Source organism: Clinocottus analis, unplaced genomic scaffold (assembly GCF_023055335.1).
Source record: "Clinocottus analis isolate CAN_PGR_092001 unplaced genomic scaffold, fCliAna1.0.p SCAF_11, whole genome shotgun sequence".
In the NCBI taxonomy this organism is placed as follows: domain Eukaryota; kingdom Metazoa; phylum Chordata; class Actinopteri; order Perciformes; family Cottidae; genus Clinocottus; species Clinocottus analis.
Window position 1 is genome coordinate 14,969,836 of NW_027175832.1, and position 121,896 is coordinate 15,091,731.

Below are 121,896 nucleotides of genomic sequence, written 5' to 3' on the forward strand. Positions count from 1 at the left end.
CAGTAAACAACAAGTAGGTATTTGGTCAAAAAGCAAAATAATGAAAAATATACATTTTGGCTAGAGATAAAAAGTTAGAGGACCACTAATATCAGCAGTATCATCATCCTCTGGGAACCATGAATGTCTGAACATGATTTAATCGCAATCCATCCTGATAGGTGTTTAAATATTGTTTTTATAAGTCTATAATCTACAGAACCAGTCGTTTTCATCGGGGCTAATTATTTGGTCGAATGTAGTTCCAATGTAAATCCTGCGTGAAGTGTGTGGATTATCAAGAGTATGCTTTGCGTGAAGTGGATGATCAAGAGCATGCGTTGCCTCTGAGGAGTTTTTCGAATGCTGTTGTAATTTAGGTGACCCAGTCCTTTAATTGCCACTGGAGACTTTTGTTTGTGATGTGTGTTAAGATTGAGCATTGCTTTTGGCCTTCCGTCAGCCCAACTGCACTCCGATGTTTGTGTCATCGTGCCAAGAATAGCAAAACGAGCACCTCTTAGCACTTCTTGACTCAATACCATGCAAAGAAGAACTGCATCGTCTTGGATTTCATTCGGACTGTTCCTTGGTGTGGAAGACATGCTGGGGGTCCATGGTACAGTGCCATAGACAACTGTCAGTCCTTGGGTACGATTAGGGCATTAGAGACCAGAGCGAAGAATCTTTCCATTTGCTCACATGTATGTCAACACCACATCTCACTCGGCATTGGGAAAGAATGCCTCCATTAACTAGCCTCTAATGGCGTACTACAGCTCCAGATTCTTGTACCCAGTGGTACAAGTACATTCTCATTAAGTCAACCCTCGACATGTCAAGGTTCATGTCATGTCAAGTCTCAGGTTCTTGCACTGCAGCACTAAATATGGATGTGTAGATATTTGTGGAGGAATTAGTGAGGTTTCTGTTGATACATTGCAAACTTAAATCCAGATAAGAATGCTGGCTAATGTTGTACTCTCCTTCTTAAGAGTCAGAGCAACAGCTGCTATTTTGATCGGTTGTTTAAACTCTTGCAGTTTAAACTTCTGGCAGCTTGAAGTAATCCCTCTGGTTCACTGTGGATACTGATAGCAGTCGTCACTCGGCCATTCTGTCCGTGCGTCCCTGTGGACGTCCTCCACCTTCGAAGACAAGACTCAGGGGCTCAGTACCAGCTGCTCCCTGTTACTCCGCATTTGGTGCTTCGGGAAAAAAATTGACATTTAATGTCGAGCCCCTCTGCAGTCCGCACAGGTGGTTTGGTATTTATTTATTCAAGGCCAGACCATGAAAAAATTAACAATGTATGTTAATCTTATATGTAAATAGAAAATGAAACAAACTGGGCTGTTTTTACAAAATACTGAATGAAAGCGAGACAAAAATACTTCAGAAGGAACTTATTTCAATACACATAAACCTATTTCCAACTTTGTTACAATGCAGTTTATTTATACTTACCACTGGAGCTGTATAGTTAACAATATAGTTATTATCAAAAGAGTAACAATAATTTTTTTTATATTGATGGATATCATGATATGGAAAATATACACAAAACTGCATATCAAATGATCCAGTTGATGTTACTCTGTTATGGAGTAAATTACAAAAATTTAAATAACTAATTACTTTTTTAAATTAAAGTCTGCTTAGATTAAGCCATTTGGACAATTATAACCATACTGCTGCAGTAGCTTTCTATACTTTGCATCTGTTTTTGTATGTTTTTCTTATGAAAGTTAATATATTATGATATATAATTATTGCCCAACTCTAATGAGAGTTAAACAAGAGCTCCATCTGCATTGTCTCACCTGCTTGCATTTGTCCTCCGCCGACTTCTTGTCGGATTCGGCCTGTTCTGCCCTGTCGATGGCATTCTCCTTGTCTAACTTCAGCATCTGCATCTTCTTTTTGATGGCCTCCATGGTGACAGTTGGGTCTTAGTTTCTCGCAGGCTTTAGGGTGGAAAAAGAAGCTTTTATTGCTTCAGGTGAAAGGCTGTTGCAGATGTTCAGAGGAAGACGCCTCACACAAGGTTGACGGGAAACCAGCAGATGCAGAGAGGAGAGAGACAGAGGGAGCTCAAAGCGAGAGAGCAGAGAGGAGGATGCAAACTGAGAGTCGGCAGAGCTCTATGTGATTTAAACTTGACTGGAGGTTTGGAAACAGCCCCAGTCTCTAGTGACAGCCCTTTCCCACTGTTTACCCCTTCGCCACTCCCCGCATTGGCTACCCTAGAACTGTGCCCCCCTCCCTCATATTAACTTTACCTCTTAAAGGCTCTTTGGAGGATCAACATGATGTACATCTCCTTATTTGGATCATGGTCCTTTTGTTTTGAACAAGACGGGAGAGAAACAGCAGATAAGAAGAAGGAGAATGATTCAGCACGCAGGCGTCAAAAGGACATTGTTCACGTTAGTAATTGGAGTTTTTTCACCCTTTGGACTGCATACCAATATTCCTGGGCTCTTACTTTGGAATGTTCAAATTGATGTTAATACCAGAGTTGGTTAGAAAGGACATAGTTTTCATTCTCCCGCTGCATGAAAAAAAAGGGCTTTTGGAAAATGATCCAGCCAAAGAAAATTTGGACAAAGCTGTCTGCATGTGATCTACACCAGGCAGCTGGAGCGTTACTGTTGAGCTACACATATAAACCATACGTCTACTGCAATTAAGATCCTTTCAATTGCTATTGGGCTGCAAGACCTTCATTCAGATCGGTTTTCTGTTATTTGTAAGGCACACAACATGAGAAGGACCGTTGACTGGTGATACAACTTGTGTTACTGAGAGGGTTTCCAGTAATTTCATTTTCTGCACCTATGAGATATTTAGAAAGTGGGTCATGCATGGTGTTCCCTTCATTTATTGGCAGATTTAAGTTTGGTAAAACAAATGTAAAAACTTAAAAACAATAAACAATAAAAATAGATATGAATAATGTTGTTATTCTAGTTGATCTTAAAGTGCTACATTTGAAATTGCTAAGGTAAGTGCGAGCTGCATATGTGTGTATGTGCATGTGCGTGTGTGTGTGTGTGTGTGTGTGTTTGTGTGTGTGTGTGTGTGTGTGTCTGTGTCTGTGTGTGTGTGTGTGTGTGTGTGTGTGTGTGTGTGTGAGTGTGTCTGTGTGTGTGCTAATGGTCCTGTCTGCTTGCTTTCAACTCTTCTGTGCCAGTTGCCCCGGCTAAAAATAAAGATTACAAGGAAACTCAAAGAACAGGACGGCGTATAGCGGCCATTTAAGTGACATCTGAGGATAAACTTGGACACATGCGTCTCATGTTTTTCATGTTGCGTTGCCACTATTGCCACTCAGATGTCATTCCTTATACAGAAGAGTGTTTTCTGAAGTTTCAATGAGCATATTGTTGCTCCAGTAAAAAAAAAATCTCCTGTTTCAGCTAAATAAACCATTTAAAAGGCCATCATCTATATTAAAAATGGTTTGTTGAAAAAGCTGTTTTCTTAGTTTATACTTTCATAGGATAGTCATGACATCCTCCCATCATGACATGAAATTTGCTTGATTGTACGGCAGCAGATACATTAATCCACAAATATTTTCTCATTAATCAAGACCGATATTGCTGTAATTGGGTTCTATTTATCAGGACTGGGAAACTGCAACACTTTTTTCGGTTTATGAAAGGGATGGCAGTTTGATAGCTTTACAGTCCAGGTTTCAACACAAGCTTACGTCATGACATTGTGACTGTGTGCCTTGCTCGGGCTGTCAGGATGTTGGCTGCACACAATGTTATCATAACAGATTGCTAAGATACAGTTCTCACAATTTGATGGACAAATATTGATTTTGGAGGTGTTTTAGTTATGTTTTCTTTTAATAAAATTATTCTTGGGTTGTATAGCAAACAGGAAGTTTGGAGCCAAACCAGGACAACAGAGGGAGGAGGTAAAGGGAAAGAGAAATATAGACGGAGTGGATCATATGCAGAGTGAGGGAAATCAGAACCCTCCCACAGGAAACTGAGCTAAACTCCTCTTCTCCTTGTATGGTAAAAACTCCCCCAAAAGCCACAGGATCGCCTTGGGAGTAGAGTCAACGTCCTGCTAAGTATAAATCACAAAGCCATGGGAATGGTGGAACAGATTAGAGTGTATATGAACGCGAGAAATAAAGAATTAAAACTATTACAGTTTTAGGAGCCTTAAGCGCTTGATGTCATAGGATATGTGTACACTTACAGGTCTGGGTTAAATGTTGCCAATGATCAATTGTACTTACTGAAAACCCATGTATTACAGTAATCAGTCCAAGGCGACCATAACGAACAACTAATACTCCTAAAGTTGGCTGTGGCAACACCTGCACATGTGACTTATCAAGTATGTCACACCTGTGCGATGCACTGACTCATAGTGTACTGAGACAAGCCCATTCTTCACCAACAGTAAACATGTCAGCTCTGCGGCTTCTGTACAAACATGTCTTTGTATGCAGGTTGCATCAAGTGATTCCCACCTACTATACCAAACACAAACTCTGGGTTGAGGCTATGGAAGTAGCTAAGGGAAGTGGCAATCTGTTATATTTGGCTCTGTAACTCAGTCCAGTTGTATCTATGACTTTGGACAATGTCTAGACTCCATCTTACCAGCCAAGGGAGCAGAGATCTGTCACTTTGATGAGGCACAGTTGTCTCACACAAGCCCAGTGCTGAAAGGCTTTTCATGCCAAGAGGGAAAAGAAAAAAAAATCAGATGGTACTCTATACTGTCTCTGCTTCAGTTGCTTCTGTTTTTAAGTTTATCAAATGTCAATGTTTCATACTGTGCATTTCCTAAAACTACCCAGCTGTTCATTAACACATCATATGTGTATCCTCGCTATCCCTTTAAATCTCGGAGGTCAAAAGTAGGAGCTGTTTGAGTTTGCGTACTTGAGCAGGCGTTTAGACCTAAGTTATTTTAATGTTAAGCTTGTAATACCTCAATAATTTCTAGCTTTGTTTATTATCACACTATGACGTTTTCACAAGTTGTATATTTTTAGATGTATGAATGCTACTTGTGTTTCCAAAGTCTTTTCACCTCTGATGAAGTTAGTATGTGTTGCTCGGCTGCCATTTAAGACCTGCAGTCTGTGAGATGATCAAGTTCATTAAGTTTCATGAAGTTAAAGGACCGGGGGTCATGAGCACTTGTGACACGGAAGACTTGCACAAACTCAGAGCAGTTGAATGAAAATTCAGTTCAGCTTTAGTGAAGTGAGACACATATTTGCACCATTGCAATATAAAATCCATAATGAGTGTCTGGCTTTGAAAGATTCACCATCTGAGCACCTGACTAATAACACTAGGGGACCAAAAGTGTGTGGACATGCTTGTCAAATGTACTTTTGTGTTGTTGTTGAATATATTTATGTTTTTCCCACTATAAATATAGACACAAAAAGCAAAACAGATATACAGATAAACACAGAGATAAAAACATGTTGATCATAATCATCCTGTCATGCATAAGATGCATTTATTCATTGGGAAATACAGCGTTGGTTGAGTCACTTGGTTTTCTAGGAAATGCGTTTTTTCAAAAGACAGTTTCTGGCTATGAGTCGCATATGCTATTTCCATGCAAAGGCAGCCTTTGATTATTAGTTTGTGCTGCAGGGTTTGTTTTTTTTCCATTGAAGAGCTATACAATCTTTTGCCAATAGCAAATAAAAACTAAGCAGTTTTACCTCTGATTTTGGTAGTTTTATATGATCAGAAAAGAGCCCCTATGCAAAGACATGGACAGAGAGGTAATGTACAGAAACAATATGAGACATGGTCTGTCTTTACCCAGAGAATGTACATCTTCACTTCTATAGACAGTGCATCAAATGTATCAAATGGATTCTTTTTTATAATAATTCTGTTTAAAATGCTTTTGTGTCCTTGTAGTCTGGGACTGTTTTTCACGGCCTCTGCCTTTTAGTTGCAATTAATGGAAATCTTAATACTACAGCATATGATGGATGATATTATTGAGACAATAGTGAGCTTTTAAATTTTTGGGAAGTGTTGGTATACAAGTTTCATCCAAACAATTTGAAAATGGTCCTATTTTACGGTGTTAGTGCAGGTCATGCATTCATCCAGAAGAGGGAACTGCAGGATGAAAACAAGGTTGATGACATAAAGAAGACGGTCCGTGTAACACAACTTAGAAACCATGGAGGCTTCAAAGATTAAAGAGCATGTTTACATGGAAGTACAAATCAAAAGTTGAATAAACACGCTTTACTTCAAAAGATGGTATGTGGACAATTGAATAATGTTCTATATCCTAATCCATGTCCATTCCATGTTGATGGAAATGGGACAAGACTAGAACATGGGCACAAGCTTGTCGTTTCTGTGTGTGCTGTTGTCTGTTAGTGACCTTGTTGTAAAGGTTTATACGCAGAAAAACACTTTAAATTATCATCATGTAAATTAACTTGATGCATGCTTAATAAAACAAAATGTTGTATGTATTTGTCAGATTTTATGCCCATGTATAAAAATATCAGCCATTAATCCAATGCATTCATAAAGGAATATATCTATTAAAGGATTTCTGAATGTCTGTGGACCAGGAGAGACAGTATGTGGGGCAATACCAGCTAAAGGAATAGAAATCAACAGAATAACTCCCAATAATCTAGGGGTTTACACAGTGGAGGAAGGTATAGGATCAGGAGAGAGGAAACAGTGTTGACAAGGCTATCGTTGGGTCATTGTTTGCCAAACAAAAAAAGTATTGTAGGGAAACACCGAACAGGGTTGTGTGAAGGATGAGGGGAAGGAGTGGGAAGGAGTGTTAGTTCAGCACATAGTTTTGAGTATGACATGCAGAGAGAAAGATGATGAGGAATAATCTGAGGTATTTAGGGGTGCAGGAATGCACATTGTAAGGATATCTGAGCATGAGTGAAAGAGCACAGGTTACAACGGTGTTTATCATAGGCTAGGGGTCTAGAGTGTAAAAAACATGGAGTATAAAATATAATCATATTATTTATGTATTTTATTGTTATTATTATTATTTTAGTGTGTTTATTTTTGGGGAAAGATTGTAAATTTGTAGTCTGACCCACACTCCGGAGCAGAAGGTGGCAGTAATGCACCAATTATCTGAATGCCAACCACCGTAAAACCAGAAGAAGAAGAAGAAGAACGTCTCTGGAGCGGAGAGCTCCGGCTCCACAGGGGGCGCTCGTTGGATGGCCGTATGGTGTGACAACCCAAACAGGGAAGGGTGGCTTTGCTCTTACAGTATTATGAATGAAAGTCTGTTCTTTGAATTTAGCCTCGAAGTAGTTGTTGTCAAACATTATCAATAAGCAGCTGATAAGGAGCCGAACTAAGCTCGTGTAAATTAGTTCAAGATGTCTGCGAGTGCGGTGTATGTCTTGGATTTAAAAGGAAAGGTAAGATAATGGAGCGACCTGCTACGTTGCTAATCTGGCGTTAGCCTAGCTCGTAGCCCCGCTGACACATCCTGAGCTGACAGATCCTGATGTGACTTCATCTGCAGCAGAGTAGCTAATGCATCGGCATAGGTTGATGTGACAGGTCGAGGCTTTGGCCTTTAATTTAAGCCAGTAAAGGACACGACGAGGTCAAATTCTTGACATGGTTTCGCTGAAAAATTCTAGGCCACGTAGCGACAGGAACACAAACAGGTGACCAGCTGTTAGCAGCAGTAAACGTCAGCAGGGGCCAAAGCTCCCTTCACAAGTTTACAGTTTAACGCCGATGCACAGCGTTACATACAAGTTATGTTGTTCCCTACATCTTATTTTCACCCTTGTGCCTCTAATGGTAAATATGGCATAGAAAACGACCACGCACACCTCTGTTTTAGTGGAGTAAAAAAAACAGTTCCAGCAGGTGCATCATAGACAAGGCAGCTACTTGGATGCCAAATTGCGATATTGTAAAAGTGTTTACCTGTAGATGAAGTTGTCAGATTTTTCCATCTCGTTTTGGTTTTACACAAAATACAGCATGTAATCATGAGTAAAGATTGATACAAATAAATAAACCCATATGACACTATGTTTAATTGAATATATTAGAAACCTCACCCATTGGTAACTTTCAATAACTATTTCATGTATTACTATATATAATATGATAGGCTGTCAGCCATTACCAACAGTACTGCAGATGTCGCGAAGCTAAACAAATCCTATCTGTTACTTTTAGGTCCTCGTGTGCCGAAATTACCGGGGAGATGTGGACATGTCAGAGATTGAGCACTTCATGACTCTTCTAATGGACAAAGAGGAGGAGGGGACCCTCTCTCCAATCCTGGCCCATGGAGGAGTTCGTTTCATGTGGATCAAACACAATAACCTCTACTGTATCCTTCATTATATGTTATTGTACACAACCAACTTGTCAACGTGTAGTATTATGTCTCTTGTGCTGCTGTCGTGCTGGTATTTTATACTCTTGTACCTAAAATTCTTAACGCACGTCACATCAGTGGTTGCAACATCCAAGAAAAATGCTAGCGTCTCGCTGGTCTTCTCCTTCTTGTACAAAATTGTCCAGGTAGGGCTGAACTCCTAAGTGTCCACAGCAGAATTAGATAGGAAAAACACAGACAAAGCCATATACTTGATGTTTACACTGATGAACAAATAGGAATATAAAACAGCATTTGTGTTTTTCAGGTTTTTTCAGAGTATTTCAAAGAATTGGAGGAAGAGAGCATCAGAGATAACTTTGTCATCATATACGAGCTGATGGATGAGCTGATGGATTTTGGCTATCCTCAGACTACCGACAGCAAAATCCTGCAGGAGTGAGTTTCTTCTTTGCCATAGTCTCACTGCAAATAACTTGATGTAACTTCTTTCTTTATAAATGCAACTAACGAATACTGCCATTGTTGATCTATTACAAAAAATATATTCTGGCACTAAAAAAAGCTAAGAAGCTTAAATGTTTGGTATTTCTACCTGATAATCAACTTTGGTGATTTTAAGTAATTGTCATTGTTGATTGTTCTGTAAATGCTGATATTCATAATGACATTTCCTCCTGGTTTTATACTGTGCACTTTTTAAACCAGCTAATTAAACCAGCAGTATTGGTTGTTATGTTAATCAGGCTTCACAGATTGTTATTTCTATATTTCTGCAAGTCAACGTAAGCTTAGTGTCCTCATAAAGTACTGAAAATGACCTGGCTGCTTGCTGCAGACGTGTATTAAACTAACTCTGGATTTCCCCCAACTGTCGTGTTTAAGGACAGTCAGACAATCCTTCCTTAGTAATCATCAGAGTCTCTGCTTGTCTTTGATGCAGTTAATTTTTCCCTTTCCTCTATTTTGCCTCTGTGTTTACATTGTGTGTCTCTCAGATACATCACCCAGGAGGGCCACAAGCTAGACACAGGCGCCCCACGACCCCCCGCCACAGTCACCAATGCGGTCTCCTGGAGGTCAGAGGGCATCAAGTACAGGAAGAATGAGGTCTTCCTGGACGTCATTGAGTCAGTCAACCTCCTGGTAGGAACTCCTTCTTTTAGCAGCACTGTGTTGCCTAAGGAATGCTAGTCACAATGCTTGTAAACTTCCTCCCTGTGTGCGTCACAACATTAGCTATCTGAACTTGCTATATTTTCTGTGGGCCGCTGTGAGAGCTCTCTTTAAATGGCCTATGTTTGATATGATGGCGTTCGCTGGAAAACCTTTCTTGCTTTATTTTTCAGGTTAGTGCCAATGGTAATGTTCTACGTAGTGAGATCGTTGGATCCATTAAGATGCGTGTCTTCCTGTCTGGGATGCCTGAGTTGCGGTTGGGCCTGAACGACAAGGTTCTGTTTGAAAACACAGGAAGTGAGTCCTCTCTCATTTTGGTTATTTTATGTTCACACACAATTTGAGCTACCTGGCGGACGATTTGATGATATGAATTTCCTTTTCAAATGAGATGATTCTTCCTGGCATTCATTGTCTTACATCATATGTGTCACCTCATAATTATCAGGAACATCCTGAAAGTTAGATACACATAAATTGTGGGAATACCAATTCATGCACTGAAGGTATGCTGTGTTTCTCTTTTTCTTCTTTTCATTTTATCTCTTGTATTTTCATGGAGGAGGAAAGAGTAAATCCGTAGAGCTGGAAGATGTGAAGTTTCACCAGTGTGTCCGTCTGTCTCGCTTTGAGAATGACCGCACCATCTCCTTCATTCCTCCCGATGGAGAGTTTGAGCTCATGTCCTACCGTCTCAACACTCACGTGAGTACTGTAGATTTAGCGGCAGGTTCTGGCGGGCTGATAAACTGACCTTTAACCAGAGGAAGGGTGTCAAATTGACGCCTGCCAAGCACTAAATCCCCCCACATAACATATCAACCAATGAATCAGCTGTAGGAAGGTATTTGGAATAAAAATTGGGAGTACAAGGCACATTTCCTCACGGGTTCAATTTATTAAGCAGTCCACCACAATAACTCCTGATACTCTAAACAGCCAGCTAGTTGCATGTTAATACTCTAAATGCTAGAGATAGTCCTTTTTAAGGGTATTTTTAGCAAAGGTTTTTACATCAACCTTTTTGGGAGGCACATTTGGTAATCTAATATTTATCCACAAATCTTGTATCCTGGTGAAAAAATTAAAGCGATGGGATCTTGGTCAAACCATCCTTTGCTCAAAGGAGGCTAAATTGCTTCATCATTCACCAGGCCAAGAGTATTTTTAAAATACCAAAAACCTAATTAGTGGAGAATCGTATAGGAAGAGGACAGGGGGAGGATTTAGAAAAGCACTCGAGGTTAACAAAATATAAAGTGACCTCAAATTCTCAATACATGTTTCACAATAGAATTGCCAGTAAGCTTGCGGGAAAGGAAGTAGCACAGTGGAGACAAAGGTCTGTCCCGTTGTAGCTACTTGGGGTCAAACTTAAGTTAAAAGTTGGATATCGCTTCATTGGTAGTATTACTCAATGTGTATCTTAGCCACCCACACATAATAAAAAGGGCACATATTTAAGGGATCAAGATTGTTTTTATGTTAAAACATTTTGTGCCTCATCTTCTAATTGGCAGGTATATTTCTTTCCAATTTCTTTATCCGATTTAAAAATAAAAAAAATTCCAATATCAACATTTGCCTCAAATCCAGTATCTGCCGAGATACATAATGTATATATGTTTTAGGTGAATACACAAGAAACATGTTGCATAACACACCCCTCCCCCTCTCCCTTCAAGTTTTGTGCAATCTGTGTCTTTCCCTTGATTTCCTCTGCATCACTGAGAGCACACAGCACATATTTCTGATAGTGCAAAGTTTGAGTGTTTGTCTATTTGTTGTTTTTGTTGATAGTAAATATATGTATGCCATGTCCTATTCTTAAATGTTTAACGTTGGTTCTCGGTGCAGTAATATCTGCTATCCACCAGGTGGTGACTGTGTCATATGCTATCTAAACGGCTATGTTCAGTGTAATAGAGCCTGTACAAAATGAATTCAATGGTGTGTAAAATGTGTCTTTTCTTTTATTTCTCAGGTGAAGCCCTTGATCTGGATTGAATCTGTCATCGAGAAGCACTCTCACAGCCGGATCGAGTACATGATCAAGGTAGGTCACTTTAGCACTCGTGTCATCTATAGAAACATTCTCGTTTTTGTCACATCTGGGTCCCATAGTAGTTCATTCATAAAATAAAAAGTAAGAAAGAAACATTTGATGCAGTTCAGCCAGACGTAGTTGTTGCTTATGTTGTGTATCTAGTTTTCATACGAGGCAAACCGTATTTAATACTGTCTTCTTCAACCCTTAGCTCTGGTTTGATAGCCTGTTCCGCCAGAACATGGTGTCAAAACTTGTCCTGCTTGTTTTTCTTGTCTCAGGCGAAGAGTCAGTTCAAGAGGCGCTCCACAGCCAACAACGTGGAGATCCACATTCCTGTGCCAACGGACGCTGACTCACCCAAGTTCAAGACCACGGTGGGCAGCGTGAAGTGGGTGCCCGAGAACAGCGAGATCGTCTGGTCAATCAAGTCCTTCCCTGTGAGCATGAACCATAAGTCACATACAGATGTTCAAACGTCATTGCTTGATCTTATCTTTGGGTTTTAAGTAATGCTGCAAGATTTTGCCTTGCGGTTTGCTTGTGTTTCCCACCTGACTCTTGTAATGGTGGGTCAGTTCTGTGCTATAAATAATGTTTATGATAACTTGGCTGTAAAATATCAAGTATGTTAAGTTGAATATCAAGTTCAAGTGTTGTATCTACAAATCTGTGCTGTGACTTCATACAGGGTGGAAAGGAGTATTTGATGCGCGCTCACTTCGGTCTCCCGAGTGTGGAGGCTGAAGACAAGGAGGGGAAGCCACCAATTAGTGTCAAGTTTGAGATCCCATACTTCACCACCTCAGGCATCCAGGTACACACATACGTCTCTGTCAAACATTATTAGCAAATAGTTCCACAAGTAATTTACTTAAGTTACTTGTAGGAGCAAGAGGGTAGAGGTCAAATATACTGAAACCCAATACCCCTTGAAAAGAAAATAAGCAAGGTATTTATCACAGAAAAATGCACTAATTCTGCTTACAGTTCGAACTGTGTTTATGGTTCTTGTTTTGTACACCATTTGGGAGCGAGTTCCAGCAAATGCTGCAGTTTATCTGCACCTGCTGTCTGATTATCGCCCAGAGCACATGCAGGCATACTCCACATATCTTGCGGTACTCGGTTTATCCTTGTCATCCTGGATTTAGAGTTCATGGTACGAAGCAGCGTCTCTCATATGAACTCACTCTCTCTCTCCCCAGAGCAGGAATTCAAACAATTCATATTTGACCTGTGTTTGGCCAGAGGGGGCAGTACGGGAGCACTGTTAAACCGTGCAACTCTTTTTGTGGTAGAGAAAAGTTGTACAGTTGAACAAAGCAGAAAGCAACTGTTCATCAACTGGAACTGAGCCCTCAGCCTTCATGTTAATCACAGTGATAGAAAATGTAATTCTTAGTTACAGGTAAGTAGATTAATTTGAATTTGATTGGGATTCCCATGAAAATGAGAGAGGAGGTAATGTTTTTCCTTCACGTTTGAACGAAAACTTGCTGACCACAGACGTATAATCCCAGTTGTCCTGTGATTATATGCATCTTCTTACAGTAACACAAACTTATGTTTCTCCATGTCTGGGTGTGAGAATTGCAAATTGACAAACTCCCTTTGAAAATAGGAATTACTCCATCTCGGTGTTGTGCTTCATCACCTCAATCAATAACTATTGAATGTGGATATTTTCAACTGATGTTCAAACCAGAAGTTATAAAATACTGTTTTCTAAAGACAAAGGACAAGTTGTCAATGTCACTGTTGTTAAAAGCTTTAATATGATTGAAGCTGGAGAGTAACTTTGTTAGTGATTCATTAAATAATTCTTAAAACGGTATTTCCTTCAGACTTTATATAAGCGTATAGACTCTGATATAAACGTTTATAGTAATCGTATTTTTTAAAGTAAGCCCTTTGATCAACTTTCCTTACACTTTTATTTACTTCTTAACTTTTAACACTGCTTTCTGTTTGATTCAAATAAAAAGAGCCGAGAGGTCAAAGCTTCCAGCTTCTCCGCATTTTCTATGACACTCAATAAAACCTTATTAGGTTCTATGGACATTATGCAGCCCACTCGGAAACAAGAAGCTTGGACCCACGATAATTGAAATATGTGATACTTTTAATTGGGGTGGTTTTGGCAGTACAGTGATGCTCGCCATTTTCTAAGGTCATTTGGCAGCTGAAAGAGATAATTTCCTTTTCTTTCCTTCCTTTCACATCTTTGCCAATCCATAAATGAACATGACACAACTACGCTTGAATAAAAGCAAGTGAATCGAGTCATTGTTCAGAGACAAACGCAAGTGTTGAGATGCTCTGCATATCCATAAAATGGAGATAAGGATAGAGATAAGTTCTTTTGGTCCTTTTGGCCCTGGTTTGGTTATTCATGAAAATGATTGTCCAAGGTATTTTTCAACTCTATTATGACTACAACCAGATAAAGCAACAATTGTACTTTGGGCACTGACACAGACAACATTTTTTTTCTGAACTGACCTTAATGACCTAATGATAAACCTCTATCGTAAGTTTGAAACGTGCATTGATGGTAAACATGTTCTTTATTTAGACTGAAAGTGACTGTTCAACAATCCATGGACTATAGCACAGATATTCACACTTAATGATCAACAGGCTTTGTTTTTAGCAGTACCACCTTATATATTGGACATCTCTACTGATCGATTGGGCAAGTTTAACGTACTTGAACTTACTGCTAAATGTTTTTTAAGCTTTTTTTTTTTTTTTAAGAAGATATGACAGAAGGTAAGGGCGATGTTGGAAATACGGTGTTCCACTGGCAGTTAGAGGTCTACATGCATCAATCGAGAATATTGGGATTGGTGCTTTAGTCGGAGCAGGTCACCAGTTCCCAAACTGTTGAACCAAATGCTTAAAAACATCTTCTTCTCTGCTCAGTGTTTGCAATCACACTGCGGTGCACCCACCATCTCAAAGAGAACCTATTAAGAGCCATATTCCCATCGAACTCTTGTGTCTGGCCAGTAACCTTTCCCTTATTACAGGGCAACAGCAGACTGGGTCTCAGACTCTAATGCAGCCAGAAACACCACTCTCTACGTGTGAGAAGAGGCTGTAAAGCTTAATTAGACACATGTAAATATCAAAGCATGAGAAAGTTCCTCTTAACTCTACCACTAAGTGCAGGGGAGAGCACATGTGAAGTGTGTATGATGCACGTAGCTGCACCTTATAAATTTAAGTAGAAATGGAGTAACCTCTCACTTTGGCCGAGTGGCAATAAAGGCAGAATGACGTTATATTTCCAAATCTCCCGTCTTTAGGTGATGCAGAGGGAACCCAAACAAGTTGGCAGATGCATTTTGGGCCATAGCTTCTACCAAAAGCCTGATAAATACAGACCACACATGTAGTCTGTACTTACCAAACGAGATACAACAAACATCCTCCTTTTCCCTTCTCATCTTACAAGCCATAATGATATTTTGCGGAGGATGGCTTTTGATGCCGTTTTGCTGACTGCGTACCCACGGTCAGACCGACGGCATGTTTGGCTGCTGGGGTTCAGGGAGAAGTGCTGTGCCGACAGACTCGGTGATCCCGTGTCTATGAGTTTGTCGTCATGCGTCTGGTGTCCAAGGCACTCGCTGGCTCTCTGTCTATCTGACCTCACTGTGTAGTGGAAGGTAATAACAAGGCGGCCACTACCGAGGCCTTACCAGAGGCCCGCCGCCACTCAACCCACAAATTCCTGCCCTGTCTGTCCAGCTTTTGGCTGGGAACTGGCACGATGGAGACACGGCATGGCAGCGTCTCCCAGAGAGAGGTCATGTCAGCCTTTAAGTGGCCGCTTTCATCCATGCTAATTGGAAAAAAGACAGAACCGATTGTTTTGTGTTTTTGTTTTTTTGCAGAAGGGTTGAAGGGGTGAAACTCATACCAGCAGACTAAAGCATGGAAGAGATGTTTGTAATAGCTGTGACAGATACGCATCGTGACCACAAGATTAATTGATATACCACAGAGAAGTACATTCTCAATGTCATTGTGGTTGAATTGTGATCCATAATACATGTAAAGTAATATTTACTTATTTATGAAGAAAAACAATGTGCAATCCTTTTCAGTGCTGGACAGGACGGCATAGAGTATAATATTTTAAGAGTATGTTTCTGAAAACCAGCTCTGTTGTAACGCTAGTCTGGTGAAATAGCAGTTATTGGCTTGTGAAAGTTGGATCTGTATAATGCTGATGGGCCTAAAAAAATAGACAGTTATGTAAATTCACTTTAGTTTCCCTTGAAAGCTGTTCTGGGTCTACTTCCCTTCTCGCAGTGTGACTCTTACTACTGCTTCCTCATCAACACCACTCTTACTACAACTCGCAGCTCGCTACAAGCTTAAAGGAGTACTCCACTGAAATGTGTCTTCAAGTGTCGAATACTTTCTGTAGGTTTGAAAAGAGTCTCTGAAAAGTCTGTTGCTCTTTTGCAGACGACAAAGACATAACAGAGGCTCAATATACTGTATCAAAGATTTTTATAGAAACTTCTCAAACTGTAATGCACTTCTTCTCTCTTTGTGCAATATGTTACAAACAATTCCAGTGCATGCTGGGATGGGCTCCAGTCCTGAGATCCTGCACAGGATACATTCAGACTGAAAATGTTGAAGAAAAGGTCATTTTAGCGTCTAGAAAAATAACTATGTTGTGTTACTTGCTACATTAGAACCCAACAACATTGTCTGCAATGGCATGCAAACCCAGAAACTGTTGAATCTCCTTTTAAAAGAAATCTCTTTTACGTGTTCACGCCAGTCATTCAGCGTTGTTTTCCTCAACAGGTGCGTTACCTGAAGATCATCGAGAAGAGCGGGTATCAGGCCTTGCCGTGGGTGCGCTACATCACCCAAAATGGAGGTAGGTTATGATTTAGCTAATTCTTGTGCAGAATGCCCATATGTGCAGCTCTTAGGCAACAGTTGGGCAATGCAGTGCAATGTGGTGGGAACCAACCTTGAACTGATGCAGTTCTATGAAAAGGGGATACACTGTAGAACATGAGGCAATGTGGCAATGTCCTGCGAAATGTGAGAAAGTTAACTTTTTCCTGTCAAGCTTCCCTGATCTTCATACCGAAATTTCGAACGTTGCACATGTTGGTCTTTTTGCTAATGTTGCCACTAATTGCCAAACATCCTTATTTAATTTCCTTTGTATTCCATTCATTCTGGGTGGAAAGCATCAGCTGCTTCCACTAGATTTCTCTCCGATTCTCTCTTTTCTTTTGTCCATTTGATTAAGTTTTGTTCATTTCCTCCTCAGATTACCAGCTCCGGACCCAGTAGGCAGCGCCTCAGCCGGCAGTAAGCAGGTGGAAATCAGAGGGGGCGGAGTGGAGTTGCTAATGTGCTATCAATGGCAGGTGTCAGTCATGAGACCAGAGGACTGTCTTTTTCGTTAGTTTTTGTATCTGTTGAAGTTAGACTGATTTCTGATCAATGCAAATATTAGTTGGAGCCTTCAGTTAGGTAAGGTTATCAAATAAAAAAGTAATTTTGTTTTACTTCTGTGTGTCTCCTAATGTGAACGAGGCCAAGAATCGCAGGAGTAATGTTTACATCCAACACACATATTGCAGAGATGCACACAATCTTATTACAAAAGGTCAAATTGTTAAAAAAAAAGAAAAATAAGAGCATGTTACAATTCTCATTTAAAGTTACATTAAAGTTACTGTAATTGCATTCTCACAGATTAATCACACACTCTCCGGTCAGTCTGAGTAGGATATTTTTTTATATGAAGCTGCTTTGTTCTGCCACAATTCCTATTTGTTGATTATGTGTATATATTTGTTTCATGTTAATGAACTTCAGTGTTATTTGTTTGCTAATTTTAAATTGCAAAAGCAAAGTTATGTTTTTTTTGTAGTATTATCACCTGTGATGCCATTGCTACATGCCAGAGAATTGCCCTCCTGGCTCCATGGCTGTTGTGCTTTTCATCAGTTCAACGCCTCTGACAAAAAACATGAAGTTTAAGTCGCACGGTAAAAAGAATACCAGTCGAATATCCCTCTTTTCCAGCCCGACACTCGTTTCCCTTTTCCCTGTCTGTAACCACACGCCTTTTAAATCATTAAATGTCTATTTAGAGAAAACTGTTGCACCGTCTCCCTGCGTCATTTTGTTTGCGATGTCAGTGCAGTCATCACAGTGGGCTGTCATAGTGTCATCACCCCGCACCTGTCCCACAGACCAATGAGGAATGCTGAATAGAGGGGAAAACTCTGCAGTGGAGAGGAGGGGGGGGGGGGTTCCTGTATCCGGCTTGTGGTTGTCGTTGGTTCTTTCCACGCTGTCCTGGAGGTCTTTTCAAACAGTGCGACTCTTAATACCCAGGGCCCGTGATATCATAGGTAATTGAGCGCCAGCACTCCGTAAACACGCAGGAGAGCAGGAAAGGATGTGACTCAAGCTGTGGTCAATGTTCACAGACCTGCTAGAGAGAAACGTAGGATGGACCCGCACAGACGGGCTATTGTTCGTGCCAAGCCAGACTGCAGTGGTCCTGCATGAGGTCATTCCTTAAGTTTGTCCTGGAAGGCGACTGATGCTTTTTATTCATGTGACTCAAAGCAAGAGCTGAAGGTCGGTGTCACCATGACCTATCATTTTGAACTGGCCACATAATGAACTTGATTCAATCGTTGGAGGGTTTTTTTAAATTCCTTTTTAAAAACACCTGTTTTTGTTTTTTTTGAAACACCAACAGAGCAGGTGTTTGAACAAAATGACTCACTTTTTAAAAGCGAGAGAACGCTACGCTATTCTGCGGTCAATGTTCTCGATAGTCACCAGAAGTGAACCCGGATGTAACCTGAGACCTGAAAGCTGCTAAAGTTACCGTGTGTTCTAATCTTCAGCTATTTAGATCTTCTTGTTTTCCACCAGCAAGCACATTCACCTTAAAAAACAACAAAAACACATCTCAAATATTAGAATAATAGAAGACAATTTCAGTATTTTCAGCATTGTCAGTCTTGAGACGGTGAGAAAACAAGTCTGTAAATCCGCTGAATCTGGAGAAAAGCAAAGTGAGTTCATTGAGCTTTTTGCAGATTTGCAGTCGTGATCTCTTGAGCGAGCGCCCCCGATACAATGCAGTTTGGCGTGTGAATACTTGTCCCACCCAGCAGTGATTTGAATGACAGGTATGAGACTGTCAATAACAGCTACTCTTATCAGATTCAGTTTGTTCCTGTCCACATCAACCCTGTTAACAATCTGTTTGGAGAGCTTTGGTTCTAAATCAAATAGAGTACAGACATTTTTACAGGATTGTCTTTTCACATAACTACATCATAATTTAAGATGTCCTAACTTAAAGTCATAAAATCCCTCCGGCACAGCCGTTGGTGGAACAGACTTACTCCTCTCCCTCGCTGGGGAACAGGCTCTGTGATACTTGGCAGAGCATGTGAATATAGTATTTGGCACTCGATGAGAACATTGCATTCATGAAGCAAATTCAACCTGTGGGGAGCCAGAAGGGAGACCTGACATACACCTCATGTTGCAAGACTGCTCAAAGAAGTTACAGCAAAACATGAGTATCTTTCTTATGTTCACAAATATTGAACATAAACATATACTCTCTAATCTAAGATTAACCGCAGGGTTATAATAACATCTTTCTTAGAGGCACCGGTTCCTCATTTATGTTCAAACGTTGTGAAATTATAAAAAAACAAATCATTATTAGCAGAAGAATTGAGATTCCCTACTCAAGTCAAAGTAGCAATGCAGCCATGTACATATTCACTATTATTTTAAGTTAGAGTCCCATTCAAGATTTATCAGCAAAATTTACTTAAAGTATAGAAATGAAAAGGACTCATTATGCAGCAGAATAGCTTCTGTCTGATATATTGTGTAAAATTATTAAATATGCATGAATACAATTTTTGTTTTATAATTACTATATATACATTATGTATTTAATTAACTTGTACTTTTTGTATCTAAAATTGTAAAAAAAATTGCAAAAAACTAACTTTCTCTTTTACAGAAACAGAAGTTAGGTTTCGCCTTTACTTCAGTATTTATGTAAATAAACTAGTTAGATTCTATCATATTTTAAAATGTTTTGTTTAAACTAAAGTACTGTGCTTGTAAACCATTTGAAAATAATCCCATATTTGGTCTGTGGATCAGAAATTAATATAAATGAATTGGACAAACATCTTGACAGTGAAATGCCCAGTGCTTTGAACATTTACACAGATTTTCTTTAAAAAATATATAATCTGTCAATGCACTGTATTTTCTCATTTGACAGTAATTAAAATGACATCATATGTGTTAACCTAACTTTGTTGGCTCATAGTTTGGTATTCATAGTTTGTAAAATGGTTTAATTATGGCTTGTAAAAGAGTCACAGTAACCATAATAAAGTGGTGTTGCATTAACTTTAGGGTTGAAACGGTCAAATGTAGCTCTAACCTGCATGGTACTGAACAAAATGGACGAACTATGTGACACCTGCAGCATACAGGTGAACGACACACCGGCTTCACCTTTCCCCTCATGGAGGTATTTGGTTGTCGTGCCAACACACTATTGTTCCTGATTTTATTGCCCTGTCGTCGATGGAAAATAACTATGGTTACTCAACAGTGTGATGAAGCAACAGGTAGAGGTCTGACAGCGTGGCAGTGTCGACTTCAAACACAGGTGTGCCACGAGAAACCCCTTGTTTACCCACACACGGAACCCCGGCGCCTAGCAACCGAGGGAAATCCTCCCGCGTCGCATCAGCGCTGTGATCCCGGCGTGACGTCAAGGCCCGTCGTTCCCCTCTCAGGCACGCAAGGTGCCCCTATAATCACCATGTGTGAAGCCTCTCACCCTCAGTTGTGAAATAATAATCGTGTGAGTCACCATGAAACAGTAACTTAACTGGAGAAAAGGTATTTCTCTCTGCGAGGGACTTCCTCCCACAGAAACCTGAAAAGGTTGTTACACTGGTAGAAAAACACCAGGAGCTCAGTGTGTGGTCCGTGCTGGCTTTGCAGGAGGGTATTCCTCGAGTGTGGGGAAGTTTCCATGGGCCTGTAGACTGTAGAACAATATTGGTCTAAAGAGCATATAGCTGAGTGTTCAGCATCGCCGGCCTTGAAACACTATTGTTCCCCTCGGTCCTCCAGCCCACACATCCTGACAGACTCAGTCCAGGGCGTCGCGTAGCCGTAGGTCATACAGCCCCTTCGGGGACTTCATTTTGAGGTCACCCAGTTGTTGTGTCATACGGTCAAGGTGCACATCCGGGTAAACATATGGCACGATTGTTATATTTACCTATCGTTACGATATCTCATATAACTAGTGTTTTGTTATGTCTTTGCCTTGGAAACTGACTCATCAGCAGCAGGGTCCAAAGTCTGAATGATCAGCAAGTACAGTAAAGCACGTACAGCCTTATTATCAACCTCCTTTCATAACACACAGACCATATCATTAGGGAGTACCAGAGCAGTGCAGCCCAAACTGGGAGTCGGACCCCCCAAGTGGTCCCAAGACCAGCAGCAGATGAATAAAAGAAATGTTAGACCTTTTGGGAAATGCCCTTATTCGCTTTCTTACAGATTAAGATTAGGAGATTGAGATCACCCTCATGTCTTGTGGTTTTTGAACCGAATTAGCATAGCTTTGCAATAAAGAAACTGTGGGAAACAGCGAGCTGGGCTCTGTGTAAAGGTAACGAAATCCACTGAACGGAAGATCGGGAGTTTGATCTTCTGTACAAACCTCTACATTTTTTTGAACAAGACAAACCTGTGGAAAATCAATTTCAACCGCTCGCAGGGATCACAAGTAGACACGGCATGACTGCAACTACAATTATTAGCTTGATAAATTGTTTGGGTGATAAAATGTCAAAACATTGTTTTCAAAAATGTTTATTAAAGTTTCCAATGTGAGGGAGAAATGTTCTGTTTACACATAAAACACAGAAATGCCCCCAAAAAAAAAATGCTTACAATTGAGAGACTGGAACGAGCAAATCTAAATCTGACTTAATTTTTCATTCAGCCCTAACTTTTAACATTTTTTTTTGTATTTTGCTGGAAAACTACCCTCAGCGCGTGCTGTCGGTAGAGTGCTGTTTGTTCTGTCAGTTAGTAAATGTGTCCTCCTTTTACACTTATCCAAACTAAATGCCAATACTAGAGGCATAGCTTTCTACATATACCCCTGGCCGTTCTTTCTCTCTATACTTACATGCTTGTCTTTCCTCGGTGCTGTGCAGTTACAGTGCCACGACATGCCCGACGCTGCTGAAGGATTATGTGAAAATTACATCTCTATAATGACGGTTCTGTACAATCTGCGGCAAAATCTACAGGCCTTGAATCTGATTTGAATCATGTTTTTCCTTTGACAACTCTCTGCAATGGTGAGTGAACAACCCCCCCACTAAACAAATATAGACGTGTCCGGCTTGTATGAGAAGGAAGTTGTCTTGGAGGACTACATAAAAAGAGAAGAAGCAGCTAGTGTGCTCACATAGCACTGGACATAATTTATGTTTTATCACAAAGGAGGAAGTCTTTCAATCTTCTCTGTTGCGGAACAAAACCCTCAAAATAATGTTGCTTGAGGCAGAATGCTGATGGAGATGTCCTTTCTTGTAACACAATAGATGGTGAAATCCTTGTCTGTCCTCTTTGAGAAAGCACAGGACACCTGGCTGTTAGATGTAAGTTCAAAGGCCTGTAGGAGCTTTCAGTCACCTTCTGTTCTTCTTTTATATTTGGATGAAGAAAGACAAGTGCACAGTGGGCACAAAGACACCTTGCAATCTGGATAATGACAATTGCAGACCTTCAGCAGCACCACAGAGGACAAACCTCGACTCCCTGTCCTTCAAATTGCTTTTTTAACCAGCTACAACTCTACATCTGGATATTATCTGGACAGTAACATCTGTAATATACATTGGCACACTCGTCAGAAACCCCCTAATTCACTTTGATTGTCCACAGAGCGCCCTTTGGTTTTGCTCCCTGCCACTAAAAATATTTGTGTTTTCCCGTCTCTCGCTTCTATGGACATTTGATCGGCCTTGGACGGCGTCTAACATACTTTCTGCTGTCTTAACGCCGGCCTGTTGCACCAAATGATATTTTAGCACAAGTGCATGGCAACTGCAAAACAAAGAGGCACAAGATGAATTCTTTGGCCGACCACTTTCTGAATTACTGATCATGTAAAAACCCGCTGTGGCTCCCAGATTGCAAACATCAGTCTTTGGAGCCTGCATGCAAACCAGCCCTCTAAATAGGCTTGTCTATTTCTGTTGGGCTGCGGGGGGAAACATGTGTTTGACATCAGTGTCACTCGCTATGGACGTTTCGCAGTGGGGCTTCATTGTCCCCTTACAGCGACTCCACTTAAAAAGCCAGCGGGTGACAATAGTTAAAGAGAAATTGCAGTCTAATCAATGAGCTCATGTTCGAGGACAGCCCTGCCGACTGAGGTTAAACGTTTTTTGAATCCAACATTGTGTCTCAATTTTAATCTGTTTGGGCTACTGTTTATACTACCTCTTTGAAAAGGGCTCTGGATAGACAGCAACAGAGTAAACACGCGCACAAAGTACAGCGTGTCCCGTGCCACAAGAAAGTCTGCAACACTGCCGAGCCATGTACAACATGCTCAACATCAAAGAGCAACGTCATAAGCAACTTTAAATGACTGAATTACTCAGAAACCTGATGCACAGACGCAGGTCGGGCAGGCAACAGGGAATGTACAGCTCCATCCTGCTATAACAACTAGCGTGGAGGAGCGCATAATGAAAACACTAAACAGGAAAATTGCTCCAGCTGTGTTACTGAATGGAAAAGAAAAATGCTTTGTGGCTCCCAGGTGTAGATATGTAACAGCTACAATGTGTGTTTCAGCTAATAAATAACATTAGGTCACACCAAACTTAGTCTTATGAAATGTTTCGAAATGAGGAGGATATTAAAATTCAGTCCATGCAGGGAAAGTCTGAGAGATACTTTTCCCAACATAGAAGAATTACATGAAGGAGACATAAAGAAAACAGTGGACTTCTGGAGGATTTGCCTTCAAATCTGTCAGATTTTGACTTTTTCTGCAAGTGAAGTTTTCATTTTCAGTTTCTCTTCAGTAATTCTAACGCTAAACTTTGTTTTAATCAAACCCCATTATCATTGTCCTTAGTTTTAGTTACTTATATATATATATATATATATATATATATATATATATATATATATATATATATATATATATATATATATATACCCCTTACGTCCATTAATTAAACTTGTTGTACTAGTTCAACTTTAAAATGAAACCTTTTCATACGACATGCACATGGACATTTGCGGTGCGGCCTGTCACATGATCCTTTGGCGGTAATGGAGCAGAACCGTCCATAACACAAAGTCAGCTTTTTTTGGAGTTTCGTACAATTTTGTGAAACTGAGCTGAACGTCAACGTGAAGTAAACATCTGAAAAAGAGCATCACAACTCTCTGAAGGAAATGTTCAAATTGAAAAGGCAGGTGATTTTTCTGACCAGTATCCTCATGAACCCAACCAGTAATTGTTTCCCAGTCACAGAGTGTATTTACCCAATCAGCTCGTGGGGAAGAGGAGGAATGAGAGGCCTGTGTGACACCAGCTCTCTCCCTCTATAATTTCCGTCCCCATTTTCCACCAAGACCACTCAATCTTACAGCCATATGGCGGTTTGCTGCCATAACCATTCAAAGCTGAGTATAAATAAACCTGTGGGACGCATCCTGGGACAGGGGTTTGAAAATGCATTCAGTACAACTTATGCTTGACTTTGAGCTGGTTACGATAACCTACTGTGATTCATCCTATCTGCAGATGATTCCCCTCATATAATTTGCAATGAGAGTACGGTCAGGGTATACAATATCATTCAGTTAAAATTCAAGGGTGAGGCAAAAATAGACATTCAACCACATGAAGGAGTTGAAACCAGAAATAGCTTGTTTGATGGGTATATATTTCAGTGGTGCAATGATGGGGTCTCTCCAGAGAGCTTTAAAAGCTCCCCCTCGTTTATGATTTGGGGTAGGGTGGTTGCGCACATGGTTAGCTTACTGTGTGCTTCTGCATAAGACACAGACGGTTTAAGAATTCAAACATCCTGAAGCATTTAGATAGGAAAAAAACGCCTTGAAATGTAAATTACACACCCTCCCAAAATAAACTCATGTGTGGAGAATGCCACTTATTGTTAATCTTGGATGAAATTAATTAGATTAGCCTCTTTCTTCAGTCTTTCAGCAAACACTGCATGTCTTCATACCACAGTCTGGTGTAGTAACTGTTGCATATTAGGAGGTTTGTCTGCCTCCCACGTTGATTAACCTGTAGATGTGGTGTGAGGCGTACAGACATGGAGACACGATCTTCGCCCACCTTAAAGCAATTACACAGATTACTGTCTGTAATTATTGAGACGATTTATGGCCTAGTATTGTAACAGTTGGGATTGCACAATGGGGAATAACTGTCAAAACATATGTTCATCAACAGCTCAAATGCTTTTGTGCAGACAACCTGAGGCTTAAGGCAGAACATTTAGTTATTAGGCTCTTTAAACTCTGATATGAAGACTATGCAGGATTAAATCTGTTTTTTTTATTGAACAAAAGTCTCTTTTTTAACTGTCACACTGGCTTTTTAGTGAGATTTATACATCCCAATGTAGTTTTTTAACCACACTAGTGCCGTTGCTCGAAGTGTGTCAATGCCGGTCAAACCGATTTGGTCCAGATTTAAATATCTTGACAACTATTGCCATGACATTTTTCACAAACATTTGTGGTGCCCAGGTGAGGCGTTCTACTGACTTTTCCCTGTAGCGCCATGATACGTTTCATCTTAAATTGAGCATAATGGCATTAAGTACAACCTCACAGAGATGCCAGTCTTGTTTCATTTGTAATCCTTAATTACAAAAGCAATAAATAACTGGAAGGACAAGGTTTTGACTTCACAAAAGAATATTCTAAAAAGGGGTTAAAAAAAAAGGGGGAAACTGGTTATATACCTTGTATCTGAGAGACATGGATATTTCACAGTGAAAAGATCCTTTTAAATTGACCTCTTCTTCCCCCTAGGTGATTTGACTTCTTGACTCTTAGCTCCCACAAGTGTCTAAAAAAGCTTCATCTGACATCTGTCAGTGCACCAAAGCTGAGGTTGTAGTGCTGTGATCACTATCTCAACATCTACATAGCGGGGCAATTTACTTGCATGCCCACAGGAGATCATAAGGCAGTGGAGCGATAAATTACAAGACTGAATCAAAGACTGTGGTTCCAAGTGTCTGGACTGGAAATATTTCGAAATAATGTGTCCCTGACAACATTTCAACTGTGTGAACATTTTTCACAGCTATTCTCGTTTTATGTGTCACTGTCACAATAAGATGTTTTTCCTTGCAACCTCACGCTCAACTTCTTGTTATAACAAGAATACACCAGGGATCATTCAACCGTATTAGCACTGACATGGGTATTGCTGTCTTAAATAAATAGAAGGGAAATAATTGTTAAAAAGTGATGCAAAGGCCCTGGTTGCTCTAGCCAACAGGACACGTTGTTGAGTCACGGCTTAGGACAGCATGCCGATGTCTTCTGTCAACTACACAGGAAATCCTACTTTGGTTTCATAAGTCTGTGACTTTTAATATGTGTGAAGCAGTTCATTGTTCAGATCTTTTTTTTGTCAAAATGTTTTATTGTTTCATGGGAATATTGAATGTTGTAAGTTTCCACAACAGTTCTTGCTGACAGCTGTGTCATGGAAAGATAATACAACTGCATTCATTCATTTTTTTCAACTATTTGGGGGCACTTTTGCCTTTGTTAGATGGCAGCCAATGAAAGATGCAACGGGGGAAAAAGAGGAGATAGAAGGGAGAATTTTAAGGGCGAGCACCAAGTCGGTCTATCTTTGCTCCTGCCTTCAAGAAGGACTAATAGAAGGATTTAATCCTTTCTTAAATTAAAGGATTGTTATTTGGTTGCCAAGTGTCCTTAAATATTTCAACATCCTTAAAACCCCATGGAGTAGTTAGAGCAAAGGCCAGTCAATTTAGGGTATGTATCCGGATCTGCCAGAGGGATGCCTTTCATTACACCTGAACACTGTGTAAAATGTTTGAAGATTGAAGGGAATTCTTCGACCGCTTCCCTCTTCTCTCTTGTCACCTGTCACCTAATAGCTTGGACATCCACACATATCTCTCGCCTCTCTTTTTTCCTCCCCTGTAACTCCACACATCTGACAGGACGGGGGAAGCGAGGTGAAGAAAAAAACAAGAGGCATCAGCATCCCTCAGGGCTGAGACTCCTCTGCTTTGATGTTTCACAGCAGATATGATCATTGGAGGTAACCCCCCGCACCCCGACGGAAAAACCTTCCGAGTCAACCCACTGAATTCAAGCTGCACTAATCTCAGTGATCTTTATCTCGACACTTAAAAAAAATAGGACCAAAAGAAAACCAAAAAGGACTGTTTGTGTCTCAAAGTTCAACAGAATCTCTTGACCTGAATCCTAATGAGGAGTTTCACTACCACGGGATGAATCAGTTCAGCTTTGCCACCTGTTTGTTTGCTATTTGGGCTCCACGCTCCAAAGGAGGCTGAGGGTGAGCCAGAGTTCCGCCGTTTATGTCCAGCTCATATAGCTTTTAAACAGATGCTGGACCCGCTGTAGCCAAACCAGCCTCACTTTTAGTGTTGACCCATGTGGTGATTCTATTTAGCTTCTTACAGACCCCATTAAATTTACCCAAATGACTCGAGCCAAATGCAATTTCAGTTTATATGGAGTCGACTTTTGTGAGTTACTTTTAGATTTACCAGCGTGCACAGGTTGGTTTAAAGGAATCCTCCAGGAGATATATTTTGAGGATGATTTAGGAGTTTAACTTGCTCTACTCCCACAGGAGATGTGTTAAAGTGTTTGAGTTATATTGTTAGAAGCTTGTGTGGGAAAGTCCTCAAACATGTGTTCCCTCAGAAGGAAAGCTGCATGTGCCCTTCACTGACTCAAACTACTATACGATGTGCACCATCCACTCCCTCTGCATCTGATTGAAATTGATTGACATTTCAGTCATGGTAGAGAATTAGTGAAGTAGTAGGCGGGTTAGGGAGGAAGAAATTAGTCAAATGTGTTGATTGTCCTTTTCTAATTTAGCAGAACATCCCCATAAACTCATCTGCGCTCCCTCATAATTATCGATTAACCTCCTACGTGGACAACAACAACAAAGTCAATTTCCCGCTGAGGATGGTTAGCTGCAATGGTTTTATAATGGCTTACACGTTGAAATATCCTGTTCTATAAAGAATCGAAAAAATAATAACAGCAACATTCCTGAGGGGCTGTAATTTTCTTCCGGCTGGTAAAAGTTGTCCATTATGGTCAGGGTCAAGGAACACATGCAACCCCGTCATCAGAGCCGCATGGTCGGCCACATCAGAACCGCCCGTCACGACCAGTGGAAAGGCTCTGTCTGTTAGCACAACACGCAGCCAATCACCAGCCAGAGGCCCCAGCGCCTCGGTACATTTGCCCCCTAACCACGCCGCGCTCTAATTTAAGCACACATATTCCATTGAAATTACAGTATACATACCCACCCTTCCCTGCAATTTACATGATGGGGTGAGCTGAGACAATGCTGATGCAGGGCATACTCAGGAAGTTTCTTTTTCTTTGTTTTGTTCAGGTCAGTGGAGCAACCGAAAGCTCGAAGTCAAGCTTGTCGAATTCACAGGAAAACAAGAAGGCAAACCATTTGATTCATGCAGTGATAAAATAGCAGCACTGTCACAAAGGAATGGATCACTGAACAGTAAAAGTCAACCACTGAATTAATTTGCACATATGATGTATGTGCCAAACTATTTTACGAAGGAGTAACCATTTGTTTTACAAAAACGTATTCCTTCCAGATGTGCAACAAGAACAAAAGTCTCTTTTCTTATCATCATTCAGTCAGTTACAATTTGAGTTTTGGAGGAGTTTAAACTCACAAGGACAGTTTGTGAAGATGCACGCTAACTATAAATGTTGATTCATGTGAAATGTAATAAAATACTTACCAAAAAACATATGACATAACAATGAATAACAAAGATTGTATGGAACATTTTACGAGGTTAGACGTTTTTACAGCCTCCAAAAACATGGACAGCAAATAACTAGTCAATCTGAATAAAATCAAATAATCCTCATAGCCTCCCTTTTGCAAAATCAAAGCAATTGTGACAAAAATATGTTTGGACTATTCACGCATCAACTGTTTGTACAACTCAAGCAATGTTTTTTACTGATGGGAACACTCTTGTACTTTTCAGCATGAGTGAAGTGAAAAGACAGCACACCCTGGAATCATGTCTGTGAATCTTCTGGTGGAACAAACTGTCAATAACAGGGTTGAAATCTTGAGGGTTTTTGTCACACAACACTGCACCTCTTTTATCTTAGGTATGAGCATTGTTGACTTGTGTGGGATGTCGCTTGGCTGCATCAACACTACAGTTCGGAGTGGAATTTTACAGGTGTTGTGGGAATGTGAGGCTCTTCTCTACCAAAAAAAAAAAACATCTTTATTCCGACACAGTCTCAAACCCTCATAGTTGTTGTTGGACATGAAGTTATTCGGCGTATCTCCTTTCAAGACGCTGACAGAAAACACCATCAAGATCTCACACGGGCTGTCTTAGTGTAATAAGTGCAATGAAAGACATGACAAACAATCAGACACACACACCTCACCTGGGAATGCCTCAAAAACCACACACCGCTGCCCAGCGTGGTGCATTCTGGGATAGACGGTTGCAATGATGAGTCATTGTGGCATTCTGGGAACCTGAAGAGTGAAATATGTTGTGGTGTCTTGGTATTTTTGTCTACAGTATGCAGATCAGACATGATCAATGGCATGTGACTTTATTTTTAGAACGCTTGTCTGCTTTGCTTTTCATTTGTTGTTCTCAAGGGTTTCCTGAATCAGATTAGTGTACTGCACGGAGCACAATGTTTTTGCTTTTGACTCCAAGTAGACAAAGATAATGACCCTGACCGACGGTTCCCAAGTTACTTGTATCCGAGGGTGTACTTCTATAAGAAAAGGTGAATTTGTTAGCTAAATAGTTGAAATTGAAAGTTAAGATAAATAAGAATAGTTAGTTAAAAGTAAGGGATAAACAGTTAAATACGCTAGCTTAAACTATAAGCAGTTGAAATTGTTAGCGAACAGAAACAGATTGATCGTTTGCTGAAGGTAATGGATAAAAGGTTAACTTCCAACTATTTGTAACTGTTAGTTAGATAAATGAAAAGTTGAGCAAAGCAATAGTTCAATAGTATGAAAAAACATTGCAATATCCTTTGTTTTACTAACTATTATTGGGTTATTTTGAATTGCATTGATTTACTACAACTAATAGCATTTACCTACACAGTAACATCACATCTGGAATTATGGGTGTTGATGAATTTATCATCAGACATAAAACCCAGACACTTCCTGACAGATTTGTTTGATTTAATCCCCAGCAGCCGGATGTCAATGTGTCAAACAAGTCTTTGAGAAATGAAACAAGGCATTTGTCCAACAGCATCCTACATATCCCGTTTACAGTTAAAACAAACTAACATGCTTTGTCCCATGTATAGATGTGGTTCATTCATTTGCTCAGGTGTGTTGAAGACACCACAATGCTACGCCATTGCACAGTAAGTGCTTTTGAATAGGAATTTGTTCATTGTCACATATGATAGAGAGCCGAGGGGGCCTTGGCATTTGAAAAGGCCATATTTGAGGGCCTCCTCTGTGAGTGTTTACTTTCAAGGACAAATGAAGCCATTGAGTCCCTGTGAGCTGTGAATGAGCTCCTTCTGCACACACAGGCTTTTTGAATTCACATCAAAACAACCTCAGCAAACCCGGGGACGAATTCCTCAGGCGTTTAATGTGAGGGCAAATAGGCAACCACTTCAAAAAAAAACAGCTCTTGGACGGAATTGCATAAGTCAGAAAAGCAAGCGCTGGCCAGACCGAGGTGAAATTCAGGGAACACCAGCGGATGAAGGTTTACCTGAAGTTCTTAAGGACTATTTAAAGAGAGGGGATTTATTGTGTTGACAGGTTAATAGCGGACATACATGCAACTGGTATGTGCAGGTACAAAACCCCGATTGAGAGAATACTGAGGCTGTCATTTCTGTAGATATTGAGATGTTGCTCAGAGTAACCACGTCAAAGCAGGATTCGTTCACTGAAACTTTTTAAAATATATAGAGGACGAAGTAGAAAAAACTCTGCCACAAGTCTATTTTTACACGCCGTCTTTGTGAGGTTGAAAAGACAATAACAAGTTGAGCCCTGCGAAGGCCATCCTATTATAATTATATTGTACCAAAGCTCCCCCGCCCCATCTCCCTCCCCTTTCCGCAACCCCTTCCCTTCACAAACACACACAACTCGGCATCACATTACACGCTAACATCCCCGCGCCATGTAATTATACAATAGGCAGAAAACGTGTATTTTTAGGGGCAGTAAATGTTTGACTTCAGCCTCTGCGTACGAGGCTGAGCGAACAGGCAGGGGTATTTCACTATAAAATATTTAACAACTAGAACTTCATTGTCCAGTTTGGGGATTTTATGATGTTGTAGGCGTTTACTTGAGTCGAAAACGTTTCCAGTTTCAGCATCATCCAAGAAACAACTTTAAGCACATAGTGTTCACAGTACAACAGGTGTGACCTGTTAAAGCTTCTCGCTTGCTGTGGGTGGATCAGCGAGCTAACACTGCTGGACTTACATGTATTAATTAAGGATTTAATTAACATAATTGACTTTAACAAGAGCAATTTCTAAAATACAGTACGTGCCTGATTGTAGCGACCTGTAACCTACATAAACATGAAAGTAAAATGTTCACAAAAGAAACAACAATTGAAGCATTAACTGTTCTGAGTCAGAAATAAATGTATTGCAATATCGGTTGCTTACTTCTCATATACAGTACATGCTTGCTACCAACTGTCTTCCACTGTTGGACAGAAGGAAATGCAAAGGGGGAAGTGTTTGATTGTTTCATGCAATAAGAATTAATGACCCAGAACATTGTGACCCAGGACATCATTATTTTTATCATTCCATTCTATTTTTTGAAATTGCAATTTCTGGAAATGCTTAATTGCAGGGGGAGGATTCCTCTTTCAGCAAGTGAGGTTTTCAAACCAGACTCTGAGACTGGCAAAGTAATCAGTGAGTCATTGGGATTGGTTGACAACATTGTCAAAGCCTTTTAATGCTTTTGGCCATTTTGTGCTTCAGGAAAAGTGAAATCTCCCTAATTAAGATCCGGATCCCCCCAAAAGAAGTGAAAACAACAGTTAGCACCCTTAAATTGGACCATACCATTTATTATCCTGTCCTTGACGTCAGTTGAGGCCTGCCAGCCTCTCTCCAATCATTGCTGTGGCACGCGTCTGATGCTCGCGTGAGTCGAGCAGGCCTGTGGAGACGCTAAAGTAAGTAGCTCGCTGTCTCCATAGTTTATTCCACTTTAGTTTCTTGTTAAAAAGTGGTTGTGTGGTACATGCTCCATGCGCTGGTGTAAAGGATTGTCTTCATCCTTTCTGCTGACATTACATTAAACAAGCAGGATACTGTAAGAATAATTCAAATAGTAGAAGTTTGTTCAGTAACGAGGAAAATAAGAGTCCTTCATCACGAGCAGCATACATTTTGGGCGTCAAATTGTTTATTTTATTCTTTTCATGCATAAATTGGTGCCTTTGGCAGCGATGGAAGTCATTGCCAGAATGTACTAGAATGCAACGTAAGTGACTACGCGGCTGGAAAAAAGCAACAAAGCACCCGTGTGTACAGGGTTCCCTTTACAGCCTCGAGAAAAGGTTATTGTAAAATTAGCATTCTGTTTCATGGGATTTGTTGACTGTCGATATAATATATAATAATGTCAGACGTTCAATAGACTTTAAGAAGCATCACACAGTAGAATTGACACTCAAATTTGCACACCATGCAGTATTTTGTCAACAAAACAGAATAGGTCAATAAAAAACATCAATAGGGAAATCATATTTGATCACTATGTTTGGGATTTGATTGACAATCAATTTTTTAATTTCATTTTTATCATTTTTTGCTAGTTGCAGTTTCAGTATCGCTATTAGCAGAAAGAACAAGACTGCACAGGATTTGTTCTGTTATTTATTACTCATCAAGAATTCATCACATCAAAAAAACCTGGACAAGAATGAGAAGAGATAATTGATGCTGTTGCTACGCCGCGACTTGTCTGGTAAACGTCTTGCTGTCCATCACATCGTCTGAGGGCAAACATGTATTTGTGGCTCTGCTCACTTCACAACTCACAGTTCCTGTAGGATCAGGCACGATGGCCACAGCGCCATTGTTGGGTAATTACTACTGGTTTTCATCTGTGAAGTGCATGTGACCTGCAGGGTGTACACCCAGACCTCGCTTTTGTTTTCCAACGCACGATCACCCAAAGAACTGTTTGCAAAAGTTGAGGCCTTATCTCGGGTTTAGAATAAATAAAACATTTGCTACAGAAGTTATTGAATCTGGTTATGTGCCAGTTTTTAATCTAATCTACGGCATGGAGGAGATAGAATCCACGCCAAGGAGTTTTATACCGCAGTGGAGAAATGATCTGCATGTCTCCTCGCGTGGCTTATCTTATCTAACAGTTCGTATACGTATCACATTGTCAAATAAATTGTCTGGAACCAATTCAAGTTATGTTTTTAAAGTTTTCTACCACTAATTGAAATGAGTAAAATTGATTATATACATGTTTGATAAGGAAAGATCCAGGGGGTTGTTGCTTAATGTTTAATAATGTGAAGTAGAGTCAAAATAATATTATTCTCTCAGCCAGAGACATAAATGACATTAAAAAAAAACAACTTTTCTGAGATAAATATCTCTTTCAAATGATTTAAAATCCTGTCTTGGCCAGATTCATTCTGTTATCTTTTTAGTTTGTCGTGGGACATCAAACGGCACACCCGTGGTTGCGGCTGTGGTGATTCATACTCAAAAATCAAGCTGTCATTACAGCACGGCATATTCACACTAATATCTTCTCACACGATTAATTACGCACAGAATAAATATGTTTCCAAATGATCTATTGCCTCATCATTCCAGTGCTCTGTTCTAGAGTATAGTTCTAGAGTCTAGAGTATTTCTTTTAACATGTTTTGATGCCTTTAAAGAGTCAGCTCAGTTTTACCAAAAAAAATACTTCTGTGAAACATCTTTTCACACCTAAGTACCTGTTTTGAATTTGAGGCTTTATTGAGCTAACTACATCACCATTGAGTCTTTGCTGCTTCATTTGACTCCTTTTATTTCTGGACTGTTGGTTCCTTCGTGCATCCTGAGACCTCCAGGCATAAATGGCCGGACCTTTCCTTATTCAAGGTCAGAGACCGAAGGTGACCTGCCTTTTGGCTCCAGAAAGACCTGCCTGAGGAGCTCCAGCTGGAGAACACTAAACTTACTCATGCAGTAACAACATTTAAAAAAAAATAAACATGGGTTCTGACTTTCTTTATTCTGTATGTGTAGGAATTTCTTTACATCTACTTGAGCATTGGAGGTTGAATGTAAACCATCGTGAATGCTGCGTTTAATCACAGCTAATCAAAGGACCCTGCTGGATGAGTCAAAATCTTCCTCATTTTGAGTTTAGCAGGATGTTAATCAGTCTCAGACAAGAAATTGCTGGCATGTGCCAAGAAATAATCCTCCTTGGAAATCTCTCTGAAGAAGAAAGTTGCACATTGTGAAGTAGTTTATAGGCAAGAGTTTATTCAGACGTCACAGGGTTTACCTGACAGATTCTGATCGCTGGCATTTGTTCAATCAAACCTGAAACACTCTGTTTCATATTGCCTGAATGTTTTGCTAACAATAGAGCTGAGATTGACTTCTATTGTCATTCTTCATTAGTTTGGAGACAGAGGGACCTCAGGGCTACAGCTTCGTTGCCTGCACTTAGTGTTTGTGAAGAAGGGAGGGGGGCACTTTACCCGAGATGCTATCAGGTGACGGAGTATTTACCTCCATTGGTGTTTTCTGTAATTAAAGAGTTTGCCTTTACTAAACGCTGTGACCACTTATCACTTTAACAACTGTTGTCCTCCAGTGGCCTTTCAAGGATCCACGTCTACAGTATAATACCATACAAGTCATATACAGTGACACATTTCTTAAACTTTAATGTCAGATCAATTCTCTACGGCCAATTACAAGATGCATCCCTCGCGCTTTTCGAATAACAGCTTTGAAATATGACACCGCCACACAAAATGTGAACCCTGCGGGAACGCCATGCCTAAAGGAAACCCCTGAGAAGCCTTGACTGTGTTAAGCTGAATAGCTTATCTACAACACATCTCCAGGGCTGCTTAAAAAGTCTGCAATTATAGGTTGTCACAAAGAACGAGATGATGGGTTAAGCTGGGCTGCTGGAACGGCGATGGTTTATTTTTAAGGTTACAATTTACATAAAAAAAACGTTCAAGTGCTTCCTATTGAATACATAAGTTAAGAATCGCGTTTTGGATTTAATTTAGTTTGATAAACAATGTTGTGCCTGTAAGCAGAACAATAGGGCTTTAAAATGTACCCCTACAGATGTACACCACAACCACCATACAGAAAAAAAGGTATCCAAACAACTGTCAGGGAACCTCGGTGTGAATGTTGGCCAATATCAAATTGAAACAAAATTCGATATTATTATTGGACTACTTTTTTCCATTGTCAGCTTGGATTAGCAACATTATACCTCCAAGAAGCTGTTCGTTGCGAAGCTCACTATCAAGAGACATGACCTCCGTTATGCTGGGGACAATGATAACCGGGACAGCAGTGAATTTTGTATTTTGCAATGTGATATCGCCAAAGCAAGTCATGTGATGTCTGTTCCTCCTGGGTGTTCAATTTAGCAGGTTTGGGGGAGATTAAAGGTTCTTCCGATGTGCTTCCTCTCCCTCTGAAGAAGCACTCATGTCCCCCTTCTAATTTACTTCCTCCTGACATTTTCTTTGTGCGCCGATTGAAGCCTTTGAAGTGGCGAAGCTCTGTTGCATATAATATAAATGCGGGTGTGTGTGCGCGTGTGCGTGCGTGTGTCAGCATGCGAGAGCACCAGCACTGGTGTGGTAGTACAAAATGTAAGAGTTCAACAAAAGCTAGGTTTCCAGCCGTCCTCATTCCCATGTAACACAATGCAGGCGAACAATAGAAGCGGGCTCAGTCACCGTCATTATCCGAGGAGATTCACTGTGAGCTTCAGTTACATGAACACAGCACACATCCCTCCAGTGACTCCGCTGAAGAGGCAACCTCACGTTTATCTGCGTTACTGTCAGTGTAAGGTTGCATCATGAAAGATTGCGTTTCCAAATGCAGCTCGAAGAAATAACAGCCAATATTGAGAAAATCCCGGGATTGTTTTGTCAAGCTGATTGCGCCCGTCCTAAAATGGCCTGCAAATGAATTGTCAATATTGTCGTAATTGATGATTTTTTCATACAGGGTTTCTCTGTTTTTTTTTTAACCATGCTTTATATTTCGAGTCTCATTAGAGATAGTGGACCCCTTTCAAACTAAAGTGAACTGAATGACGCTTACATATCAACACAACCCTGACACGGAGTACCTCCAATAGCCTTGAATGTTAGTAATCGAAATGGCACTTTTCCTTGAAATGAAACAAAATCCCAAAGCAGCTTCACAGTTTATTCCCTCCCTTCTCAAAGTTGTTATTTTAGCATCATCTTGCATGCTCAGGCTGTTAGGGGGGAGCTGCGCTGATTCAGTCTGCTGACAGATGTTAAAACATTCCCTGATCTGATAGCGGCAGAGTCTGAGATTAGCTCAGTGAAACAATGGCTCGGCAACAAGCGCAAGAGAGAATTCATAACACAAGAGCAGCAGGCAGAAAGAGAGCAGATAAATACAGATTTGAAGTTTTAATTACGGTATCCTACAGGAACAACGTGGACTCCAAACATAAATACACTACATTCCTTTCTCCTGAATGTGCAGCGGAGTGCATTTCAATGTGGAATTTCTGTTTCAGTGGAGTGTTTTTCTGCACACATGCATCTATGGGTGCAAACGTGGGTATTATATCTGAACACAATCTTTCTTCACAGAAGTTTCTACAATAGTAGAATATAGATAGTATTTGTTGTAATAGTTATGAACCATTTATTAAATGTGTTATGTTGCACATGCTGAATAGTGGTATCTATTGTCAATAGTATGTTTTGTGTATTGTTTATGCACCAGATTTGACACCATATTTTCAGACATTTCAAGGGGAAATTCTGAATCCAAAAATATCAACTTAACTCATCCACTTAAAGATTTAAGGAGTATGTGCTGACTATTGCTTTTGTGTTGACAATAAATTGCATAATGACAATATTTCACATGTTAGACACTTCGATGATGTTGCTGAACGCAGCTTCAAATTCAGCCAAAGAAAAATTCACCCTTTTTTTTTCCCCTTAAAGCCAGAGACAAGTTACGATGAGATCACACCAGGCTCGATGCCAAAACTCTTGTCGTCTCTCTCTATTTTTAATGAATTGTGTTTTTTTAAGACTCAATACTGTGAGTCAACGACTACCACACAATCACTCCCACTGTCCCCCGCACACAGTTTTAAAAAAGATTGTTTTTAATAACAATGCAACAAAACCAGGGTCACCTTTACCACCATTATGTGTTACTTTTGTTTTACAATTGAAGGCAGTTTTCATTCACATGATTTTTTTTGCATAGTACCTTGATTATGTGTGTAGTTGAAGTTCCACTGACATATTCCCATTGTATTTGGTCCCTATTTTAGCCTGTTATTAATCCAGACGGCAGCTGCTTGTGCACATTCTTCAGTCCTGTTGGGCTCTTTTGGCGCTCTCAGGTGGGTCCATTCAACAGGTCAACAAGACCTGTGCCCACACAATCCTCCAGCACCCAGCAAGACAATATTACAAGAGGCCCCCTCACAATACAAGTGGCCCCTAACAATGCAGGGTCCCCATTAACAATGTGGGGAGACAAAAGACTAAAGCAGCAATCAATGTAAGACTCCCGATGAGGCAGACTGGGGCTGAGCAGACGTCTGGGCTGCAGATTTAACCTCAGGCCTTGGGCCATCCTTCCTGACTGCAACCTGACACACCGCGTGGACGAAGGGGGAGGGATGGAGAGATGAATGAATTGGAAAATATCTACCTGAAAAATATTGAAAGTGTTTGGGATTTGCCGAGCACAATTGTTCATGTTGTTGCTGGTGTTTTAAACCTTTCTGGTCAAACACACAAATGATCTTGCCACATCCAGATGTTTCCAGCAGCTATGATGGGCAGCAGAACATTTTAGAAATAATAAATAATGTAATGATAATAATTTCATTTCCAAGCCGACCGTGGAGCAACTTTTTTGAAAGTCAAAGCATCAGTGTTCATTCCCACATCATCGAGACTATTCTCTATCCCACAAGCATTCTTGAGCATGTAGCACAACTGAGGACATGGATGGATTACTGGGCACAGACTAAGGGCCCCAAGGAGCCAGGGGGCCCCACCTAAGTTAAAGCCTCTATTTGAAATGACTGTTATTACATTTTCTCCTTGAAAAGTCAAAGCCTCCAATCAGTACTAGAGATTGAGTACTTTATTATTGATTACATGTGAGATCATATTTCAGATGGAGTATTTCAGATGGAGTGTCTGGCGCAGCATTCTGTAAAGTTTTAATTTCATATAATCTACAATACCAAAATGTAAATGTTCCACATTCAAAATACAAAATGTTTAGATTCCTATTCTGACACAAGACCATAATTACATGGAGTACAAACAACATGTAACAAACAATTATCATAATAATATTAATAATAAATAGTTAATAATCAGTGATTAACTCTAAAAGCCAAAAGCGCACCTATTCAATTCAGAGGAGCACACTTTAAGCTTAAACATGAACACATGAAAACAAAAAACTGAGTAATCAGGGAAAAAAACAATCAGGGAAAACAAAACTTGATCCAAACTCTTGAAAATGCCCCCAAAATCCTTACAAATGGAAAGGTAAAGTGTGCTTTCATGTGCTTTTTTTCGTGTGTGTGTGTGTGTGTGTGTGTGTGTGTGTGTGTGTGCGCATGCATGCGTGTGTGTGTGTGTGTGTGTATTTGAGACACGGCACATAAATATTTACCAACTCAAACCAAATGTGTGTGCTGATGTGGATTTAAAAGCTAACATTACGAAGGATGAAATAATGAGCTTGTGGTTTCAGGGAGCTGGAGGGAAACACGCTTGGACAAATAAGGATGGTGAGTAAATGGGGCCTTTGTTGAGCTTTGCGATACTTCTCGCTCTGCACAAACAGAAAGGAGGTGTTGGAGGTGATTAGGAAAACAAATGTCAAGTTCTTTCACTGTGCTATCAGCTCTTTTCAGTGCAATCCTGCACAGGTGCATGGTGTTTGTGTGTGTTTGTGTGTGTGTGTGTGTGTGTGTGTGTGTGTGTTTTTGTGTGTATATGTGTGCATGTGCGTGTGTGTGTATGTGTTTAAACGAGTGTGAAGCACGCCCAACTGAAGCTGCTGATAGTCAGGCTTTGACTTGATGTAACCGTCATCCATCAATTATAACACTCCTCCTGCATCTAAAAATAAAGTTTGGCAGAAACCCATATTTGAGCTGCTGCTGCGTCAAAGCATTCTCACTTTGAGAGTCCTTTATTAGAAATAAAGTATGAGATAAAGAGGATTTTGCAAAGCCAACAAGCTAGCAAACAATTAAAGAATCCTATAAGCTTCTTCCACAAACAACCGGGAGTCATAAAACTGAACATAAGAATCACATGCACTCTGAAGAGTAAGTGGACTGTCGGGTATTTTATGTGGTTGCTTGTGAGAAAAATCAACCCCTAAACTAGCCTTTCCTGCCTGACTCAATGTTCCTTATAAATGGTAAATAATTACAAAGTGATAGGCAGATACAGCACAGAAAGCGCTTTGTGAAAGCACAGACAAAACGCAGTCAGTGCTCTTTTATTTCTCTCTCTGTCAACAGAAGTGCATATTTTTCGTTTATGATGTGCTCATTAAAATACTTGCAGAGCTTCAGGTAACATTTTACAGGGAGGTTGCGTTCAAGGAACCTCTCTGTAGATCGTTTTATTAGCGTTATATTGCTGTAAGAAGTAAACACAGCAGGAAAAAACACACTCTCTCAAATGGGTTGCAGAAGTTTTCTCATTTTGTTGGACTTTTTACTGTGTTGTGTGAATCTCCAGGAGGCAAAGCTGTAATTCTGATGCTGATTTCTTGTCACATGAAGTTACACATTTCAGGTTAGTCCATTGTTTTTAATGGATTTGGTTTGTAAAAACAGTACAACTATTTACTCTACATAGCAACATACACACATATTTTTTCATTTTTATTGTGGCATAAGATTCTCATCAGATTGTGTGCTAAAAACAAACAAATTGATGGAAGGGGTGGAGAGGCCTTAAAACACTTTTATGCGATTAATACAAATATATGAATCTATGGCAGTTAAACATTGGGTGTGGTCGAAGATGAGACCTGAGCAGACAGGTAAACACACACATGGAATGCAGTTGAGTTTTATAAGCCGATGCAAGACAAAACACACCTACACAGTATGGCTACAAAAACATGTCCAAGGTTGATTTATAGGTACCCAAACAACAGCCCTCAGATAGAAACCTCACTATTGTACGAAAACTATTTACATTACATATTGTTTTAACATTTGTCACTTTGAAAAAATATAACTGAAGCGATCAAGTTCAAGCCCTTGACATTGATGAATCAGCTGCCCCTTATCAATAGAAATACAGATAAGTCCAAAATGAAAGAAAGAAAAAAATCACTGCAAAGCTAATGTCGACGCCCAATGCTTTGCAAACAGTTTTGACATCCTTTGAACTTTGCATTTACCTTGAACGATAGCAGGGGTTTTATCAGTTGCAAGAGAAGAGCGAAGAAAAGCTTGCTGATTTCCTTGAAAAGCACAAAAGGAGAAGAAAACACTGGATTGATGAATACATGGCGGATTTTTATGCCAGATTTTCTCTCCATCTCTTTGTTCTTATTGTCTTTCTTGATTTGTGTCACCCAATCAGATCTGAAGTTTGTGAGCATTTCTAGGGCAAAAATAAGTCTTAGTTTTTCATCCACGAGTTTGGCATCATGGTCCTCGGGTGAGCTAGTGATGGCATGAAGCAGCAGGAGACTCGACGAAAGGAAAGAATGACAAACATCCAAGTGAACTGATATTTGGAGTGATGCCACAGTTCTATCAAAACTCAGAGGGGATAAACTTTAAATGAGATGTGTTCCAAACTATAGAGTTTAATCAAAATCACTGGTGTCTCATTTATACTGGCTAACAGACAACGTATTACAGTTTTTAAATATATTTTTGAAACAAGTTTACTCTATGTTTCCATTTACGTGCTGAAAAACAAAGTCATTTTATAACATGTTCAACATGACTCCAGTGTGAATAAAAGCAGCTATCGTCAGTGTGTACAGGATGTAAAGCAATCACAAGACACAAGAAAATGAAGCTTTAACTGTTAACAGATCATTAAGATCATTTTGAAGCAAACTTTGATGCTTCAGAGAGAGTTTTGTAGCCGCTTTGGGTATAACCTTTAGCTAAAGGAAATGTAATGTGATGTCTTTTTTTTTTTAAAAGGCTGGAAATTAGTCTAAGGCTGAAATTAGGGAACTACATACACAAGACAACGCCTGCTGCATTAGACAATCTTTCGCCTTGTGCGTGATGTGTAATTTCATGTCTGTCTTAAATGCTAAATGCCAAACAAGATGAAACTTTTTTTTACATTGAAAAGCCAAAAAGGACTTAACATAACAGATAAACAAACCCAGAAATTTCATTGATTCCATGTCTAAAAGGGGCTTATCTTTATGGCTTTTTTTGGCTTCCATTTCCACCTCCCCCTATCTCTCTTTCTCTCTTTCTCTCCTTCTCTCTCTCTCTCTCTCTCTCTCTCTCTCTCTCTCTCCCTCTCGCTCTCTCTCCCGCAATATAGTTGTCATGTCAAGTCTTTCGTCACCTGTGGGGTCAGGCCCGGGGCACTGTGTTTTCTCCAGGTGAGAAGAGAATCCTCCTCGTACTCGTGTTCATCACTCCAGTGCTGAGGAGCTGCTGAGTGAGGTCAGTGTAAACCAGGATTAACCCTTCCCACTTTCTGGTTGACCAGAAGGTCAGAGGGAACTCGCCTGCCTCTCACTCACCTCCCTTGTTTTTACTTCTTTTGTCTGGAGGAGCATTTGAAATATTTCAATCATTTAAAGAGCATTTCTTTGCTGAGAGGTTGGCCTGTGTGTCGCGGACAAGAGCTCGGTGGTTCACTCGTGCAGCAGAAGGTGAAACAGGAGATGTTGGGGGGAGGGGGGGATGAGTGCAGACACTGGAGGAATTCTTCAGGGATTAATTACCAAAATAAAAGCCCATTTGTATCTCTCATTATTCAATCAGTGAAGAGTTTAGGTAACATATCTACAATAGTTTGGTGTCATTTCAAACCATCAAGTCCACAAGCCAACATCACTTTGAAGGACGACCCTGCTCACCACTGAACCACAGAGTGTGCTTTAGGGCCTAGCTACCTTGTGATTGACGGTCTGGGAGTGTTTTTGTCGACAACTTTAACCCTTCCGTGGTGTGTTTTCGGCTCATAAAAGTTCATTGTAAAATGTTGGTGGCCGATGAATGTTGTATTCGTCGTTGGGCTGTACTGCGCTCCACCCCACCGTTTCACTTCTGGGTGCAAAAAAAAACAAGATGGCGACGGCCACAACAAAGATGCGGATGACCAAATGCCAAACTCGAGAATTAAAAACTGCGGTCCACAAACCAGTGGTTGGCATCAAGGTGATTATGTCCACTTCTCATGTACAGTGTACGGTCAGTGTGCTTGCTCCTTGTTATTGTGGTTTGTCCCAGCTGCGTTGTTGCTGCTTCTTGTTTAGTTTTCATTGGGATTGTGTAGGATACATTGTACACATATATGTAATTTCCTCCTTCCAAGAAAAAGAACCGTCGGCTAACATTACTGGCATAAGATGCGGCTCAACTACTCCACCAGGTCAAGCAGCTGAATCCATTTGTAAATAATTAACCATGCAATTAACAAATATGTTGTGGTCCAGCATGAGACTTCCTAAGTGCCCTGAACTTGGTCTGAGGACACTCCAGTTCTCCCTGCGGGTAACGTGACCTCCCAGGCGATGTTTGCTCTCTGGCGCAGCACGAACATGTTTTCCCTGTGGATCCTGGGCTCATAAAACACACTAATTAGAGGGCATCTTTCAGCAGAGTGCAGCTATCAGTCAGTCATTTTATGTTTATGGGCATTTTTTTTTCTGTTGCGATAAAATCCTGTTGCTGAAGTGGTATATAGCGGACTTAAGGAGCCAGAGCTAAGATAAGACACCTATCATGTCTGTCGAGCTCTAACCCTTGCACTGGTACATGACTTTGGCAGTCGCCCACGCATGTTTCTAAAGCCAAGAAATGTGTGCGTGCACTTGTCGTGTGTCATGTTGAAAATATCCTACGCTGGCATTCTTCAGAAGTAAAAAAGAAAAGTAAAAACGATGCCAACACACAGACGATCCCATCGTAAAGACACAAAGCACACATGCTGGATGCATATTTAGAGAAAAAGAAGCTCGATATGTTGTCGTAGCATGCAAAAAAACACACAGGAATACTTCTCAGAAGCCCAAGTCTAACAGATACTCAACTTAAGGCATGAGAAAAGATTGTCTGTCCGGGTCCCATCCAGCAAGCATGCGGTGAGTCATGGTAGCTTTGGCAAACAATGTTGTCTGGCGTGACTCATAATGACTGACACATGGGTGTCCAGAACACGTGGATGGGCAAATAAAGGGCAAGTCCAGGCAAAGGGCTGTAACCATCCTGACAGCCATGTACACCTGGATAAATCCTTTAATTCATCTCACACCAAACCAGCCTCTACACCCCCAACTGCTGGGCGAGTGTTCATGCACGTGCATGTATAAGTTTGCTTTCATTGCACACTTGTGTATTTCTTGCTCTACTGTGTTTGTGGATTGGTCCATTACCTGCAACGAGATCCTGCTCCTCCACCCGCTGACATGGCCATATACTCTTCTTAATAGCCCAGTGCAAACATCAACAGCCATGCTGTCAGTCATTGAGTCAACATGCAAGTTGTCTTCTTGTCTTTGGCACTAAACGGTTCCCTTCGCAGACCAAGTCTCCCTTCACCAGCTTAGAATGAACAGTTCATTTTGCTTATAATATGACAAGTATGTGACATATTTTTAAAACGTGTTAACATACAAAAGACATGATTTTTTTTGTAGATGTTTTGTTTCAAAGAGCGAACACACTCCTGTGTGCAACCTGACAGTTGCTGATGCCGCCTTTGCATATCCTGTCTTACCTTTTTCGAACAGGATTTGAAGATTATAATGTCACAGTGAACAAAGCAGTCAAAATATTCTCTAAGCTGGTACAAACCAATCTGAGACAATACACAATGCTGTACATTTATTCACTTGCACTTCAGTACATACACATTGGCATGTGACTCCTGCCATTTACTCGTAAATGAACTGTAAGACTGGGTTGGTTGGTTGGTTGGTTGGTTGGTTGGTTGGTTGGTTGGTTGGTTAGTTGGGTTGAGGGTGAGACATAAGCCAGGCATGCGTGCCAAATGATGAATGAGTCTGGAACATTCAGTACTTCTGGCTCTTTGTTGTGTCGCTGTGTGTGTCCTCATACAGATGGTAATAAAGGTTTGGTGGAATGTGACCATTCCTGCTGATGCCGTCAGGGAAATGAAAAAGAAAACACCTGCCTGACTATTTGCCCAAGTTGATCCTAGTTGCAGTGAAGGCTGCAGTGAACGCAACAACTTGCAAAAAGCACTTCAGGTCTTTATGTCCTCATTACAGCTGCTCCGTGTCTAAGCCACGCTGGAAAAGAAGTATAGAGCCAAGAAGCTGTTGTAGTTAAGTTATGAAATGTATGAAACTGATAAAGGGAAACCCTGATCAAAAACACATGTCATACTACAAATGAACCTAAATAAACCAGCTGCCAGTGACATCTGCGATGAGAACTCGTAAACCAAAGGAGGCCGACAGGTTGACTGGAAATGTTTCACAATCAGTTTCTTTCTTTTTTTACCTTTACGACCCTTTACTAGTGTACATTTGTCATCTGCTGTTTTATTGCCAGAGAAGATTTCCCCCCACTGTGATTTGAAAGTGGGGCCACAAGACATGACCTCCCTCTGTGGTCCCTCAGGGATTAAAGATGAAGACGAGGTCCCCGTAGTCCTGATGTGGCCGTTCGCTACACTGGACACCACAGATCAGAGGTCTCTAGTAGAGAATAGGATACGTTTTTTTCCGTTCCTTTCCTCTATTTTTTTCCTGCAGGGTCGCATAAACACCAGCTCCAGACCTGAGTGGGATCAAAGTGCTCATTAAAGAAGCCCACAACCCTGAGAAATGGCAGACCAAATAGCAGCCCATGATGGCGGGCAAAAACTAAATTTGGAACAAGGGCCCGCATTCATTTCCCAGCAATGGGGTGTCTTAGGCAATTGCCATTGAGCAACGACAGTGTTTTTTTGTTTTTTTTTAAAGCTACAGTAATAAATGGCGCAGATGGAGAAAAAATAAGATAAGATAGAAATTTAGTAATCCTAAAGGAAATTCTTGTGCCAGAGTTTCACTTGATATTACAACAGAAGAATAGTAACAAACCAATAGACATGCATGTATGAAAAATAGAATATCATTCATTAAGTGTAACTCATTCATCTAAAATAGAAAAAATAGAAAATGACAACCAAGATTAAATACAAGAGTAAAAATGCAAAGTGTATAAGAAGTGATACTAACACCAGTGCCTAATGGAAACTAAAAGAGAAAGTAATATTGAGAACGATATTGAGAATGAGATTGAAAAAGTAGGAGTAAGCTTTATTGCACAAAGATTAATACAAATAATATTGCACATGAAATTAAAACTGATTACTCAGCACACAACAGCGTAGAAGATGACACAGGCCACCACCGAGTGATAAAACATCCGCCTCATGCTTCTGCAGACGTTGAAAGAGCTGAGACTCCTGAGAAAACACGATTGGCTTCGACCAGCCCGGCGTGCGCATAGTCTACATAACTCTAGCTAGATAGATGCATATCTAAAAACTCATCTGTGATGCGTGATTTGGATGTTGAATGAGTGAGATCAGTCGATGCCTGACCATTCAGAATTTTGATTGAATCTGAAAAGGAACGTCACATGCTTGACATGTAACAAGCTGTACTACAAAAAGGAAATTGGAAGGGAAAGTGTGCAAATACCCTGCCAGATATTCATTACACAGGTCAGCTCATGCATGATCAACAAGTCTATAAACAGTTGACCATACCTCCTGTTAAAATAACAGACACTTATAATCTAATTTTCATTCCACGGAGGTGTCATAGTTTCTGCTCATTTAACGGTTTCCGCCAGCTGGGCTGGAATTGTGGAAATGCAGTGTTTGTGTGTGTAACAGAAACACACTGAGGCATCTGTTGCAAGCGGGTGAACACAGGAGTGCGATTCACAGTTGTCCACGGATTCAAATCGCTGTTTTGTTTTTTTTCTTTTAGAGGTTTTGAGCAGGAACAGCCTTTTTTATGGACTGGAAAGATAGAGAAAAAGAGAAAAACACCTTTCATGTGGCTTCTGAGTGAAAGCAAAAACACTAAAAGTACAATTATATATTTACTTACAGGTTTCTTAAAGGCTCAATTAGAGAATTGTTAACATTTGTCAAAAGACAATAGGTTTTCCAGTGCTGAACGTAAATCAAAACGGCATCGTGTAAACAGAGGGAACGAAACAATCTGGAATCATCTGTTGATTTAGATTTCTATTTGAGTCTTTGTGATTATGGCTTTCCCACCATTGCTCTGTAATTATAGGCCTGCTCTCCTCAGCAGTAAGGTTCACATTACAAGTGTGGTTATCAACATGTGTGCGAGAGCAAGTTAGAATGTGTGAGAGTGAGTGTACGTGACGGGCAGTAGATGACTTACAGCGCAGGCTGAGCGTGCCTGTGGTTGACCTGTTACCCTTCACGTCCGCTGTGGAGGCTCAATTATCAGAAATAAGGCCTCTGGTGGGACAATGTGCTACATGAGTGTATTGATGACAGGCGTGCACTTTTGTCAGCGCAGTACATTTACTCGAGGTTTACTTTACATGAATATTTTTACTCCATGTTGTTTTTTTCAAGTACATTTCCGAGGGTAATATTGTACCTTCTACTCAGGTTTATGTGACAGCTACAGTTTCTGGTCACTTTGCGGGTTAAGATTTTGTATAGAGTACAGTATATCAGTATTTCTTCAACCTGGACACACTATTTTATGTTTTCGTGTTAAAGTGATTAAAAAAAAAAAAGCGTGGGCTTTGTGAGATTTGAAAGTAAAACATAATAGGCATTGTCTCCGTGGCAATGTTGTTCATATACATATCTAAACTAAGGATCTGGATATGTCTTCCACCACTGTTGTTTGTTTTTTGCCAATCAATGCAGCCTAAAAAATAGGATTAGGCTAAATCCTGTATCCTGTGTGAAACGGGAGGACGTTTGAGGAAGAATGCAGACATGCAGCTTTTAGGCAAAACCACATTTTAACTGTGGAATTTGGATTCTCCAGAGAAGTCATCAGTCAAACAGAGGACAGGACTGAGTTGTAGTTTCTTTAAGCTCAAGAGACAGCGCCAACAGTCCCACTTTTTAAGTGTAGATAGAGATATTCCCTGATGAAGCTTAGACAGGCCTAACCCCCCGAATGATGAATTAGGCTATTCACCTCTCCCAAATCCACACAGACCTGTGTGTGTTTTGTCACATGAAAACACAAGGTTGCCTCTCGTACACCAGGCCCAAGTATGTAAAAACAGAGGAAATAGCTGGAAGAAAAGGTGTCATTTTTCTTCATTTCTGTGTGTGTCTCCACGACTCAGAGAGGGTGAGTGAGAAAAAGTGAGAGTGCCTGCATGCGTGAGAAGCACATGAAGGGAAAGTGAGAGCGCGAAGGGGGAAAGAGAAACCGGCCTCTAATTCGCTGATCTCAGCTGATTACATTTTCCCGTCCAGACGGTAGACATTCCTCCAACCTGTGGCCGCAACCATCGGGCCCCTCGGTTTTAACTCTGCAGCAGATTCCCATTAGAGTTAAACAACCCTGAGTCTATGCAGGCCGCAGAAACAGGTGGGCGTGAGGGGTGAGACTGGTCACCAAAACCCTGTAAGAGGTCAACAGACAGGAAATCTCGAAAAGAGACACCATGAGGGTTCCGACGTTCAGGATTGTCAACCTTTTGTACGCCTGATTTTCTCAGGGACATCAAACGGGAGAGAGAAAAAAGATCCCTTGCGATTTCTGTTTGTTTAGATGGCTGTGAAAACACAACATCTGTGCCACAAGGAGTTAAACATCAGATCAGTTTGCTGCTCTAAACACAGCCTTTGAATGTACTCCGCCGAGTTGATCAGAGAGAAGCTGCCATTCCCAATGGGAGTACACCGCTTCACATCTCAGGAGCCCGAGTGACACTGAAGACATGACATGGCAGAAATTGTTTTGATGCATAGCACATCCATCTTGTCTGTGTGTGCTCCGACTTGAGCAGCTCCCCTCCCAAGGCCTGCTGTGTGCTGCTGTACACCTGTGGTGGGAGTAGCATTCAGATCTATTAAACGGAAAAGGAAATTATGTAGAAATTGTAAATAAATACGAGTAAAAGTCTTTGCACCTCAGTAAGATTATTGTTGTTTTTACTTATTAAACAGTAAGCAAGTGCAGGAGTTGTGTCCCTTCAAGAGGTCCCACTCTGAAAAGTTTAGAGTGGAACTGCTTAAGATTCCTTTATAAGTTCTCGTTGGGCTGTCAAATTACTCTGGAAAACCCTCCCCCGACACCTTTCTGATGTTGGAATTGGGTGGGCTGTGTCCAACCATCCACTGTATGCAGTGATTGGTCAGCTGTGCTGGTTCAAACTCTTTTCTCTTTCTTGACACAACTGTTTCTGTCATTTTTCATGTGAACAACCAAGTGAAACACATGAACTTCAACATCTTCCTGGAGAGATTGTCATATTTTAACAATATAGTGCATTCCCTATATTTGGATGGCTTTTCGCTCTGTTATTGAAGTGTGACCACGTGCAACAGCTTTAAAAAACAATATTCGACTCAAGGTTTGATAACACACCGAACAAACCAGTTCCCCAAACCTAACAACTCATCTGAAAAGTGACATGAGCACAGTCGCATTACTGAACTATGGGCCCCGAGGCTAAGACCTTTTCTACACCTTTTCTCTTTCCTGTCTCACTCAGTATGTCAGTCAGGAAGAGAAACACAGCACAGTCAGATATACAGCTGCTATAAAAAGCTTTGTTAGCGTGAAAAGCCCCACTGCTATTGAATCTTAAGGAGCGTCTTGTTGCGTATCGCTTCTCCCTGTGAATTAGATTAATCCGCCAAACTTGTGGGCCTGTTTGCTTTATTTGGACCCGGAGCTGTGCATTGAAACGGTGGTGGACTAGGAACACTGCTCTCTCGTATGTTTCTTCATGTAGAAAAACAACTCTAACTTCATCTGTCAGATCTATGTCATGGAGTAAAAAGTGCATTTTTTCCATCTGAAGTTGCATACAGTGGAAATACTCAAAGTACAAGTACTTTGTCATCGTTTTTGAGTAAATGTATTTACTTACTTTCCACTACTGCCGCGCACCCCAAACACAAAAACACACTTCAGTCCAGCGACACCATCAGTTTTTCCGCCATGGAGGCCACAAAGGTCAGGGAAACATTGACAGCGTTTCAACAAGCTCCCCCCCCCCCCTCCCCCCTCCCCTTTCTTTGCGCCTCTGCAGGCCGCACGTTTACTATCAACAGGAAACATCTTTCACCGTAAAGGAAGTGTTACTCTCTAATTGGCCTAATGTGATTCAATGACCAGACTGCGCTCAGCCAATGGGAGGGGGCTTATTTTAAGAGGAGGTATAAAAGGGAACAGAAGACCTTCCAGAAAGCTTAGACGGCACAAAGTTCTCACACTGAATACATGGTGTGCTCTCAGCTCAACTTCTGCAAAGTTGTTAAGACGCATAGACGCATTACTAAGCACATCTGGTTTCATTGTTGTTTTATGGATCTCATAACACATTATGAAACCACAGTCTAAGCAAAAGAAGATGGGGGAAACCCAGAGAGAGAAAAAAAAACTGACCTCGTTCTTCCTCACACATTTTATGAACACAGAGAAATGATCCATGTATCCAGTAGCTTGTAATATATCAAATCATAAATCATACAGGACCTAACAGACATATGAAGGTGAGAGGAAGGTCCCATTGAGAGGGATTTAGTGTTTTTTCTTTATTTCTGAAGCGCAGCCTCATGACGGAGCAGTTAGCCCCTCAGCTGCCGCTGATGCCACAATCACCTTTTTAGTCTGCACATTCCTAAAGGTAATTGTTCTTGCCACCTTTAAAATGTCTTTTGTTTCATTGGATTGTGAGACGCACGACAGCAGAGCCAAAAATATAATTACACAGGGGGTGACATTAGGGGAGCGCGGCCGGCGACAGGGAGCTATGACGGAGTTCCCTGATTAGTGAGAGACAAAGGGCCTCTGAAATCACAGGAAACAGAACAATCAAAGAGCCGGCGCACATTCCAAGAAAAGCAGCGCACTATAGAAATACAACATGATCCAGGACGTTGCTGCATCTGAACATCTGTTCAAAGCCCTCACTGAGCAAGTGTAGTGAATTATTTAAAAAAAAAAAAAAAAGATTGATAGAGGACAGAGCTGAAAATCTTGAATTACTGAAAATTCATACAATCGATGATATACACATTTCCCTGCTGAGAGGGAAAATCCAAAGAAGACATGAATGAAAGCCATATTTGGATGAGAGCTAACCCTGATTATAACTTCTACATTGTCTGACAGGTATTTTCATACACTTGCATAAGCAAAATAAATTAAAAACTCAAAACTGTGGCGTCCCCCACCTCCCAAAAAAGCACCACAAGGTACACACAGTTTGCCTATGATCCATTAGATCTCGGCCTGAAAATAACTGCGTCCTTCACTTTCTCCAAAGTGGCATCGGTTTGCTGGATTTAAACAATTTCGACCAGTCCCTAATTTGTGGGATTCCGATAACACGCCACACCCTGCCATACATTTTCATGATAACAATGATAATTGTTCTCTGATGAGGATATTTGATGATGAAGGAGGACATCTTATCCAAGGACTCTTCAGTTTTGGAGGCTACTTTGAGTTATAGCCAAGACTGATGATCGTCTAACCACTAAATGTCCCTGATTTCTCCTCAATTGTTCAGTAGCAGGTAACAACAGGGTTGGAAAACCCTCAATGTGGGCGCCCAAATTCTAGGTCAAGTGAAGATGAAGGGGATCTATTTTAAGCAAAATGTGCTGTTTATCTCTGAGTGTAAAACCAGTGGGGAACCTCTTCCCCCACAAGTCAGGCCCACTTCTCTAATTTGTGGCGCATGTGGCTACCTATGTGATGCGGTTGGTAGATTATATGTTTTCTCTTTCTCTTTTTTTTGTGTGTGAGCGATATAAACTACTGCCAAATGTATGCCCAATAAGTAGTTGATACTGGGTTTGACCTTGATGAAGTGTTTCAGGATCTCCTGAGTCTTAGGATTATAAACATGATCCCTCATCAGGGAATCCAATGTTGAGAACAGAACAAGATGAAAGTCCTTTTCCTGTATTTCCAGGCTAACAGTGTTTCAATCAGGCTTGTGCAATGCAACGGGGCGAGGGAGAAAATGTCCGGATGAGTATAAATCTTAGCCCAATGGACATCAGAGTTTGCGAAAACAAATTAGGGCCCGGCAGTCCACTTGGCTCACTCAGAGACACACATTATAAACACAAGTGGTGTACATGTGTCCCTGTTAATCCCTGATTTAAAAGACAACATTCGACTTGGGCCTCAGCGAAGGCAAGAATTCGGTATCTCTGTCGTGAGCCTGTGTGAGGTCCACGCCGCTGAGCCGATTGTAGACAAAGCACAAAAGAGAGATGCAGAGATCAGGAGACAATGTGAGCGCAGTGCTCACATGTTACTGCAGGAAGGTTACAGTATGATGTTAGAATAGTGAATGATGCATTGGTTTCCTGATAGTGTTTAAGACCAAGAAGCTCCAACACATTTTGTTCTATTATACCACCCCCCATAGACACAGCCGCTCATACATGAAGCGACACGCTGCACATGCACGATAAAAAGCACATAGACACAAATGTTATTGGTGCATGCTTTGCAAGAAACTTAAGATACGATTTGCAGCTCAAAGGTACGAGTAGTGAAGATCTGTGATTGTTCTTTGCAAACATGCAAGCCACCTCAGTTTGCGTTAACCCACAACACACAAACTCTTGCACTCACACACACGAAACACACACTTCAGGAAATTATGGCCAAACTGTGAGAAGATTCACTATTCAAAAAACAGGAAGTGGTTACCAGCTGCAGTAAACCAGAGTACACCTCTGTAATACTGCCACTTAAAAAACACTGACAACTGACTAGTAAACTCTGAAGCAGAACTGAGAAAACGGTTCCACCGCCTGGTCTAATTTAATTTCTATTTGCTTTATTTGCATAAGGGACATATGTTCAAACGGGCACATTACTATATACACGGTCCCGTTTGTGCCAGAATGCAGTTCCTCAAAGAAGCAGCTCTTGGTCAATAGAAAGTTGTCCTTACACACATGCATGTGGGCCTTTGTCAAAGGACATCTCTGTCCCTTTAACAGAAGAATGTCTGAATTGCATAATATGCCAAGCAGGTAGATTAGCAAAGGCTTATGTCCTGCACCTTGTCCATGCCTCAGGTTAAACAGAGCAGCTGCATTTGAGAATGTCACCCAGCGCCGCGGGGCTCCCTTTCCAAATGAGCACACATGCATTTATGGATCAAGTGTGTTTATCCCCTCGGCCTGTAGCAGGTTGAAGTACGTGACCTGTCGTAGTGCAGGGAAGTGCCCAGGCACGCTGACTATAGCAAAGGCTTTGATGGGAACAACAATAAAAAGGGAACTTAGCAAGTCAAGAGTCATCTGAGCGGTTTGTCTCACGGCTCAAGGAACCACACAGGCAACAGGTCTTGTGAAGAGCTGCTGTGAGAGCAGGTTCTGACAGTTGAGCTGAGCTGCAAACAAAATGGGCCTAATAAGTGCTTAAGACGGAGCTCAGGTGAGTTAAAGTGGTCAGTCAAGGTTGAGAGGGTGGGGACCTCAAGCTCTCCAGAGGTTATGAACTCAAGAGAAGCAGCTATTTTGACCTTTGACCCTTTGAGACGTAGTCACAGGTTCAGCTTTTGAGGAGTAAGAGTTGCTCTGTGTCAGCTTTCCCGGGTTTGTCAGAGCACAAGTCGTGGGTGTGTGTGTGTGTGTGTGTGTGTGTGTGTGTGTGTGTCTATGTGTGTGTGTTGATCACATATTTTGGGAACAGTCGGTTGATGAATAAGAGTGCCATGAAACACTGCGGTGATGTTACGTCAACAGTCCATCATTGCAGTAATAACCTTATCCATTCACATACAGACCTGACCCTGCTATGACATATCAGAAAAATATCATTCTGATGTCAGATGCCGTTGTCTTCTGGGATTTTAAATATACTATTAATTTAGTCTTCACTCCTCAGCTGCTCAGCTATGATAAGAACCAGCCCCCGTCTATTTTCACACCACGAGCGACCGATAAATTACAGCCTGATCAATAGAGGGCCCCTTTCAGGAAGTGAGCGAAGAGGCAGAGATGATACAAGAGATACGGGTTAAAGAGCAGCAGAGAGGAGGGGGAGCTTGAAGTTAACCAGTCGAGTGAGGCCCCTGAGCCATTACAGTAGGTTAATTATACCTTAGTTGAAGTGTTAAATAGACCAGTAACCTGCTCTTTGGTGCCTTTTATTGAAGCCAGGTGTAGTAAATAAATCAATTAGGTATGCGGCTTCACATGTAATGACTCACTTGAGTTTTCAAAGCTGACTTTATGTTGAGTGCTGTGTGGGCGTTTTCAGTTCTGCTACACTCGTAAAATGCTACCGTTTTTAAAATATATGAAAATCCTCCAACTGTAAAATAATTTGTACAGATTGCAAATCAGGTTTCATCTATATATTGCTCATCGCCACAAAAGAAACTGCTGAAAGTTGGAGAGGAAACCGACATGCGGCTCAGCAAACCACTCTCCCTGTTGAGGTAGCACACTTCACACAAAATGAACTGAATATTTTTGCATTGGTGTCGATTTGCTCTGTGCATCGTGGAGCCACCTGGTTAGTTGATAAAACCGCACTCCGAACACCTATTCCTGTCAGCAGGCTAAGAATGAAAGAGGGACACATCAAAATATGAATGCTACGCGTGCCAAATGGTCGGTAGACACCGGATCTCGTTTGTTTATAAACCACAGGTTGTTCTCTTCTCTACTGTTTTGCAACCAAACCCAAAAATCTAAATTACTCAGTTGTAGATACACCCTCGACACCTGAACCCTCCCTTTAACTGTTCTAACTGCCCAAAGTAGAAAAACGCTGAACACTTGCATCAGAAATTCATTCTTCATCTGTATTTTTCTCAATAGGAAATTCACACGCTCAAATTAATCAAAAGGAATCTATATTACGCTGTGCATCTACGTATGCTATAGATATCATCCGTTAGAATCTTTCTCACCCCTCAACCACGAGACGAGTGTTTTATCGTCAGGAACCCGGGTTAATGTCCCTGTCCTCCTTTGGGGTCGCATCTGTAATGTGCAGACAGACCTGTTTCATCCCCCGTTCCCTCTCCCCAAAAGAAATCACACTGATGAGTTTTTGACTGAGTGAGTGCTGGATGACTTGCAAACTAAAGTGGCCTCAGGTTTTGAGACATGGCGGAGAACAGACTTCCCCTGTGTGTATCAGAGTTTCTGTAATTATTCTTATTAGGACTTGTCAAGATCTAATAGTTATACTCTGACAACAAACAGTCTGTAACAAATATTACAAACTGTAATCTTAAAAATCCTTCTATATCAAGGGTTTCTTGGCATTTACTTCATGAACTGTCTTGATTCCAGAGTTCTTACAACTTTCATTTCAACAATGGTCAACAAATGAAACATTCAACATCAGTTTCTTTTAAAGATGCACTCTCTGATACATATGATATTCCACAAAGATTCAGAAGAAACTGATTTGAGGAGGAGAAATTATTACTTTAAGTTTAACTATGAGTTAAGCTCCAGACCCAATGGATCCTACATTTCCCACAATGCAGCCTGACTACGCTTTTCATGTGCCTTTTAAATGCCCTTTTCTATCAAACCTCACACTTCAGTTTGGCCCTCGAGGTCACACTACTCCAAAGACCAATCACACTCTGGCCTTGTGGGCGGATAACTGTGGTCATTGATAAAATTATTATGGTTTCTGTGACCCGGAATTCAGCTTCTCTGTGTTGTTCAAGCAGGGGGGGGGCGGTGATCACTATCCTTTTTACGGGACTTTCCTACTTTCGAAATCATTGGTGCAGCCTGACTGTAAAAAGAACTTCTAGAGGTATGAAAAACAACACATGAGTTTTATATCTTATGACCTGTGTGAAGCCCTGAGTGTGTTGAGGAACATCCCTCATACACGTTGAGTCATACAGTCCTGCTGTCGGTCTGCCACAACAATAGACAAATCTCGACCTTTTGAACCTTGTAGTTCAACTGTTGACCTGTCACTGCCTCCCACTTGATTTCACACAAAATGACTTCTACTTACTATGCAGTTCAATCTGTGTCACCATCGCATCACAAGTCATACTCACTTTTCCCAAACAACTTATCAATAAGCTCCTAACAGTTAAGGCTGAAATAGCGTCGGGCTTGTTTTCAAAGTCATCCATTTCGAAAAACACAACGCCATTCAGGAGTACGGGATCAATATCCACTCTCTGAAAGAGCGTGGTTTTGTGAAAACAGACGAGTGCACTCAAGGAATCGTAACCAGGTGTAAGGGAGGAAATACCTTGAGCATTCCTTGCTGCTGGAATGTTTTTATTAGCCTTTTTACAAATGTCGCCATTTCGAGGTGTGTACACTATAAAGTGCACTGCAGGCTGGATCACTCCATCAAGCGGAGCATGGCTTCAATGGGGAACCTGTGTCGAGAATGGGGTGATGCTATTTGAACAGCTGGCACAGTTTAGTTCGGCATGTTCAAATGTGCACAGGTCTGAGGCTGTCGTACTACTCAGAGGAAAAAAAACACAGGCCTCCCCGAGCTTTCATCAGGATAGACTTTACTTTCTACAGTGTCATCATACTGAAAGTGTTGATCGAACAGTTGAGTTAACCTGCTAACATTAGATGAGTCTGAAATCTGTGCAAACAGAACAGAAAAGTCAAAATGCTGAATAAATGGATGAACCAAGCCTGTCCACTTTATGCACAGTCAAAACATGAGATTTGAAAAGAAGTCATTTGACATTTTGAAAAGTACACAAGAGAAGATTTACACCACTCTCTTGTTTCTACGCTAAATATGTAGCGGCAGTCAGCACCAGGTTAGCTTAGCTTAGCTTACAGACTGGAAATGTTGGGGAAAAGCTAGCCTGGCTATGTTACAATAATTGTTTTAGTGTACACTTTAGTTTTCATGCAAATGAAACAAGAAAATGAAAAGACTTTTCCACATAAACAGTCTCACAGTTGCACAGGCGTGCTCGCTGTCTGTACAACAGCAACATTTTTTTTTAAATTGCATGAGTTTGGCGAAGTATTTAACATACAACTGGATAAATTAGACTCTGATTGTATTGTTTGAGAGTTTGTAAAGGTACATATTGATTTGGTTTTGCTGCTATCTGTTGAGTCCACCGTGGAGGCATACAAAAAAAAAAGTTTTCTTTAAGAATACAAGGTCAAATATGGTGAGTTATTTATATACAAATGGGCATTTTGTGGGTGAAGAAACCCTTTAAGGTAAAGGGGAAACACAACAAAAACTTCCAATAGTAAAATAACTTCTATTTAATAACATGCAGTGAATCTGGCCAGCACTTTGAATTGTCACGTGTCCAAAGGCTGGTCTGAAATATTCCAGTCTTTTCAGAGTGGCCCACTTCAAGCCCCTGAGAGCCCGCTCTCATTTATCAAATAAAAAGGGCCTTTCTTAGCACTTTGGAGAGAGAAAAAAACAACATTTTCTCGGCCAGTGAAACCATGTGTGTGTGGTATGACGAGTGGGACTGGTATGATTCCTGGTGTTAACAGCTAATAAATTGGGGCCCATCCCCCCCCGGTGCTCCACTGGCTCAATGATATCCACATGTAGCCATTATTCCTGCCATGTTAGCCGGAGTGAGCTGCATATTTTTAAAAGGTGGGTTTCCATAACACTTGCTGGAAGCTACATTGGTTGTTGAGACACATGTTAGGGTTCTGTAGAAGCCAGACGCTGGCTGTTTTAATGCAGAGGTGTTGTGGAACGCAGCGGGGGCCAGTATGTACGCTTTGTTTTCAAAACTTCTCAAGTTAGTTATGTGTGAAGAGACAATAAACTGATTCATGAGCTGCTTTGACTAGCAAACAACATTTTTGTTTTGTCGGCTAATTTCACATTTTTGTCAGGAGGTTTCCTACAATATACCTGACATGCACTCAGTCTCTAGTTCATGAGTATACCTTAGATAAACTCACGCAGTCGAATACAGCGTCCCTTCCTCCATCATGGTTACAACCTTTATTTCGTATATTCGGTCAATACTCATGGGATGGAAACATTTTAAAAATACCACTCAGTAGTAAACTCAACCATATTCAAGAACCATACACCCATTATCATGATCATAGAACTGCATATAGGTAATCTCAATAATAATCATTATTATTATTATAAAGATATATGGGAAATGATAGAAAAGGTCACCACAAACAATTGTTACAAGTTACAAAATACCTGAAATATTGGGGTTATGATTGTTTGAGTGTCAAAATTGGAAGGAGTTGAATTATTCTCACTGTATTCTCAACTATCAACTAGTTAACATTTTCATCTCAACAATGTAAACAACCAGGCAGTGTCAAACAACACATATTTCAAATAAACATAACTTCTGTTTAGTGACAGTTATCTTTAACAGTTTAACTCAACTGTTCTTTAGTTATGTGAGAGAAACCTTGTTGAATGCTCCCCAGCAGGTACAAATATGTGTTCAGGACTGCCTGGCCTGTGCTGTTTTTTTAACAAATGTTTGAGGGTTTCTGAAATTGGAGCAGGACCAGAGCTCGCTCTTTGAATGTCATGCCGTTGGCGCGTGCCAACCTTTTCTGCTGAACATTTCTCTCCCCCCTCGTCCTCCCTCCCCCGTTCTTTTTCCAACAGGGGGGATGGAGAGCCTCAATGCTATCATTCTTTGATTCTGTTTGAATCTGGCCGCGTGTGAGCAGGAAAAGGATCCAAACGTGCTTCCTGAGTGGTCCGGGGGGAAACTCTGTAATAAGCAAGGGGTGGGCGGTTAAAAATAACTGGGCTATATAAGCCCGGAGCAGGATCCCACTCACTCTTAAACTCTCACTGACTCTCGCTCTGTCAGGACGTCCCATGCAGGTCCGGCACTAACTCTCACACTTACACACTGTTTTTCCATGGAAGTTAATGGAGTATGCCACATGAGGCAGAGCTGATGCATCCAAATCCTCACTGCAGTGACGGAACACTTAGAGACCTGACAAAGATGTCATGAATGCCAGTATTCATGTCACTGATTGAACAACCCAATAACAACTTGTATGTGACAACATGAGGTTTCAACGTGGAGAATATGATACATCTATATGACGAGTCGTGTAACCCACCCTTTGTGCAGTCTCTTCGGAGCCAACATATACGTCACAGTTTGTTTTTTGTCCATGACTTAATATTTTAGGAGACTGTGAGGTCTGCTGAAGGATTGGCCTCAAGTGGGGCATATATATGTATTGTATAAATGTTCATAAGTTGGATGCACGTGGATTTCCATGAACGAGATACGATTTTGTACGCTTTCTTTGTATTACTTTCTTTCTAGGAAGTCACTTTGTATTTAAGGTGAGCCCTGCTTTCTCTGTTTGGGTGGGGTGGGAGTGAGTTCTGTTTGTAAATACTTTGCCCTTTTTTTTTCACATTTACAGAACTGATCCAGAATGAAAACAGAAGACAAAAGCCTAAAATTCTCAACATAACTGTCAAGCTGTACATGACAACGTTTTTTGTAAGTGCAAGCACATTAAGAAAACAGAATATTCCAAAAAAAGTAGTCTAACTGTCAACTCTGCAGGAACTTGTCTGCATGTATTCTTAACAACTTGACAAGTTGTTGATAACTTGGTAAATGAACTGCTGCATAGATAACACCAGCAGTACAATCTTTTCAATTGTGAAATGACAATGCGTGTTGCCCAATGGTAAAGCCATTGTGAAAATGTCAGTTCGGGGAAAAAGTGTTTTTCGCAGGCTTCCGTGGAAATGTCGTTCATCCACATTCAGCTAATTTTAGTGGTTCCTCTCCTGCAGGGAAAGACAGACATGCAGCTCACGGGCTGCCATTGGGAGACAGTGTTTTGATGAAATGACGCAGGATCAAGAATATGAACAGAACACTGAATCCCTGCACACTCTAAGGTGTTTGTCCTATATTTGACCTCTGAACTCTCAGTAAAGTGGGTAAGCAAAAGGAGAATTCCCCTTGAGGGAGCAATTAAGTCCCGCTTCTTTATGAACTTCTTACAAATCTCTTTAACTGAAACCTCGACTGAGACATGTTTTTTATATGGGCTGCTGCAGTCCCACCCATCGTATGTGAGGCCCTGTATTCTCGCCCAAATGAAATTCTCTCGTCGGGTACGTACACTTCTCCACAGGAAGTGACGGATCAGCATGTAATACAAACCTGTCTCTTAAACGTCATGTGAATTAGTGTGCACCCCTTTCAGCGAAACACCAGACTTGCCAATTGCAGCTTTCTTTTTTGTCTTGCTCATCCCTTTGCTGCACGTCACCGGGCAGAGCCCGCTGCGTGCAGTTTCACATGAATTCAGACTACTCAAGTGCAGTTTTTTCAGTTTTCTGGCTGATATTTCAATCCACCAGGTGCAGAGTTGTCTCGTAAAGTCTTTATACAGTTCTGTTACAAACCTCCTGTTAACCTGGTCTGCTAGCGCTGTGACATTTAACTGAGTGTTTGCAAATAATGGAAAGAACAGCTTGACTGAGCATATGACAAGCCTCCATTGTGTTGTAAGTTTTGGTCAAGACTAGTAATGTTCGGTCTGTAATGTTTAAAGTGAAAATGATTTAATATAAAAAATTGAAGTAAGATAAAGTGGATTATGTGGGTAAATTTCTTGTCTTTCTAAAGTTTAGATACAATAAAGAGCGGATGGGGCTCTGTGGGTTGAAAAGGTTGTTGCTCCATCCCCGACTCCTTCTGTCCACATTTTAAAGTCTCCTTGAAGTGTAGTTGGGCATTTTGGAAAAGGCACTTATTTGATTTAATTCCTGCTACAATTTGTGTTGATACTGCGCCCGTTTCCTCCCTTAAAACCACACATTGTCATTGTCTTGCTTTTTGTTTGTTTGTTCATTTATATAGATTAAACAAACAAAATACCACATGCTAATTAGTGAGCGGTGATGCGGCTTACCATTGGTAGGACAGAGCCAGGCTCTCTGTTGGCCTCTGTCTCCAGCCTTTATGCTAAACTAAGCTAACTGGTTTCAGTTGTAGCTCCATCTTGAAGACAAAGGTATGAGAATGGAATTGATCCTCTCATCTAACTCGAAGCCAGAGAGCAAATGTATTTCCAAACATGTCAAACTATTCCTTGAAGCAAGGCACTGAACAACAAACTGAAATGGAAGTTGCTTTGAACAGAAAATGTGAATGCAGAATCATTGAGGTCATGAAAAGTTAATTTTGCAAATAAGCACAGACATGCGACCACGTCTAACATGACCCCCAAAAAGTGAAAATGTTGTAAAAGGCTTTTGATGTCGGTCAATTATGAGATATAAACATAGAGAAAGGCAGTGGATGACTGTAATTGAAACTTTGGAGCATTACAAAGCGTTAATGGTAGCTGAATAAGAGGGGAAGTGAGAGTGAGAGCACTCTCACTAGTAGCGGAGCAGAGGACTGTTGCACAGAGCCAAGGTCAGAATCAGCGGTCTGGGGTTCAGACATCAGGCCGGCCGCTTCCTCTCCGGCCTTTACTGGACGCCTGCCGTGTGACGCACTTTCCACTGAACACACAAGCACAGATCAGGGATCAGGATGTGGAAACCTCACAGCTGCACAGACAGAGTTTACTGATGATGGTGGATGTGACAGCTTGATGAAAGGTGATGTGTCTGTCATGTGGATCTGAACTCGGTTGTTCTGTGTTTGCTCAGATTATCATCACACTGAGCACTTCTATGTCTTTCTTTATCTCGTCTTCTTTTTGTTACTACACCTGTTATAGAAGGAGAGTGTTTCCCTCTCTGTTGGGGTTGGATTAAATTATGTCATGGGTCGTTACAGACAGCACATAGTAGTGGAAAGTACAATTCTGAAGTACTTGTACTTTCATGTTTTACCACTTCATACTTTGCCATGCACTACAAAGTGACTGTGGCTCAGCGGTAGAGCGCGCTCGTCCTTCAGTGAGGCTGATAGGCGTCTCGATCCCCAGCTCCTCTTGTCCATGTCAATGTGTCCTTGGACAAGACACTTAACCCTAAATTGGTCCGAATTAAATGGGTGTGAATGATTAGCTGATGGGCAGGTGGCACCTTGCACGATGACATAGTGTTTCGTTGAGCCGACCTCGAAAGACTAGAAAAGCGCTATGCAAGTACAGTCCGTTTACCATTTACACAAGAGATAATTATTGTACATTTTAAACTACTTGCTAATGAGATTACCATGTGACTATGTGTTTTTAAGTAAATTGAACTATTCTCTAAATGTTAACTACAACAATTTAAATGAGATAAATGGCTGCTTAGGTGACTGCACTACGAACAATTATCCAATTTTAGAATATAAAAATACAACACAAATGAATGTGTCCTAATCAAATGTCCGTCTGTGGTCCCCTTATTGAACACATGTCTTATTTATTTTGGATATTATGCATAATTTGCAGTGATTTTACATGAAGAAACACTAATACATAAGCTATTTTAGGATTGATGCAAATGATATAGAGCAGAGTTACATTTGGCCTCGTGACCTCTGGAACCAGAGGAATCCTGCTGAGAGAACAATCCCACTGTCTTCGTGTCAGAAACCAGATCTCACAGAAACAGTAACAATCCGGACAGAGTTGTGATGCAAATTTGACTCCAATCGACACCGCAACCCCCTCGTCCGTCATTTACACCTGAATGGATGAAACAACAGGACGTTACCCTTTAAATCATGTTTACATCGTGAGTGGTTAGAGCATTAAAACGCAGTGAAACCCGTTTCAGACAACCCTGGCGCCTGTTTGGACAAGCCTGCTGTGAGAGAACAAAACCGTCTTCCCTTAATGATGATGAGCCGGGAGCGAGACGCGCCGAACAGGTGAAGGCAGAATATCTTGATCTTTTTGTTATAAAGGATATTGCATTATTCTCTAAAAAAAAAAGGGGGGGGGGGGGGGTTACAAACACAAAGGGAGTACTGTATATATTTCAGAGTTTTCAATACGTTTGTTAATAGATGATGCAGTAACATGGAAAAGTAAAAAAAATATATTGTCGGCTCCAATAAGCTGCATGTACTCTTTGATGTTTCGGGATATGTTTGTGTGTTACGTGTCAAGTGCTATTAAACGCGTGTACAATGATATCCATTGCCTGCATTTTATTACCAAAAAAATCGTAGATATGTGTTTTTCCTTTCGGCGTTTTAACCCACTCATCCGAGTCTAATTTTATTTGTATTACTGTTCTTCTTCTTCAAAAAAAAAGAAGCAATATCTCGTTTGTTGTTGTGATAATTAACTGAAGTACTGACAGTTCTAATACTAAAGTGTTGGTGCGGTTTGGCCTCCGGCAATTATTCTAATCAGGATTGTTCTTTTCAGCTTCTTACGTAAGTATCTATGGTTGCTATATTGCTCGTGTTTGTAATTTGCCTACAACTTTTTTCCAACCTCCAGCTCAAGGGGCCGGTCTGGTGAGTGCCTGCGTCAGTGTGCGGGGGAGGTGCTCCACTTTATAGGCTCCTCTGCACTGCGTTCCCTGTCATATGGAGCACTGAGCCCCGCTGCTTGCAGGAACCGCTTTATAAAGAGCTAAAATTACCAAACTTTACGTTGTTTCCTGAGCTCTCACAATTGGCCAGGCGCACTCGCGTTAGAGACCTATAAAGTTTGGAGGACCTCCTTCCACTTTTACACTCGTTCATGTCTTTGGAGCGCAGCTGTGGAGAGCGACAGTGAGATAGACGCACGGTATCTGGTGCGGCTCTAAACGCGACTTTGACAAGAGATATAGTTATTATTTCACCAAACGATGGCCTTAACCGGAGTGATGCTGCCGTCATTTTCGACATTCTCAAACCAAAGAGAAAAAACATGGGAAAACGTAAGTTCAAAATGACATTATATTGTGTTTCAAAATTTGTATAATGTATGTCACTTTGTTTCAACCTCAAAGAAGAAAACACAACTTGTTTCCTTACTGGGTTGATTTACTTTTCCAGTTCGATATCACACGCATTATACAGTATTGTATTTCACAGAAACATCATATCTAAAAAAACCAAACATGTTTCTTCTTTCAGAGGTGGAAAGGAGACACGGACAAACTCGTCTCCGCCAGCTGCTCCATGCTTGAAATGGTACACAACCTGGACAATCACAGCAAAAGGGACGACGAGGATCTGAGTAATTACTTGGATCTGGATTTTATTCTCGCCAACACAACCGGCACAGACAGCGCGGCGGAGTTTGTGGGCACAGCCGATCTCAGCATGTACACGACTGGAACCTCGGTGCCATCCTACGCGACAGAGGACCACCGCTCCCCGCCGCCGCCGTACGGCGCTAGCCTCATGACAGAGCTGCTCCGCTCCGAAGGAACCAACTATGGCATTACGCGCAACCCCTGCGTTCAGGGGAGATTTTATGTCAACACGGCGCATTTTCCTCGCCAGGAGATCAAAGTGGAGCCACCCATGGACGGCTACGGTCCCGTTTTGGGCATGGTGCCCCAAAACTGCAGCAAAATCAAGCAAGAAGGAAACGTTTCGTGCATGATGTCCTTCGAGCAGCCCCGAGTGGCCATCTCCCCGCGGGCAGCCAGCAACATGACCCCACCTCTCAGCCCCGACGACCAGGGAGCTTCGGACTGCCAGGCACAGATGTGCCAGCCCATGAACTACACACAGAAGTATCACACACAGGCGGCTTTTCCGCACCACCCTCAGGTTCCTCAGATGCAAATGTCCTACCACGCTCCGCATACTGCCTTTGGCATGTACGACGAAGGTCTCAGCCTGCAGCCAGGCGCGCAGAGGGTGATGCTCACACCGCCCTCCTCTCCCCTCGAGCTGCTGGAGTCCAAACCCAAGAGAGGACGACGCACATGGCCGCGGAAGCGCACGGCGAGTCACACCTGCAGCTACGCGGGATGTGGAAAAACCTACACCAAGAGCTCACACCTGAAGGCACATCTGCGAACTCACACTGGTAAGTCTGAGCCCATATCCATCATGAAAAAATATGTGGCAATTACGCACATGTCTACATAGCTCAAAATCACGTCTCCATTTTCACTATTAATCTCCTATTTGTTTTGTCTACGCAGGTGAGAAGCCGTACCACTGCAGCTGGGAAGGCTGTGGATGGAAGTTCGCCCGCTCCGATGAGCTGACCCGTCATTTCCGCAAACACACCGGACACAGGCCCTTCCAGTGTCACCTGTGTGAACGCGCCTTCTCCAGGTCTGACCACCTGGCACTTCACATGAAGAGACACATGTGAAGGTGCTTACATAAGGACTTGGGAAGGGGTTGTGTTGTTTTCTTTTCTATTGTGATTCAACTGATGTATTTTTTATTTAAATTGTTGTCCAAAATGACCAAAGTCTTTTTTATATGTAATATTGAATGAAAAAGTTTTAGTGGTTTTATATTCTAATAATGTAGCTGGTACTACTTTGGTTCAATAAAAGCTTTAGAAAAGCTTTGTTTGCTTTAGAACAGGCAGACCAAGAAGGGGCTGGCCCTGTATATATACTCTCCTTTGACAGAACTGGAACGCCGTGTTTGACACAAAAGTGCCTTTCTATGACTTTGCTACTGTAAAACTTTTAGTGATAGAACGACATGGCCACGAAACAGTACATGTCCTTATTGACAGGGGTGAAATGCACATTGTTGCCTAACATGTGCAGAGACAATGTTTTATTTAAACTGCCTCAATGTCTGAATGGCCTAAACTGCTTTATTTTATTGATCATTCCTATTTGGAGTCGCTGTTGTCTTCTCTTGTGTGAAACTCTTGGATCCAGCCCCTCTGTTCGCTATCAGGGCTTGATGTCCTGTGCATTATTTTTCACTTAAATTTATATAAATATGTACATGGTTTTTATACTGTTAAATGTATATTTATTGTAAATATTAAAAACAATGAAATTGAAAATTTGACTGGGGAGCTTTTTACTTTTCACTACTTTTCTTTAGATACATCTTGTTCACACATTTAATTCAATGAACCACATCCACCCATACAGGTTTCATACTGTGTTTACAACCAGTCTAAGTCAGAGCAGCAGGCCTGCAGACCATCAGATCGGTTACACTAAATAGCTTGCACACGTTGCCATTGTATACCCACTTTAATTTTAAAACAAGGGCACTTGATTTCCACTGTGATGTGTTGCAGCTGCAAGACACAGAAGGGCAGCCACTTGTGGGCTTAGCCTATAAATACAAACACTCCATTTCCATAATTACAGAGTGAGCCGGGAACCGTCTGGACAGAGGGGCACAGCAAACCCTCATCAGGGAGCCCTTAGACTCCCTTTCTGATGGGTAGAAATTATAGTAGGACATCAAAGGGCCTTAATACTACAATTACACAGTCACTGTGCACAGTTTCAAAGTATCAGAGTCCGTGCATTTCATGTCTGCATGGTGTCAGTGAGCATTTGTCTCTCCCACATCAAAGGCTGCATTGAGTATGCATCAAAGCTAGATGGCATTTTCAAAAGTAGATCAATATTTAACACTATTCTTCGAATAAATGATGCAATACTCTGTGTATGAGAATCTTCAAACTTTAAAAATAAATGTGGTAAAACCCCACCCTTCCTCAAAAGTGCTGTCACACAGTTGTATTATCTCTTCAGTTCATCCAGAACATAATGCACAAAAAGTGACTTATATGTGTTGTTGAACCCTTCACTGGTACGTATCATATTTAAAAAGAGGAAGTAGACATAAGGTTAAAAATATCTGCAGTGGGAGATGCAAATGTATCGCTCTCATTTCATTTTTTTCCCACCCCAATATTAATGCAAGATATAAACACTAACTTGTATTCATGTCAGTATCAATATATACTGCACAATTTATCAAACAACGACAACATCTCCAATTATTGCTGATTGGCTTTTACGAAAACATATACAGTATTCCCTGCCGTCAGCAACGTGTAACTCGCTCACATCTTTCTGGTGTTGCTACACTACCTGATAAAAAAAAAGGTGACACTCACTGTGTTCAAGGAGTGTTAAAAAAAAATCCCTTTTATTCAATTCAAAGTCATTACAGTGATTTATTGTTATGTTTTTATAATCACATACATACCGTTTAACATTACAATGTTGATATGTTGATAAATAAGGCGCCTTCACTCTGTACATGTCCAGTAAGGTTTGGAATATACAGTGCATACATTATGTGCCGAATAAACCTGATTAGTGTAACATAAATTACAAGGATGCACTATTTTAAGTCATTTAAACAAATGTCTTCCAACTGGAGTATAAGACATTAATAAAATGAGGGGGAAGAAAATCCACAGAAAAAAGAAAAACAATGGTTGATTTGAGTGTAAAGAGAAAAGCACAAAATTGGAAGCAGATTGTGCATCAGTGGTAGTGTAAAGCAGTAGGAAGAATACAACTAAATGTAACAGCACCCGTACAAACAATGTAGATTTACACTACTTCCATTTTAGAGAGGCTCTTAGTTGTATGGGAGGGCAAGTTGTTTGAGCGTAACAAGGCAACCAATGACAAACTATCCGACAAGCACAGGCTGTTGACATCAGCTGGGTTTGTTCATAAGAAAGGAAGACCTCAATGATTACTGCTCGCATCTAAATTGTGAATGCAAGACGCAACCGATGATATGGGGCTAAACTATATTTAACCAACGCTATGTTAGGCCTAAATGTTTGTTAGGGATTTTGAAACATCATAAGTCTACTTTGACATGTATATCCCGGTTAAGGGTTTGATTTTATCTAAAAAAAAATTAAAAAAAAGAATTTAAAAAAAAAAGTGTGTCTTCCATTCTTGTATTTGAAGGTCATGTATATTCCATATGCAGGCATGAATGGCAAGAATCACCCCAAAAAACTAAAAGCATGTTATAGGTGATCACATCACAAAGCTCCAGAATTTAGAACAAGGTTGTTTTTAAATGTGGTCTTTTCTCGGGGTTGTACATAAAACCACCATACAACAATATTTACAGTAGATTAAGTTTCTTAAAAAATAAAAAAATTAAAAAAAAGAGTACATCTGAAATTGGACAAACCAATCCTAGTCCAGTAGAGAGGTTAACACATCTGGTTTGACTTTCAATTCAGTTGTTTTTCTCGGTTTTCTAGAGAAAAAGTTTTCATACAGTGCATCTAACGAGTTCTTCATACACCAAAGATTCATTGCTTATGTATATAAATAAAACAGTAAAAGATTCTTTAAAAGGGTTTTTTTTCTTGCAACAGAAAGGCTTTTGGATAAGGCAGGGTGATTAGCCATAACAAGAAATGGAGCTAGATGTAGGTTGTAGTGGAGAAGCCTGCTGGTTAGGGTTGCGTTAAATCGCTATGTTCTTGCAGGATGAAGCCGGGTTCGAATCAAATGGCTCCGTATTGTCCATGATTACAGTTGCCAAGTAGTTTGGGAGCAATGAACCATAACTGGTTGCTAAATGTAGAGTCCTTTGATGAGAGTCCAGCCATGGCTGGAGAAACACTGGTCTCTTACACAAATTGGTAACGGGGGCTACTAGTCATAACGGCCAGTGTTGGTGCAGTTGTCATGAGCCTGCGGACGGAGGACTGTAAGGCAGAAGGAAGAGGTCAAAAAAGGATGTGGTCGGGCTTAGCCGGTCAGGCGTTGGGCATGTCGGCCCTGCTGAGAGCGATCGCCAGCTCCAGGTCCTGCTGCTCCTGGAGCCGCAGCCTCCGCAGCCGCTCCTGCTCTTCACGCTCGCTCTCCCGTTTGACCCACTCCAGCTGCTGGTTTTCACTTCCAAACTACAGCAAAGAAGCCAACGTTAGACATGGACAAACAAAAAAATGCAGAGATGCCAGAGGCTGATGACATGTCAACATAAATAGAGAGAAGTCACGTGGCAAAAAGCAAATTGGATGCAAATTTGAAACCAAATGCTTCTTATTAGGCACAACGTCAAAAGCTACGCCAAACACGCCTGAAATGATTTGATAGATAGAAGTGAGAGAAAAATAACGGCAGAACTAAGGACGTCTCAATGTCCTATTGGACGGCTAAGAAAGCAACACTAAAAGCTTCTGACACAACACAGTGACATACTAGTGCCATAAACTCAGATTATGCAGTGCGGACAGGTTTTTTCACATGCAGAAGGTTGACCACTACAGTACACTCTTGTACAGTCTTACCTTGATACATTCAGATCCTGCAGAAATTACAATACAGAGCTCGATATAAAAAACAACAACAACCATAAATCCCTTTCTCAACTGTCATGCTGTCATTGCCAAGTCAAGTGATACAAACCCGACACGAAAACCTGCCATGCATCTTCTTTGCAAATGAGAGCAGCGCAGCCGTTAGTCTATACATGATGGCAATGAAGCAGAAGGAGGAGTACAAATAGGCAGTTTTACTGTGCTCTGCTTTGAGGCACATCATGCTTTGGCAGCAATAAAGCATTTAGCTTGTACTTTAAGACTTGAAAAAAAATGCCCCTGAAGTGCTACCTGACCAGGCAAGTCCACTGACTCGCTGATTAAAACTGTATTAATCTTGACTTCCTGTCAAAAGTTGAAGCCAGAGACGATAGCAAGCATGCAAACGCCCCTTTACCAGCCCGACTTAACAATCAACTTGATAGACACAAGTACGAGGACTGTCCAAGTCAGTCATGCAGATGTTCCATCAGTTGTTAGTCAACAGCCACTAAGCACGGAGGAGTGCTTGCTAATGTCACTGTGTGAGGGAGAGTTAACAGAATGAGGGCCAGTACCAGTGAGCTGACACCTCTGAGCCTTCAGCTAGAAAATCTGAAGGGGGAGATCATGAGATCAGCAGCTCATGCAGACAAGGACACCTGACCCATCAGAAAACTCTAGGTAGACTCCACTTACAGAGCCAAAATCTGCCAAACCCAAGGCACAGTCTTTTGATGCTTTACTTGAGTGTGTCGTGACAAAAGAGTCTTTACTGTCTGCTGTGGAGCAAACACTCTGGAACGGCTGTGATGCACTCAAACTGAGCGTACCTCCTGGAGAAGGAAGACATTCAAATAAACGAAATCCATGTTAGACAACACACTTTAGTGCCTTCACTTCAGAAGCTAACAGGCAGCCTCCTTGGGAAAACAAGCTCACACCTTAAGACTAATGTGCAATTTTATGTTGCTTCATTTTTCACAGGAAGCCAACAGCTTGAAGCTCATGCCATGCAGAGTAGTCACCCGGGGGAGAGATATATTGGTTCAAACAAAGGTGTTAACCACATTTGAGTAAGGCTTACTGATGCATTGAAGCTTAACAAGCACAGAGTTCCTTTTATGGAACACATAATTGCAAAAGACTGACACACCCTTGTCTGCTGTAAGCTTGAGACACATGTCCTATAATGGCGTTTCTATAATATGGCCCTGATTATTCATCTCAACTTTATGCACAATGCCAAAAAGGCTGCACCTGCAGCTTGAAGAACTTCAAGAAAACAAATACTTTGTTATCATCAACAGCAGCAATTCCAGCTTTAAATAACTAAACTACATGGAGAGTTTTCACTTCTCCATCACTCATGGGGCACATTTCCGGAGCTAGCTTTGGTGGCTAACTGTGGTTACGCATCTATACCCTTCTGTGTGTGGTAAAGCAAAGGGGAACACCAACTTTCTCACGCTGTGGCTTCTGCTAAAGAAACAACTGCAAGGTCACAGCGGAAGGGCATGGGTTGGGCATGGCTTGTGGATAGCGTGTGACTTAAGATACAAAACTAAAAAGAAGATAAAGCATGAGGCTCAATTAATCCAAACGCAATCAAAAAGTAGCTCTTAATCTTATCTCACAATTCACAATTTTAACTTAACACTAGCTCTTTCACCCTTGTTGTCATAATAACCTTAACAACATCTAATCACAATGAAAAATCTACCAACAGCTTTCCTGTTTACAACTTAAAAAGAAGAAACTGCTTTCTCTGCACCCACGGAGCTCAACAGGGAAGTTGGTTTTTTGTTGTTTTTTTTAGAGGAAAACAGTCAATTACAAAGAGCACTGCAAAAACATTGCTGCCACTAAAATTATGTGACAATTTACAACCATTAAAAGCGGTAAAGAGCAAATTAAAGTTCTTGAAAAACAACTTTATTTTGACATTAAAAGACATTGAATTTGACACCAAAGCATTTAAGAGTAGATTTGGGACAATTTAGGATTCAGTCTCCAGCTTAAAGACACAGGAGGAACCGGGGATCGACCCACCAACCTTGCGATTAACACTGGCATAATGAAGTGTATTGTTTTTAGGCGGTAAGCACAGTAAAGTTCAAGCACACACACACACAGGGCTTACCATAGGAGGGAGGTGCAGGCCGGTTAGGCACATTTTTCTTTGACGGGAGGACAGGGTTGTCCGACTTCTGTTCACACACAAGGGAAAAGACAAAAAATCTAAATGATGAATCAAAGAAAAAATGTCAGCCCAAATGTAATGCCTCTGGCCTTGTACCAGAAAGACTTCATAAATGTGATAAATCAACAGAAAAATAGAAATCAATCATGAGAATAAAATTAACAACATAGCTTTCTACAGCTGAATGGAAAAAAGATGCTTTATGGGGCAACTGATTTATAACTCCAAGAGCCTCCAGAGCTTACCTTTGACATCTGACTAAAGTCAGCAAATCCACTCCCCTTGCTACCAAAAGAGTTGCTTCCGAAGGGGTCCACTGTCCCAAACCCATCTAGGACAGGAGTACATTGAGATGCATTTGAATACATTTATAGAAAAGTACGTAAACTATAATAAAACCACATATTCAAAAATCATCCCTGCATCTCGCCTCCTCTGAAAGGGCCTGGATGCTATTTTCAGAGAGGGGAATGTGGCGTGACGGTTTCATTTTCCATGACATTTCGCAAAAAACCTGGAAAGCAGAGGTTTTGTTCAACCTGACGTGTGCATTTGATCAGATAATTAAAGGCGTCAGTTGGCGCACTGTTAACCAGAACTGTGCCTGGGTTGTTTTGAAGCTCAGTGGTATGCCGCTTAACGATAAAAACAGCAAACTGCACATGGTTACAGTGAAAAAACTAAATATTGTAATAGAATATGTTTGTTGTGAATGTGCAACCACAAGAGACCCCATTCATGTGAAGTAGGCAGTGTTTTTTATTTACGCACAGTAACTCAGCTCAGGTCTACAGTTGCCTCTGTGTCCTTCTGAAGGTGTGCAGCATGGCAGAGCATTGACCAGTTAGCCACTAACTTAAAACAACTTCCGTACCGAATGAGGCAAAGCAGTTCAATAGCAGCAGATATAAAGACAGGACAGAGGCAGTGGAGAACTTAAAGGAGTGGCAGTGTATTCTAGTAGAAAAAGGACCAGCAGTCAGAGTTTCTGTTATGTTTGGCTCCTGCGAGCCTCCTGTTTTTCCAGGGTAGGGGGAGTATTTTTAGTTGGCCAGTAGTTAAATGCGTAGGTACTCGACTAAAAATAGACCTGAACCACAGGAAAAATTGAAGCCACAGTGAGTAAAAACTGTTTGCCCCTAATGCACCCCAAAAATAAAATCTAAATCCAACACGTCACCCAGAACGGTAAAGAATGAGTCTTTGAGACTTGTTCCACAGCTAAACCGTTCTTGTACGTTCAGATGGCAGGTAAATCTTAATTTAGTGAGCAAAGTATGAACAACAATATAGAAAACTGGAAAAACAATTAAAGCTAAACTGAGAAACTTTATGACTTTGCAATGGCAAGAAGTCCAGAAACAATTACATGTTTTGGCACAAACAAATGCTACCCCAGGTCAATCTTTTTATTTACAGCTGAGACAACCCAGGATAAAAGCTCTCTCTATGCTCTGATCGATGCTTGAGACCAGCAACGTACCTGGTTTTGGGCTGTGTGATGTGAAACGGTCCCCGCTGCTGTGAGCACTTGGCTAGGAGAAACAAGTAAGCAAAGCACATGTGCAGTAAGTAAGCTATTCAAAATATCTTCATTAAAACACTTCCACAATGTCAGCACATCCAGTCAAAATCTCTCTTAGTGGTACTGGCTTGCTTTTACAGTCTTCCAATAGTGAAGACATGCCAGATCTTGACCATTGAAGCATTTTATTAAACATTGAAAAGGAAATTTCATTTTGCATACAAAAGAGCTATGGTCAACAAACATCCTTTGAGTGGTAAAAAGATGGTGTTTGCTACCTTGGCCGGTGGTGTGGGTCTTCTACCGAAGGGCTCTGAGGAGCCAAACAGGTTTGACTTGTCGGTTCTCTTAAAAAAATCTTCAGATGAGGTGCCTTTGAAGGGGTCGCTTTCTCTGAAAGGATCTCCTCCAAATGGATCTAGAAAACGAACAAGACAGTAAGAAGGGAGCAACTGGCTGTGGACTTCAATCCCTTTCAGCTTCTAAAGAAGAAATACTCATTGATGTTTTCCACAGCATGAAAACGACTGGAACATACATTTCCATTTTATTAGAATGCCACAACTTGGCATCTATATCAGTACATTACAGGTATTTAGTAGAAATGCTCACAGGAACACATTATTGCTGATGAGACCTGGCAGAGCAGGGAATAACCACGACCATTTCAGAAATACATGAGAAAATAATAAAAGATATACAAGAAGGTATTCAGACCTTGGAAAGGGTCGGACTTGAAGGGGTCCTCTGTCTGGAAGGGGTCTGCTGAAGGCTCCTTAGCACTGCTTTTGTTGAACATGGCTAACTTTGATTTGAAGGAGTCATCCTGATGAATGAATTCAGAAAAAAAATATGAAAATCAACAATCAAGTCTTGACTGTTGACACACAGTTAAGCAATTTTTTTTAATTGGTACCATGTTGCAGCTTAAATGTCATAGGGCAAGGAAATATAGCAACTAAAAACTTTTGGGACTACAAAACTGGGAAACAAAAAAGGTTTCATGAGTATATTTGTATTTCTCTGACAGCTGAGTAGTCATGAAACAGGCACATTATACGAGTTGGTGATATGAAAAGTACTCCCCATGAGGACGAAAAGCAAATAATGAGGAGAAAATATTGAGGAGAAAAGTAGCAGATATTCACTATCTCCTCACCGTACTTCGGAAACCACCGTTCTCCTTCTCAGCAAACCCTTCACTTAAGTCTGGCAGGTTGCTAAAGTTGCCTCCGTTGATGTCGCTCAAAGCACTGTTGTACTGATCAATGGTCTTGGTCACCTCCTTTTGGCTATCCTGGATCAGCGACAGCTTACTGCGAGCCTAAAAACATTCCATAAAACACAATAATTGGAGTTCCTTTACTGTCTCGTTTTAGACTCAATGCTGTCAATTTCACGCCTGGCAGAAACACATAAGCTACTATGATTTCAAGCCACATTTTCAAAGATAAAAGAAAAAAAGAAAAGGTTTCCCCACTATTGTTAGTTTTAGACTAAACAACTGGGTCCTCCAAAGTCAAGTCTTCGGCAAATTGAGAAATGCACCTGATTTAGCAAGTTATGTAAATGGCGGTTTGTGGTTAAGATGATCTAAAATACTTTAGCACAAAAGGTCATGAAAGTAAAAGTAATGTTTCCCCGTGGGAGATCTCTGGGTTAAGAAAACCATTGGTGGCAACACAAAACAAGACTAAATTCCACAGTTAGTGCATAAGCATGCTCACCTCTCTACTTCCACAGGGAAGTCAGTATTATGATTGGATATCCAGAGCTCATTGGCCGTAAGTGGCAGAACATCCTTATGTAACCGGTAGGTACTCTGCCTGCACTGACCTGGTTGATCTCTTCCTGGGTGGTTTTTAGAGACTTAGTGATGCTGTCCAGCTGGACCCGACCAGAGAGCAGACTCTGCTCCAGTAGGGCCTCCTCATCCTGCAGCCGGCCCAGGTCCATCTTGGTGCGGCTCATTTCATCCTCCTGACTCTGGAGGTCGTTCTCCTGAGAGCGGATCTGGCTCTGCAGCGATGAAATCTGGAGGGTGAAAGCAGAAAAATAGGTAATCAATATGATATTTGTTGCATTATCAAGTATGTGACAGTTACATAGATGTAAATCTAAGCTTCCGATTTCCAATCAGACTTTGGTTTCTTAGTAGGACAGATCGAAGCTTGTTCTCAGGGGGGTGCAAGAAAATAACACTAAGATGGTGGTCCGCCGAAAAAGTTGTTTTACTTAATTAACCTCTTAATATGCACGTAATTCCCTCAAAAAAATAAAGCTAAATACATAGCAGCTATAGTACACAGCTACCATATTTAAAATCACTATATATGATTTTGTTGATAGTAACAAACCTTGACCTCAACTGACCTTGTTTGATTGACATCTGATATCAAACTCCCAACAATACCAACGCATGTCACAAGAGGCACAATTTTGAAAAAAAAAAGAAACAGAATTTCCTGCTTTAATAAGTCAAGTCTCTCACCATATGCGACTCTTCCTGGCACTTCTGTTTGATGTCGTTAAGCATTCCCTCCAGCTTGGAGCGCTGCTGGTCCATCTCCTCCAGGCGCTCCTGGGCATCCTGCTTCTGCGAGTCCAGGTCCTGCAGGCTGCTGCTCTCCCTGTCCAATCCATTCTGCATGTCCTGAGGGTCCAAACTGATTCATAAGTTTGCCTTGTTTACAGGTTTGTACACTATGTATTTACAGGCAGCTGGCCATCATATACCAACTTTTATCTGAGCCCCTGAACTTTGTATTGTTTCCAGACTCTAAAGGGCGATAAACACTCTTGCAACTACAACTGCGGCTGGCCCCGCAGTTGCATCGACGGACTCGTTTTGGTTTATGGTTCTCGTGCCTTTTCCATACGCCAGAACAATAGGTGGCGCAACGACCTCACCGATATCTCACTGCGGGAATTTACCCCTATATGCGTGTCCTTATACACCATCAGACGGGTTATATAAATGCTCATATTTGTGGACCTCTTCAGCCAAACATTTTTCAACGGGATCCATTGTTTGCGTTTCTGCTATGGCTTTTAAAAATGGTGGTATTATGCTATGAAACCAGAAATGCGGGACTCAGAAAGGATGCGGTTAGCAAACCAATCACAGTCTTGCGGGCTGCGAACGGCTTGTGTAGCTTTGTCGGATAGTCAGAAATGTTGGGCGACGCACGTAAAAGGGCTCACGGGACTACGCAAGGGGCCCTTGCGTGTCTTGCATGCTTGCGTCTCTGCGTAAAACCAGAGTATAAATGACTCTGAAGATGGACTTTAAGTCACTCATCATTTACTAGTCCACTGAAGTTTTGAAATTGTTTTTGGCTCAGCCTTACCTGAACTTCACCATTTTGTTGTCTGATGGTTTCCTCCTTTTCTCTGATCTCTTGCTCCAGAATGAATTTCTCTCTGTAGAGGAGAAGGAAGGAGAGGAGGCAGTTAAGTAACAAATGGTGTCCTCACAAAAGGCATGTCGGCAAAAGGTATAGCTTAACAAGACAAAACTGTGTCAATTTGGAATTGTGACATTTGAAAAATAATTTTGGTGTCTTGAGTGATGGCGTTTCCCACTTAACAGGATGAGTGCCAAAATCCTTACTAAATTACATGAGCATGAGCAACAGCAACGGTTGGGGTACCGTTGCGGGAGTGGCAAAAACGCTAGTAAATTGCATGAGCAACAGCAACGGTTGGGGTGCCGGTTGCCACGATTTGATCAGAGTCCCCTTGATAGTGACTGACTGGCCACGAGCAAGGCTCCGTGGTGACAATGCTTTCTTCGCCAAGTCTTTCTTTGAATAAAAACAACCTAAAAAGGAGCATCTTATATTTGCCAGAAAACAAATATTTAAGAGTTTAAGCGCTTTGAACCCAAACATCACTCCTCGACAAGCTACCCGTCTTTTCCTCAGAGGAAGAGAAACAAAGCTATCCTCCTGCTACTCAGGGGCTCACCTCTGCAGCTGAGCTATTTCCTGGCTGAGGTCATCCAGCTCTTTGATGCCTGTCAGCTCAGCCGATCCCGTGGAGCTGCTGCTGTCCTGAGGCGAGACACAGAGACGGACGAGTGAGATAAGAGAGAAAAGTTGGGTAAGAAAGTACGACGGATGGAAGCGAGGGTGACAGAAGATGAGAACAAAGACAACAAGAGTGACAAGGGCAGGTAGGACAAAGAAATTGGAAACGAGAAAGAGGGAGCATGTAAAAATAGGGAAATGGGTCTAAAAGGAGGGAGAAAGAGTGCGGGGGGGTAAAGGGGTACGAATGGTAAGCAGAGTGTGTGTATGTGCGGGGATACGTCGAACAAAACAAAAGACACAGGAAGGAAACACAAAAACCTCACATCTTGGGAGGTGGGGGTGTTAGTTCCAGACAATACATGAATGAGGAGAAATGCACACAGACAAGAGATTACAAAAGACGGTGAAATCTGGCTTATATATTAGTGTTAGCAAGCGTTTGACAAATCAGTTTCCCAGAATCCTCTCCTCTTGGTTTAGACATATGCTACACGTAAATCCTCCATTCAGAACTTTCCCCAAGTTTCATGTTCAACTTCAAAAAGGAAATTGTGTCATTATGTGAAAGAGATATTTGTTATGTTTATTATGATCAACACAAAGGACCAGTTTCTTTCATCAATTTGAGTTACTTATTAGTGGTCCTTGATAACTTTGTAGTCTAATATGACCCGACAGAGATCTAAAATGTTTCATGTATTATTATTATTATTATTATTATTATCATCCAACAGCATAAAGGATGCAGCCTGATCTGTTTTCATAGACTGATACAAAAATGGAAGAATGTGGCTCTAAAAACGCATTTTATGAACAATTTATGATGTTTCTTTAAAGATGAAATGTCTGTTCAATCATTGGTCGCCCCTAGATATTCAATTTTTGTAAACAACGAGTAATGTAAGTGACACTATTTGTTTTACATACATTATTAAGTATTATTATGACTGGACGTTAGTTGACATTGGTTGCTTTAAACACCAATGATGAAACAACAACAGGTGGCACTGCTGAAATTTAGGGAAAATCCAAGACATGACAGATATTAATGAGTAAACTAGATCTAATACATTCTGTGTTCCCCTTTGTTGGGAAGATAATGTGGGCAAAGTAATGGTAGTGTGAGAAACATGGTCTGCACCCAGTGCTTCAGACTGAAACGGACAAAAGCAGAACAATAGCACCACCTTGTGAAACAAAGCTCAACTACTCACTCTGCGCATGTTAGGAATTGCAGCATGTTCAGGCCTCATAGCTGACATAAGCCCCGCATAAATCTGTTAGACAGGATGGAAGAGAGCTCAAAAAAGCAAAAGCATAAAAAAAAAAAAAAAAAAAAAAATAGAAAACAGTTTCACAAGGGAAGGCTGAAAAGACTGAAAAGGCTGAAAAGCCAGAAAGCAGAGCCCAGCATTTAAAATGAATATAGTAGCAAGTTAAGATAAGCTTCTTAAGGGAACTGATGCAAGAAATAAGTAGCTTTGGGAAACAGGAATAACTTCAATAAATAGGGCAATTAAAAGATGAAGCAGTGGTTAAAGTGGGCTAAAGTCCAGACTCACAGGGCCCGCTGCTGAGGTTGAAGTCCTCTCTGATGGGGGAATCATGTCTGGGGTTAGAGTGGAAGGAGGGTCTATGCCTTTAGTGACCTTCTGCTGGATCAGGTACATGGCCAAAGAGAACTGCTCACGGGTCAGCTTGCCCGTCAGTTTAGTGTCAGCGAGTCCCCTGCAGAAGGGAAAGGCTTCACTCAAAAGACAAGATACGGTATTCTTCCTGATAAATTATACCAAACATCTTCTGATAACAATGTTCTGTGAGCTAACCTTCTTTAAAGGCCTGTTTCCAACACCTTGGTAGAGCACACTTTAATATTTTTATCTTTCTTATATTGGACTTATCGTCTGGGTGGGGAAGTTGTAATTATTTATTATGTCCACCAGGTAGAGCAATAGAGTTAAGTTGGTTTGGATGATTTTGTGTGTCGTGAAAGTAGGAAAACCTCTGCATACAAATATGATCTAATCTGAACCATAGTCTCACCAAATCTGGGCCAGCATCGTCTGGGAGAGACTCGACTGCATGAAAATCTCGATGACCTCAGTTCCATTAACGAGGCCGTCATTGTCGCTGTCTGTTTTCTTGAAGATCTCATCATATCGTTCCCTGTCAGCCACCTGTACCACCCAGTTCACCACTGGCTGGAATGAACAAAAGACAACATGTATGGCGTTTTAGATGATGTCGACCACGTCTGCTAAAATTTCCATGAACATTTTTTTTCCCGTTTCTTGTAAAATAACATGTAGTATTTTGGTGAAAAATAAAAATGAACTATACTGTACATCTTACCAAACATACTGAATAAAAATGTACTGTTGTCTTTACAACAAATAGCATGATGATTTTTCACTGAACAACTATATGTAATCGAGTTAAAAGCTGAAACAATCATCATGTAAAAGCTACTGCAGCCACTGCAAGTGATAGACAAAATTGAATTTTAAGAAATCTGCAATGCACACTAATTATTTTCCTTGGGTAAATTAAACCCAAATAGAAATATAAGCAAAAAAACAATTCAATTGACAATGAAAAAAGGACATGAATGAGAAGTGGCTCAACAGGAGCAAGGTCATAACACGTGTCATCAGTCAGGTGATCATGGTACAAGTGTGAACAGAGTCTTGGTTCTTTTCCCTTTCAAGGAAACCTGTTACTCCAAAACAATCCCTGCAGCTATTACAAGGTAACGAGGAACACATTGGCCTGTGCACAATGATCAAAACAATGTGGCCAAACCAGTCCACCCATGAGCAACAGAAAATAATAAATGCATGAAATGCTGGTTTTATTAAGGCTCGGCCCTTGTGACACTTACTTAGGGAGGATCAAGGAAAACTAAATGTATGAATATATACCATCTGAAAATAACTAGCCACATTTAAAAATGGAAATTCCAATGCATCCCAAGATAACTCTGGACTGGAGTACGTGATATGACGAAGTATATGTGGCAATATGATCATATCATGTTATGATTTCACAAAATCCTGCTATCTGAAAGAATTATTCAGATTAAATGAAATAAAAATAAAAAACTAATATATTTATGTTACATGCATCAAGAGTTGTTTAATGCAATAAATAAAAGTAGATAATAGTTATGCAGTATATTGTTGATTAAGTGTTTCAATTTTGGGATGTACAGCAATATGGGATATCTGTTCCTCATAATATTGGAATATTAATGTTATCCACATCACCCAGATTTTGGAGAGAGCACTTCCTGCCCTACAGACTCATCAATGCAGTGATGAGGTCAATAAACCTCAAGAGAAATGCAAGTGAGGCAACGTACCGTTGAGCTGGATTTAAAGGAGTGTCTTGGAGAGAGGTTGACAGTACTCGTACTGAAGGGAGTAGCGTTGCTCAGAGGAGGAGTGCTTCGCAGGGACTCTTTGAGAGGGGTCATGCCAGACGTAAAACCCGACAGAGCTGGCAGGACAGCCACAGCCCCTGGTAGCGCGCCTGCAGACTTCTTCCTTTTAGAAGGGGGGATGAGGGAGGTGGGTAAGGTAGTTGGCAGAGGCTCCTTTTCCATGGCACGATACACAAGATGCATTGCCTACAAAATGGGAAGTCAGATAACATGTTAATATCCAAAAATGTTTTCATACAAAAAATATTCCCAGAATTACTCTGGAGAAACAGAAACATTTAAAGTAAACAAAAAGGCACCAGCTCACCACTGTGAATTCCTCTTTGTCCAACAGTCCATCTTTGTCCACATCACTTAGGTCCCAAATCTACAGATACATTACGTAAATTTAAAGAATCATCACGCTTTAGTTTCTTTGAATTCTCAACTTGAAAATGTCAGGGAAGACTGTGATAGAGTCGTGTGTTACATCACACCAGCTAAAAATGGAAATTCACCTTTCCTAATGCATCCAGAGGTAGCTTGGAGTTTATTAAAACTGGCCGGACTTTATCACCCGAGAGGAGACCATTAACAGGGCACAAACTCTCAAAGATTCCCTCAAACTTCCCTTTTTCATCAGGCTGGAAAGGAAAAGAAACACAAGTTTAGGTGACAAGCATAAGTCTCTCAAGAATTTTATTGACGAATGTATCAACTCACCCTAATTACCCACTGTAAATCAGGTGCCGTCGTTGAAACACTTAATAATGGGCTGTTAGTATCTTTCTGTAAGAAAGGAAGTGATAGTAAGATACACACAAGTAGAGCAAGCACACAGTAACATATACAGTTAGTGATATTGTAATGGTAGATATCATCACTTTGAGACATTATGTCTATTCATTACTTAAACGACCAATTAAAGTAGCTTTTCCCTTTTCAGTCTGTACCCTACGAGATATCGGAAAATTGTGATTGTCAGGAGAGTTATTTATTTACACTTACAAATTTGGGCGCAGCAACGTGCTGGTTGAGATTGTGAAGGCTGATATCATTTCCACCCTGTGCTGAGGCCACAAGTCTAACAGCAATGAAGAAACCCTACCAAAGAGGAAGAAAGCAAGTCAAATCTGGTGCTTAATGCACACATCAGCATCACCGGTCACAGCAAATCCCAGAGAAATTCAGGTTTACCCGTCGATCCAAATAGCCTTTTCTTTCTGAATCTGCCAAGTCCCAAATCTAAAAATGAGACCAAAAAACAAACAGTTCAGATGCTATTGTTTACATTTCTGAGTGTGTTTTAAGTGTACATGTAGATGATTTTGTGACCCACCTTCCCCAATGTGCTGTCTGACAGGCCTGACTTCTTAAGGAACTGAGCTGCATCTCCAGCTGATATTTTGCCTGTATTTCCTGGATCAAGCTACAAAGAACAAATAACAAAAAACTAAGTGAACACAGCAGACATAACTGTATTCATCAATTGATTAAATATGACAGATCATATTTAGCTGAATGGAAACTAGAAGCTCTGAAGTGGAAACCAAAGCAGTAACCCCGACCTTACCTGTCTGTAATAGTTCTCATAGGCTGGGTTTCCACTTGATAACTGGAGAAGCAGACAGGATATACATGTAATTATAGCACATATATTAAATTAAGTTGTTAAAAACCTTTTTTTAATTAAATAGTCATGACATTAGCATACTGTAGCTACATCATTCAGTTGTCCGTCAGAGGTAAAAAGTAAATAAACACATATTTGATTGCTAACGTTAGCTGACAAACTAACGTTAACGATTCAGATTTAGCTAACAATAATAGTTAGCCACGTTTGATCTTGACCACAACGATCCTCCACGCAAACGGTATCACTTTCCTTGCAATAGTAACGTGAACTTTAGCCTTCCTATTCAATTAAAACGTAGAGGAACTTTGCTATCCACACTTAACCTAGCTAACCATGTTAACCATGTTAACTTAGGTGACAACGACAGGTTGCTAATACAGTTCCTCTGGACGATATACACAACAGATTATTAAGTAGTGATGTGGTTCGGCCATACAACGACTGTCACTGTCTCTTGATAAGGATCAATAAATCAAATTGACACTTTTCTTAAGCGATTGAGAGTTGTTACCTGACTGAGAGTCATGAGCGCCGCCATATTTCCTGGTGTCTCGGGAGTGCGCAACCGCCCCTTAACCGAGGGGGCACGAGCGGCGACAGATCGTAGCGACCTGGGTTCCGGTGGGTAAACCGTCTCGGTCCGTGTACGGTCTACAAGTAATATAGTTTAATGAAAATCATTTTTGTGTGCATAGCTGTTGCTTTTAGCACTCATGTATTTCCCCATCGTATTGGGCTGTTTCTTGCGTGAACGCAGAGCAGTCTTTATGAGGAGACACAGAGTAAAAGTGTTTACCCTTTCTACCAGTAGGTGGCAGTTCAAGTGTATTTAAACCATATATTTACATGTGTCTGTAATCTAGGTTATTGATACAGACGTATTTAAAGCGGTTTATTTCCTCTAGACTTTATTCATTTTTCCCAGTGGGACACATTTAGAATATGAAAGGGTAAAAATGCAGTCTCAAGTTGCAAATCATTAATGTAGCTCCAAAGTCCGATAATATTGTAGTACAAAACATGACCCGGCGATAAGGTTGTAATCTTTTAATAAAAACTTTGGTATCATTAACATTCTGTCCAATAAAAATAAGTGTGTGACCCTTAGCAAAGTCATGAGTCACACCAGGGGCTCATCGGTTTATCCAGATTTTCCAGAAATGCAGGTTCCATTACATCACCATAAAGACATTCATACCATTTACATGAAGAAAAACAATTTCATTATGTACTTAGAAGATAAATTGATATCTAAACACTTCATTTAATTATGCCTTAAAAGTGTGAAAAAGAAAGTCAGTGCTACAGATAGACAAAATAAGTTACACTACAATCTTGATTGCAGTCAGATATTTTGCATGTGTTTGACAGTTTTATTTATGTTCATTTATTGTTTCACCAAGTTGCAAGATGAATTTTCACCCTGGGACAATGAAGTTTAAATGGCTAATTCTTATTCTCTGCAAATGTAAAACAATTTCAATCACAGCTTGTGTTTAACTCTGCAACCTGTGCAAGGGAATCTGCATTTATAGATGTGAAGATCAAGAAAATAGTGGATGTCAGTTTCTCCTTATTCTGTCATTAAAAAATGAAAAATGGACTTTAGAGATGGAAAACCTTACATTTTATCTAGCAGTTCAGGGGCAATAAGGTAATACCGTGACCAAAAAAAGAAAAACAAATTAAGTCTAATAAAATCCACTTATCCCCCCCCCAAATTGATTTTGTGTCCGAATCTCAACTCTCTCAGGGAAAGGATGCACAGCAGCCACAATACCCCTGAGAAATACAGGACAGAGTTTCTAAAGGAGGGACAGACAAACTCTCTGGCCACACTTTCTCAAAGCTCATCTTTAGGCATTTCTTCCCCGTCATCCATTTCTGAAAGTGCCTCCTCCATCTCATCCTTTGTTTCTTCCTCATCATGGTCTTCATCATCATCATCGTCGTCGTCATTATCGTCATCATCAACAACTTCAGTGTCTTGTTCTTTGTTCTTCTCCTCCTCTTCCTTTCGTTTCACATCTTCTTGCTCCTGTTTCATTTTCCTCTCTGGTTCCTGTGGGGAAAGTTTAGATATTAAAACAATTTCACTTAATCACTGGCAATTGCTCTGTGTGTTGTAAAAATGACTAAATATGGCTTAAAAAGAATACCAACACACCTTGGTCACGCCCCACGTCTCCATTGTAATGTCTTCTGCTTCCTTCACATTGTCTGTGATAAGGAAGTTGTCAAAGATGGTACCAGACTTCACCTGAAATAATCAGTAAAAAATGTTACACTGTAGTTTAAGCATCACTACATTAACAACATTACTATCAAAGATAATTTCTTCCTCATTCTCACCTGCCAAAGATCAAGGCCTAAAACAGCAATGCTGTCAAACTTGTAGATGTTTGAATCAGGACTGTATTCCGGATTATCAATCTCAGGATGCACCCAGGATCCTTTGTAGTTGGGATTATCAATCTGTTTGGGTTTCCATTCCCCCTGGCAATTAAAAAAAAGGTATTAATTATCAGTGAGCGAAGGCAAATAGGAGGAAATATTAATAGCTTCTCAGGCAGAGAAGATCACGCAAAGCATGAGCCATGACTATAACTTGTGCCTACCTTGTACTCTGGGTTAGGGATCATGGGTGGCTCCCACTCGCCATCCATATCCTCATCCCAGTCTTCAGGCTTTTTAGCGTCAGGGTCTGGAATGTTTTCAGGTTTATCCCAGTTCTAAAGAACAAAAATTATAACTAATAGAATTATCAAAGTACTTTCTTTTTTTTTTAAAGCATAAATAAATAAATGGAAAAACATTCCTCCACTCGACATTTCCTATAAACAAACTGCTAACCTCCATACCAGCACCCAGTCAGTGCAAAACAGAACAATGGTGCTGGATGAAGTTGACTAATGTTATTAACTATACAAGTATGCTTATTCACCTCAGGCTTGTTGTCATCAGCATCGTCAATCTTGGCACGATCGTCCCAGTCTTCTGGCTTACTTGCTTTGGGGTCCTTTATGGTCTTGGGAGGCAGGAAGTCCCAGTCATCCTCCAGACTTCCAGATTCTACCTTCTCGTTATCAATCTTCACCTCATAGGTCTGATCTGGATTCAGGATCAGTGTGTACATGTGGGTCAGCTCATCATCCTAGAAAAAATATAATGGTTTGAGTCAAGCCACTGGTGAGGGCGATGCATGTTTTTATACAATAACAAAAACTATTGTTTTACTGAATTAAAAAAAATCCAGAATTACCTTGCACTTAATCTCCTTCTTGATGAGGTGATTCTTGCCCTTGTAGTTGAAGATGACATGGACTTTCTTCGTGCTGTAGCCACAGATATCAGGGCCTAGATGAATACATCAAAATCCTGTTATTTGTTATGTCATTAACCATATTATCTGACTTTGAATCTACAACCTCTTAATGATTTGCAGTGCTGGACAGAATAGAAGAAAACGAAAGTTGTACAATCTAAATGTGTGGGTTCATAAGTTAAAGGTGAAAAGTATTGCCATTCAAAAACAAGAATGGGGAATTTCATAACTGTGAAAAGTGGATAGATTTCAATAAAAGTTTGTTATTGTGACCATTTAATTATAGTTGTTAAGTACCAAAAAACATTATCACTTACCAAACATGATGTAGTATGAGGATTCTCCATTCAAGCTGGTCTGATCTAAGTCTGCAGGGAAGACCTTTACATAGCCACCACCACAGTCAATCTTTTGCTCATGCTTTACAGTAAACTGTATGACCAAAGGCTTGCCCTCATTGCTGAATGGCTCAAAACGGGCAGATGTAGCATAGAAACGAGCATCCTGGCTTGTTTGCAGACCTGGAGAGAAAGTGCAAAAGAATATTTTAGCAAACACAAGAAAAAAACTAAAAAGGGTTCTCTTTGGCTTATGGTGCAATAACTGTTCTACGAAATAGAGATGCCAAGATAATCAAACATATGGATGTCATAATGTTTTACATAACAGAGCCGTTTAGGACAATGGCGAGCCTGAGCAGTGTGATGGTGGCGTTTGTTAATTGCTGAAGAATCAGGTTAACAATTATTTCCAGCATCAAATATCAATTTCAGTATTTACAAACAACACGTTTAAGTACAGGTGCCTTAGTAACTTTAACCATAATGGACATAACATGATCTTCGCAAATTAATAGTTTACGCAAAAGCACGCAATTACACTTTTTTTTTTAAAGAATAGGTTGATTATATAACACACAACGTTTACCTTGGTCTTTTTCAGCATCTCCATAAAAGTTGCCAGCCGTCAGTTTCCACTCTCCATAGTCAGATTTGTGTTTGGAATTCAACCAGCGACTTCTCCATTCATCTGCACAAGAAGAGTCCAGCAAATTTGCAGGGTTTTAAACACTATGGGTAATTCTTTCAAAAACGCCAAGCTACTTCCTGAAAAAACACATTACCCAACTGTTAAATAATCAGCTTCCAATTATAAGATACTCTTTGAAATTGTCAAACCAACTAAATTGGTTTAAAAAGCTAACGTAACACATTTATAACAGCAACTTAGGCCACAGTTAATAATTGAGGTGTCAGTAGTATGGGCATTACGTTTGCTAGCTTCGGGGCCTTGGCGAAGTTAACCTTAGCCAGCTACCAACCCAGTTAAAGTTAGAAAACAGAGATGTGACGCATTTTACACTGAATCCCCGACTGAACAATAAACTCGTCAAAAAGAACAGGCTTTCAAGATTAGGTTAACTTGAGATGATACTTGTGACAAAATGACGGCTAACCGTCAAGCTAGTATACGATGAATCAACGTTAACCTCATGCACAGCGTGTGTTATACATTTCAATTCCAAACTTACCACCGTCCAGAAACTCCTCCCGAAAGTAAATTTTGGCATGAACGCAGTACACTGCTAACATTACCGCAATTACACCCAAGACTTGCATTTTCCCCATGTCGGCTCAACTTTCCACTGCTGACAACGTCTTGCTAAGTACTGAATTCCTTGCGAAGAAGGAAGAGGAGAGGATATTTTAGAGTCGCTCCAGCGAACAGATGTACGCATACCATTGGACGACAAGATGGTGTGTCTGGACCAATAACTGTAGACCACGAAACGTGTGTCCGCTCCAGAGCCTGATCCAAGATCAGTGATTATTTCAATCATTTCGACTGTGTCGTCATATCAACCTTCCTACAGAGGGTGCCAAATTCAAAATGTAGAAAATCAAATGGTCACCATACGTGAGCTAAAGAGGACACGGAAGTCATTGCTACTGACGTTAATCACCCGATGGTTACTTTATAACAAAGTAGAAACGTTATGTTGAGTTAGAAGACTTAACGTAACAGAGTGATTAGGGCTACAAATGAGAGAAATACATGGATAATAACACTCATGAAATATTTGACAAGCCCAAAAAGGAAAGGCCACAAGCAAACTATCAGTTGGTTCGGAACGTTGAGAGTTTACACTACTGGTGTATTTCACCGCGTCTTCTCTGGCTTTAACGGCAAGCGCGCGTGGTATCTCAACCGTTATTGGCAACGGTATATAACGCAAACGTTCAAGTCGGTGATAACGGTTGGATGTGGATGAAAATTTGATCGTCAGCAGTCAAAAATTCAAGAAACACCAGCGAGTCTTTGGAGAACAGAAACGGCACTTCGATAAAAATGTGGTCAACTGAGTTTTGGTAAGGGCAGAAAATAAATTGCAATGATGTTAGCAAATAAAACAAATAAAAGACACACTCAAATATGAACTGTTAACTACAATCCTAGCTAACGGCAAACTGCCTTACTACGTGAAACCGTAATTTTGCTAACGGTAACGTTAATGTTAACGTTTGCTAATTTATCAACAATTGTTGTTAATGTTACATAACACCACGCCAAAGTAACTACCGTAAGCTTTAACTTAATGCTATTTAGCCTAGAGCAGGTGGATTTCATTAGCTTAGTTATACAACGTTCATTACAAATGAATGGTGAGCGTAACGCTACTTGAACGTTTGCTTTGTTGAACGTTAACCAGACAATGGAAGGTATTAAAAGTTAACTAACCTAGCTTTAGTTAGCCAGGTTAACTTTACCCGACTATGTGTCTGGTTTGTGGGAAGTGCGTCATATCCTGCCCCACAAATATGTAACCCAACTAACGTTAATAAAAGGTAACTGTTAATCTGTTCAATGGAACGCTAAAACCCTTACATTCTCATAAATGTCAGTTTCAAGAAAAAGTTACAGTACCAAATTAAAAGGAAAAAATACAGAAATGTAACACCTCTTCATGAGTTTATCAGAAACTAAGAAGGTTATATGAGACAATTGAATTTGGCTCCAGCACTAGTTATCAACTAATTAGTTGTTTTATTAATGAAATGTAATCGAGAGAGAATAAGCACAATAATTGAGTTTTTCAACAACAAAGGGGGTGATATCGCCTGAGCTCTTCATGATGGATGCAGATGATCTGAAGGCCAACGAGGATGGTGCTCAGGTAAATTTATTTGATCACTTTTATTGGTTCATTGTTTTTTTTATAATACAAATAAACAAATCCATTTAACCCATTAGGTATTGCATAGTGTTTTTATGTTTGCAAGTACAATTGCTATTGTTTACAACACTTGTCTTCCTCAGGCTAAATACAAACAGGCAAGAGAAGAGCGAAAGATGCTCCTCACCTCTGCACACAAGTATATGTTTGAGCTCCTGTCTCATAGGCTGTACTTGGAGCCAACAGCAGTAGAGGAATTTATTTTAGATTCTTCATCTGTGAGTTTTCCAATGAGATCCATCGAGTATCCTATAAAGCCACTGCACAAAAAAAAACACTAACCTGGCTTTTTCTTTAGTGGGAAAGGTTAAAATCGTCATTCATGCCTTGCTTTTTGTTTGTTTTCTTCCTCAATAGCTGGATGCTTTTGATAATTTCTTCTCTAAAGGAGGAAATGCAACCATTTCCTTTGTGTATCAAGAGGCTGAAATCCCAGGAATAGGTAGGTGTAATTGTATTACATACTTGTTATATTTGTCCCCCTAATGATGAATATTCAAACTTAAGAACATTACTGTTTTTCATCTCACTAAAAACATTATGCATTTCATATAATTTCAGAGTGTGGACGCTTATATCCTAAGACTACCAAAGGGGAAAAAATATTGAGGCTGTTTTTAGCCAATATGTCTCAGACATGCCTCACAGGCATTTGCTGCTTTTTCACACGGAATAGAGTGGACATTCCTGTGAATTTAGAAAACATACATGAGGTAAGACAGTCATGTGTATAATAGTGTGTCTCTGTTATTGTATTAAGTTGTTTTTGTGTGATGTACACATTTTAACATTGTATTATTGGATTTTATTACCCAATTAAAATCCCTGTTGAAAGGGCATGACATAACTGTTATGTGTGTTCTAAAGAAGGTTGTTGCTTGGCTGTAAAAGATACTGATACATTATTTAGTGAGTTTAGCACCCCAAGTGCTGTGATTATTACATACTGTAAGTCGAATGCACTCCTTTTTAGAGTACTAGCTAATCATCATTGATCTTTGCGTGTCAAGGTAGTGTTATTTAACAGTTAACAAGACATAAATGTATGTTGTAAAGCCTTTAGATAATACTTTTCTTCTGTTAACACCAAAGATTTACTGAGAGTAGATAAATCTGCCAATGCGAAACAACTAGATGAATGTTCATATTAGAAAAAATGTTGAAGTTGTTATCTTATATATTGGTTATACTTTTTTTTTTTTAAAACAGACCTTAAAGACCAATGGTTAATGCAGATTTAAAATCTTGGGAATATTGGGGATTATAAAAGGATACATTGTGACAAATGTCCAGTCTGTCAGTCCCGTAAAAAACTGAGTTAAAGCCATTTAAATGTGTCATGCTACTGGAGTGCTTGTGAGATTGCTGAAGTTGATGCTATCATGTCTGAGGAGAAGTTTGTAATACTATTTAGTGATACAGCTAATTTTACTCATTAGCATTAAGCACATCAGCATTCGAGTATTCATTTTTAAACACTGGCAACTATTTTTTTTTTTTTTATTGAAAACACATCTTAAATTAGTTAGGTAGATAATTACTGCTGAAGCCCATGTATTGGATAGATGATACTGTTTGATGCTTTGTAGGAGATCTTCTTTTCAATGATTGATGCCAGAGACGGCCTCGTGAAAGGAACAAGGAATGTCTTCAACTTTGTGCTACCAGCTCTTGAAGCTGAAAACTGGGGTGTCTTAGAAAAGTCTAGACATGGACAAAAAATAATACAGAATTTCAAGGACACTATAAAACATTGTCTTGGCTCCTTAGATGGTAAGTCATTATTTTATTTAAGTTGTCAATTACAGAATTATTTTTGTCTTTAAAGTTTTGATTTTTAGAACACATTAAAGCCGTACCATATCTTAACCAATTTGTTTGGCACACTTAAGTCACACTTTATTGCTTTGAATTTTTCAACTGTTGCATTATCTGTTAACAATAATATTGTCATAAACGAAAAGATGTATTTCAGTAAATTGGATTTATCTTTCTTGTTGGTACCCCAGACATCCAGAAGGAGAATGAGAGTATTGTTCATCTGAATACAGTCACAGATATTAACCTCTCAACGTTGGCATCCCTTGACGATATGAAAATTGCAGCTGCTGATTTTGACATGGTGCATCGACTGGAAGAAGTTCTGATGCAATGGTATAAACAAATTGAGAAGGTTGGTAAAATTATGATTGTATTGTTATTTCATTAACAGGTGGTCAAATGTATGTGAAGAGATACACAATTTCTCCCAGTATAAACGATAAGTTTAAAAAACTCAAAACAAAATATAAATGTAAACTGTTAATAATGTTTGGACATGGAACATTTCAATGGTTAATCAATCTATATTTTGAAGGGTTAAAGCATATCACTTTCTAAATTAATATTATATTAGATCTGTTAATTAAATTGCTGCCCTGTAAAGGGAAATGAAAATGTAACCATTGTGTGTGTTCATAATCAACAGGTCCTGATAGAAAGTGATCAGTTAAGGAAAGAGGATGATTCTGCAGGGCCACTGAGTGAGTTAGAACACTGGAAAAAAATGTCATTACGGTTCAACTCCATCATCAATCACATCAAAAACCCAGAGTGTAAGGCAGTGGTAATGGTGCTCCATATCAGCCGTTCCAAGAATATGAAGGTACGGAGGCTTGAGTGTCAAACGTAAACAAAGTAATACCGTCACGAAGTTAAACAGCATTTTTATCAGGTTTTGTTTGATCGGTTTGATTTGTGTATCGACGCAATATGACTAACTGATGCTGTGTAAATTAAATGGTAAAACGTTTTAGTTGAATGAGCTATCGCAATTATCAAAAATCCAATGTGCACAATGTGAAGATGATCGTTCCAGGTGGATGAAAAATGCAATTATATTTTCAAAATGTGTAACCTTTGAGTTTTTTTAATGATTACATTAAAAATGTAACCATGTAGAAATGGCGGGAGCTGGATGCCAGGGTAACAGATCGTACCAATGAGGCAAAAGACAATATGAAATTCCTTGACACACTAGAGAAAGTCTGTCAGCCTCTTTACAACAGTGACCCGGTATGTATAATCAATAATTTGATATGATGAATAGTAATGTCTAAGGAAAGGTTATATCGCCGCACTACATAATTGTACACGCTAATATGTAGGATAATAATTAAGGTAAATGTGTTTTTCAAAAAAGTTGTTGAGGGCCCAGTTTGTCAATGGATTTTCCATCAAATTTTAGATATGTGTGTGTCATTTTAAAGTGATGTTTACTTTATACAGTAAAGATTAGTAAAAACCCTATGGAGTAGACTGAAATAATGACATAAATCTATATAAAAGGTATGCATGCATGGTCACCATTTCCCTGTATTGTGATGCAGCCCATGTGTCCTGAGGGGGCAGGTCAAACTTTAGTTACAGTGACCTCTAGTGGATATCAGGTTTTTTATTAGAACTACAATGGGTATCGTACTTGTAGGATAGGCATTATAGTGACCCAGCCACTTTACTAAGAGTCAAGAAATGTATTGGTCATATGAAACATTTTGCAAGATGGAACCTTAAGAACATCATGTATTATTGCATGTTTGTTACATGTTGTTCATTCTGTTAATAATACACACGGATGTGTGATTTCAGGTCACCATGATGAAAAGCGTGCAGAATGTCATCGATGCTATTCGAATGATTTACAGTGTTTCACTATACTACAACACTAGTGAAAAGATATCTTCCCTGTTCATAAAAGTAAGTGTAGTATATTTAGTCTCAGAACATTATAAGTTGTTGTTCAGAAATTCTAAGAAACCAATTTAATTGTGTTCCTGAAAATAACTCCAGGTCACAAATCAGATGGTTACAGCATGCAGATCATATATTACTAACAATGGCAAATGTCTAATATGGGACCAAGATGCTAAAGAAATCGTCAAGAAAATTCAGGTGATGATGACACTTATTTAAACACATTGACATCGGCATGTGACTTTTTTCAAATTCATTCATCTTTTATTTTTTGGCAGGACTGTATCTGCTTATATCAGGAATATAGGTCTTGCTTCCAGAAGACAAAGAAACAAATAACAGAAAGACCTGGAAAGAGGTCCTTTGAGGTTTCAGAGATGCAGATTTTTTGCAAGTTTGAGGGCTTCTGCAATCAACTTAAAAAGGTGCCGACTTAAAATATTTTCTTTAAAATTTCATTTGCAGTTTTACCATAAGGCCTTGACAAGTAACAATATGCTGTATCTATTGTAGATCACACAAATAATAACAGTGTTCAAGAACTTCCAATCTCTTGAAAAATCAAATATTGAGGGCATTGAAATTCTGGCCAGAACATTCCACACTGTATCCATGAATGTGAAAATGATGCAGTATGATATCTTGGTTCCAAGGATAGAATTTGAAACAGATTTTACCAAGTTTATGACTCAAATCAGCAACATTGAGGTATGTATAGTTATCTTCTGTTCATAATCTGTTAATCAGAAGGTGATATTAAACATTTGGCTATCCTTATTTCTCTACAGAAACAGCTGCAGGCATTTATGACTTCATGCTTCTCAAACATCTCATCTCAGCAATCTTTGTCCCTAATACTGCGGTCAGTATAATGTAGTATATCTTCTGTAATTATTTAAGCTGGGGAGGATTTGTCAATATAATAAAGAATTTAACACAGGTCTAATGAGTTTCCTTTTTTGTAGTTTTCAGAGGATGAAGATACCTTGTCTTGACACAGAAATGTCCAAACTTCTGAGTCTTATTCTGCAACATTATGCTTCAGAAGTAGTGTTTGTAAAAAAGGTACTCCATTTTCATTTTTAAGTAGATATTGATAAAATATTACATAATATGTTGTCAATTATGGACTTTTATGTTTTTCATTAAATGAGCTGATCTGCTTTTGTACATTTTCTTTGCAGGTCTTTGACGAACAGAAAGACACACCTCAATTAGCTAGAAACATGCCTCCGGTTGCTGGAAGGATTTATTGGGTCCGGCTTCTCTACAAGAAAATAGATGAACCCATCGCATACATTAAAGTAAGCCTACGTTTTTCTACCAGACCAACTTAAAATACTATAATATTATGTACGTTTCAACGTTGAATGTATCTATTATCATTTACAGAAAAACTCTGACATTCTGTGCAGCCCCGAGGGACAAAATGTGGAACAAATGTACAAGACAGCTGTAGCTGCGTTTGCAGAGTTTGAGTCTGATTACCACAAAGCATGGGTGCATGAAGTGTCAAAACATGAATACGGTTGGTTCTCTAGCTCTGACTTAATATGTTTATACCCCAGATGCACACAATATCCCTCATGAGTAATATTAATTTCAAATGCTTTCTTTACCAATTTGCATTATAACAGTCTTGAATAATACACTGCTGGTTCGTCACCCAAAGACTGGTAAATTAGTTGACAACTTTGATCCTAAAGTAACTGAGGTCATTGCGGATGCTAAGTATTTGTTGAAGATGGGTCTGGAGGTTCCAAAGCAGGCTTTGCGTCTGGTCAAGTGGGAAAGTGAAATAAAGGCCAACCACTTTCGACTACAGGTAAATTCTAACACCTTTTTTTTACAGATGGATGGTTACCTTAAGATAAAATGACTTGTATGCCATCTTTGTTTTTGTAGACCATTTTGGCAGATTATGATTCTACTTGTGAGAAGATTCCAGTGGAATTTACCAACCTGATGTCTTCAAAGATTAAAAATGTGAGCAGTTTGTAAACAGTACATTTAATTACATTAAAAAAATATTAAGGAAATGTAGCTCATACCATGTTCTTATGAATATAAACAAATTATTCAACTCACGATATATGTACACAAACATTCTAAGTTTGTTTTGCTAAGTTTGTTAAAACCCGCAAATATGACACTTGCTGCAGAAAGTGTGAATACTAGGTGTGGAACCAGGTTTTTTACGATTTTATTTCTGTGGCATTTGTGTCCAAAGGAGTTACTATTGCTTACTTTATCAACGCTTCTCAAGTTTCTTTTTTTATTTTCCTCTGGTTTTTGGTCAATTAAAAGGTGGAATCTGTGCTTCGCCAAGGAGCAGTACTGCTCACCTGGTCATCCTTCCTCCTAGACAAGTTCTTCCGACATGTTGACACTGCTTTGCTTGAGCTCAAACATCTTGTAAAGAAGGTATGTTACTGAATAGAAGTATTTAGAAAAATGCTCAGTATCTTTTCTTTTCTCATATGGATAGTGTCGTTTTGGATTTGCAACGTAAAAAATTGTAATTAAAGTTGTGTACATGTATATAATTATACATACACACACACACACACTTTCTATTTATTTATTTTCAGGTGAAGGATATCTGTAAGATTCACATTGATGACGTCCTGACAGACATCTCCCAGACTGTGCTGATTGAGCTCCCTGAAAGTCATACGTCTTCGGTGCAGCAATTGATTGACATCAATGAGGTACTGTATGTGCTAGGGCTCTAACTAACTATTATTTTCATTTTTAAATAATCTCTCAATTATCTTTGATTGATTGATTTATTAATTGATTAGTCTATGAAAGTCTGAAAAAGGTGAAGAATGACAATCAGTGTTTACCAAGATGACTTCCTCAAATATCTTGTTCTGTTTACAACTCAAACATGTTCTGATGTTAAACTTCACTGTTTTGCTTGACTAAAACCACCACAGCATGCAGCTGTTTTTAACTGAAAAAGCTCTAAAAACTAACTTTACAGTATGAAGATACAGTTAGCAACTAACTTGGGAAGATAGTGAAGAACTAAGCATTGACAAAATCTCCCTCAGAAATGGATACAGACCAAAAACAGGAGAGCGTGCCAGAAACACAATTCCAAAGGAATGACAATGGTGCTCTATAACTAGTGCATGTGTAAATAGGCAACTGAATGCAATTAAGCTAGCCATATAATTTTAGAATATGATGATATATCAATGTTGTGTTGTTTCTGCTGCCCTTAAATGGCATAAAAGGAAGGATTAGTTCTTTTTTCAAACAGCTTTTTATAGAAATTATGAAATGTGTCAACACACCCAGTGTATTCTTTTTTTTAGGACCAATGTAAGGAGTGGGCAAAGACGTTGGACTCCAAATGTAGTCATGTTAAATATGCAGTAAAGGAGCTGGGTAACATCTTCAGTGCCATTTATGAATCAAAAGGCACCAAGAAGACTGCAGAGGAGGTTTCAGGTGCTCTTAACTCACAGTTTAAAGTGTACATAAGTTGATATAATATACAAGTATTCAAATAATAGGCCTACAGTAGCTAAAATTGAAATATATGTGTGTATAATTATAGTTTTTATTTTCCCTCTTGAACATTTTAGGACGGAGGGGTGTGACATTCTCAGCAGAAAGCCAGATGCCCCCCAAAGAGGATGAGGGAAAGAATTTAGAAGGTCCAGACAGAGATAAAGCAATCAAATTTGAAAAGGTCTTTTTTCTCTTTTAATTTATTAATATTGGTACTGTATACCAACAAATATGTTAATAAGTCAACTAACAATCTTAATCTTAGGAGTTGAAGAAGCTTCATGAACACTTCAGTGCAAGGGTATTTGAGGCACTGGTCAAAACAACAAAGCTGTCTCTTGAGACCATGAAAAGGAGAATTTGTGGCACTAGGTAAGCTGTCTGTTATTCAGTACGTTAAAAAAAATGGAAATATCTATAAGAAACTATATGTTACAGATCGACATCAATGAAAGGAAAATTTAATACTTACCGGAAGTCAATGTCTGAGACTAAGTTCCCACTAATAACATGCGAACTCAAGCTTGTTTTACCCAACGTGGTGAGTTTTTACTACTCGTTCGTTACTAATTCAACTAGTTATCTTTTAAGAGCAATAAATAATCTAGAATCCCTTCCTAAACAAAAAAAGTGTTTCTCTGTCTGATATTTTTTCATCAGGTAATGATTCCCACTGTAGATAAGATCCAACAAGCCATAAATCAATTAATTGACATGGTGTTGGAAATCAGCAAAAATATTTCATGGCAGCAGGAGTACAGTCCAGACGGTGAAAAGAAAGGTAAACCAACTCATAGATGAAAAAAAACAGAAAGACAAGTAAACAGAAATGACTTGACTCTTTAATCAAAATACAATCTTCTATGGCTTTGTGTGTGTGTGTGTGTGTGTGTGTGTGTGTGTGTGTGTGTGTGTGTGTGTGTGTGTGTGTGCGTGTGTGTGTGCGCGCGGGTGTTTAAGACGGAGCAAGAGAGAGAGGAGAACGTGACAAAAATTCAAAAATATGTTTTTTCAACAAAATTTTTAGTCTCATATTTTTTGATGTCACATACGATTAGTGTTTAATGACATTGCTGCCATCTTGTCAGTGTCTCCTCTAAAAAAATAAAAAGGGTGTTAACAAACATATTTTGTAAAAGTATTCCTTCACAAAATTTCCATTGCTATATACAACCCTTTTGAATTGGATGTTTGTGATCTCACAGGCGGAGAAAAAGAGAATTTCTATCAAAGAGTTGTTGAACAAAAAGAGATCAAAAAGGCTGTGATCATTCTGAAATCAGCAGTAAGCTCCCAAAAAGGACACGCATCTGATGTTCTAAAGCAGTTTGATCAATTCAGTGTGATCTGGGGTGAAGAGAAGAACCTCAAAGTCAAGGTTTGTTTTTCTTAGAACATAACATTCTTGTTTTCACTTAATAGAAAATATACTGTTTGTTTTCTTATGACAATACCATAATGCAAATAATACCATGATGTGTATCATCATTTTAAAAAGGAATTTATGGACAGCAATCCATCCTTGGTCCAGATCAAATCTGAATTCCAGCACTATGACTCAATTGAACAAGAAATCGATGATGTCAAACCCATCATCGCTTTGGGCTGTACTCAATTATCAACAGGTAAGGTAACCGTAATATGTTCGAGACAGCAACCAGATTGAAGATTTTCTTCTTGCCCAAATTGTACAATGTGTGCTGCTGGGTCAAATTCCACTATAGATTGGAGAGAAATTGTTAAAGCTTTCCAGCAAATAGCCAGAAAATGGAGCTAATGCATTAGTTTCCCCATTATTGCAGTTTAAAGAAACATGTTTGTCACTACAGAATGTCATCTAATCCAGTAATTAGACATGTCACTCAAACCCCCAAAAAGTAATCTATTGGTCGCACTAGGAGCACTTTTGGAATCAGAAATGTTCATTCTAAATTTCAGGGCTATTCATCACATTTTTTGTCAAGATATTTATTTCTAAAGGAAAGTGCTGGCCCAACCGTCTGACATTGCCATCTCTGCCACAACAAGAAACCTTATGCCCCAAGAAGCAGCATCCTCTTTGTTATAGTAAAAATTGTATTTAATAGCAAAATGTTTTAATTGGTTATGTGATCACTTGTTTTTAGAATTGTGTGTGTTAGAGGGGAGGAATACAAATAATTTGTGTTTCCTGTATACAGAGTCATTAAAGAAGTCTTTGACAGTTGAGACCAAAGCCTGGAAGAAATTGTTGTGTAAATACCTGAAGGAGAAGTACAGGAAGAAAATGATTGAAACCAGCATACATATTAACACATATCTTGGACAACTATCTCATCCGGTGGCTGATCTGGAAGATGTGCGTTGTGCCATGGGGGCCCTGTCTAAACTTCGGGATGCTGAAATTCAAACTGACATGACATTAATTGCCATTGAGGTATGAATAGCACCATACACCGCAGCTAAGGTCAAGTTTGTTCCTGCAATGGTTACTGTGTATGACCTTGTACAGATCAAAAATAGAACAGATCAAAAAAAATACAACACACAGGAAGCATTGTTAAGGACATTGGTTCTCAACCTTTTCACTGATGTATCCCATGTGAAATATGTTTTCTGCCAAATACCCTCTAACCAATGCAAAGCTTTTTGGATGAAAAACAAATAGAAGATATCAAAGTCAGTTCAGGAACCTACACTTATATTTTATTGAATATTGGTTAAGTATAACTTTTTTTAAGGATTTTTGATTGGATGCTAATTTTAAATATTTTCTCAAAAGATCTCACGTACCTCATGGAGTGCCTTCACATACCCTCAGGGGTACACGTACCCCCATTTGAGAACCACTGGTTTAGGGTCTAGGTCTACAGGTTCTTGGAAAATAATGAAAAATGATATATGAAGTGAAGTAAAGTACATATATAGGTTTACACCAAAATTCCACACAGCAGTTTCTGATACAACTCTGGAAAGCTTTTTTTTTGCCACTTTATATTAGCACTGTTTTTTAATCAAATGGGATCCACAGAATGAAATTGAAACTTTTTTTACAGAATTGGAATATGGGCAAAACCTGCTGAAAAGTTGTGTTAATAAATAAAGAAAGTAAAAAAGAAAGACAGGAAGAGCAATTGAGAGTTGGTACTCTGAAAGACAAGACATGCACAATGAACTGAGAAAATGTTGGCTTTGCTTGATCTATAGGGCATTATCTGTAAAACGTATCAGACTATTGGGATTGGGATTTCCATCACTATCAAATTCATGGTTCTCGTGCTCAATCTTAAATTTGTGTGATGATCCAAATCTTAGAAAGGTTTTTCACTGTCATTATCTATTTAAAGTCATACATTATTCTTCCTTTATAAATTAAACTTGCAGTTTTGATTTCTGTAGCTGTCAAATAACAATCATATGTCGTTATATTTTATAGGAAGCGTATGAAATTTTGACTCAATATGGAGCTGAGGTGACCGAAAGACAACTCGAGGGGGTGCACAATCTGAATCGTTTCTCCACAAAGCTGCAGTTTAAAGCTGTTAGTATCATTACTATTCCTATTTTGTTTACTTTGACTTTTTAAAATATGTTCATCTCTAACTCAGCTGTGATTTTATTTTTTATTCCTGACTTTATTCCCAGAGAACAGTGCAAGATGAGCTTGTTCGTATGCAGCCCAAGTTCAAACAAAACCTTCTGGAATGTGTTAACATTTTTCAAAATGATGTTGGTACTTTTATGGAACAATATGATTCAGTAAGTAATCTGTGAATCTTTAAGTCTGATCAGTATTGGTATGTTTTCTATCGATTCATTTAAATTGATCAGTTCTTATGGTCTTGTTTTCAGGAAGGCCCCATGGCTGATGGAATCGCTCCACAAGAAGCCAGCCGCAGACTACGGCAATGTCAAGTAACTGTCAAAATGTTGTGTACCATTCTGTAAACTGGTCAATGATGCATGAAAAATATAAAAAACTAAAAAGATTATAATCATGGTAAAGATTGAAAATGAAAATGTAGAATGTGTGTAACGTCTATAGACCCGCCACTTTAAAACAGACTTCAATGTTTTACAGTCACTTAGATGTAAAAAGGAAAAAAACTCTAATTGCTGCAAATATTAGATTCTTTTTAACCAAAGTACTTACTCTGCCTACCAGCTATGTACTGTACCCCACCTCCAGGGGCAGTCACTTTGAAAGAGTATATATAACTTAGCTCTTCCGTCTTTGAACTTTATGAACATGCAGTTTATCAACTCATAAGACCCCTGGATCTGAATGCTAAAGTATTACAATGCACATCCATTTGTTTGATAAACAAACATGTATTCATATTAACACACATTTTTGATCAGGGTGGATTATTCTTGTTTTTTTTCTTCATTTTGATCGTTTCAGGGTTTATTCCGGTAAATAAAATGCAAAAATATATCTACATTCTGCTTTTACGAGATTAAATTATCTTGAAATTTCTTTCAGGTTAAATTTGAAGAACTGTGGAAAAATTTCACCACATATACTTCTGGGGAGCAGCTTCTTGGCTTACCAGTCACAAACTATGACTGTCTACAAAAGAAAAAGTGGGTTGACACTCTACAAGCTTACCACACATTACCAGAACAATAACAATTCTTGATTATGGTGATAATCTTTATGGTATTTTATAATGTGTTTAGACTAATAGTTATACAATTTCCTATGATTATCTTAGAAAAGAACTTGACCTGCTACAGAAACTCTACGGCCTGTATGATGCAGTGATGAGTAAGATTGGCGGGTACTATGACATTCTATGGACAGAAATGGATATTGAGAAGATCAATTCAGAGCTTTTGGAATTTCAGAACAGGTAATCCAAGTATTTATGTTCAACCTCCCGACATTACAGATACAAACAATGTACTAAGCACTGTGATTTAAATATTATATATATATATATATATATATATATATATATATATATATATATATATATATATATATTACGGAGAACAATTTTTCTTTTAGGTAGGCATGTGCCAACATGAAAACCTCCTAGTGCATCGTACAATCATCTTGCCCAAATAAAATCTTTAATTGCTGTATCTGCTGTAAAGAAAAATGAGTGTTCAAAAATATGTAGTGAAAACAAAAACTACAAGTGTTTGTATATTTTTTCAGACACATAAATAAATGATTATTCCTATATCTAGGTGTCGAAAGCTACCCAAAGGACTGAAGAACTGGCAAGCCTTCCAAGACCTGAAGGTGATGATTGATGATTTCATTGAGTCGTGCCCTCTACTTGAGATGATGGTAAACAAGTCTGTGATGAAGAGACACTGGGACAGGATCACAGAGCTGACTGGGCACCCATTTGATGTGGAGTCCAAGACCTTTACACTAAAGAATATCATGGAAGCACCTCTTTTGAAGCACAAGGACGATATTGAGGTTTGTTGGCAATTTGGATGCTGTGGTTGCAACCCCTCCCTAATCTCAAATTACAATATTTGTATCTTATTATGTTATGTCATTATGGGCTTGATTTTTCCATTTGTAGGACATCTGCATTTCATCTGTGAAGGAGAAGGATATTGACGCCAAGTTGTCACAAGTGAAAGAAGTGTGGTCCGGCCAGAACCTGAGCTTGATGACATTCAAGGATCGAGGTGAACTAATGCTGAAAGGGGCCGACTCAGCAGAGATTCTAACCATGCTGGAGGACAGTTTGATGGTGCTGGGATCACTGCTAAGCAACAGGTACAACAGAGCAAACACTGACTTGAAATGAGATTTCAAAATGTTGACCAAAATCAATATTTAACACCAAGTAGGAAAAATAGATTGAGGCTATAAAAATAAATGATTGTGACTTGACTGATGCGACTATAACTGATGATTTAGAGAGGGACTGATGCATATCATTTTGTTCTATTTATTCAAGGTATCCTTTCAGTTATCAAGTCCATACAATGTCTTGTGCTGTCTTAAGAAACTTGTGTTCTTGTCTTCCTTATATAGATACAGTGCCTTTTACAAAGCAGAGATCCAGGACTGGTTGTCAAAGCTTTCAACATCATCTGATGTCATTGAGCAGTGGATTATTGTGCAAAACCTGTGGATCTATTTGGAGGCTGTGTTTGTTGGCGGTGACATAGCCAAAGACCTGCCACAGGTATAGTTCATATTCTGTATCTTCATATGTCAAAAGTTACAACGTTAAGCTCTTCCTTAGTAAAATATATACTTCATATATCCCAATGTAGGAATCAAAGCGTTTTCAGGACATTGACAAGTCCTGGATTACGATCATGCACCGAGCCCAAAAAGTCCCAAATGTGGTGGAGTGTTGTGTTGGCGATTCAACTCTGGGACAGCTCCTACCAGATCTTCAGAAACAGCTAGAATTTTGTCAAAAATCTCTTGCAGGGTAGAACAAATTGAAAACCCTTCTATGTCGTGCTTGTTATGTAGTAACTTGTTAGTGCATTGTATTTTTTATCAAAAATAATTGTATTAATAATGTCACTTTTTCTTTTCCTGTAAGTACTTTGCATTTGGGCAAGTGTCATCATCAATCTTAGTTGTTATTAATTTTCCCCCATACAATTTTGGTTATCCTCACATCTTGCAAATGCTTAACTACAGTTGATGTAAGTCATATATTTACTGGAGATAATGTGATCTGACAGGTACCTTGAGAAAAAGAGGCTCCTCTTCCCACGGTTCTTCTTTGTGTCTGATCCGGCCCTTTTGGAAATCCTTGGACAAGCTAGTGATTCTCACACAATTCAGGTTAGAACATTGATTGCCACTTTAAAGAATTTGTTTAAGTGAAAAAATAATCAAAATACCTCTGCCAAAGAGCTTGTGTTTTTGGTCCTACTCATATTCTCATGATTTTCCGAAGACTAATTTGAGCTGCAATATTTTTTTCAGTCACATCTTCTTGGAGTGTTTGACAATATTAACGAAGCAGAGTTTAATGTAACTGAGTATGACAAGATTGTGGCTGTTATTTCACAAGAGGGAGAGAAACTACAGGTATATATGTGCTAATTGCATTGACAGAATAGAAATATAATTTAGAATGTGTTACTCTTAATGCAAAGCACTTTGTTGTGTCATATAGCATAGTATGTGCATGTGTCATGTGTTTGGTTTGTTGAATATGAATCTCTAAAATAACTTGTAATGCAGTGTAGGAGACAAATATAGGGGGAAACTAAACTACCTTTTAATTGTACTTGAGTAAATGCACTTTGTTGTGTGTTTCTGGTTTCAGCTGAACAATACCGTCATGGCACAGGGAGCAGTGGAGCTCTGGCTCGGGGAGCTGTTGTTACAACAGCAGGCTTCATTACACTCTGTTATCAAAGCCGCAGATCTAGAGATCAACGATAGCGACTTTGATCTTCTGTTTTTCCTCAACAACTTCCAAGCACAGGTAAGAAGTGAGAATGTTGAATGCATGACAGTTGCCATGCTAGTGGCATATCAGGTCAACTCAAGGCTTGTTCAGTGTATAATTATGAAAAAAAAAATTCTCCCATTGTTGAGTCTGACAACATTAGCCAAGTAAGAATCATGACAAGAACTCTACCTTTCCTACCTAGATGTTTCCACAACAGAATATTTAAATATTGTACTCACTGATGTGGTACTAGAAAATCCTCAATACACATTTCAAGAATGGCTTATTCATATTCAGATCAGAACTTGTACATGGTGATCACCTGACAACTTAGCAGCCTAAATGATCGCAATGGTCAATTTATTTATATTCTTGGATTTACTTTGTTTGAAAGGTTTGTAAAATAACAAACATGAATAAACTCATAGTGCTGAGTTATATAAAGAAAGACTGGTAAAATCAGTAGTTCTTTATTTGTTTGAAAGTACATGATGGCACAGCATCTAATGTATATTAGCTAATGCTTTTAAGTTACATTCAGATAATTCACATGATGAGATGCAACTTTTTCTGCGTCTTTTGCTCCTATTCTCTTTTAGGTTGGCTTGCTCGGAATCCAGATGCTTTGGACAAGAGATTCAGAACAGGCTCTGAACAATGCTGAAAATGACAAGGAGAGCATGCCTCTCGCCAAGAAAAAATTCCTAAATCTACTCAGGGCACTCATTAAACAAACCACCTGTGACCTGAGCAAATTTGACAGAGTCAAATATGAGACGCTCGTCACAATCCATGTGCACCAGAGTGATATATTTAATGACCTAGTAGGTTCCTAGTAGGAAAAATCTGGTCATAGATCCTAACATATTATTAACTGGCTGTCATGTCTGTAACACATTCAGATTGATCTTACTTTGTTCTCAGGTAAAGAAGCGTATCAAATCTGTCGGTGACTTTGAATGGCTGAAGCAGAGCAGATTTTACTTCAAAGATGACTTGGAAAAGGTCCTTGTATCAATTACTAATGTGGACTTCATTTATCAGAATGAGTTCCTAGGCTGTACCGACCGTCTGGTCATCACCCCTCTGACTGACAGGCAAGAAAAGAGAAATTTGATTTGGTTACTTAATCATCAAATATACTTTTCAAATAATGTTACATGACAAAGTTAAATCAGAGAACTATATTTTATCAACAGGTGTTATATCACACTAGCCCAGGCTCTGGGTATGAGCATGGGAGGAGCCCCTGCAGGACCAGCCGGCACTGGGAAGACTGAAACCACGAAAGACATGGGTCGTTGCCTTGGCAAGTATGTGGTGGTGTTCAACTGCTCGGATCAGATGGATTTCAGAGGACTTGGCAGGATATACAAAGGTATGTCAGGCAAAACCTTCACTAGTGTAATGTACAACTTTAGTTATCTCATAATGTATTTTTTTTCAGGCCTTGCTCAGTCAGGGTCCTGGGGCTGCTTTGATGAGTTCAACAGAATCGACCTGCCAGTGCTTTCTGTTGCTGCTCAGCAGATCTACATTGTTCTGATTGCACGCAAAAAACACAAAAGCTCTTTCATTTTTACTGATGGAGACACTGTGAATCTGAATCCAGAGTTCGGCCTATTCATCACTATGGTAGGATACACAGTTGCACATGAAGCTCATAAGAGACACTAAATATAAACTACATAAATGCTGTCAATAACTTGTCGTCATTCCATGTTTAGAACCCTGGATATGCAGGTCGTCAGGAACTTCCTGAAAATCTAAAAGTGCAATTCAGGACAGTTTCAATGATGGTACCAGACCGGCAGGTGGGTTACGGCTACTTTTGTTAGAAGGTAATATTTTCCCTTCTGCACTACTATAAACACATGGTCACTTCTCCGCTGTTTTCTTCGGCAGATCATCATGAGAGTCAAACTAGCCAGTTGTGGATTCAATGATAATGTCATGTTAGCCCAGAAATTCTTTGTCCTCTATAAACTGTGTGAAGAACAACTTACAAAACAGGTGAGAAGCGTGTGGCCAGTGCTTAATTACTATTTTTGCATGATTATTGACCGACTGAGACAAAGCCTCTGCTTTTTGCCAGGTTCACTATGACTTTGGCCTGAGGAACATTCTGTCGGTGTTAAGAACACTCGGGGCCAATAAAAGAGCACGTCCTGATGACACAGAGTCCAGCATTGTCATGACAGTGCTGCGAGACATGAATCTCTCTAAATTAGTATGACAGGAACTCAGTTTTAACCACCTTACATAATAATATATTTTGGAGGCATACTACTGTGTGTCAGCAGATACTATATGTGAATCTTTCTGTATCTTTCAGGTGGATGAGGATGAGCCCCTTTTCCTTAGCTTAATCCTTGACTTATTCCCAAGTAGCCCGCTGGATGGAGGCACATATGTTAAGCTTCAAGCTGCTGTGACCCATCAAGTTGAGCTAGCTGGTATTGTCAACCACCCACCATGGAACCTCAAACTGGTTCAGGTACCTCAAAACCTCTTTGGATGTTAAAGTCACGACAAGGAACTTTAATTCTGTTTTGATTCTGGTGGTCCCTCTGTACGAAAATAATAGAGATTTCGAAAACCAGATTTAGAAAGACAAATTTGATTGTAGCAGGTGTCTGACAGTCTGCTGCACGTAGTCCTTTTTCAGATTTTCCCATGCCTCCCTTCCCTGCCTTGGCCTCTAGCGGCGCATAGTGTCAATGTTGGCTCCTAGCGGGTGAGATTGTGGCTGTTAAAGGTGACAGCTAGGGGTTTCTGGGTTTGCTTTATTTCATTTGATTTTCACGGAATCTGACCTAGTAGCAACGACAACAAGCATTAAGAATAACTGTATATCTACAGACAGTCTTCTCGCTGATTGTCTCTTTAATTTATGTTGGTTATATGGAGGCGTCAATATTTAATTTAGACTATTTTATAACTAGTTACTCATAGTAACTTTCAGCTCCTTTTGTATGATAAAGTTATTGTTTGGAATATACTTCACTGATATGTTATTGTTACTGTCACTATCAGCTTTATGAGACTTCAAGAGTGCGCCATGGCCTGATGACTTTGGGCCCAAGTGGAGCTGGGAAGACCACAGTCATCAACCTGCTTATGCGAGCTATGAGTGAATGTGGAGACCCACACAGGGAGATGCGCATGAACCCCAAAGCAATCACTGCACCACAGATGTTCGGTCGTCTTGATGCAGCCACCAACGATTGGACTGATGGGATCTTTTCCACTCTGTGGAGGAGGACACTTAAAGCCAAAAAAGGTTTGTCACACAAAGTTAAGTGCACATTCAAACTAATTCATCTCATTTTACAGCACAAATTGCCTTAATATAAAACATATTTGCACTACCCAGAACACACTATTTTAGAGACTAGGCTAAGACACAAAGAATGATTCATGAAATGTAGTTGTTTTGTTTGATAAAAGCCATGCAGCCTTTGTTCACTTTTTTGCTTCAGCAGCACAGATGACATGATTTATGCTTACACCTAAAAATGTTAGTCACAAGACCTATACATGTGTCTGAACTTGAAAAAGAACTACAGTATGAGTAAATTGAAATATGAAAGAGATAGTTTTAGAATTTAAGGATTGAATTATGATGGTTTTAAGAGTTTTTTCTCTTCAGGGGAGTTCATATGGATTGTGCTTGATGGCCCTGTGGATGCCATATGGATTGAGAACCTCAACTCTGTGCTTGATGATAACAAAACACTAACACTGGCTAATGGTGACCGCATCACCATGTCTCCATCCTGCAAACTGGTGTTTGAAGTGCACAACATGGATAATGCTTCCCCTGCTACTGTGTCTCGGGTGGGTATGGTCTTCATGAGCTCCTCAGCTCTTAGCTGGAAACCCATACTCCAGGTACAGTTGTTTTATGAAATAATCAAAGAAGAAAGTGTAAACAATTATTCTTCTACAATGAAGTGCTTCGGTAGAACTTGGACTTTATGTTGTAGGGATGGGCTCATAAGCGCATTGCAAGAGAGGCAGAAAACATTGTGAATTTATACGAAAGAATATTTGAGGACACCTACTTGTATATGAAGCAGAATCTTAAACCCAAAATGGAGCTTCTGGAATGCAACTACATAATGCAGGTATGTATACAGAAAAATGCTGAAGACAAACAGAAATTAGACGATGGCTCTAACCTTGTTTCATAAAACACGGAATTATCTGAATATGTTCCACCCTTAGTCAGTGAATCTGCTGGAGGGCCTTATCCCAACCAAGGAGGCAGGGGGCTTGACTGGGAGCAAACACCTTGAACACCTCTTTGTCTTCTGCCTCATGTGGAGCCTGGGAGCCATTTTGGAGTTAGAGGATAGAGACAAACTAGAGGAGTTCATCAGAGCTCATGACAGTCGCATTGATGTGCCTCGAACACAGCAAGGAGAGACAATGTTTGAGTACATGGTCAACACAAACGGTACAGTCATATTATACAAAAATACTACCTCTTGGCTGTCTTGATCTGGTTTTAAAGTGAGTGTTTGAAGGATGGTTTTATCCTGAGTCTACAACTTTGTTTGGCAACTTCTATTTTAGGTGAATGGTGTCATTGGAATAACCATGTTGGGGAGTATGTCTATCCTACTGATCTTGTGCCAGACTATGCATCCATTCTTGTGCCAAATGTGGATAACACAAGAACCTCTTTCTTGCTGGAAACTATTGCCAAACAACGCAAGGTGATCTAGTCACTTTTAACTTCTCCTTCTAACTTTTTTTGCTTTAAGATTTGTCTGTGAAAGATAAATATTGTATTTGTATAGGCCGTACTGCTTATTGGTGAACAAGGGACAGCTAAGACTGTGATGATAAAAAGCTACACAAAAAAATATGATCCCGAGACAGACCTTACAAAGTCCCTAAACTTCTCATCTGCAACAGAACCCATGATGTTTCAGGTAGAATATTTACTATGTTCTCTTTGCATGGCTTTGTACAGTTCCGAATATATATATTTTTTTTTACAAAAAAGGTTTTTCCCTATTGCAGCGAACAGTGGAAAGCTACATTGAGAAAAGGATTGGCAGCGCCTATGGACCCCCAGGGGGACGCAAGATGACAATCTTCATCGATGATATCAACATGCCCGTTGTCAATGAATGGGGAGATCAGGTGTTTATATAGCAGGGTTTTTATAGATAGATAGATAGATAGATAGATAGATAGATAGATAGATAGATAGATAGATAGATAGATAGATAGATATGTACTTTATTAATCCCCAAGGGGAAATATTTTGTCAAAGTAGTGTCCCACATTTACAGACATCAACATCAATGGAATTAACTAAACACACAAGATAAGTAATATATATATATATATATATATATATATATATATATATATATATATATATATATATATATATATATATATATACATACACTTACAAATTCATATTTAATCTGAATAACTACTGTATGTGACTATCCAACTAGATTACCAATGAGATAGTACGCCAGATGATGGAAATGAGCGGCATGTACAACCTGGACAAACCAGGAGACTTTACCACAGTTGAGGATGTACAGATTCTGGCTGCCATGATTCATCCTGGTGGTGGGAGAAACGACATCCCACAAAGACTGAAGAGACAGTTTACTGTCTTTAACTGTACTCTGCCATCCAACACATCTATTGATAAGATATTTGGTATCTGTCTCTAAAATTATACATCTTTTGCCTTTTTCGTTTACTTTAGGATGTATGAAACACTTCATTTGTTTTGCATGCTCTTTCTCTGCAGGTGTAATCGGCTGTGGATATTTCCATCCATGCAGGAACTTCAAGCTTGAGATTACAGATATGGTGAAGCGTCTTGTGTCTGCTGGGAGGATTGTATGGCAGTGGACAAAGGTAATCACTTCAAATATTATGTGACATTGATTACAGGTATTAATTTGTTAATGAAGACATGACGTGATTTGATGATTTCTCATTGAAGACAAAAATGCTTCCTACACCATCCAAGTTCCACTACATCTTCAATTTGAGAGACTTGTCGAGGATCTGGCAAGGAATTTTAAACATTAAGGCAGAGGAGTGTAATGATATTCCTACTCTCTTGGCACTTTTCAAAAGTGAATGTACAAGGGTGATTGCTGACAGGTGCAGTGCTTACATACAGTGAATACACCTTTTAAGTACAAAAAATGGCAAAATAAATATACATACTAACACAGTGTTTATCTGTAGGTGTATTTGCTCAGAGGACAGAGAGTGGTTTAAGAAGGCTGTATCCCGTGTGATTCAAGAGCATATTGACCCCAGCCTCGTCCCAGAACTTCATCCTGAGCCATACTTTGTGGACTTTCTGCGAGATGCTATCGAGCCCACTGGAGAAGAAGATGAAAATACCTGTTTTGATGCACCCAAAATTTATGAACTGGTATGAACTTGGTATTTTACGATATCTTAACTATTAATGTAAAAACTCACCAAACTCTAAGCAAACTGACGTTCTTCCAGGTGCCAAATTTCGAGTTCTTATCAGAAAAGCTGACGTCGTATCAGATCGAGCACAATGAGATGATAAGAGGCTCCAGTCTAGATCTGGTTTTCTTCATGGATGCCATGACTCATCTTGTCAAGGTCAGACTAAAAGCCAATCCAACCGCATGCATATCCTGTAGAGTAAACTATGCATAATTCTGATTTTTTTGGAGATCTTCCTTTGTACAGATCTCTAGAATCCTTCGAACTGACAATGGCAATGCCCTGCTCGTGGGAGTGGGAGGATCAGGGAAACAGAGCTTGACTCGCCTGGCTTCATACATAGCTGGATACAGCATCTTCCAGATTACATTGACAAGGTAAAAACAGAATAAAGAAAACTGTTTGGAAGAAGATAGCTATGCAGCATCACGATAAGGGGTTAAATAAGATGAAAACTCAAAGTCTCTATGTTGTTTTGTATTTTGTGTTAAGAGAATAATATATTATATCTCAATTATAATTAATACATTTAATTAATTTGTAAAATTCCGTTGGTAGGGTACAACATTTTGATTATGTATATTAATCTGTAAAATGTTTCACTTTTTAAAGATTATTCTTACCTATTTGAATTAATGACAATAATGACCACTTAAATTGTACTGTAGATTATGAAAAACATAGGCCTTTTAAATTCCAAAATACAAAATTGTCAAAAAGCAAGCATATAACAAATGATTCCTGATTAATTTGGTATGATAGTTTGGACTACAGCTAATGTTATTTACATGTTTGTTCATAGCGAGACCATTTTTATTCGAAACAAAAATATTTTAAAATGGCACTAAACTTTTGTTACAAAGTAATATGATACATATCCCATGTTCTGTTGGTAACCAGAATTGTGCATTTTTAAGTTTTTACATATTAACACTTCGAGGAAGATATAATTAAATTCAGAATCCAGAATACATACAACATTCCTGTCCCAGGACCTCCCATCGGATCAGGAAAAACTCCCCAAAAACTAAAAAAAACCTTTCATGTGGAAAAAATGGAAGAAACCTTCAGGAGAGCAACAGAGGAGAATCCCTCACCTCAGATGGACAGAATCAATATATGTTATGTGAACAGAATAAAACAGAGTTACAGCACATTCAATGAATATGACAGAAATTATTCATATAATGAGTAGATCCAGATAACCACAATTAATGACAGCAGAAGGAGATAGAGAGGAGGGGCATCAACAGGGTCGCTATGGCAGGAGGCAAGGCCCAGGATGCAGCGCCAAGTAGGCAGGGCCCAGGAGGCAGGAGCGGCTCCAGACACAGCCACAATCCATGGAAACTTAAGAGGCGAGAAAGCACAAAGACTTCGGAAAGAAGTAGAGTTAGTGATGTGCATTAAAGAGACATTAAATCATCCTGAAGGAGAGAGAGAAGAGGAGAGAGTTCAGTCTATCCAAAAAGGTCCCCGAGCAGTCTGAGCTTATAGTAGAACTTCTGAAAACTGGAGGGAAAATCTATCTGTCCTCAAATGACGGAGAGAGTTGCCTGACTTTCTCTCTAAAAAAAGGAAGCTGGTTCCATAGAAGAGGAGCTCGATAACTGTAGGTTCAGACTTTGCTTCTAACACTGCTATGTTTGTTTTTTCAACAGAACATACAACGTAGGTAATTTCATGGATGACCTGAAAGTGTTGTACAAAACAGCTGGCGCTCAGGGAAAGGGCATCACCTTCATCTTTACAGACAATGAAATAAAAGAAGAAGCCTTTCTTGAGTACCTTAACAATATTCTTTCTTCCGGAGAGGTGAGGACTTTACTTCAATTGTGAAAACCTGTTATAAGTTGGTATACAACCTTACATTAGGGAAGTACAGTTTCACTCACAGGGAAAAACACAATCAAGTTATGAATTTATTCACTATCACATTAGTAAAATACACTGGCTGGATTCTTATTAATATTTTACACGTTACCTGAACAAAGTTGTCAAAGCACAATGTTAAGAAGTTGCTGTTCTTGAGCTACGCAAAGGATATACCCAAATGAAGACAGACAGAAATTCCTAACTTTATTGTTGTGATACTATATAGATAGTTGTGAACGTTCCTATTTATTTTCATTGATACAGTAATAATTCCTATATCACAGAAACAAAGTGGTCAGACAAAGTTGTCAAATGAAAGCTTTTACTGGTCCTAATTACTTAACTGTCAATTGTCTTGGTTCAGGTGTCTAACCTTTTTGCTAAAGATGAGATGCAAGAGATCACCCAGAACCTGGTCGCTGTAATGAAGAAGGAGTTGCCTCGTGTTCCACCAACCTTTGACAATCTTTATGAATACTTTATATCCCGGTCCAAAAAGAATCTGCATGTAGTTCTTTGCTTCTCACCGGTAGGTTGAAACTTTGTATATCTGTTATATAGCAGTAATCTAAAGGTAGTCCCAGGTATTCCCCTTTATATTTCTTTGTATTTGTTCTGTTTGATGTATTCCATTTGTAAACTGTTGCATTAAACATGAACTTACTAAATTGCCCAAGCATACGTGAATATTCACGTTTGAATAACATCTGTTCCACTTTACAGGTAGGGCAGAAGTTTCGTTCCCGATCCTTAAAGTTTCCAGGGTTAATTTCTGGCTGCACCATGGATTGGTTCACACCTTGGCCCAATGAGGCTCTGGTGGCTGTGTCCAACTATTTCTTGTCGGAGTTTCCAATGGTTTGCACTGCAGATGTGAAGGCTTCGGTGGTGAGCACTATGGGTACATATCACGACAAAGTATCTGATGCCTGTGAAAGCTACTTTGAAAGGTACAACACACAATCATATCTCGGTACACACTTTTACATTTATATTATTAATATCAAGATATTCTCAAGATTTTAGTGTGGAGACATATTTGACATGAACTTAAAGTACACTGTTTATCTTTAAGGTTTCGAAGAAGAACTCATGTCACCCCTAAATCCTACCTCTCTTTTGTAAATGGATACAAAACACTGTACTCTGAAAAGCATAATGATATCAACACACTAGCAGAGCGCATGAATGTTGGTAAGAGCTTTAGCATCAAGGTCATGCTATAAAGATGACATGTATGAACAAGTTTGCAAGGTCTACTCAGAAAGAGGATTTTAAAAGTTGTTAACGATTTCTAGGCTTGGAGAAACTGATGGAGGCTAGTAAGTCTGTGGCTCAACTATCCAAAGAACTTGAAGTCAAGGAAAAAGAGCTTGCAATAGCATCGAGCAGGGCTGATAAGGTACAGTAAATAATAAGCCTCCAGTCTGCACAAGAAATGGATGAATAGAAAGTACGGTGTAACCTTTCTTAAATCTACTAAATTTAATAAAAGCAAGCATAAAAGGTATGACACACATTGAAAGGTATGAGACACATTGGTTGTGACAAGGGGACAATTTACACATTGTTAATTAATAAGTCAAAGAGAGTTATAATTATTTGTCATTGTAGAATGAGTATATACCCCAAGTTTTAACACTTGAATAAAAGCTTTTGGTATATAAGGGATAGCATTTATTATACCAGACATTTCTTGTTGCATTCCCACAGGTGGTGGCAGAGGTGACAGTCATTGCTGAAGCGGCTACCATTGTAAAGAATGAGGTCCAGGTTGTGAAGGATAGAGCCCAGAAAATTGTCGACGGAATTGAGATAGAGAATGTTTTTGCAATGGAAAAACTTGAGGCTGCCAAGCCAGCTTTAGAAGATGCTACTGCTGCACTAAATGTGAGATTTCTGTAAGTTTTTTTTAATTATGTGTTTACACCATAAATACTGTGCACTAAATAATATAATATAAATGTTACAGACAATCAAGCCTGCTGACATTGCCACCGTGAAAAAACTAGCAAAGCCTCCACATCTGATTATGAGAATTACGGACTGCTGCCTGCTGTTGTTCCAAAAGAAGCTGGACACTATCTCTATTGATCCAGAAAGACAATGTCTTAGGCCATCATGGTCAGAAGGACAGAAGGTAATACAAAATATTCCAGATATATTTCCAGATTCAGTTGTTTATTTTATTTCAGTTGTTGGGATTGTGCTCCAGTTACTTGTAGCCTGCAAATTGTAAGCACTTTTCTTTGTTTAATGTAAATTACAGTATGTATGTTCTGTAGTGTTGATAATAATAACAAAATACAAAAATGTATCAATATTTTGATGTTACTTATGACTTTGTTTTGTTAAATGTCTCTTGTTCACTCTTTAGCTCCTTGGTTCCACTGGTTTTTTAACCTGCCTCCAACAGTTCCCAAAAGACAAAATTCATGAGGAAATAGTGGAACTACTCCAGCCATACTTTGAAATGGAGGATTATACAATGGAAAATGCCAAGAAAGTATGTGGTAATGTTGCTGGTCTGCTAGTATGGACCCGAGCTATGGCCACATTCTTTGGCATCAACAAAGAAGTGCTGCCACTCAAGGTAAAGTTGATCGTCATCATGGCTGCTAACCATTTCATGCAATGTAGATCTGACGTAGTTGACAAATGACTTTAATGATGGGTTCAAAACTTCTGTGCTAAGCCTCTCTGGGGTGGCCACATACATTTTAGGTTTGTAGAAAACGGGAACGCATTGTAGACATAATTATTATAATAATAGTACTTCTTTGGTTTTGTGAACTTTAATGTCCTCTTTCCGTGTGCAGGCTAACCTGGCCATTCAGGCAAACCGTCTAAGAGAAGCTAATAGGGAGCTAGGTGCCGCTGAGGCTGAGCTGGCTGCAAGGCAAGCAGAATTTGACAAAGTCAAGGCAAAATGTGATGCTGCCATGAAAGAGAAACAGGTGTGGTTTAACCTCATAAAAGTTTTTTTTTTATATTCTATGTATTATTTATGAAAAGAATAGTTCATAACCTAAACATATTGCTCTTCCAGGACTTGTTGGATGGTGCTGAGATGTGTAAGAATAAAATGCAGTCTGCATCGGCACTTATTGATGGACTTAGTGGAGAAAAGGTTCGCTGGATAGAGCAAAGCAAAGAATTTAAATCACAGATCAACAGGTAGGTTTACAAAAAGTCAATTATATTCTACATATATCTGGGCATCAGCGACATGCTTTATTATAATTAGGTTTGGCTTTTTCTATTTGCAATTATTGATTATAAGAGAATTTAAATGAGGTCATGCGTTCTTCTTGGCAGACTTGTGGGCGATGTGCTCCAGCTTACTGGCTTCTTGTCATACTGTGGGCCATTCAACCAGAGTTTCCGTGAGATGTTGTTGAAGGACATCTGGGAGAAGGAACTTAGGATGCATAAAATCCCTTTTACAGAGAATCTCAACCTCATTTCTGACCTAGTAGACCCTCCCACTGTATGAACAACATACACTTGTTTTTATTTTACAACATTACTAGCTGCACAAAGAGTTATACATATGATGAAACACACTCTTGTTTTTGTTTAAGGTAAGCGAGTGGAACCTTCAAGGACTCCCAGGAGATGATTTGTCGGTGCAGAATGGCATCATTGTCACAAAAGCCACAAGATATCCCCTCCTCATAGATCCCCAGACTCAGGGAAAAGCTTGGATTAAGGAAAAAGAAAAGGCTAATGCTCTCCAAGTACATAGTACAAGTGCAGTACAACACAAATGAGTTGTTTTGGTATGGAACTAATCAGTGATCTTTCTTTCAGGTGACATCACTTAAACATAAGTTTTTTCGATCTCATTTGGAAGACTGTCTTTCTTTGGGACGCCCACTTCTTATTGAAGATGTATCTGAGGAACTAGACCCTGCCCTTGACAATATCCTTGAGAAAAACTTTATTAAATCTGGGACCAGTTTCAAGGTAATGTAGCTGCCATCCCCACATGAAGTCAGCACTACAACTAAAATATGTCCTTGTCTAAATCCTAGATTTGTCTTGTGTAGGTTAAAGTGGGAGACAAAGAGGTAAACGTGATGGATGGCTTTCAGCTCTATATAACCACCAAACTGCCTAATCCAGCATACTCCCCAGAAGTCAGTGCCAAGACATCCATCATTGATTTCACTGTAAACATGAAGGGCCTGGAGAACCAGCTACTTGGTCGCGTCATCCTAAGAGAGAAATATGTCAGTGTCTCTTTTTTCTATGTTGTACAAAACAGGTGTTTCTTACATAAAATAATATAACAGTAAGTGTTTTAAAAAAAATTGAACTTCAGGCAATGATCCAGCAGACATTCTTTTTGGGGCATCACAGGGTAGTTGTGTAAGCCTAGAGTCAATGTTTTTGCTTATATTGCATTGTTACTACAGAACATGTAATATTATTATATTTTGGTCTACTCGTTTTTTGTAATTCCACTAATAAACTGTGAATATTATGAAACATCTTTTCACAGGAACTAGAGGCAGAAAGATTGAAACTAATTGAGGATGTAACTGCTAATAAGAGAAAGATGAAGGAATTGGAAGACAACTTGCTGTACAAACTCAGCAGCACAAAAGGTACAACAGTTACTGGTGTAGGTTAATACTAGTTTCTTAAAAGCCATAGTGGTAATGTAATGATGTATTTTTAAAAATAATAAAGTGTCTTTGTTTGTGTGATTAAAGGTTCCTTGGTTGATGATGACTCCATGATCGGAATCCTGAGTACAACTAAGCAAACTGCAGCTGAAGTTAGTCTAAAGCTCAGTGTTGCAGCCGATGCAGAGTTGAAGATCAATATAGCTCAAGCAGAATATCGTCCTGTTGCCTCTCGGGGCAGCACACTTTACTTCCTCATCACAGAGATGAGCATGGTCAATGTCATGTACCAGACCTCCCTCGGTCAGTTCCTCAAAATATTTGACCTGTCACTGGCAAGGTATGGTTTCACCAAAACTATTTTAAGAAATATGTTTGAACAGCATTTGCACTTGTTTTGGGCCCTATAGACCTTATATTTCACACTGTTGCATAGACACTATTATATTATACATACATATTAAATGTGTTACTCTTACAGCGAAGAAAACAAAATGTATATTTAAAAAAGGTGGTAAGTGGCCAGGCTGTTGGTGCTGTCATGCACTTGTTGGACAACTAGTTGGACACGCTCTCTCCTGTTTACTATTTTTACTCTTTTCTTGCAGGGCTGAAAAGTCACCTAAAACTCAAAAGCGAATTGCAAACCTCATTGAATGTCTGACCTATGAGGTGTTCAGATACACAGTGAGAGGCCTATATGAAAACCACAAGTTCATCTTCACACTCTTGCTGGCTCTCAAGATTGACTTGAAGAGTAATAAAATAGAGCATGAGAAATTTAAAATACTTATTAAAGGTATGCTAGTTATTGCTGCTGGGAAAATTGTAAACACCTTTTTGCTATGGCATCTTATGACAAGATAACTATTTTTAATATACCAATAGGTGGTGCTGCTCTTGACCTAAAGACCTGCCCCACAAAACCATTCAGTTGGATTCTGGATATGGTATGGCTAAATGTGGTGGAACTCAGCAAATTGTCACAGTTCACTAACATCATAGCCCAGGTGAGCTTAGGTTCCTTTGATTATACATCTGAACCTATAAAAGTGTCCCCACAAGTTGCAAATGACATATTTTGTAGGTATCACAAAATGGGAAAACCTGGAAAGCATGGCTTAATCTTGATGCCCCAGAGGACGGCGTCATCCCAGATGGATACAACTCCCTTGATGTCTTCCTTAAACTTTTGCTTATAAGGTTGGATCCTGTGGCTAGTCATGTTTCTTATGTGTTTAAATAAACAATATAATGTTTAATACTATATTGTTACCGGCTAACTCTTTCATAGGTCTTGGTGCCCTAACCGTACCTTGTCTCAGGCCAAAAAGTACGTAGCTGAGTCTTTGGGCGAGAGGTTTGCCGAGCCAGTCATCTTGAACCTTCAGAGCACATGGGAGGAGAGTGATCCTCGCACCCCTTTAATTTGCTTCCTTTCAATGGGTTCAGATCCCTCTGATCAAATTGAAGGGATTGCTAAGAAACTTCAACTTGGTGAGCTTTGCTTCCCTATAAAACTCACAACTATTTCAAGCTTCTTATCTTAACTCTGAAGAATCATGCTGTATGTCATGAATTGTGCCGTATGTAGTGATCTCACTACATTGGGTTGTGTCTTTTAGAATGCAGAGCTATATCCATGGGGCAAGGGCAGGAGGTGCATGCAAGAAAGCTTCTTCAGACATCAATGACGCAGGTGTGTACATATATATATATATATATATATATATATATATATATATATATATATATATATATGTATATATATATATATATATATATATATATATATATATATATATGTATATATATATATATATATATATATATATATATATATATATATATATATATATATTGTATACAGGTAAATTAACCATTTTGTTGTATGAATAAGTACTTGATAATTGAATGTTTCAACTAATCTATGGCCTCTGTTTCTAATTATGTAAAGGGAGGTTGGGTCCTTCTGCAAAATTGCCACCTGGGCCTTGAGTTTATGGATGAGTTGCTAGAAACTATCTCAACTACAGAGAACATGCATGATTCTATCAGGGTGTGGATCACTACAGAACCACATGATCAATTCTCCATCACGCTCCTACAGGTGACACTTTAAAACGCTCTTTACTGTTTTATGAAATTCTTACCTCATGTATTACTTTATTTCCTGAAATGACCTCTACAAATATTGTGTGCACTACTCTACAATACATGTACATGCCCAGAGTAAGTTGTTCTCACCCATTTATTTCTAGTCTTCTATCAAGTTTACCAACGATCCACCCCAGGGAGTGCGTGCTGGCTTGAAACGAACATTTTCTGGCATTTCACAAAACCAGTTGGAAGTTAGTAACTTGCCCATGTGGAAGCCTATGCTGTACAGTGTGGCCTTTCTTCACACCGCTGTGCAGGTACTGTCCATTCCGAGGTCAGGAATTAGACAGAGCAGTCAAGAAAGAAATACATAGATCTTGGACTTGGCCGAGTTTATATTAAAGGAAATTACTGGTCAACAATTTGGTGTAGTTTTGTATTATAAGTTGTCTTTATGACAATCAAATAAAGAATATACGGCATTATGAATATTTATGAGTGCCTTGACTATAATTATACAATGCTGTAAACAGATTGTAACACATTCAAAATATGTTTATAAAGCCTTAAATACATGGGCATCATAGAAAGTGTAACCATAGTTTTCCTTCCAAGTTAGTTGGTGAAACATGTTCTTCATAATCACAGTTTTTTTAGTATGAATGGATGCTAATTCACTTTATATTATACATAATCATGTGCTTTATTGATTTCTTTCTAAGGAACGACGTAAATTTGGACCATTGGGTTGGAACATACCGTATGAATTCAACTCAGCTGATTTCACTGCAAGTGTTGAGTTTGTTGAGAGACACTTGGATGACTGCAGCCCCAGGAAGGTGAGAATTAGGCAACAGCAGTCTGACTATAAAGATTATTTTACCTCACTTCCCACACACTTGTTCTTTTTTCCCACAGGATGTGTCCTGGGTAACTGTGCGATACATGCTAGCTGAAGTGCAATATGGAGGAAGGGTTACAGATGACTATGACAAACGCCTACTTAAGTGTTTTGCTCGTGTAATAATCCCATTTTTGTGTTCATTCTCCTTGATCAACAATTGTATTTATTATTGATTTATTACAATACATGACAATCTGTGTTTTACATTGCAGGTGTGGTTCAGTAAAAAGATGTTTGACCCATCTTTTAGCTTCTACACAGGCTACAAAATTCCAGTGTGCAAAACAGTAGAGGAGTACATGGAAAGTATTCAGAGTTTGCCCACTATGGATTCACCTCAGGCGCTAGGGCTGCATCCTAATGCTGATATCACGTAAGAAAACTCTATCCTAAAACTATTAATGAAAAAGATACTGTAAATACAAATATAACATGTCACGTTATTGCTATCATTGCTTTTATGCTTTGTGTTCAATGTTAACCAGGTATCAGACAAACACATCTGCTGAGGTACTAGACACAATCACGAATATTCAGCCCAAGGAAAGCGGCGGGGGATCAGGAGCTACTCGGGAGTCAATTGTTTACAGCATGGCGGAGGACATGTTGGAGAAACTACCCCCTAACTATGTGCCACATGAGGTGGATTTGTTTGTTCATTATGGTCTTAGCCGCCACTTATTTTTTTGCACCAACTGAAATCTAAATGCAATGCAATTTTGGTGCGTTAAGGTCAAAGCCAGGCTGTTGACTATGGGAGCTCTCAACCCAATGAACATCTTTCTACGTCAGGAGGTGGATCGAATGCAAAAAATCATCAGTTTGGTTCGCATCAGTCTGACTGACCTCAAACTGGCCATTGATGGTACTATAATAATGAGCGAGGTCAGATCACTAATTATTTATTTATTATCTCTAAAACACATACTGAAACATGTTATTTTTAAGTAAAGCGCTGAATTCAATTTTTATTTTCATTGTGAGGGTGTACAGTGCTGTGAGACTACTGATCCCTACTTTTCAGAACCTCCGTGATGCTCTGGACAATATCTTTGATGCCCGTGTGCCGAACCTGTGGAGGAAACTCTCCTGGGACTCATCCACACTGGGCTTTTGGTTCACAGAGCTTCTGGACAGAAACAAGCAGTTCCATAACTGGGTGTTTAAAAGAAGACCCAGTTCTTTTTGGATGACAGGGTTCTTCAACCCACAAGGTGAGTAACATGTTTTTGTACAGAAAGGCATTAGAGTTACCCCACACTAATACATGTAAAAACAGTAAAATTCACAAAATCTAGAAGTGTTGTATTAATGCATTTACGGTGTTAACCTGCGCTAAATGAAGACCTCCTGAAACTGACGCCATCAGCTGGGGTTGAATTGATATCCGATTTATGCTAAGGTTTCCCCCGGGGTATTTTTGCAGGGTTCCTAACAGCAATGAGACAAGAAGTAACAAGGGCAAACGCAGGCTGGTCTCTGGACACAATCACTCTGCACAACAAAGTGCTAAAGCAGGCACAGGAGGAGATCACAGACTCACCTTCAGTGAGTAAAAAAGCATGGCGATACTGGCATTCCAACTACTAATAACAATAATAATACTAGCTCTCAAATACAGTATTTTATACAGTGTGACAGTATTGTTGGCTCATTTTTATTGTGAGTGAACAATTGATCTTTATTATTTCAGGAAACATCATTATAAACATTATTCTGTCACTGACTGTGCCTCCCCTCAACAGGAGGGAGTTTATGTTTATGGCCTGTACCTGGAGGGTGCCGGCTGGGACAAGAAGAACGCCATTCTTATTGAGTCCTCACCCAAAGTGCTGTTCATGCCCTTGCCTGTCATCCACATATTTGCCATTAACTCTACTGCCCCCTTGGATCCGAAGCTATATGTCTGCCCCATTTACAAGAAACCGAGGCGAACAGACCTGAATTACATTACAGCAGTGGTGTTGCCGACCTTGCCGTCAGAGCCACCAGATCACTGGATCTTGCGTGGGGTTGCCCTGCTCTGCGACATCAAATAAATGACAGCTGCATGTCTTTATGTAATATTGCTTGAAGAGGAAATAAATTTATTTTATTGTCCAATGCCTGCCGAGAAGTAGTTTTAAGATATATTTTAGTTTTAAAGTACTTTTACACAAAAACAAATGCTATATCATTTTGAGTTTTACGGTTAATTGACAAATCCTTCCAGTCATATAAGATCATGAGGTTTTATTTTGTCCTTTTACGCATTTAATTAAAAGTACCAGCTGGGTTGGCCAGGTAGTATAAGCAATTCAATTACTCTAATTACATGTTTATTAAATTATTGATCAAAACCACACTGCTGAATATGTTTGCTAAATCTAGTCATCCCGATAACATGAATACATTTTCTCAAGTTATTTTTACTGGAGAAAGTTAAGGTGTATTGAAATTCTGAAAGAAACGACTGAAAAGTGAGCTCTCGTGCACGCTCAAAAGTATAGATGTGCATACATTTTGCTCACATCATTCACACATTGCCTTATAAATCAGGGATGATGTCAACAATCCTCCAGCAAGATTAAAAGGGGGAAATGGGCAGAGGGAATAATACCCACACTTATAGGACTTTGTCTGGGGAGAGACCCCGGACCACTAAACAGGTTAAGATACTACAGTAGTCAGTAATCAAGCAAATTGTCTACACATACATCATAGTACCAATTGATGTCCATGCATGTTCTTTATCTACAAGACCTGATGCAGCTGAGTGGCTTCAAACTATATGGACATATCCCGTCAGAGTTGTTAAGTTGACCAACATGTTTCTGTTGCCATCCCATCCTGTCAGTCACAATGTGTGTTATGGTAGTAAGCTACAGTCTCTATTTGATCTTGCTGCTTTTTGTAAAGTGAATGAGATGTTAAGGCTGACAATTTGTATACAGGATGAGGGTAGAGATGAAGCCTAAAAAACCCCTCAGAAGATGAAGCCAACTACTGCACTCCTACCAGGACGTGATGCA

At 39.7% G+C, this 121,896-nt stretch overlaps 6 protein-coding genes across 11 annotated transcripts in view; 3 read left to right on the forward strand and 3 right to left on the reverse strand.

Annotated features, from left to right (window-relative positions):
• The window catches only part of LOC137803639 (tropomyosin alpha-1 chain-like), a 9,148-nt gene extending 7,014 nt beyond the window's left edge, over positions 1-2,134 (reverse strand). The window contains exon 1 of one of the 2 annotated variants that reach the window (XM_068602298.1): positions 1,803-2,131. In XM_068602298.1, the coding sequence (XP_068458399.1) occupies positions 1,803-1,916 (114 nt within the window). In that variant the 5' untranslated portion in view covers positions 1,917-2,131. Of the gene's footprint in view, positions 1-1,802 lie in introns of both variants that reach the window. The other variant, XM_068602318.1, reaches the window with a different exon arrangement.
• A 5,079-nt stretch (positions 2,135-7,213) lies between these two features.
• On the forward strand, positions 7,214-17,753 carry ap1m1 (adaptor related protein complex 1 subunit mu 1). 2 transcript variants are annotated; one of them, XM_068571458.1, is made up of 12 exons: positions 7,214-7,420; positions 8,202-8,358; positions 8,485-8,552; positions 8,675-8,805; positions 9,366-9,513; positions 9,717-9,843; positions 10,109-10,251; positions 11,531-11,602; positions 11,875-12,033; positions 12,285-12,410; positions 16,430-16,505; positions 16,911-17,753. In XM_068571458.1, the coding sequence occupies exons 1-12, from the start codon at positions 7,379-7,381 to the stop codon at positions 16,931-16,933; spliced, it is 1,272 nt and encodes a 423-aa protein (XP_068427559.1). In that variant the 5' UTR covers positions 7,214-7,378; the 3' UTR covers positions 16,934-17,753. The 2 variants fall into 2 exon arrangements, with proteins under 2 accessions (XP_068427559.1, XP_068427560.1); XM_068571459.1 differs by having other exon boundaries at positions 10,112-10,251.
• A 45,473-nt stretch (positions 17,754-63,226) lies between these two features.
• Positions 63,227-65,579, forward strand: LOC137781160 (Krueppel-like factor 2). Its single transcript, XM_068569751.1, has 3 exons — positions 63,227-63,568; positions 63,768-64,674; positions 64,793-65,579. Exons 1-3 carry the CDS (start codon positions 63,497-63,499, stop codon positions 64,966-64,968), a joined length of 1,155 nt encoding a protein of 384 aa, XP_068425852.1. The 5' UTR covers positions 63,227-63,496; the 3' UTR covers positions 64,969-65,579.
• A 1,136-nt stretch (positions 65,580-66,715) lies between these two features.
• Positions 66,716-82,330, reverse strand: LOC137780848 (epidermal growth factor receptor substrate 15-like 1). 4 transcript variants are annotated; one of them, XM_068569172.1, is made up of 25 exons: positions 82,205-82,330; positions 81,631-81,672; positions 81,397-81,486; positions 81,255-81,302; positions 81,066-81,161; positions 80,781-80,846; positions 80,576-80,701; positions 80,386-80,445; positions 79,998-80,264; positions 78,680-78,837; positions 78,199-78,364; positions 77,851-77,913; positions 76,572-76,657; positions 75,953-76,025; positions 75,094-75,255; positions 74,439-74,636; positions 73,762-73,926; positions 73,320-73,428; positions 72,881-73,020; positions 72,561-72,612; positions 71,323-71,408; positions 71,018-71,084; positions 69,574-69,710; positions 68,866-68,882; positions 66,716-68,478 (listed from the first exon to the last, which is right to left on the reverse strand). In XM_068569172.1, exons 1-25 carry the CDS (start codon positions 82,229-82,231, stop codon positions 68,259-68,261), a joined length of 2,721 nt encoding a protein of 906 aa, XP_068425273.1. In that variant the 5' UTR covers positions 82,232-82,330; the 3' UTR covers positions 66,716-68,258. The 4 variants fall into 4 exon arrangements, with proteins under 4 accessions (XP_068425273.1, XP_068425249.1, XP_068425266.1 ...); XM_068569148.1 differs by lacking the exon at positions 77,851-77,913 and having other exon boundaries at positions 82,205-82,329; XM_068569165.1 differs by lacking the exons at positions 68,866-68,882; positions 69,574-69,710 and having other exon boundaries at positions 68,339-68,478; positions 82,205-82,328.
• Positions 82,331-82,725: 395 nt separating this feature from the next.
• Positions 82,726-86,776, reverse strand: calr3b (calreticulin 3b). Its single transcript, XM_068602365.1, has 9 exons — positions 86,550-86,776; positions 85,946-86,047; positions 85,336-85,539; positions 84,956-85,050; positions 84,638-84,847; positions 84,312-84,425; positions 84,046-84,189; positions 83,861-83,953; positions 82,726-83,755 (listed from the first exon to the last, which is right to left on the reverse strand). The coding sequence occupies exons 1-9, from the start codon at positions 86,644-86,646 to the stop codon at positions 83,537-83,539; spliced, it is 1,278 nt and encodes a 425-aa protein (XP_068458466.1). The 5' UTR covers positions 86,647-86,776; the 3' UTR covers positions 82,726-83,536.
• A 470-nt stretch (positions 86,777-87,246) lies between these two features.
• LOC137803658 (dynein axonemal heavy chain 8-like) lies at positions 87,247-120,988 on the forward strand. The gene is made up of 93 exons (XM_068602352.1): positions 87,247-87,387; positions 88,125-88,193; positions 88,337-88,471; positions 88,611-88,695; positions 88,815-88,966; positions 89,843-90,026; positions 90,263-90,426; positions 90,721-90,897; positions 91,194-91,307; positions 91,881-91,988; positions 92,082-92,183; positions 92,264-92,410; positions 92,499-92,693; positions 92,774-92,847; positions 92,951-93,050; positions 93,170-93,289; positions 93,378-93,513; positions 93,623-93,810; positions 93,891-93,971; positions 94,293-94,409; positions 94,577-94,696; positions 95,312-95,447; positions 95,585-95,691; positions 95,776-95,882; positions 95,949-96,051; positions 96,171-96,291; positions 96,716-96,888; positions 97,009-97,135; positions 97,691-97,926; positions 98,926-99,030; positions 99,135-99,248; positions 99,342-99,404; positions 99,976-100,076; positions 100,208-100,345; positions 100,689-100,929; positions 101,039-101,238; positions 101,500-101,653; positions 101,745-101,908; positions 102,171-102,273; positions 102,418-102,522; positions 102,764-102,925; positions 103,492-103,716; positions 103,817-103,989; positions 104,092-104,270; positions 104,340-104,527; positions 104,620-104,706; positions 104,798-104,905; positions 104,988-105,122; positions 105,228-105,389; positions 105,929-106,175; positions 106,545-106,786; positions 106,882-107,022; positions 107,123-107,354; positions 107,474-107,616; positions 107,701-107,835; positions 107,927-108,049; positions 108,376-108,589; positions 108,684-108,793; positions 108,882-109,045; positions 109,133-109,325; positions 109,406-109,528; positions 109,619-109,749; positions 111,034-111,187; positions 111,612-111,776; positions 111,971-112,197; positions 112,323-112,441; positions 112,546-112,649; positions 112,961-113,137; positions 113,220-113,387; positions 113,625-113,840; positions 114,067-114,204; positions 114,297-114,424; positions 114,566-114,737; positions 114,832-114,987; positions 115,061-115,216; positions 115,300-115,482; positions 115,755-115,860; positions 115,969-116,221; positions 116,490-116,680; positions 116,770-116,891; positions 116,969-117,084; positions 117,176-117,378; positions 117,507-117,580; positions 117,839-117,991; positions 118,143-118,298; positions 118,704-118,820; positions 118,900-119,001; positions 119,098-119,258; positions 119,371-119,527; positions 119,618-119,770; positions 119,910-120,099; positions 120,312-120,433; positions 120,631-120,988. Exons 2-93 carry the CDS (start codon positions 88,149-88,151, stop codon positions 120,922-120,924), a joined length of 13,692 nt encoding a protein of 4,563 aa, XP_068458453.1. The 5' UTR covers positions 87,247-87,387; positions 88,125-88,148; the 3' UTR covers positions 120,925-120,988.
• Positions 120,989-121,896: the final 908 nt, after the last annotated feature.

Coding starts and splice junctions, on each gene's coding strand:
- calr3b (XM_068602365.1), bottom strand. CDS start 86,646: ATGGGGAAAATGCAAGTCTTGGGTGTAATTGCGGTAATGTTAGCAGTG. Junction 85,540..85,945: donor AGATGCTGAAAAAGACCAAG/GTAAACGTTGTG, acceptor CTTTCTCTCCAG/GTCTGCAAACAAGCCAGGAT. Junction 84,848..84,955: donor AGAAGGAGATTAAGTGCAAG/GTAATTCTGGAT, acceptor TATTTTTTCTAG/GATGATGAGCTGACCCACAT.
- LOC137803658 (XM_068602352.1), top strand. CDS start 88,149: ATGATGGATGCAGATGATCTGAAGGCCAACGAGGATGGTGCTCAG. Junction 112,442..112,545: donor AGCAGAGCGCATGAATGTTG/GTAAGAGCTTTA, acceptor AACGATTTCTAG/GCTTGGAGAAACTGATGGAG. Junction 116,222..116,489: donor TTTGACCTGTCACTGGCAAG/GTATGGTTTCAC, acceptor CTTTTCTTGCAG/GGCTGAAAAGTCACCTAAAA.
- LOC137781160 (XM_068569751.1), top strand. CDS start 63,497: ATGGCCTTAACCGGAGTGATGCTGCCGTCATTTTCGACATTCTCAAAC. Junction 63,569..63,767: donor GAGAAAAAACATGGGAAAAC/GTAAGTTCAAAA, acceptor TTCTTCTTTCAG/AGGTGGAAAGGAGACACGGA. Junction 64,675..64,792: donor ACATCTGCGAACTCACACTG/GTAAGTCTGAGC, acceptor TTGTCTACGCAG/GTGAGAAGCCGTACCACTGC.
- LOC137780848 (XM_068569172.1), bottom strand. CDS start 82,231: ATGGCGGCGCTCATGACTCTCAGTCAG. Junction 81,162..81,254: donor AAGGCTATTTGGATCGACGG/GTAAACCTGAAT, acceptor CCTCTTTGGTAG/GGTTTCTTCATTGCTGTTAG. Junction 78,838..79,997: donor CCTTTAAATCCAGCTCAACG/GTACGTTGCCTC, acceptor TGTTCATTCCAG/CCAGTGGTGAACTGGGTGGT.
- ap1m1 (XM_068571458.1), top strand. CDS start 7,379: ATGTCTGCGAGTGCGGTGTATGTCTTGGATTTAAAAGGAAAG. Junction 8,806..9,365: donor GACAGCAAAATCCTGCAGGA/GTGAGTTTCTTC, acceptor TGTGTCTCTCAG/ATACATCACCCAGGAGGGCC. Junction 11,603..11,874: donor GGATCGAGTACATGATCAAG/GTAGGTCACTTT, acceptor TTCTTGTCTCAG/GCGAAGAGTCAGTTCAAGAG.